At 45.7% G+C, this 144,179-nt stretch overlaps 2 protein-coding genes across 2 annotated transcripts; one reads left to right on the forward strand and one right to left on the reverse strand.

The window, feature by feature from the left end:
* Positions 1–6,629: 6,629 nt before the first annotated feature.
* On the forward strand, positions 6,630–38,026 carry ATP6V1C2 (ATPase H+ transporting V1 subunit C2). Its single transcript, XM_074991271.1, has 13 exons — positions 6,630–6,834; positions 8,351–8,510; positions 10,334–10,401; positions 15,506–15,591; positions 24,820–24,914; positions 25,736–25,827; positions 29,282–29,380; positions 31,055–31,123; positions 33,563–33,655; positions 34,114–34,207; positions 34,535–34,632; positions 35,097–35,226; positions 36,109–38,026. The coding sequence occupies exons 2-13, from the start codon at positions 8,382–8,384 to the stop codon at positions 36,196–36,198; spliced, it is 1,143 nt and encodes a 380-aa protein (XP_074847372.1). The 5' UTR covers positions 6,630–6,834; positions 8,351–8,381; the 3' UTR covers positions 36,199–38,026.
* Positions 38,027–38,173: 147 nt separating this feature from the next.
* On the reverse strand, positions 38,174–62,162 carry PDIA6 (protein disulfide isomerase family A member 6). Its single transcript, XM_074991269.1, has 13 exons — positions 62,066–62,162; positions 56,479–56,620; positions 55,876–55,933; positions 54,906–55,032; positions 54,083–54,189; positions 49,653–49,789; positions 49,057–49,171; positions 47,641–47,781; positions 45,996–46,080; positions 45,835–45,907; positions 43,757–43,915; positions 40,403–40,499; positions 38,174–38,634 (listed from the first exon to the last, which is right to left on the reverse strand). The coding sequence occupies exons 1-13, from the start codon at positions 62,097–62,099 to the stop codon at positions 38,566–38,568; spliced, it is 1,344 nt and encodes a 447-aa protein (XP_074847370.1). The 5' UTR covers positions 62,100–62,162; the 3' UTR covers positions 38,174–38,565.
* Positions 62,163–144,179: the final 82,017 nt, after the last annotated feature.

A 144,179-nucleotide genomic window follows, 5' to 3' on the forward strand; every position in this document is an offset into this window, starting at 1 on the left:
GCGTTATTTGCCATCCCAGGAAATCTTTAGGACCTGATCATTCTCATATTTGGGTCATTCAGTATCATAAAAATGTGTATAATAAGCTACCATTGAAAAAAGGCTTAAATATGTCAAAACACGGTTGCTATCATGTTTCCTCCAGGCAAAATGCAGTGTACCCAGTGTGGTTATCATATCATTTGTCAGCCTAGGTTTTCTCCCCTCTACATCTGGGTGGGCAAAATCAGTCCTGGGGGCCAGATCTGGTGACGGAGGCACTGGGGTATGGGAAAATGCATCTCAGCAGAGCTGAACACATGGACTGCCCCTCCTCCCACTCCACGCATGTCCCCCACCACGTGGTGCATGGTGGAGGTGGCCCCTGCAGCAGTTTCCCCAGCTGCGAGGCTGCTTGGGCCCCTGCACAGCCACTCCTGCCTGGAGCTGTGTGGCTCCTGGGTCCCAACACAGTCCCGGAGGCTGTGGCCCAACATGGCTCCTGCTGCCCTGGCATGCCCATGGACTCCCCAGCCTGGAGCGGTGCCACCCCTGGGACCCCAGTGACCCCAGATCCAGTGGCAGCAGCTCCAGTGACTTGCCAGAATATACAGCTGACGTGGCTGGGGATGCCTGTCTTGGGGGGGGGGGGCATTCATGGGGAGGGGCTGTGGCAAATATGAAAGGATCATAACCACAAATATGGTGATCTTTGAAATACTGCTGGGCTCCACTACACTAAGCATTTCTTTCCAGCCCACCCAGCTGGTTGGTAGAGCTATACTTACAGCCAGCAGCATGTTTGCAGCTGCCCCATCCCCGCCTTGTTCCGTCTGCTGCTGACCTGCTTATGTGATTCACCTGCTAGTTGTACAGAGGCGGAGGTGGTGGAAGGGAAAGGGTAGTGCTGAAGTCAGAGAGTGTCCCTGCCCCTTTACCCTATGTTTGTAGAGCAGGGAATGGGGAGAGGGAGACAAACAGTAGAGCTGCTCCAGCCTGAGGCCTGGTCTACACGAGATTGAGTCACACTGAGCTGACTTAGGCTGTCTGTCTAAACAATCAGTCCACACTAGAGGGTCTGTTCCACCAACTTTAAGGGCTCCTAAGGTCAATTTTGTTGCTTCTTTTCATGAGTCTTAAAGCCAAATTTGACTGCCCTGACAACTTTAGGGTAGTGAAGATGGAGCGTTGTGAAACTCAATGTTCTTGGCTTCCTGGAGGTGTCCCACAGGGCCCCATTGTGACCACCACTTTAAGTTCCACTGCTCTCCAGGTGTGCAGGAAACAGCCTGGGAAAATTTGCATTTCATTTTCTGTTTGGCCAGCATGGTGAGCAGAGCAGGCAGCACAACTCAGCAGCACATCTGGCCATAAATTCCCAGGCTCACAGATGACCTCCAGCACGGAGCGTGTGGGAGATCCAAGACCTCATTACTGTGGGGGGAGGAGGGAGGAAGATGGGCTGGCAGAACTACAAAGCAGCAAAAGAAATTCAGACATCTATGCCAAGATCTCAGAGGGCATGGTGGAAAAGGATGCACCAGGGATATCTCAGCAGTGCTGCATGACAATAAAGGCGCTCAGACAAGTGTACCAGAAGATAAAGGAAGTAAATAGATGTTCTGTGTCATCGCTGCAAACCTGCCACTTCTATGAGGAGCTGCATGGAATTCTAGGGGGTGACCCAACCACTGTCCCCAAAAAGCCTGTGGATACTTCCCAAGAGATTCCTCAGGAAGCCTCTGGCAACAATGGGGAAGACATGGTGGATGAACAAGAGGAGGAGGAAAACAATGGTCAGCAGGCAAATGGAGCAGCTGACCAAACCAACAGGCAGGAACTATTTTAAATGTTGGATCTCATCCCCTCTTGCCAGGATGTTTTGCAGCTAGACTGTGATGGCACGAAGGGCACTTCTGATGAGTTCTTATTTTTAATCATTCTGCCAGTGGGTCAGGACAATTGGGTGTGATCTGTGGCGGGCACTGTACCTACACAACCAGCATTAAGCTATGATACCACAAGCTGCTCTTCCATACTTCCCCTCCTTTCCCTGAGCTCCTGGTGGAAGAGAAACTTTCACTGTCCCACCATGAGAGCCACACTCACACCCTCGAGGAATAGTGACGGAGAGGTAGCCATGTTAGTCTGTATTCTATCAAAACAAAACAGCAGTCAAGTAGCACTTTAAAGACTAACAAAATAATTTATTAAGTGATGGGCTTTTGTGGGACAGACCCACTTCTTCAGATCATAGCCTTACCAGAACAGACTCAGTATATAAAGCACAGAGGTCCAAACATTTTTATCAAGGTTGGCAAAGCAGAGGGGCAGCAGAAACGGGGGTGTGGGGTGGGGAAGTTAAGAGTTAGATAAAACAGTGTAAAAGAGTCTTTGTAATGGGCCAGGCAGTTGCTGTCCCGGTCCAAACCACGTGTTAATGTGTCGAATTTGAATATAAAAGACAATTCTGAGCATTCTCTCTGTAAATGGTTGTTGAATTTCCTTTTCAGTAAAAAACAGACTTTCAGGTCACTAACAGAATAGCCCACTCCATTAAAGTGCTGGCTGACGGGTTTGTCTGTTAGGAGTTTTTTGATGTCTGTTTCGTGTCCATTCATTCTTTGTTGAAGAGTGTTTGCAGTCAGTCCTATAGACATGGTGTGTGGGCATTGTTGGCACATGATGGCATATATGATGTTAGCTGAGGAACAGGACAATGTGCCCATGATTCTGTGAATAACATGGTTAGGTCCAGTGATGGTATCTCCAGAATAGATATGTGGACAAAGTTGGCAATGAGGCTTGTCGCAAGGAAAAGTTCCAAGATTAGTATTATGGTGGTATAGCCTGTGGTTGTTAGTGAGAATCCGAATAAGGTTGAGAGATTGTCTATAGCCTTGAGGAAGAATGCACAAACTGAACAGCCACGACTGCCCCTCATCCCTTCTCTTCCCTAGGTTCCTAGGGAAAGGAAATTCTCAGTGCCACAGCCTGGGAGGGGGAATGCAGTAACCATAAGGGTCACACAGCCCTGATAGCAGAAGCTGCACTGCCATGTCTGTCCCTCTTCCCTGGGCTCCTCGGGAAAGGGAAACTGTCACTGTCCCAGCAAAGCGGAGAGGGGATGTATGCGGTCACTGTGACTATCAAAGCCCTGAAAACCACTATGTCACTACCCCTTGCAATGTGAACAGCTGCTGAAACTGCTTTTGGAATCACAGGTTTGAAAGCATGGCCCAATCTGTTTCTTACCATAACTGGAAGTAAACCAAGTCAAGCAGGGCCCTTAAGATCTCTGTCTAGTACAAGCAGCAGAGAAGATGCTTAAAAGCAAAAATTTGTCCTTGTATATAACACTTCCCTGTTGCTTGCCACAGAGGCTTTTTCATTAAATTACTTTGTGTTGTGTTGTAAAACTTATCTCATCAGCATTAAATGTCTCTCTCTAATGTCTGGCCTTCACTTATGTTTTGTTGCAGTGTGCTCAAAAATGAGCTGTGTGACCACCCTCCAGCTGTTAGACTGGCACAGAGCCAAAGTAGAAACGAACACAGGGAGATATGTTCCTAGAGCACATGGAAGTCACCCACATGGACAGGACACAGGCAAATGTGTGGAGCAGACCCACGCTGGAGGAGAGGAGTGTGGATCAAGAGGTGAGGTGGGCAGTTCAGGAGGAGAGGAGAGCACCTGGAGGCCGTTTCTACATATGCCACTTTCTCCAAAATTTTCAGGAAGAAAGGGCCTCTGGAAGGAGGATTTCCTTCCGGAAGATCCCCCAGGGGCTGCACTTCTACACGCTGTTATGGAGTCCGGAAGAGCTTCTTCCAGACTCCAAATCATGTGACCTTATCCTAGTGAGGTGCTGGGAATTTACATCCACGCCTCATTAGCATATTTCAGGCCATTTATTAGCATGCCACTTTCGTGTAGAAATGGCCAGAGAGTGCAAAGTCCAGACCTAGGAAAAGATGTTGACGCTGATGGTGCAGCAGACATTTTTCCTGATGTGTCTGGTTACAGGCACACAGAGCCCCACTGCAGCCCATGATGAACCACGTGTCCTCACTGTGTTCCAAACCCTTCCCACACCGCAGGAACCCAGAATGCAAGTTCAAAGGCAGCTTTCCATTCCACTCCCAGAGATGCTTCTCAGAGCAGAAAGCTGATTTTCCCCACCTCTAATGGCAAAACACCACTTGCCCTTGCTTACTCTCCTGCAATGCCCCTGCCATGAGCTTCTTTACTGGGCACTACATTTTGTCCCCTAAATAAAACCAATTAAGATTTCAAAACCAGTGTCGTTATTGCTTATGTTGCCTGGGGTTGGCAGGGCTTTACAGGGTTTACAGACCAGCACGTAGCATACAGGGGGCACTTCCTTAAGGACAACAGACATGACTGTCATGTCACTGTCTGGTCATTCATAAAGCTGTTTTAAGAGTCTCCCTGATTAGCAGTGCCTCTCTCTGTGATCCCCTTATTGCCCAAGTGTCTGGCTGCTTATGCCAAGTGGCCAAGTGATCTGCCTCGGCTCCCTCAGCCTGGCATGAAATTTCCTCCCTTACTTTCCCATAATTTATGGAGCACACAGCAGGCTGCCACCACCATGACAGGAATGTTGGTTTTTGCTTTTCTTCTGAACCTGGCTTTTAAATGGGCAAATGCACATTCTACTATGATCCTGCACTTGTTCAGCCTGTAGTTGAACTGCTCCTTACTATGGTTCAGGTTGCCTGTGTGTGGCACCATGAGCCAAGGGTGCCAGGGTTAAGCTGGATCTCCCAGGATCACTGTCTCCACATCTCCTATGGTAATTTTCTGGTCTAGGAAGAAAGTTTCATTCTGCAGCTTCCTAACAGACCAGAATTGCATCATGCACCTTTCCTGACCATCTGATGTTGATGGTGGTGAAATGGCCCTTATGATCCACCAACACCTGCGACACCATGGAGTTATCCCTTGCAGTTTATGTACCCTGTAGCAAGGTGCCAAGATAGGAATGCGTGTTATATCTATCACCATGCCACGTTTATGGAACCCCATCACTGCAGAACCATCCACTGTCTCCTGCACGGTTCCCAGAGTCCCTGTACTTCGAGCAGAAAGGTATTGATTGCCTTTGCTATCTGGATCACAGCAGCCTCCACTGGAGATTTGCCCACTCCAAACTGATTGCCCACTGACCAGTAGCTGTTTGGCACTGCAAGCTTCCACAGAGCTGTGGTCACTCACGTCTGAACTGTCAGAGCAGGTCTCATTTGGGTATTGCTGAGCTTCAGGGTGGGAGAAAACAATTGGGAAAGTTTCATGCAAGTGGCCTTATGCACTCAGAAGTTTTGTAGTCACTGCTAATCATCCCAGACCTGCCAAACAATGCAATCCCACCCATCTCAGCTTGTTTCAAGGCACCAGAATCAGTGCTGCAGTGTGCAAAACATTGAGCGCAGCTAGCAGCTCCCCATTCCGACTCTCCAGTGATCCACATTTGTTCATGCCTGTGTCCTCCTCAGAGATTTCTGAGGCTGCTAAGGCTCTTCATATACTACAGCACAATGCACGAGGTGCTCACGATACTTGCCACAACAGTTTGAAGCTGGATGGGTTCCATGCTAGCCTTGCAATGGCTTCTTCCAGGTACCAGTGAAAAAAGGGTGCCCAAACACGGTTTGTCATTGCCCTTCCAAAGGGAGGGGGTGGAAATAAGTGCGCTATGGGAGACTGATGACACACCTAGAACACTGTGGCATCTTTTTGTCCCATCAGACGCTGAGAACTTAACCCACAATGCAACAGGGCAGCGGGAACTGTGGGACAGGTACCCATGGTGCATTGCTGACAAAATCAAAGCTGCCCACCCTAATGCGGACGCACTCTATTGCCTTCATTTGCCACTGTGGACATGCAGCCTTGACTTTACAAAAGAGGGTGCTAAAAATTGACCTTAACAAATTCAGGTTAATCTCCTAGTGTAGATGTCCCCCCAGGCATGAATGGGAAGTGACTCACTCAGGAGCACAGAGCAGGGGAGGGGAAGACAACAGAGAAAGGCAGTTTTCCCTTAAAGAGACAGAGGGTGGCTTCTCTCAGAATCTTACTCAGCAGCAGCCATCCCACACACCTTGTGTCACTTGCACACATACCCAGTCTGTGCCACACACACACAGTCATTGTCACATTTAGACTGAAGCACACAATCTTTTTGTCTCTCTCTGTACTCTGCAGCTACAACCCTTCTGCCCAAGGCCCCATCTCCTTTGTTAGCTCAGTACATCAGTTAATTGTATCAGGTGTCCTACCTCACACTGAGCTATTGTCTTTCACACCTTATCCTGGGGCTGGGAGCTGAGATATACACCTTCCAGCCAGGAACAGCACCCTTCTGCCACCTGCACAATATTGTAGCAATCACTGAAGGTAGCTCACCATAGTTGTAGTAACTTTTACCCCCGATCCTCACTTTAGTGTGATTTCCCCTTCTGCCACTTTTCCAGGGGCTCAACTTGTTCACCAGGTCCCCAGTTCTGCCTGTCTGCTCTTCTCTTTCCCCTCCTTCCACACGGTTTATCCTGCTTGCACAAGTTCTGCCCATCCTTCCCCTCCCATTCAGATAGCAGAGAGAAGTATTACAGTCAGGGCAGGTCCTTCAGAAGATGTCACTGAGCACGGTCAGATTACTGGAGCGTACTCAGCAGCAGGAAGCAGAGTTCTGACACCACATCTGAAACTCTTATGTTCCCTTGCAAGCTGCACGGAGCAGCTAGTCCAGAACAAGCCATCGTTTTCACCAGTGGACGCTCAGGGCGCCAAAGCCTCCTCTCTCAGGGAATGACAACTCCCTTCCAGCACAAGGTAAAAGAAACAAAGCAACTGAGCGATAGCATCTGGGAGTATGAGTTTGGGAAACAATTTATGCCCTGGGTCTTTTATATCATTTTAAGTGATACAGTGTTTTTGTTAAATGAGTCTCTCTAGTGCCTTGTCTCAGAATCTTAAGAGTCATTGAATAAGTGCATTTATTGTGATGTTAGCTAGTGAGGCAAATTACAACAGGATGTGTTAATAGTAACCACTTCTGTGTTCTAGGCTCTGTACAGAACCTGTAACTAAAGCTGTCTGTGCCTCAGGGAGTTTATATTCTAAGGGCTGAGTGAGCAATTCTTGTGATCTCCGAATTTGCAAGGACCTGTGCGTGCATATGAATAATTCTTGATTAAGCCCTAAAGAGACGATCAAACTAGTTATATCCCTCTTAGGACAACCTGTGAACAAGGGCAAACAAATCTAAATAGTTCAGTTCACTGCAGGAAGTGTTATTGGAGGGTTCTTTTAAGATATTTTTATGAAGGAAAAAGTCTCAGTGATCTCTGTGTAACAGACAGGGAAATTCTCTTCCCACCTGCTCCATTTGTTCTTTTACTCTGAACTGTTCTGTAAGGAATGACGCACTTTCTCATTCTCCTCTACATTTTTTCCTGCAGTTTGCATTTTGAGTTGCTAAATATGTTGTATTGACTGACATTGTGGACTAGGGATTTGAGACAATTTTCCCCAACTCCCTTCTCTAAATATAAGTTACGCAGTTGTGGAAATTGATCACCATAGCTGTGGCATTTTCTGACTACCTGAAAATTCAGAAAAGCATTGTTTGTATTTTTTTGTTAATTTACAGTTTACTTTTCCTTTTCTACATGACCACCATAGTATTGAAGTTTCTTAAGAGGCTGTGTTTAACAATCAGAAACACATAGTATATTTGGATTTTTACAGCCTACAAAAGGCTCACTCTTTCTTCCCTGCCTCATGGATGCTAAACAAAAAAGCAGTCATGTAGCATTTTAAAGACTAACAAAATAATTTATTAGGTGCTGAGCTTTTGTGGGACAGACCCACTTCTTCAGATCTGAAGAAGTGGGTCTGCCCCATGAAAGCTCATCACCTAATAAATTATTTTGTTAGTCTTTAAAGTGGTACATGACTGCTTTTTTGTTCTGTGAAGATACAGACTACTATGGCTGCCTCTCTGAGCCAATACATGGATGCTGAGTTTTCCATTGACTGCAGCAGAAGCAGGATCTGAACCTTAAATCTGATAGGGGAGGGTACACTATCATGGAGATTTAATTTTACAAAACACTTCCTCTCCAGAAACCAGATAAAACAACTCTGGGGGAGGAGGAACTTTTGCTGCCTGTTCGTGACATTCAGAAGGTCACATTCAATTTAGGTTTTCAAGTGAGGGCACTGCAATGGTCTTTAACTTATTTATAAAGTTAGTTGGGATGGATAATCTCTCTGTCTATATAATGTTTCATTGTACCTGGACTCAGTGACAGGGGAATACTTGTCTTCTTATTTGTGGCTTTAGTGATCAGGAGTGAAGAGAAAGACTAAAAAGCATGTCGGAGTTCTGGTTAATTTCTGCACCAGGGGACAAAGTAAATCTGCAGGCCTGGGAGAGGATGAACACCGTGACATCCAAAGCCAACCTGTCCAGTAACAATAAATTCCTCATCCCAGACCTCAAGGTAAAAGCAGAAAGAAAGGACTCCGTTTGGGTGGTATAACAAACAAAGAGAAACCTTTCCTTTTCTTTAGGGGGTACAAATAGTACAAATGTTGAGAAATAGAGGAAAATTATGTAGGAAATACAATGAAAATTCATTTGAGACAGAAACGATCAGAAGGGAAAAAAGGGCTTTTGAGGCTGCCTGCCCACTCTTTATTGTACTGTAAGGATGTCTGCAAGGAGTCGGGTATACCAAGGGTGGCTAGCCAATTAAATGTGCTTTTTGATCTCTGGTGCACTCTGCTTGCTATTTACCCAGGCCCTTTGCAGCAGTATACCATTACACACAATAGGCTCACTACCCCATCAGGAGTAGTAGGGTATATGCATACTTGGCAGCATGCTAATGAGAAGCTCAGTGAAGAAGGGAATAGACAGTCTCTATCATACATGTCACTCTGAGGAAACTAAGAGTTGTGTGCACATTTGAGTACGATAATGAGCTTAATTTCTCATAGGCAGATAGATAGTTACACTTTAAATTTCAATCCATTATTAATCCTTATTTTTAAAACTCAATCTGTTACAGCAGTTCCACTCACTCCATTGAAATCAATGGAGTTACCCTAGATTTAGGAACAGATGCTTTGAGGGAGCAATTCAGGTTGATGATGTGCAGCATTTCTAAGGAGAAGTTTAGAACACCTGGGAATCTGATCCTAAATCCAGAGGAGCCACTAATCATCTACAAACCGAATTACTCCAGATTTCTACTGATGTAGTGTAAATCAGTTGGGTCTTCAGGGTGTTAAAGCACTGAAATGAAAAAACCGACTATGCAAAGCAGGACTTTAAGAATGGGGCCAGCTTTCCAAATACAGTTGCCTACTATAAGCCATATCTTCAGCTGGTGTAAATTAGTATATCTCCATTGGCTTCAAAAGAGATTACGTTAATAGATTTCAGAGGAGTGGTGTTCCTTGCAAGCTGAGTGATTGAGCAACCACCCGGGAGACATTCACATGCCACCCAGCAGATTGTCAGAGCACCCACAGTGGGCATCACTTATTTTTACTGGTGGTGCACATTTACACATGCCTTGGTACACATAACAAAATTTATTCTGCCCATGGATGGGAAAAAGTTAGAGGGAACACTGGAGGGGAACCATGCCGATTTACATCAGCTGAAGATGTAGCTCTGTTATGTTTATAACCATATTTTGGCTGATTTGCTTCCACTCAACTCTTCTTCTCTCTTGGTATGTCCCTGCAGTACAGTCCATGATGATGAGCTGGCAACATGACAATAATAGATTCAGCAACAGACTGATGTCATAAACATAAGAATATGACTGTAGTGTAGGATCATACAAAAAGGAGAAGCTGGGCTTGGAGAAAGACATGGTCTTTAGTCATAGCAGATGGAGAACACTGACAAACATTGCTCAAAAGCTTTCCTGTTTTCCTGTAAATACTGTTCCTCCTCCCACACCAAGTTTGTTCCTGTGTGTATGTACTAATCTCTTAAGTGCTTATGAAAATATAGTGTTTCATTAGTGAAATGTCCAGTCTTTTCTATGGTATAATTCAGAAATCAAAAAGAGAAAGGAAGAAATCAGTACATGCTAATGCATGCAATTTTCCCCTTTATAAAAATGGCTTTTTAGTCTCAATTTGAAAAAAAAAAGGGCTCTTGCTGCTATTTTCCATTAAGTGAATAAAGTTCTACCATCTCTGCTGATTTTATAATTGCTATGGAGAAGTCACTACTGAAAGCTATGACAGCATATGCCTTGCATAGGTTTGTGTACATTTAATTTATTTATGGTCCTTTGCACAGGTGGGGACATTGGATGCTCTTGTTGGTCTCTCAGATGAGTTGGGAAAACTTGATAGCTTTGCTGAAAGGTAAAATAGATGTTATTTACTGCATACAAGCGAGAAACTGACATTGTTTTCACAGGACACAGTGTCCTTGTATTCATCTACCCCTAACTTGTCTAAACCTGGTTCTAGAACTCAATTAAAGTTGACAGGTTTGGCTTAACCCTTGGTTCACCTATAGTGGGTTACTACATACATCAGGGATAATATTCTACATTCCTTAATCAACAGGTCCACTGAAAAACAGGCAGTTCTGTAGCACCTTAAAGACTAACATATTTATATATTAGGTAATGAGCGTTCATGGGTAACTTTCAGTTTTGCTCAGGTAACGCAGCAGGAATGGGGCCCTTTTGCAGAGTTTGTTTGAAAGGTAACCCTGACTAAGGAGATAGAAGTAGGAAGGAAACTCTATTGAGAAATGTAGGAAGTTTTTAAATGCAGACACTCGGATGAACATGGCAGAATTTTCAGAGTGAAAAGCCCCCACTGTCTCTGTCCCCCTCCATGGAATATTTCTCAAGAGATTTCATTCCCTGCCCAGTAAGCAGCAGGAATTTTTAGGGTAAGGTTTGTCTAACCAAGAAATCTGAGTCCTCCACAAGCCCACTTCACGTTTCCGGGTCCGATTGTTGAGCCCTTATTCCCACTGAGGAGCAGCACATGCACAAAGATCCGCAGGGATTGTCTCTATGGGTCTCACTTGTGTGAGTGAATGAGTGACAACTCTACGGCCTGACCGTTGGGCCAAATCGCACCTGAGCACCAACAGGCTGCGTCATGAAGGAAGCAGAGAGGTGACAAGGAATTCTATGGCACAGGACAAGATTTCACATGTTGAGCCAACCAAACTTGCTGTTGCGTGCCTTTTTTTTTTTCGCTGTGCACAACGCTCACAGTCATTGTTCTGGCAGTGCCAGCAGCATTTGCACTTGCTCATGTAAGGGCTAGTCATGCCCCTTTTCTCCACAAGCAAACTCTTTTCAGGCTGTTTTTCCAGCTCAACTGTGCATTTGCCACCTGACAGGATTTTTCCAGCAGCTGAAGCTGTATGCAGGGCTACTTGTGAGAGGGTATGAAGGTTTCTTACAACAATGCCAGATGACTAGTTAAGCCCATCAGAGCAAATTGATTCCTGATGTCAGTGGAGTGACAACAGGGCTGAATGTGGATCATTGTTTTTAATCATTATACAGGGTAGATCATGGATGGTGATTATAATAGGCCAGGGAGGCTCAACCTGCCCTGGCACAGCCACTGCCATGGGCTGCTGTTTGTGGGGTTTTACTTGTTATTATGTGCCAAGGGGGTTCTGGGGCAGCTAAGAAGGCTGTGTCTGCGATTCAACTTCTCAGGTTCATCAATAATCTTCCTGGATTCAGTGTTCTTCCAGTGGGCAGCTGTGGAAAGCATGCCACCATTCCCTTTCACTGTCCAGTACTGCTCAGGCTGGCTCACATGGCACTGCTCAGGCGGCTGGGGCTTGGGCTGCTCAGACTGGCACAGCTGTGGCCACCTTTGGCTGGCCAGAGGCTGGAGCTGCTCTGGCTGGGGCTGGTCAGGTGGGGGGATGGGATTTCTATGATCTGAGAACCTGTCTGGCTATGGGAAGAGGGTCTTCAAGACTCTACCACAGGGGCAGCAACTCATGCAGAAGTTAGTTTCCCTGAAGGTGGTGCCCACCCCACCATCTGTGTTGCATGTACCCTTTCCTGCTTCCCCAGCCTCTTGGCAAAACAGAGCTATTCAATGCCCAGTTCGCTGAGCTGTCCTCACCCTTTCATTTTGGAGGTGGCAAAAGAAATCAGATTCTCTCCCCAGAATTGTTGAACAGTGAATGGCCACAGTTGTGGGGGTGTAGAGTGGTCAAGAAAGTGTGTGGGGGGGTGGGGGGGAAATGTGGTTTTCACTGTGCTGTCACCAGCTGTAAGAATAAAGACAAGGGTACCACTTAAACAAGTGAGCCAGTGTCCAAGCTACAGCAGTTCAGTCCTGTTTGGATCTGATTGTTGGTCAGAACCACTTTGGTCCTGATTTTCAGAGGCACTGAGTGAGTATGGTGGTTCTGAGTGCTCAGTCCTTGATAAAAGCCCTGGAGCTTCTGCTATGCACAGAATTATTTCAGTGTATGTAGAAATACAAGGTGTCTTCATCCCTCCTCTGTGTTTGTCATTTGCTTTCGTTTTCCTTATCTTAGCATCAGATTCTGATCCCTTACTGAGTAACACCTCACTCCACAAATGGTCCCATTGATGTCAGCAGTCCCACTTGTGAAGTAACATGATACCCATCATGAGCTAAGGAATTAGGATCAGGCCCTTACATTATAAGACCTTTGGGGCATGGCCTCAGTATATTTGTTTTGTAAAGCTCCTGCCTATCAGTGTGGCTAACTAATACCCAGGAATTAAACTGGTTTAAATATCCGGCAGCTATGTATAATATCAGAGCAAAGGGTGAGCAGAGGAAAAGATTAGTTGATATAATTGCATGAAGACCTTAGCATTAGAAATACAAAAAAAGTATATGTTTTGTACATTGTAGAAATAGTCCAGGTGGTTTTTGAGAGTAGATTGTGTAATCCAAGGGTTAATTTACTAAGCACACATGCAACAGTGAACAATCTACAGTTGGTTATTAGTGACAGTCTATGCAAATGAATTGGACATTTACATTCCTGCTCATTGAAAGGAACTCCCTGCTCAACTGTTGTTAGATAAACAAATGCAAGAACTGCTGGTTATAGAGAGGCAGCACAAACCTGTCTGCACTACTTCCCACTAGGACTGCAGAGAAGGGGCAAGAGTTATCAGGGTCTCCTGTTTCCACGTACTTTTATTATTTATTTGCACAGCAAGAGAGAGTGTTTTTCCATGTCGTTGCAAGATAGCGTGAGGCTCTGATGCTTTTCTGATTGCTCACACCTGACACGTGCCTTTACTCAGGGGTTCACCAGCATTTTCATTTTGCAAGGCGCAGAACACATCCACATCCACGGATTTCAAGGGCTGTTGTGGAAGGAACCTTTGCAGAGTTGGTTCTAGAGAAATCCTGACATGACAAGATCCCTGTGCAGTCCTTTCCCCCTCACCCATCTACCTCCAGTCCACCTGGGCACTCTTCAGTTCTCAAGATAATCATTCCGCATGTCATTTGAAAGGGAGCTGGCAGATTACATACATTGCCACTGCTCAAACCATTCCACTATCATCCTTTGGGCCTGGCTACTAACTGCTATTTAATGCATCAGTGCTTACACATCCAGAGCTGGGTAGTTTTCTGTCAGGTGATGACACTGCAAACTGCTTTCATGTGCAACGTATTTGATTTTTCTAACCTGTTATAATAAACTACACCAGGGTGGCCAACCCGCAGCTCTTTCAAGTATTAAATGTGGCTCCTCCTTGGAGCTGTACACTGGGAGTCCTGTTTGCCACTCTGCACAGGCACCCCAGTGCTTGGTGTGAGAAGCGGCAGTGGTGGCTCTGGTGAGTTGCCAGCATTGAGTTAGAGTTGGGGGGAGGAGGAGCTGGGGGTGCCTAGCTCTGGAGGAAGGCAGGGAGATTGGATTAGATGAGGGAGAAGCTGAGGGTGCCTGGTTCTGGGGGAGGGGAGAGAGATGGGGTTAGAGTGGTGGGGAGCTGGGGGTACCTGGCTCTGGAGGATGGCAGGGAGATGGGGTTAGAGTGGTGGGAAGCTGGGGGTACCTGGCTCTGGGGGAGGGCAGGGAGATTGGGTTAGAGCTGGGGGGAGCTGGGGGTTCCTGGTTCTGGAGGAGGGGAGGGGTATTGGGTTAGAACAAGGGGCTGGGAGTGTCTGGCTCTTGGGGAGGGCTGCAGGATTGAGCTACAGTGGGGAGCTGGGGGGTGTCTTGTTGTGGAGGAGGGGAGGGGTATTGGGTTAGAATAGGGGGCTGGGGTGCCTGGCTCTGGAGGAGGGCAGCCACACATAATATATTTATTTCTATCTATCTATCTATCGCTCACTTGCTTGCTCAATAGATAGATAATACCCGGCTCTTTGCACTCTATCCGTGGCTCTTAGTCCCTAAATAATTGGCCACCCCTGGGTTACACTATGGTTATTTTAAAATAATACAGTTCATAGGTTCTGATTCTTATTACTCAAATAAGAGGCTTCACTGAGACAGGTTTTGCTTCAGGTTACCTCCATGACAGAGGAGTCCAGGAGAGTATGGCACCATTGCTTCCTAGCACAGCCCTGTGAAGGGGCATCAGAGGATGAGGAGCCAGGTGCTGCCATGTCTCTCAAACAACCAGAGGGAAAAAAACCCTAGATTGGAGGAAATAGCTGTGTTGTAAATGAGCCAGAAGGGTTGGTAGGGGGTTCAGGGAACTGGGCCACAGACACAAGGCCTCTTTGTAGTGAGCAAATCTCCAGGTTCCTGCATATGTTGTGGAAACTGTCAGTTTAGGAGTCTGGAATTGAGAATCCTCAACAGAAGTAGAATCTGGAGGAAACTCTGTGAGAGTAATTCTGCACTCCCCCCCAGCTACCTGCCATGGGTATTTCTGCAGGAGAGGAGCAGTTAGGCCCATTCTTCAGTGGAAAAATACATACGGGTGCAACTTTGCTGTACAATAGGAATTTGTTTTCATTCCCAGAAAGCTTTTTAAATTTTCAGGCGCTATGGAAAATGATTTAGCATTCTATGAAGCATTTCTTTTCGTTCTAGTTGCATATGTTTTTAATTCAACTACTGTTATTCTGGAATACTCAGTATGTAGAAGACAGCCCCTTGACCATACTTGAATTTTATGCACGCACACACACAATTTTTTAGGATTAAATCTTTATGCATGAAGTGTAGTATATACACATGATGCCAGATCCTAATCCCAAAGAAATCAATTGCAAGATTCTCTTAGATTTGAATGGGACCAGGTTTTATCATAGACTAGAGAGCGTTCACAGAATACGGTATATTTAGAAATGAGCAGAGTAGTTATGTAATATATAATAGGTCTTTTGTTTATCCTTATTTGAAAAAGCCTCACCTTGGACTTAAGTTGTATGAGTAGCTCCTTGTTAATCAGACAATTGTTGTAACTGTCTTACCTTCAATTAGATTATGTCACTGACAAAAGTTTCTTTTGTTACACCTAAGTGTAATAAAGAAAATAGCACAGTACATACGAGAAGTTATGGAGGACTCGAAGGATAAAGTCCAGGAGAATCTTTTGGCCAATGGAGGTAGGTGTTGTGAATAAGAATGTTGTTATTCATTGATGCTTTCTGTATCTATGTTAAAATTTGAAGTAGGATTAAAATACATATTTTTTTAGTTGGGGGAGCGGGAAATTCCGGAATACTTTTCTAAAACAGATCTTCCACAGACATTATTATAAGCTTTTTCCAGTTTATTTCAGTTTCATTTCTCATTTTCATTGTCCAGAGTAAATTTTCCATTTCAGAAAGAACTTTTATTAGGCAGTGGAGGGGAATAGAATAGAAGATAGGTGTCATCACCCCTCACTACATGAACAGCTCACGAGCCTCCGTGGACTGTGTGGTTTTTGGCCAATGAACATAAATCTGCTCTGACTGACTTAAATGCTAGTTCATGACATTAGTTAGGAAAGGCATAAATGCCTTTCATTCTTAGGCCTGGTCTACACTAGGGATCAAAGTCCATCCCAGATACACAATTTTAGCCATGCCATTAATGTAGCTATAATCGACATATCAGGATCAACTTTGTTTCCTGGTGTAGATCAGGGCTCTTCGGGCTCGCGCTGATGTCCCTTACTCCATGTGGCAGCATGGAGTGCCAAGGTGGACAGCCAAGCCCAAAGATTTCAATTTGGCTGCGTCTTCACTGTGGATTGATCACGGCACGTTGGACCCGCAGTAAGGCATGGTCTACATAGGGATCAAAGTCAATCTCATATAAGCAGTTCTATCCATGCCATTAGAGTAGCTAGAATCAAAGTATCAGGATCTATTTTGCTCTCTGGTGTAGATCAGGGCTGTTCAGGCTCACATTGACATTTCTTACTCCATGCAGCAGAATGGAGTACCAAGGTCGACAGCCGAGCCCAGAGAGATCGATTTTGCTGCATCTTCACCAGTATGGTAAAATTGAACTTTGGTGGATCAATTGTGGCATGTCAAACCTGCACTAAGTATAGATATACCTCAAGTATAGACATCAGAGAGAAGGAACTCTCTGGTAACAACAGCTTTACCTACCTGTCAGCGACATAAGAGGACAAGCTGGTCAGCCTAAGAGCCAGAACTTTCAGAGTCATTCATCTTAGAATCATAAAATCATAGAACACTAGAACTGGAAGGGACCTCAAGAGGTCATAGAGTCCAGTTCCCTGCCCTCTTGGCAGGACCAAACACCATCTAGATCAACCCTGATAGGTGTCTATCTAACCTGTTCTTAAATATCTCCAGCGATGGAGATTCCACAACCTCCCTAGGTAACTTGTACCAGTGTTTAACCACTCTGAAGCCGTGTCTACACGTGCACACTACTTCGAAGTAGCGGCGCCAACTTCAAAATAGCGTCCGTCATGGCTACACGTGTTGGGCGCTATTTTGAAGTTAACTTCGATGTTAGGCGGCGAGACATCGAAGTCGCTAACCCCATCAGGGGATGGGAATAACGCCCTACTTCGACGTTCAACATCAAAGTAGGGAACGTGTAGATGATCCGCGTCCCGCAACATCGAAATAGCGGGGTCCGCCATGGTGGCCATCAGCTGAGGGGTTGAGAGACTCTCTCTCTCCAGCCCCTGTGGGGCTCTATGGTCACCGGGTGCAGCACCCCTTAGCCCAGGGCTTCTGGCTGCTGCTGCTGCAGCTGGGGATCCATGCGGCATGCACAAGGTCTGCAACTAGTTGTCGGCTCTATGTATCTTGTGCTGTTTAGTGCAAGTGTGTCTGGGAGAGGCCCTTTAAGGGAGCGGCTTGCTGTTGAGTCTGCCCTGTGACCCTGTCTGCAGCTGTTCCTGGCACCCTTATTTCGATGTGTGGTACTTTGGCGTGTAGACGTTCCCTCGCAGTGCCTATTTCGATGTGGTGCTGCCCAACGTCAACGTTGAACGTCGATGTTGCCAGCCCTGGAGGACGTGTAGACGCTATTCATCGAAATAGCTTATTTCGATGTCGCTACATCGAAATAAGCTATTTCGATGTAGCGTGCACGTGTAGACGTAGCCTGACAGTTAGGAAGTTTTTCCTAATGTTTAATCTAAACCTCCCTTGCTGCAGTTTAAGCCCATTTCTCCTTGTCCTATCCTCAGAGGCCAAGGAGAACATTTTTTCCCTCTTCTCCTTGTAAACCTTTTTGAGGTACTTGAAAACCACTATCATGTCCCCTCTAAGTCTTCTCTTTTCGAAACTAAACAAGCCCAGTTCTTTCAGTCTTCCCTCATAGCTCATGTTCTCTAGACCTTTAATCATTCTTGTTGCTCTTCTCTGGACCTTTTCCAATTTATCCACATCTTTCTTGAAATATGGTGCCCAGAACTGGACACAATACTTCTACTGAGGCCTAATGAGTGCTGAGTAGAGCGGAAGAATGACTTCTCATTTCTTGCTCACAACGCTCCTGATAATACATCCCAGAATCATTTTTGCTTTTTTGGCAACAGCATCAAACTGTTGACTCATATTTAGCTTGTTGTCCACTATGGTCCCTAAATCCCTTTCTGCAGTACTTCTTCCTAGACAGTCGTTTCCCATTCTATATGTCTGAAGCTGATTGTTTCTTCCTAAGTGGAGTACTTTGCATTTGCCCTTATTAAACTTCTTCCTGTTTACCTGAGACCATTTCTCCAGTTTGTCCAGATCATTCTGAATTATGAGCCTATCCTTCAAAGCAGTTGCAAACCCTCCCAGCTTGATATCATCTGCAAACTTAATAAGCATACTCTCTATGCCAATATCTAAATCATTGATGAAGATATTGAATAGAAATGGTCCCAGAACAGATCCCTGTGGAACTCCACTTGCTATACCCTTCCAGTGTGACTGCGAATCATTAATAACTACTCTCTGAGAACGGTTATCCAGTCAGTTGTGTACACACCTTATAGTGGTCCCATCTAAGTTGTATTTGCTTAGTTTATTGATAAGAAGATCATGTGAGACCATGTCAAATTCCTTACAGAAGGAGAAACTAAGGTTCATTGCCATGCCCAAAGCCACCAAGAGGGTCAATTTCAAAGCTGGAATTAACATTCAGCAGCTTCTGACTCCCAGTCTTGTGTTCATATCATTAGCCTATGAGTCTCTCAGTTGTGTGCTCTCCTTGTGTTTTCTTAGGGTTCAGTGTGCTACCACAGACATATAACAAAAAATCCTTACATACCAGAGGAATACAATGGCAGTTATACTCTGCGGCTACATCTACATGAGAGGGTCTTTCTGGCAAAACTGGGCTTTTGTTGGGAAAAACTGCAGAGCATCGAGATGCAAAATGCACTTGGTTAACAGTTTGTTGACAAAATCTGATACATCCACCAGCAGCATTATACCTCTCCCCACTCAGTTATAATGCCTCTCTTGACAGTGTTCCGTCAGCAAAACAGCCGTGTAGATGCTCCAGGGCCCTTTTGTCGACAGGCAGGGCTTCTGCTTCACTGGGCAGCCCTGTCTGCAGAACTTCCAGTCAGCTGTTCTGTTGAGGGCTGGGCAGTCTGGTTGCTCTGTGTCGACAGAGCGGATTGCTCTTTCAATCTGCTTTTATGTGGAGACGCAATCTGTCGACAGAAGTTTTGCCAGGAAATTCCTTCTGACAGTGACTTCTGTCAACAGCGGTTTCTTGTGTAGGTATAGCCTGTGTGTTCCAATTTTAAACAAGTAGTTTAGCTTTTAACTCTTTGCACTGCTTTTTTTCCCCAAAACCCTGTAGGAATAGTGTCGGGGTTTCTATTTTAAAAAAGCTCCTCTTGCATGTAATAAAATCTGTGTCTGATGAGTCAAATTCTGAAAGTTTAATAATCCCACTGATTATGTTTCAGGACTGAAGAATAAAATGAAGTGTCTAAAGAGTATGTTGAGTATTGACTGTTGCTGTGTTTTACCAAGCATGCACTTGAGTGTGTTGATACTGTGATGGATCTCTCAGTCTGGTTGTAGGGATACAGTGATCAGGTTATGAGGGATTTCTCAAGTAACAACCTCGTAGCTCGATCACGGTATCCCTATGACTTAGATAACAACAGGTTTAACACATTTTCTTCTTGTATTTCTTCATTTTACCTGTTTTTTCTCCTCTAACAGTTCTGCATGCATCATATACGTGGAAATGAGTTGGCTGTGCAAAATTTTTACAAACATGTATGTTGATGATCAAGATCATTCATTTCTTTCTTAAACTAAGGCAAGGAGTACTTCCACCTTTCAAAGACTATTGCAGCTAAAGAGTTATCCTTATACATTAGGCTGTCACACTTTTAGACATCATCTTCACATTATCTGAGATAAATATCATCCCCACTTCAGAGTGGGAGAAAGAGAAAACCCAAAATTAAGGACTTGCCCAAGACCATAAAGCAAGACAGCATCAATGCTTTAACACAAGAGTCCTGCTTCCCAGTCCCATTTCCAGACTACTTGATGATAATGGGCCAAATTTTCTTTTCAGTTACAGCCTTGCAGTCCCACTGATTTTAGTTGGGTCGTGCATGTGGTTGATGGTAATGTGCCCCAGGGTTTCTGAATTCATTGAGCTTAAGGCCAGGAGGGACTATCGGATCATTTAGTCTGATTTCCTGTCAATCACAAGCAACAAAACTTTATCCAGCCACCCCCATACCAATCCAACAGGCAGAATTAGACCAAACTGTATTTTAGCCCTGAAAATGGACTACATCACAGTAGTGGCTTGTCTACATTCATGTGGCGAGTACTGGGAACACCACAATCCATCATCTTTTAGTTTAGTCAACAGAGATACATGGAGTTCATTGGAGCAGAAACCAGTTAGTATTGGATAGGCAGGATACACCTTTTAGGAAAAAACAAAATAAATTGGCTCAAGGGAACAGTAGAGCCTCATAACAGCAGGAAATGCCTTCTTGCAGAATAATTACATTAACTCCAAACACCATGGGGTAAAAATAAAGCTTTTCTAAACGCATTTGGACAAAATCTGCTGTCATTTATAGCAGCATTGAGTCGAGGTGACTCCAGTTTTACAACTGTGATCTATAGTAGAATGATCTCCAAACTCATAGGAACAGCAAGAAGGGATAAAAAAGGGGTGGAAATACAGGTACATTTTTTCAGAATTAAGCAGAATGGAATAAAATTATTATTGAAGTTGTGTGAATATTTTACAGCCAATAATTTCCTTGAAGGATTTAGCCTATAGTCTGTCTTTTGGCTCATGGAGTGCCTACAGCAGCTGGATTGTAAGCACTTCAGGGCAGAATATGTCTCTTTTTGTGTTTGTACAACAATCCAGCACAATGGGGCTCCTGAGTCCAAGTCATGTCTCAGGCGCTACCGTAATATAAATATTACTACTATGAGCAGCGATTTTTCTCAAAGATGTTCAGTATTTGAATTAGTTTTTTGATGCCCTTTCTCTGACCATTGGATTGATTGTGAACAGTTTTCTGCAAATATTTGGTATGCAACAGTGTTCCCTGTAATTTACACACTTGGGTGACCATCCAGGAGAGATTCAAATGCCACCTGGCTGATTAGTAGCATGCCCACAGCTGCTTACAGCTGGTAGTGTGTGTTTCTATTGGTATAGCACATCCACACATGCCGCATAAAATTTATTCTGCATATGGATGGAAAACAATTAGCAGGACCACTGGAATAGAATCATACAATCATAGAACACTAGGACTGGAAGGGACCTCGAGAGGCCATGGAGTCCAGCCCCCTACCCCAATGGCAGGACCAAGTACTGTCTAAACCATCCCTGATAGACATCTATCTAACCTGTTCTTAAATACCTCCAGCAATGGAGATTCCATAACCTCCCTTGACAATTTATTCCACTGTTTGACCACCCTGACAGTTAGGAGCTTTTTCCTAATGTCCAACCTAAGCCTCCCTTGCTGCAGTTTAAGCCCATTGCCTCTTGTTCTCTCCTCAGAGGCCAAGAAGAACAAGTTTTCTCCCTCCTCCTTATGACTCCCTTTTAGATACCTGAAAACCGCTATCATGTCTCCCTCAATCTTCTCTTTTCCAAACTAAACAAGCCCAATTCTTTCAACCTGTTTTCATAAGTCACATTCTCTAGACCCTTAATCATTCTTGTCGCTCTTTTCTGGACCCTTTCTAGTTTCTCCACATCTTTTTTGAACTGCGGTGCCCAGAATGCAGTATTGACACTTTGTGTCGGTATGGGAATTGTGTTAACTTCCTAGGGGGATAAATGCAATTCATGATCAGGAGGAGGGACTTGTAAAACTCAGGCAGGGCTTTGAATCTCAGGGGGTGCCTCTACACTAGGAATGAACTTCGAAGTTAGGCACTACTTTGAAGTAGCCACCAGAGAGTCTACACACATTTTCCCAAGCCCAACTTCGAAGTCCTTACTTCTTTCCCGAGAATGGAGTATTGCCCTGCTTTGAAGTTTAACTTTGAAGTAGGGCGTATGTAGACTCTCAACTTACAAGCTGCTTACTTCGAAGTTCTTTTTGTGCTGTAGACACATCCAGGGATGAATAGCAGGTTAAACAGCATCAGAAGAGGTAATGTGTGGCCCAAACAGGAAATGAAGACTGCCCTGGAGTGTCATTCCAACCACAACTGGACACTGCAATTGATTGGCTGGAACACAGAAAATCAGCATGTGCCATCCCAGCTGCAAAGGTGTGGTCAGGTTGTTTGGCTCATTTGGTCGCCCCAGAGTGAGGGGTCTGGTGGGAGGTTTGGGAAATAGCATCTCTCTGCTGTATCAAGCACCATCCCATTGCAAAGGAGCCCAGTTCCAAATAACTAGTGCACATCAGCTTAACGTTCACCTTTGGAAGTACTAGTGTGAGTGAAATGCAGACACAGAGGGCATAAACAGGGTCAGAGTGACTGTCTGACCTTGTGGAAGTTTGTGTTGACCTTGCTACATTGACTATCTAAACTGATTGACACTATCAGATCGTTCACAGACTGTGTGGGTAACAACCAGAGCTCATCTCTTACTTCTGACAAACAGAACCAAGCGGAAGGCCTATGACTTTAACATTCCAGGTTTTCTCTCCTGCTGCTCAAGCTAAATCCCAGTTTTCCCCCTCAAGCACTCGGTGAGCCAGTGAAGATCACACTGAGTCTTGCAGATTTACAGTAACCAGCATAGTACCTGCTCTAAGACGACTTTGAAGTCAGTTAACCCGGTGAGGAAAAGTCACACAGACGTGCATCTCGGTTTCCACAGAGACACCTGTGAGGCTGTTTTATCATATCCCACCGCGTATGGCTGGAACCCATAAGATACAGTAGTTAGAACATGCATTTCCTTAGGAAGGCAAGTCTGATTGTGTGCATGTTTGTTTCCTGACCTCCGTCTCTAGGAGAACCATCAGAAATGTGTTTTAAGAGGCATCTGAATGTGGGGCAGAAGGTGATTTGGTGAATAAGAATAGGGGGGTATTCCAGACATAACAGAGGAGCGTAGAAGGGGAATGTCAACCCTGGCATCACTGGTTGATCGTAGATGATAGGGCAACAGAGAACATAGAAGGAGGCCAGGTTAGATGTCTGGACAGGGTAAAGAGAAAAACTCTGAATTTAATCTATGGAGTGTTTTGGCTTGTTTGCCCCAGTGATGAGATTGGTAAAGTCTTCCTGGAACTTCTGTCTTCTGTGTGTTTTCGTAAGCAATTTCCACATCATTATTTGCAAGTAGGTCTCTGCTGTATTCAGGCTGTGTTCATCTTGCCAAGAAAAGAAGATATAAGTTGGGCTTGTCATCTGTAAAGCTTTGCTTTTTACTGTACAAAGGGAAGAAACAAACACTGAAGTGACTGTAATAGACATCGTACCTCTCCAGCACAGAGATGCATCCACTACCTCACTTTCCTTCCAGCTGCTAAGCTGATTTGGCATGTTGGCAATTTGGCCCTTCACCTTCTCAACTAAATCTCTATTACATTCAGCAAAAGGGGGTCTTATATAGTCCCGCCCTTTTTCCCAAGATGCCTTGTTATAGGCTGCAGTCACATGATACTTCTGGGGAAATACAAAACCCAGAATGACTGTCCTCAAAGGCCAGAATTTGGAGCAAGGATGCCTACCCACATCATAACACCCGCATAAATGCAGCCTACCTCCACAGCAGAATAAATATTAATGTGTGCTTATAAGCTAAATCCACAGCTCTTCAAATGAACTTTTGATGGGACACAATAGAATTTTAATGCCCCATCCTGATGTCATCACATTATGACATGGCATGAAGACATGTGAGCATCTCATTAGACAGATGTGCATAAAGACAATTCTACACTGAGGTAACACCAGTGTACTACTTTTCTGGGCTGTCTTGTGCAAAAAATTGCATGTTTCATAACATTTGGCATATTGATGAGAGAAAAGAGTCATTTTGTTTTGCATTGTCTGCTCAACCTTTGAAGGCATCAGACACTAAAGATCCCTATTTTCTAAGTAGTGCATCATGGCAAGAATCCTTTTTGTTAGCTGGGAATCACTAGTAAATTGCACCCACACCACAGGAAGGAGTAGAGGCGCCCATTACTCAGTTTCAGAGGAACTCATTCCTGGGGGCTGTATGCATAACAGACCTTGTGGTGAACTTCTGACTTTGGGTGCTGTGATTGATTTATTCTTCTGTGCAAACACCATGGCACAGCTTTGCTTCCATTAGCTCGGGAATTCTGAGTTCATAGCTGGCACACAGTCTAAGCCAAATCAGGAGTTTCTTGCTCAGTTTTGACTCAGTCTTTATTCATGTTTGACTTTACATGGAGTCTGACAGAGTCAAAACAGTAAGTTGAAAATGGTTGCACATTCTGATGCTGTTGAATGTCCTCTTGTCCAAAATATAGGCACGTATAATTTTATTGGGACTGTAGTTAGGTGATAGATACTAATGCCCCACTCCCCAAAAATATTTTCCATTGGAGGTTAGAATTTTGAATGTTGTTGACGATCTGGGTCTAATTGATTAGGGGGATGTGTGACTTGATTATTAATGAAAGTTGGACCTGGGCTACAAAGTTGAATTCTGGATCTGAACTTTTTCCAAGTTTGGTGAAGGGTGATGTTTAGGGTTGTGGTTCTGGTTTGTGACATTCAGATCTGGAGCGCAACTTAGGGGCCATTCAGAATTGGGATTCTGGGTTCAGCCGATCTCTGATGTGAAAGAAAGGTATGTCAAGTGGAACAAGTGGAGAGTAGCTCCCAAAGTTGTGTATTACGTGCAGCTTTACAACATCATGCATTTCTCAAATTGCTCATTTCATGCATTTATTTGTATCTTTTCAGTTGACTTAATTAGTTATCTGACCCGGTTTGAGTGGGACATGGCCAAATATCCCATAAAACAGCCACTGAAGAATATTTCAGAAGCATTAGCAAAGGTAAATCAGACTTCTAAAAAGGCATTCGAATCTGGGTATCATGCAGTTGCAGTTCTTGGGGCCCATATCCACACGTGATCCCTCTCTTAACAGAGTCAATGGAGTTTTGCGATTGCTTTGAGTAGGCGCAGAAGCAGACCATGTGTACTGAAACAGTCAGTATGGGGTTTTCATTATGAAATGATGCTGAAACCCACTTATAATACTATATGGCGAAACCCGCTGATGTCACAGGAAAATAACAATGTGCCTTAACAGCTCATCCCAAAATATTTTATGTAGGCTTCCTGCCACTTTAGTCTCCTTTATTATAATACATTTGCCATTAGTATATATTACCATGCTGCTCTCCAGATGGAAAATATTGTATTTTTTCTACAATTCTCATGGGTTTACCTTAAATCAAAATATAGCACAGGTTGGATGAATTATTTAGACTGTAATCTTCCTGAGTCAGGAGCCATCTGCTATTTTGTATCACTATAATGCCTAACACAACAACGCCCTAATCCTAACTGAGGCCTAATGCTTTGGCTGTTATGGGTGCAGAGGTGAAAGTTCTGTTTACAGCTCCCCTTTCTATAGCTACTTTCTTAACCCCAGTTTAAGCTACCATGTTGTAGGTATAGCATCCTTCATTAATAAGCATACCATCTGGTAACTCTCTTCCTTATGCTGGAGATGCACTGAAAATGTACATGTAATGAAATTAGCATTGGGTTCAGCTCCTTGCATTGTGCTATTTACTCTATGGCACTGTTGACTTTGTAAACATACATGCAGTCAGTTTATTTCAGAGGTATTTTTGCCTTTAAATTTAGCAAATCACACAAATAGAAACAGATCTGAAGTCCCGAACAGCGGCATACAACAACATTAAAGGAAATTTGCAAAGCCTGGAAAGAAAAACCATGTACGTATAGTGTGTGCCTGTGTGCGTATTGTGTGTTCTGGTGTGTTGTTTGTATGTAATGTACTTTCCTGCCGACAAATATAAATGCCTGTATGTTCCAATAAGAATGAGTTTTGGGAGTGATTTTCAGAAGTGCTGAGCACATCGTGCAAAAGTTAATTGACAATGAGGGTGTCCAGTGCTTCTTAACATCAGAACAATAGTTTCCTTCTTTTTGCTTAATTATAGAGGCAATGTGACTGACTTGTTTTGCAATGCATTAAAACCTAACATCATTGTATTTGTTCTGAGCACATTACATAGAATTGGAAATAAGAGATGGGAAAATTCTACTAAGTCAACCAGTGCAATCTCATACAATGCAGGCTGTGTATCCTATACTTAGTTATAGAAGTCACAGGTGATCATACATCCCTTATTTCCCCTGGGAGACCATTACACAGCTGTCTGCATCTCACCAATGATCAGCCTTCCCTTTCAGAATGTATGTTTTCTCTCCTCTCTTCGCAAGTTCAATAAGTTCACACTTTCAACATGTTGACACTATTATTAATATAGAAAAATAGCAGATTTACATAACTAAATTAAGGTTTTTTAAAGTAAAAGGAAAATGGACAGCCTTTATTTTAGTGATTGTCTTTTTATGAAGTTAATTTTTATTTCCAATTTCTTAAAATGAGGGATTGTTAAAATGTGTCCCTTTAATTTTTTAGTAATTTTTGAAATTGGAATTTCATAGAGTATTTTTAATTCATCCCTATGAACTCTTACTGTTCACTATGTTGACCAAGCTAGTTTGCTTTCCAATAACGTTTTCTTTTAGTTTTCAAACCTGAAGCAATGATTTAGCTGTGCCAAAACAGAGCACTGTTCCAAATGTCTGTATTTTGTCTCTTTTCTGCAACGTTTATTGAAAAGCAATCTTGTTCCAGGTTCATCCTTTTATTCTAGCTCATCTTGGTTCAGTCACTTTCAGCATTCACTTGCTAAGTCAATACTGAGGACTGTACTTGGTTTGGTGATGCTTTTGCTTTTGTGTTGGGTTTTAGGAGAAGCAAGCCCACTCCAGGCACAACCAAACCCTTATGCTGTTTTAAGTTATATTAGGATGAAGCTGTGTACCGAATTTGGTGGCCCTTGCTCTGTTTAGGAAGGGTTTTTGGTCAACAGAAAAACTCTTTAAAATATATTGTAGGTGCTGGGTTCTTTTGATTCACTACATTTGTAATTTTCCCTACAAGCAAAGAGATTTGGCTGGCAAACTCCAGTCTTTCTGAACTTAAGTCTGGTTTTATCTTTTCCCCACTCCCAATGGGAGTTAGAAACTCCGAGGTAAGATGAGGTTTAAGCAACCCACTGGAGCAGAAAACATCTGTAGCCAAAACTTTTAAAGCATCCTGCAAATCCACTATCAGTGCCAACAGAAATCGCAGTGCTAATGTGAGCTAGCCTTTCTGGTGTGGGTTCTCTAGAGCCATAAAGAGCACTGTTTGTATTAGCCTCAGAACTGCCACTCCGCATTCCTGGGAGCGTCACGAGAGCTGTGCTGCACCAAAGGAAGCTATCCAGGCCCTGTGGGGTGGGAAGGGAAGTAGGGGTTCAGCCAGGCACAACACCACCAGATGTAGTGTAATTTAGTGCTTTAGACTCTAGTCTAGACAGTGGTTAGGATGAAAACTGGCCAGGCATTTTTCAGCTTACTCCACGCCCCCCCCGGCCTTCTATTTGGTTGGAAGCCAAAATTTTAGCAGGATTAGGTCAGTTTCAAAGATTTTTTGTTACTCCAAACATTTTTGAAATTATTGAACTGTTTCAGTTTGGCATTTTTGAAAAATTCTGGTTTTCAGTTTCAAATGCCTTTTTGTTTTGAAATGTGAGCTAAATACAGCGTGCGAAAACCTGGTCAAAATCTTGTAGTGCTTCACCTCACAAAAATTTGACATTTTTGACTTTTGATCCAGATTTAGGGTGTGAATAATTTGCCAAATCTTAAAAATTTGTGCAGCAAGAGAGAAACGGTTCCCTGCCTAGCTCTTCCTGGGACGTAGTCCCCCTTCTCCTTTGCACCAAACTAATGAAGAAGGCTCTTCCTCCCCTCAACACCCATTTAATTCCTTGTGCCACATTGTGGCAAAGATACTCTCTCTCTCCATTACTCCTTTTCATGATCTACCCCCCACTGCTCCCTCCCAAGCTTTTGCTTTCTGTTTTTCATTCGTTTGTTCCCTTGGTTTTTGCTGTGCTCCCAGGTTTTTTCCCCCCAGCCCTGACTCACCAGAGGAATACTTGCTATATAGGGCAGAAGATACCCAGTGGTGGTTCACTGAAGCTGGGGAAGATGCTCCAAAACTAGCCGTCCCCTCTCCAACAAAACAAAACAGCGGACATGTAGCATTTTAAAGACTAACAAAATGATTTATTCGGTGATGAGCTTTCATGGGACAGACCCACGAAAAAATTATTTTGTTAGTCTTTAAAGTGCTACATTTCTGCTGTTTTATTTTGTTGGAGTACAGACTAACACTGCTGCCTCTCCATTACTGACCCTTATCTAATTCATCAGAGGGATTGACTACCGGTATGGGAAAGACAAGGCTAGAAGGAACATGATGAGGTAGTCCTTTTTCCAGTTATAAACAGAGATGCTGTAAGACATGAGGCAAAAATTTGAAGACCCTTAGATCTGGCCTACACTAGGGAACTAAGTCAATCCCAGATACGTAATTCTAGCTGCACCATTAAAATAGCTCAAACTGATGTATCAGAATCAACTTTCTGCCCGATTATAGATCGGGGCTCTTCGGGCTTGCCCCAATGTCCCTTACTCCACATGATAGCATGAAGTACCAGGGTTGACGGCTGAGCTCAGAGAGATTGCTTTTGCCACGTCTTCACATGCACAGCAAAGATGAACTTTGGAAGATCGATCCTGGCATGTCGAATGCCCCGTAAGTGTAAACTTACCCTTAATGAAGTAAGGGTATGGTGAAAGCTTCAGTTCCATTCACCACCACACAGACTTGGGGTAGTGTGTGTGTGTGTGTTTTACACAGTATGTCTTAGAAACAGGGACCTACACAAAACTTACACTGCTTTAAGTAAGTGCGTACAGCACTGCTAGTGTGGGCATAGTGGTACTGGTATAGTAAATATTCCCATATGACTAGGGGAATTAACCAATATAAGGCAGCTTTATACTAGTACAAATGTGTCCACACTAGGGATTGCACTGGTGTAACATATACAAAAATCTCACCCCCTCACCAAAATACTTATACAAGTATAAAACCCATGTGTAAGGACAGATTTAGACATGGCATATGTGGAATGCACAGTCCTTGGCATGTAACTCTACTTAGCAGTTAGCTGCATAGCTCTTAACATTTCCAAAGTGCTGTAGTTATGTATCGAAGTTCCAGGAATGATTCTTTTTCTCTGATTTGTTTTCTTGTAGGGGAAATCTGTTGACTCGTACATTAGCTGATATAGTGAATAAAGAAGACTTTGTGCTGAATTCAGAATATCTCATCACTCTTCTAGTTGTAGTTCCAAAGTAAGATTCTCGTTGTCTTTCCTTTGGGGAGAGAGGGAGAGAGGGAAAGTGTGCGTGCACGTCAAGGGAGGGAGTGTAATTATAAAAGGTAAAACCAGAGTCACAGGCTACATCTCAACTGCAAGTTTCTGCCGACAAAACTGCCTGCAGAAGTTTTGTCGACACAGTGCATCTAAACTGCAGCTTTCTCGGCAGGAGTGTTCTGTCAGCATCCCTGCACGCCTTGTTCCATGAGGAAGAAGGGATGTCTTGACAGAGGGTTTTTTTCTGACATTTGGCCCCATGTGGACAGGCCAAATTTCAAAAACCTCTCCTGACAAATCTATTGGCAAAAGATACACAAATGTGTGGCGCAATTTGCATATATTTTGCCAACAGTTCTCGGCAATCCAGACGCACCCACAAAGTATGGATCTAGAGTTTTGGTTTAGGCCCGTACTTTTGTTCGGGGCAGCTTGGGCTCATCTGCACGGATCTGGCTACACGAGAGTGGCACAGCTATGCTGCTGTTGTTGCACGATAGTAACATAATAAAGACACCCTGCATTGACAGAAGAGGTTCCCTCCCATCCATGTAATTAATCCAGCTCTCTGAGCGACAGTACCTACATCAACACAAGTAATTTTCCATTACCCTAACTCCTTCTATGCTGGGGGTTAGGCCAATGTCACTACAGTGTTCAGGATAGGAAATCTAGGCAAATTAGGTCAATCTAATTTTTGAATGGAGAACAGGCTTAAGACACATTATTCATTTTTTTAACATCTGCATACCACACAAGTCATGCATTTCCATGGTCTCTCCTTGCTCAATTTACATTGGCGCTATATTCAAGCAGGCTGGAGCTACACTCAATCTATGCAGGTGAAGAACATAGTTGCAGTACACGTTTATACTTCGTTACCTGATAAACATACATGCACCAAGCCAGAATACTAACAATCAGTAAGTTCATTTTCCAGTCAGAGCGGACACCTTTTGAATTAATATGAGCACATCAGACGAATGGGGGTCCATCCACTGTGCGTACAGGCTGAGATTTGGTGCTTTGCTTAAGAGCCCCTCGCCCTCTGGTTTTAGGGTGATTTTAGGGTCATAGCAGTGCATCTTTTTACGATGATTCCAACTGGCCAGGGTTCAAAGGAAGAAAACAGCTCTAAAAAGTACCTAAAATACCTTGTCTGTGTATCATCTGTTATCTCAGGCCCTTGTAGGGTGGCAATGTTGGGTCCCTTTGGGAAACTGGGAATCTCCCCTCCTGCCGGGATAAAGCTGCTAGTTCTAGACCTTCAAGAATGTGCAATGTCAGATTTTGAGTTGTGCTATTTTGACATCTAGAAAAGCCATCACCAGAAACCTTGGTCCTGTTGGGCCTCCTGTTAGAATAACTGAGCAGAGGAATTCCACTTGTGAGAGAGAGGAAAAATAGTGGGAGGGCTGATTTCTTTTTCTCTCTTTTTTTAATGGCTGCAGTTTGACACTGCTCTAGTTTTTGAACTGTTAGAATAAACCCCAGTGAAAGAGCTTCATGGGTAATTGATGTGGTAATTTAAGTCAGTTTATAATATGCCCCGTGCACGTCAGCATAGGGTTGTCACATACAGATGTGTATACTGAGTACAAATGTTTGTGCCTTTTAGTTACATAATGCACTTTTTTTGTGTTGCCTGAAGGTCAAGCTACACACAATGGCAAAAAACATATGAATCCCTCTCTGATATGGTAGTGCCTCGATCCACAAAGTGAGTGAAATTCCTGAACCACCTCCCTGTTTGCTTCTGAGAGCTGAGTATTGTTTTCATCATAATCCTCCATAGTCCTGGTTTGTAGAGGGAACGGTACCTGTAACAATGGAAAGCCATGAGACTGTATAGAGCTAAACTGTCCTCCCAATCTCATTGTTGTTACTTCAATCCCTGATTAAAATGAAGGCTGGCTGGCTATGGGAAAGCACGGCTGCTTACGTGAGCTATTTTACAATAAACTCACTTTTCCTTTTAAATATCCAGTGATTCAGGTCTCTCTGCTTTTACCTTTTATGCGCAAAGACCCACTTCATCAGATGCATCTTCTCCAGTTGCATCTGACGAAGCGGGTCTTTGCCCACGAAAGCTTATGTTCCAAAATATCTGTTAGTCTATAAGGTGCCAAAGGACTTCTTGCTGTTCTCAAAGATACAGACTAACACGGCCACCTCTCTGATGCTTTTACCTCGACACCCACCTTCTCAAACCTTGTTTTACCTGCTATTAGCTGTGTCTACACGTGCATGCTACTTCGAAGTAGGGGCACTAACTTCGAAATAGCGCCCGTCGCGGCTACACGCGTCGGGCGCTATTTCGAAGTTAACTTCGACGTTAGGCGGCGAGACGTCGAAGTCGCTAACCCCATGAAGGGATCGGAATAGCGCCCTACTTCGACGTTCAACGTCGAAGTAGGGACCGTGTAGACGATCCGTGTCCCACAACGTCGAAATTGCCGGGTCCTCCATGGCGGCCATCAGCTGGGGGGTTGAGAGATGCTCTCTCTCCAGCCCCTGCGGGGCTCTATGGTCACCGTGGGCAGCAGCCCTTAGCCCAGGGCTTCTGGCTGCTGCTGCGGCAGCTGGGGATCCATGCTGCAGGCACAGGGTCTGCAACCAGTTGTCGGCTCTGTGGATCTTGTGTTGTTTAGTGCAACTGTGTCTGGGAGGGGCCCTTTAAGGGAGCGGCTTGCTGTTGAGTCCGCCCTGTGACCCTGTCTGCAGCTGTGCCTGGCACCCTTATTTCGATGTGTGCTACTTTGGCGTGTAGACGTACCCTCGCAGTGCCTATTTCGATGTGGTGCCGCGCAACGTCGAAGTTGAACATCGACGTTGCCAGCCCTGGAGGACGTGTAGACGTTATTCATCGAAATAGCCTATTTCGATGTTGGCTTCACGTGTAGACGTAGCCATTGTTATGAAAATAGAGGAACATGTTGTCACAATCATATGGGTCAGGTTCTGGTCTGCTGTAAATAGGTGCATCGTTAAAGCCAGGCAAGTTACACTTATGCAAGTGCTGCCATTTAATTATTTCCAGTTGGGAATGGGCTGTTTTAATTTCCAAGATGACTCTTGTAGCAGGAAAAAACTTAGTTAACGCTTATCCTGTTAGACTTATCAGGAAGTAGCCAGCAGCAGTGGGCCAGGAGTCCAAAGTGAATCACCACCTGGGGTGCTGGGTACTGTAGGCAAGAAAAGGCATTGCCTTCCCAAAACTACCTATGCTCCATGACTGGCAGGGAAGGCTGGGACTATGGCAGGGCAGCCCCATCCCTCCAGGTAGCCAGGAGTAGGCTGGGGTCAGGCAGGGTCGTTGCTGAAAGGGCAGTGCTGGGGCTTGCCTTCCTTAGCTGGGCCTTCACCTGCCACCTATTGTCATGACCCCCATTTTAAGAGGGTCACCAGCTCTGGCATGAGACTTGCTGGAGCCAGACTGAAGCCAAAGCCTGAGCCCCAGCTTCCCCAGGACTGAAGCTAGAGGACTTCAGTCCTGAGCTGAGGTGCTCAAGTTATAGGTTCCCTCCCTGAGACTCTGGCTGTCCCCACTTGTCACCCCACCTCCTCGCCTGTGGCAGCGGAGCTCAGGTAGGCTCAGATTTTAGTCCTTGCCTCTGGGGGTTGTCAGTACCTTTTTTTTTTTTTTTTGTCAGAGAGGGGATGAAGTGACATGAATTTTGACAGCCTCTGGTGTAGATCATGGCAGGAGAGAAAATCCAGTTCAGACATGTCTAGCTTGGAAATGGAAGATCAGGAGAGAAGGAACCAATGGGAGCAGAAAAAAGTGGAGAAAGGCATGTTAGGAAGTGGGTGGGAAGGGGCCTTTTCTGCTACTTTCCTCTCCAAAATATAGGGGCACAGAAGGGAAGAGGGTGGGCAATCAGGAGCCAAAAAGGAGAAACAGCAGCAGAGACGCAAGCAGACACCCAACTAGCTAGCAGGGTTCAGGAGCTGGATCCTAGAGGGTCTAGAACTGAAGGCCCAGGCCTGCTCCATCTGAAATCAATAAACATTTTGCCCTTGCTTCCAGTAGCAGCAGCAGACCTAGAAAGTTCATCCTAGTAGTTGTGTATATGGAAAGAGTTGCAACAGAAACCAGGTAATTAAAGCACAGAGCATTCTCCATGCTAGGTCACTGCAGTGCATTTCCTTCCTGCAGACTGATAGCTGAGGATGCAGAAGGGGGACTCTTCACTGTGACACTGTTCAGAAAAGTGATGGAGGATTTCAAAGCCAAAGCCAGAGAAAACAGGTACTGTAGTTCCTGAACAGGTCACGCAGTGGGCCAGGTTCACGTGGGTGAGGAGAGGACACAGGGAGCCCCGCCCCCGCATGGAGAAGGAGCCAAGCACAGCACTAGCCTGCGTACTCATCTAACAGCAAGGAGTGTTCACTTCTAGTGTGGCTGCTGGCCCAGGCCTGAGAACAGGGAAAAAGAGGCCTGGCCTCTGGGGAGCAGGGGTGGACATACACTGCATTCCACAAGTGTGGCACTGCAGCTGTCCCCATCCACTGCTCCTGGGGCAGTCTTACTGCTCGCCTGAGGCACAATGTGCTTGCTATGCTGCAGTGACTCTTCATAGTCCTGGGTTTGCTGTCTGGCAATAGCTGGCAATTTAGAATGTCTATTACCACAGAAGCATTGGACAAACCGCAAGGCAAGTTACAGAAGCGGCAGCTATCACAAGCCAATGTATTATTTGTTTTAAGGTTCATGGTCCGAGAATTTTATTTTGATGAGAAGGAACTGAAATGTGAAAAGGAAGAAATGATGAAATTAGCTTCTGATAAGAAGCAACAGTATGTAAGTAACACTTTGATTTGACCTTCTAGTAACTGATACGGCCCATATCACTGTGGTAGCAGCAGCTCTCTCTCAAAGATTTTTAGCTCCCAGCATCCCTGTATTGTAGAAGAATCTTCTGCATGGAGGAAAACAGGCACAAGCTACCAGTACTGACTTCAAGGTCATTCAAGCTTGTGGATGTGCCTGGAACCCCGTCTACTGCCCCATCCACTAAATCATGCTACCCTACCTGGCAGGCCCCTGGTCACAAATGGCAACAGCACCAGTATCAATACTTCCAAGGCAAGGTGAGAAATAGCACGGTCCCTCTGTTTATTGCCACAGGGGCCACTTTTGCGCTGGCTGAAAGTGAACTTCAGTGAAGTATTTGTGGCTTGGATTCATGTTAAAGCCCTGAGAGTTTTTGTTGAATCTGTCCTGAGGTAAGTGGGTGAACATGCATGAATGAAAACTAGTGGTTTATTCTGCTGGGGTTTTCAGACATACCTTTAGAGGGAAAGACTCGCCCCTTGACAGAACTGGCTTTAGCAATACTGACCAGCGCCAGGAAAATTTAGAAAACTAAAAAGAACAGCACTGATGCTTGGAGGCTGCAAAAGGCTGAATAACTATTCAAGTTTATTTGTAGGGAAGGGGCAACGTGAAGGCTGGAATCAGGAGAGAACACAGTTTAATCTTCTTTCAGCTTCACAAGAAAAAGGGTGCTCCCTTGCAATAGTAGAGGGTGATGAGAAAGCACAAAGAAAGATGCTTTGTGCTGGTGCTGAAGAGTGAGCTGATGAAGAGACTGGTAAGAGATTAGAGAGACAGGAGGAGGAGTCCTCAGAGAGGTTTGCAATGAATGCACTGCACCAGGAGCACAAAGTGTCCTTCTGTGTATTTAAAGGTACGGACTACCCGTGAATTTCCAGGCCATGCTGTTGCAGCCCACCAAGAAGTCTGCAAAACGCTTGAGAGATGTTCTTAATGCAGTCTTCAAACATCTGGATGAAGTAGCAGCAGCAAGTATAATGGATGTATGTGTTCAGTCTACAGCATGAGAGACTGCAGCCCTTAGTTCTGAACAAGGCTTTCTATTTGCAACAATTCAATTAAAATCAATGCTCTGTGTGCAGGGAACAAAACACCTCATGCTCCAGGGTTTAGGCCTCTCCATAAAGGGACTAGGAAATCTATTGAGGGGGACATTTCAGACCCCACCTTCTGATGCATCTGGCAACCATAAGAGACATTAGATCCAGGGCAGCAATTCCTGTGATCCCTAATTTCTCCCCAGAATCCATGTTAGCAATTCCTAAGTCCTTGTCTACACTAACCCCCACCATCACTCTACATGACGTCAGCTATGCAAATAGCTTACCATGCTTACCACACTGTATGCAAGACACTAAGGCCAGCATGGTCAGCTCTCCTGTTGATAGCAGCTACTCTTCTCATCCTGGTGAAGTGCTGGCATCCGTGGGAGAGCATGCTGAGATCAATTTATTATGTCTAAGCAGATATGATAAATCAACAGCTGGTAGATTGATTGCTGCAATGTACATCCCCAGTGTAGTGGGGACAAGACCAAAAAAAAGTAACAATTTACAAAAGCCTGACTTTATTTGTAAATGAGCACAATCCCATGGTAAGGAGCTACTTACAGACAAGTGGCTCGTAGCTATCCACCCTCTAGGGTGGAGGGGGAGAAGGTGAAGAGTTTGTTTTGAACAATTAAAAATTAGTTAAGTTATAAATATTTCAGAAGGAACTCACAAGGTCAGAACTAGGCATGATTTCTTCAAATGCTTCAGTTAAAGCAAACATAAGAATACACGCTTTACTGATGGGAATGTAAAAAACACTTCTCCGAACAAAGTTCATTTCTCACACCTAAGTTACTTTGTCTCCTTTTGCAGAACAGCATGGACATTCCTGGCTTACAACTGAGCAATCAAGAATATTATCCTTATGTCTGTTTCAAGATTGACCTCAGTCTTCTTGATTAATTAAGGAAAAAAAAGAAAAAAAAATCAAGCCTGATTTACTCTCGTGCACACCCATGTTCCTGTAGTTATGCTCTTCAGCTATGAACAATTAAAAGGCAGGCAACCCGTTTAGCTGGATAATCTGATAAGAATTATTCTACCTCTGTAGCATAGTAACTTAAAATCGTCAATCTACCCTACTTTGAAAGTTTTATTTTATACTGTCTCTTCAGTTCACATGGTTAGAAAAAATGTTTCATAAGCAGATATTTTTTATTTATTTTGTATGTTAGAGGGATCATCTTTATTGGAATGTCAAATAAAAAAAGTTAAAATAAATAGTCTGGTGGCTAATGGGTTAACTAGCAATACAATTTTTTTTTGTAATATTTGTTTTTGCCGCTATAGCTTGATGTCTTTAATTCAATGGAAAGTGAGGAAATCTCGTTCTTCGAACAATCTTAAAACCACAGGGGAAAATTCTCTGAGGCCCCACGTCTCAATCACTTCTGAATACAACTTCGGAGCCCAAAGGCACGTGAAGTGCAGTAGCACAGCTATTCTAATACAGCTGTGCCACGGTAACACTTAGTGGACATGCTGTCTATACTGATAGGACAGCTTCTCCTGTGAAAGTACAAGATCCTACTCAGACTATAATACAGTGGTGGCCAACTAGAGCCGCATGAGAGTTTGGCTCCTCCTTGAAGCCATGTGCTGGGAGTGTTCTCCACTACTCTGCACGCACGCCCCACCACTTGGTAGGAAAACTGTGCGTTGGAAGCTCCAGTGAGTTGCTGGCATCAAGTTAGAGTGGAGTGGGGAGAGGGTGCAGGCTGGGGGTACCAGGCTATAGCAGGGAGGCTTGGGGGTGCCTGGCTCTGGGGAATGACATTGAGCCACATATTATCTATAACAATAAATGTACAGTAGGTGGCTCTTAGTCCCTAACTGGTAGGCCACCCATGCCATAGTAGGACTCACTTTGACACTTTTGAAAATTTTATCCCAGATCCTTTACGGAAAGCCTATTTGAAATCTTACAAGCCTAAGCAAAAAAGCCAACTGCCAAGTTCTTGCAGGTACCTACATCATCCATAGCTGCTACATTTCATCAACTTGTCAGTGTGAAAGACACTTTAAAGACAACATTGGGTTGGGGGGTAGAGTTGTAGATACTGTTGTGAAAAGGAGCTCAGTTATTCTCTCTCATAAATAGGTTAGTTCCATGTACAGCCACTTTGCTAGACAATGATACAACAGGTGGCCAGGAGTAGAACAATCATTTATTTAGTACCTTTGGCCTTAAATGTTTATAACAGTGATCTCACAAACATAGTAAAACTATACCCAGCACCAAAGGGTAGCCACCCTTGGGGTGAAACCGTATTTTAAACGGTGTACGATGGAAAGCAAAGAATACCAGACCCACTGGAAAATGCAGAGGAAATCTAAGAAGGTAGAACATAATCACCCAAGTTGGAATTTGGCCAGGAGGCTGGAGATAACACTTGGGCTCCACTGAAAAGACAAGTATCAGTTTCAGGCCTTCGGGAGGGTGGGGCTGAGGAGAGAGAGAGCTACAGCAGCACATCGATCCTACATACTTTGGTGCGGGGCACTGGTTAATCATGAATGCAGAGGAAAACTTCCACTTTCTACACTCTCCAGCACTTTTCACCATCCTGCCTTTCCCTAGAAATCAAGCACTGACCCAGCTAACAGATGACATGGTCTCCCATTTGAGGTGGTACGATGTTTCCAAAAAAAACTGAAGTCCCTAAAAATCAGAAGAAAGGGAAGACAAGGAAGAGCAATTTAAAGCAGGGCTGCCTTGTCTTATCTTCAAGAAAAGCTTGTCAAAAAGTTTTGTAGTGTTGCAGTAATTTAAAAGCTTTCCAGCACCATTCTTTATGATATACCGCTCACTTTGCAACAATTGCATGAACCTGGACTTTTTCCAGTTGGTACAAGACTAATAACTCTGTCAAAAATACCTTGTTTTATTCTTTAATTGAAGCAGAAGCTGGTCAAGCTCCATCTGAATGGAAAAAAAACCCCATCACATTTAAAACGGTTTACAGTAACGTTCCCCGCAAACATTCAGAGAGCACATTCTCCATGGACAAAATAAAAACCAAGTTGTTGTAATCAAAGTTGTCCTCAAAATATTTGTTACACAGAATACAATCAAATTTACTGGTTACAACAATTCATAGAATTTTTGCAATGTTTTCTTGAGAGGCATACAGTTCACTACCCACAATGTTCCAGATAGGTGGCCAGGTGTTACTTCTCTGTGAAAAGGCTGCTGGAATATCCATCTGGTTGAACAATGTTCCAACCTGCCACACAAACTCTCCCAAGAAAGGAAACTTCCTGAAGATCTCACAATTCGTCTTTATCCCAGTCTTCAAGATCCACATCACTGAGATCAATGTCATCTTCAACTGGAAGCTACAGAACCATAAATGAAGTTTTTAACACCAGTGATTGTAATGCTGGTCTAATACGTGACTTGGAAAAGCAATACTATGCTGCAGAGCAGTCTTCCAAAATACAACTAAGGCTGGATGTGCAGAGTGACCGAGTTGGCATTCTACTTGAAAAAACTTTAAGCTCACACAAATGAAAGACACCAAGAGCATTTCAGCATGGACCGGGGTTGGCAACCAAAACGGGAAAAAATGGCTCTTCTTGCTAATTTAGTAAAATACAATCTTTCAAGAGCCGCAATCAGTGCGTGTGACTATGAGATGGTCCATAATAAATAATGTCAAACCATACTTTTTGTAACCCCTATTATAAGGGCAGCCCACACACAATGATGTCATACATGTTTACTGCAGGATGTTCACAAAACTTTTTACAGGTTCTGTTTCCTCACACTTTACATGTGTGTTTGTACCACTGTCTTCCTGATTTACACTCCTGCCCCTTCTCTCTCTCTGGAATACAGGAGAGGGTGTTCTCTAACATTTCAAGATCACAACAAAAAAGCAGTAAAGTAGCACTTTAAAGACTAACAAAATAGTTAGGTGATGAGCTTTCGTGGGACAGACCCACTTCTTCAGACCATAGCCGTACCAGAACAGACTCAATATTTAAGACACAGAGAACCAAGAATGGCAATCAAGGTTGACAAAAAAAAAATCAGAAAAAAATTATCAAGGTGAGAAAAATCAGACAGGGGGGCGGGCGCGTGTGCATGAAAGAGAGAAGAATTAGATTAAGCCAATTACATTTCAAGATCACATTTGATATTTAGATAGGAGTTGTTCATCTTGGGGCTTTTAGACATTCACTGTTTATTGAAAATAATCAGGAGGATTTTTTTTTCCCCCCCACTTTGTAATTATAGCATTGAGAGCCACAAAAAGTCCTTAAAGAGCCACCTGTGGCTCTGGAGCCACAGGTTGCAGACCCCTGGCATAGACCAAGTGGCCACTTAACTGAGTCTGGGACCAGTACAGTAACTGTTTCTTGGGATACCTTCTGTGAACATTGCCTAATTTTATTAAAACAAACTCAGATCGGTGATTCTGTGGCTGTCCCTCACCCCCTTTTCTTGGTATAAAAAAATAAATTCAGACTTTTGGCCCCCAAACCATATATAACCAAAGATTTATGGCATGATTCAATTCTCACAACTTCTTTATCAATGAAAACTGTGCAGTTAAGCGCCATCCAGATGAAATTTTTGAATTTCAGGTCATTGTACTGCAGACTCAAATCCCATATAAAATTTCAGTTATTTTGTAGCTATTCCTTTAAGTTCACACACTCAAGTTCCCTTATTATCTGACACCCTCAGTAAACTGAATTTCAACCTCAGCAGTTTGCCTCGTTAAGGTCTTACATCCTAATCAATAAGGAATAAAAGGCAGAGTAACTGTCCATGACTTCAGATAAGTAGCTATCTGGTGGACCTGGGTGAGGATTCCAATGGTTTAAGTTCTGTTGTCTCTAACATGAGGAAGTCAACGCAGTTTTAGTTTTGAGAATGTGCATTACTGTCTTACTTAGCTATTCTTTATTACCAAATGGCTATGGAAGGAAGTTTAAAAGGCAATCACCACTGTACTTTGTGAGGGAAGCTACAAAGTGTTTCAGTTACTCTGCAAATGGTCATTTGGAGAAAACACAGTACACCCTGTTTCAGTTCCTCTGCCCAGTATTTCTTTTAAACAAGGAGTTCATGCATTCAGCAAAAAAAACCTCTTACCTCACCATCTTTGCCATCCCATGGTTCAACTGTGTTAATTTTAGGGAAAGCCCCACCACCTACTGGTGCAGTAGATCCACGACCAAAGGAGAGCTCCCTGGGGGAAGAAGGTAGAAGGGGGGAAAAAATTTTTAAAAAAAGGAAGATTTAAAGAAGTTTTCCATCTCACCCACCTCAAAACACACTGCATTGTTTTGCATACACTGAATAGGATAATTAGGTCTCAGGGGCTATGGCTACACTACCTAGTTACTGTAGGATGTCACTGTTCACGAGTGCCATATTTGCAAATTCAGTTACTCACAAGTGGCCTCACTTCCCCGGTGCTCCGAGCTGCCCCCCCACTCATGAAAATCAACATTTGTGAGGGTTCTGAACCAAGAACCCTCACAAACGTTGAGACCCTACTGTATTCCAAAATAACAGCAGTTATTTTGAAAAAACTGAGCTGTCATCTAGACACCCCACCAGCCCCACAATTTCAAAATAATTTTGAAGTAGCAGGTGTGTTATTCCAAAATTGGTAACCCTTGAAGGCTACATCTACACATGCCCCTTCCCTTCAGTTGGGGCATGTAAATGAAATGGGTCAAAAATGCTAATAAGATGCATGTATGAATATTCAGTGCCTCATTTGCATAATGACTGCCACCCAGACCATGGAGAGGAAACCTCAATTTCAAAAGCACCTTTTCCCAGCTTTTTTTTTTTTTGGGGGGCGGGGGGAAGGGTGCTTTCAAAATCGGGGTTTCCTTTCAAATAAACCCCATCTATATGGCTACTCTGCAACTTGAAAGCAGCACTTTCAACACTCTGGGTGCCTCATTAGTATTTTGTCCTGCTTCATTTACATGACCCTTCTGAAGTATAGGCATAGCCTAGGCATGACGACTGGATGTTTAGTTTAAGCTGATCTCACAGTTTCAAAATTCCTAATAGTCCTAATTTTCAACATTCATAGATCATTAGAGAACGATAAACATTTTGAAGGTGAAAAGACATTCCTTCTTCTGCCAAGGGGGCTCTAAAGAGAAATAAACAAATCTGAAACCATTCCACTCAAATAGGGGAGGCTATTTTTAAAAACAATCTATTTCCAGATCCACAAGCATCACAAGCTGTCAAGCTGCTGCATTTGTCCGATTGGCTTCTAAGCACTGTTTCTAGAAAAAGGGGTTATTTAGTTGTGTCACACACAGTAAAAGGTGGGACATGCCCAAAGTCAATAGTTGGTTTACATATTTTATCTTATGGCAATGATGTTTTTTCCTTCCAGATGGGCAACAATGTTATTTGCTCATCTAGAAGTAGGCACTTCGGTGATAACTGCAGAAGTTCATCTTCGAGTCAGAAGCCTAAATCTTTACCACCTTAAGAGTGACTCAGAGGGCAAACAGCCTCTGCTTTCATCTCATCCCCTCCGCTAGCTCAGTGTGCAGAACGCAAGACCTTTATGAACAGAAGTCTTATTCCTTTCAGTGGTAAATTCACACTTTTGTCAAAGTTGGCATTCAGCATCTCATTAAAACCTAGTGTCTTCTTAGTGCTCTCCTCAGAGGCTTACGTTTTCCTGATTTTAGCTGAACACTTCCTATCACATTCCAACAACATCGGAAGAGTTACAGCACCACTCTTAGCTTGCACTAAGAAAGCTAACTAGGGCTAGTATGACTGTGCTACCTTCTGTATACACAGCACACCTGAGCTGAAGTGTTAATGTCGTCTTCTACTTTGCAAGTCCTGCTCTTTGGTAAGGTAACACCTACTTTAATTATACAGCCTATCAATATGGTGGTTCCTGCGGGATATCTGCCTTAGGAAGAGCACTCTCAGGCATCACTATCACAGCAACTCTAGAGGTCCCACTAAAGTCACTTTAAAATGTACAGGAACTTACAAAGTTTGAGAAGTGACAGACACTTCTCAGAGCACTGCCGACTATTAGCAGCATGTGGATAGTTTCTGATCTGCTTTTTGAGATTATTTCTTCTATATTTAGCAGGCCTTAAGTTTCATGGGATAAACTTTCTGTTAGAGGAAAAAAATTCTGGTGGTTTTCAATCTCAATCCAAAATTAAATGGGAAACTCACTTAATCAGTCTAACAAACATTGGGGCTGTGGCCACACAGGCCCCCTCCTTTTGGGGAGGACATGGTATTGAGGTACTTTGGCAGATGCTAATGGTTTTGGGAAGAAGGGACTTTTGAAATTGGGGTCGTTTTGAAAAGCCCCCAACTACACAGGTGGCGTGCATTTCGAAAGCAGCACCTTTGAAGTGCATGTTGCTGCCATTATGCTAATGAGGCGCTGCATATTCATGTAAGCACCTCATTAGCATCTGCTGAAGTGGCTCATTACCATGCCCCCTCCAAAAGGAGGAGCTACTGTGGTCACAGCCTGGTTTAGGTTGATGCTTCCACAATGGACTTCTTCCATCCTTGTAAGTATGTATGTTACGCTGCACATTCTGTTCTGTGCCACTACACAGAAGAGCACCAGAGCTAAAGGTGCTTCAATTGGTTCTGAAAATACACCCTCTATGTTGGTAGTTGTGGGACTTGCCAACAAGTTATGTCAACAAATCCCTTTACTCAGCTGCTCTCAATCCATGGAGTCACACTGGTAAAGTTCACGATGCTTCCCGATTCACTGAAGCAACCCAAAATGCATAATCATGATGTGAAGCACCCCGGAGGACTGTCTAGTATTCATGAAGCTCCTGTCTGGGGAGTCAGTGGACCAGCATGGCACTGGTGAAAAACCAATGTTTTCTGAAGTGGTAGTTAGTGCTTTCCATGTGTCACGCACTCACATTCTGGTGCAGGTGAGAGAGGAAGAGTGGTAGCTGGGAAAGACATGGAGCACAGAAATCTGCACTAGCGTTTTCACTTTACAAGGAAACTTTAAATCTCAGGACGAACGGCGATGGTTCACAACTAAACTTCAATCACTGGGTAAAGGGCAACTTTGCACTGGGCTTAACTGTGTGCACCATCTCAGCCTACTGAAATCAAACTGCTGGGATAGACCGCCTATCCCTACCCACCTCTGCACCTCCTGATACTACGGCCATGTTTATTACTTTGAGTATTTGGCAACTTACAGAGTAAGGGCTCAGTCTGATCTGGCAACTCCTCTACAGGATCTGGGGCCTACATTTCCTGGCACTGCCCACCAAACACAAAAAGCTGCAAATAAAATTCCTGCTGCAACAGGTATTCTGACTTCAGTATTCGCAAATGAACTATGCTGCGTGCCAATGAACACTGTACAACATACTCCGTCTCCATAGATCAGAGAAAACTGAAAGGTTTAAATCTCAATTGGGAAAAAAAAAAATAGACATTTCATACCTGAGAAATTCATTAATCCCCTGTTCACTGAAAGATCCTTTCAAGAGGGCAAATTTCATTTTCCGGGCATTAACTGCTGCCATTGCTGGGTACCCAAAGCCTCCAATTCCCAACGAGTTTTCAAGCTCAGACTGAGCGCCAGCCTCTGTCCACAGCCACCTTTTTTAAAAAAAGAGTCTTGATAAGGCACTGCTGTATTACTGCTTTTGCACCAGTTATGGACACATCTGCTTCTTCATTAGCAAATCCACCCTCATCCTTTGTAGTGCTACTCACAATGCTGCACAGTTTCCCCGCCAGTAAAACAGACATTCGAGGAAGATGCCAAGGCTTTAGACCAGTCCAGCACCATAGCATCCAAGTCTGCACTATCACAGAGACCCTCATCTCAAGACAGCAAGATGAGTAGTGATGTGGAATCACGCTCTATGTCAAGGGTGAACAGTAACTTCTAATGCACGGCAGGGGGGAAGCACACGCCTGGAATTTGGTAAGTGGTCATGGAATGCTCTCTTCTGTGATATTAACAAGGAGGTGCAAGAGCCTGGGACAGAAGCTGGATACAGGAGGAAGCCCCAGGTAGGGAAATAGGGTGCAGGAGTGGCAGAACAATCTGGCGGGGGGTTAGGTGTAGGAGAGGATTCTGACCTGGGGATGGCATGCAGGAGTGAGTGCAGAGTCTGGGAGGGAGTTGTGACCAAGGCACTAATGGGTGGGAGGGGGTGAGGTGTCAGGTGACACTCTGGATAGGAGACACTTACTCCAGGCAGCCCCCCACCCCGCAGCACCTTGTGCGGCTCCCAGCTCACCATGCCTCCACGTGCTGCTCGCCGTGGCTGGCTGCTGGGGCCCATATGTGCAACTCTGCGTATCCCTTCAGCTTCTGGTCAATGGGAGCTGTGAACAATGTGCCGTCGGACTGGGGAAGCATACACAGACTCACCCTCCCTGGGAAGCACAGACACATACTGACCCGAGCAGCCCGCTGCAGTGAGCAGTGTGTGGGGAAGCAGCAGGAAAGACATGGATATAGCTAGTGGGCCATATATTGCTCATCTCTGCTCTTTGTGAAGAAAACCTTTCAATTTGCAACAATGACTTCTAACGAAAGGCTGACATCTGCCCCACAGAAATGGCTATACACAAATGCTCCTACAATACAGGAGCCACGTAAGTCAATCAGTGTTTAAACTGTGACCCTGAATCACACTGGGGACAGGTTGCTGAACAGAATGCGTCATGTTTCCCATTCCCACTCGGCTAATTCAATTCCTGCTGCTAACAAGCCCTCCAGGGAAACTCACACATTACACCAGTCAGGAGTTGATGGTCTCAGCAGCCCCAACCATCCAGTATGTCATGCCACCTTCTCTCCCTCCTGGCCTCCTTCCCAGCAGCTGCAATGCTAGGATACTCCCACAAACTTCTGAGGCCCAGCAACCTGGAGTCCACATGCTGACCCCAACACAACATTGCCCCCCTTAGCAGACCACTCCCTGGCTTGTCGGAAAAGGAGACACACTGGTTCAACCCAGCATGGAGAAGGGACAGAAGGAGAAAGAAAATGCCAGCTGGCCCACAGAGGAAATAAGCAGCATGACATCAATAGAATCTTGACTTCTCAAATATTATGAGACACAAGAGAGAAACTACCTTACCAAAGAAAGTCTCCAAAGAATCCAAGCATTTTTACAGCTCAGATAATCACTTTCACTGTTCAGACCTGACAGCTACGCTTGATTTAATCTCATTAATGTTTAGATGGCATTAGCCTTAAGAAGTCAAAACGCACATTAAAAAGCGAGAGGAAACAAACGGTGAAATCTGTTTTTGGGGGGAGTTCTTTAACCAGAGCCACCAAAACCAATCATGCTGACAAGCGTTATCCAGTGACTTACTGCTTTACCATATTCTTAGCACCCTCAGATGCAAGGCTGTGCCCATCTCTGCAAAGCATCTTTCTACAGAAAGCCAGGTGCAGGAGCTTACATAATAATTTCCTAATTTAACACACATCTGGTGTCCTCCACAACACCCCCTTTTCCAGCTGAAGTGTCGAAGCCAACAAAGGTACTTACCCCCACATTTTCTTTTTGTATTTGTCTGCCATTTTTAACACGACTTCCAGGTAGGAATTTCTACCTGCAGCTCCTGTTTGCCAGACAGAATTTAACAAGTTAAGGCAAGTCCCCTTTTTGTCTAAATTGACCTCAAAGAAAAATGCTTCCTTTTATTCTACCTGTATCAAGAATATGGGGCAAGACAGAAATGACACAGAGCTGATGCTCATCACAGGTACTCTTCAGAACACTTTCGTCAATGATCTGGGGAGAAAAGAACAGGAAGCCATAGATTTTAAAACCACCCAGGTAAGTTTGGTTTCATAGTCCCAAACTTTGCATTACCTGCAGACATAACTACTCTGTTTGAAAAAGAACATTACTTTTCCCCCGGGGGTGTGCCATTAGCAAGATACTCATCTGAAATACCAAACCAAAACCTATGCCTATCCTTGCGATATTGGTGATGCAGCATATTCAGATACAAGGGAAGATCATATGGAGACTCAGCCGATAGGGAATGAAATTTTAAATAGCCTGAGAAAAGGCTAACAACAAAAGCTGGCGAAACTGGTTTAAGAGCAATACATAAGGAGACAGGGAGGGACAGAGGGGAACAAACAAAATCTCCATGGCAAAAATTCACCTGAACATGGAACAGTTTGGGTGATTTCAGTGTCTCTGATGGAGCCAACCTGCTCAAGATGTTGCTAAATCTTCCCTGCCAAGAAAGAGCTCTAGTATTGAGGCTCATTGAACAGATATGTGGTTTGCCAACAGCAAGAAAGGCCACAAAAAACCTTGCCAAAGCCCAGAGGCTACAGGAATACCTGCATGCACATGCACATGCACTTGATAGTGTTGTCAGCCACAAGGATACCATGGTGGGGATAAAAGTTGGTACGATGGCAGGCTAGATAAACTGTTCTTCAGAAGTGAAAGTTATTACCTGTGAAATGGATCAAATTGCACCCAAGAGGTCCAGGCACCAGGCCCTTGGCAACGGGGTCATGTGTGTCAGATTACACAGACTGTTAATGGTGCCATAATGTTCATATTCTCCGTGTGTAACAGATACCTTGCTACAAAGTGCAGGTTAGCACATATTTACCCATATACTCATCAGCCTCCGTGATGTCAGTCAGGAGAGCAATTCTGATTAAATGGGAAAGTTAATTAACTGGCCAGTCCCTTATCTTAGCACATAGATTTTTATCACAGGCCAATGGCTAAGAGTTGTAAGAGCTCCTCCTTAAAATATTACCAGCACAACACACCACATTACAGGAGTGAGTTTTTGCTTTTAAGTCAGTGGTTCAAATCCTGCCTATGTCAATCAAATCTAGAAATTACCAATTGTAGGCTGCCAGTGGGACTAAGAGAAGTGAGTGTGGTTTCCACCGAGCTTCTAGGGGACAAGCGGGCCACATGACAAAGCCACAACCAGAGTGTCCTCAAAATGGCCAAGGTTTTAGTGGGAATGAAAGCTGAATGTTCATCTTACCCCTCCCTGTAAAGGAGGATTTAGAACACAATGGCAAGACTGTTCATACTGGGAGGAGACCTTCCTTCAAGCCCATATCAAGGTCTTCTATATTCAGGACTGAGACTCCTGCTTCTTTGACAAGCAATACTAATGACAATGAAAACAAAGCTACGACAGCACCAGAATACGATCTTTGGGTACTTCTGACCCAGAAGAAATTCTGCTCATACACCACTTGGGCCATTTACTTTACTACCACTGCTTTTCTTAAAACTAACTGCAGGGCCAGAGAGAGGGTGGAAGAGCACTCAGAAGTGAGGCATGGAGAGCAGGGTTACCTCTAGCAGCTCTGGTGGTGGGGCACTTTCAGAAAATAGATCCAGTGCTCGAGCAACTATATCAGATTTTGTTCTTCCACCATCATAATCAACAGGATCCTCCCCTTTCTGAAAGATCTTGATTGTGGGAAAGCCATGGATCTGCAATAAAACACTGAAGTTTAGTTTAAATTAACATAAGGGCCAGTGATTACAATGGACTGCCAGTACAACGTAAAGCAGAGTTGTGTGTCAAGATAGAGTATTTTCATACTACATCACAGGGCTACACGTTAGGCCTAAACCTTAAAAAGACAAATTAGTTATTCCTTGTCTATGTTACAATTTATAACTGTTTTGATCAATACACATGAAAAACACTATCAGCTGTTATAGCAGAGACACAGCTTCTGCAGTGCACCAGTGGTGCAAGTTTTGACACCAGATCTCCTCAGAACCTTGGATTTAAACACCAGCAGACCCAGCTTCCCCATTCATGCCTCTGAAGGCAAAGATTAATCTCCATGGAGTTTATTAGAGAAGAGGAGAAAGACTGTTTGGAACTGTGGCCCCCTCTCCTGCACACAGCCTTTTAAAAAACCCAGTACACAAAACCAACAATTCATTTTTAATAGTTTGTTCCATTTGTATCTCCATTGGGTGTAATCTGACAACCAGTTACTGCTGAATTTCAGTGAGCGTCTATTCAGCTTTCACCACCATCGAATAGTGTGCAGGTTTCTCTTTCCACCATTGTAAATTATTTTACAATTAAACAACATATGGAAGGACACTCAATACCGTTAAAAATCAGGCCCTTATGAGCTTGAGCAGGGGGGTGTTCCAAAACAACAAGACACCCCACACCCATTGAAATGAAAAAGAGTTTTAGGTGCCTAGGTGCTTCTGAAAAGTTCATTAGGTGCCTCACTATCTGTAAACAGTCAACCCAAACTTTTCTGAGAGAAAGAGTCCAAAGCAGCACCATGTTCTGAGCCTGCATTATCATCACATCCATATAGCTAACCTGACAATTTGGGAATTCTTTCAATTGAAGATACAAGCTACACACAAAAAATGCCAGTCTCAGAGGTGTGGTAGGTAATTTAGGATGGCACTCAGTAAATTGCTGCTGGGTGTAATTATGGCAGACCTTATAGCTGTAAATTGCAGGAATCATTAGGACACTTTTTCTATAGCAACATCCACATTTATTCCTACTTCTCCACTTCAAAGTCTCAGCATTCGAGAAAAGCTCTAATTTCTCCATAAACCGTGGGAGTCACCTTTATAATACTCATATTTCTTAGTACTAAGCATTAAAAATAAGTACGTACCAAGGTAAAAAGTTTTAGGTACTACTGGAGAACTTAACCCATTGAAGATACTCCCAACAAGAGGAAAGGGAATTCTCAAGCCTGTAGAGAGCATACTCACCCCATATCGGCTGGTTAACATTTGATTCACTGTAGCATCTACAGCTGCCAGCTTTACTTTTCCTTTGGTTTGTTCTTTCACTTCTGTAGCAGCAGCTGCCCATTCTGGCTCCAGACTGGAAAACAACGTAAGGCCAATGAGTAGCAGTAAAACCATGGCATTTTTGAGGCAAACTAATGAAACCTGTACCTAGTGGAGTACACTCTCCAGAGCAGGAGCAGGTCTGGAAAATGACACAAGGACTATCAGAAATACCCAGCTTGTCTTGACTTCCGGAATCAGAAGAACGTCTGGATGCTTTTGATACAGGGAGCTTTCAAAGGACCTCAATCTGTTCCCATTGCTGGCAGAGGGAGTTTTGCCAGTGATTTCAAGTGAAGCAACAAATGCTACATTAAAAACTATGGAGGAGGAGAAAAAAAACCACGCCTTCCCTTGTAAATTCTGGAACAGCCAAGTGTAACTCATGGCACTTTAAAGACCCACTTCCAATAGAAGGAGAGACAGAGGATCCCAATTCAAAAAAAAGCTGCTTACATACATTACAGATGGCAAATGAGTACCAATTTTAAATGACTGCCAGCAGCTTCACTTACTTTTTGCAGTGTCCACACCATGGGGCATAAAACTCTACCAGCCAAACATCATCACTATTCACAACGTTCTTCTCAAAGGTGTCATCAGTCAGTTCAATTACATCCTTCTTATCTGCACCTCCACTTTCTCCACCACTCTGTAGGTCAACAATAAAACTTCAGTTGAGCTAGAGCAGTGGTTCTCAAACTTTTCACATCATGCCCCCCTTTAGATTTTTGAGAAACCTGCACGCCCCCCAACCTCTTCTTTACCATCATCCAACCCACCTTTAACAAAACATTCCATTAGTAATTTGAAACACAAACACTTGATACAAACATGTTATTTCAAATTAAAAATAAGAAAAACTATTTGTCTTTGGCCCCTTGGGGGTGCCTGGTGTAGCACCAGCCAGCCAGCTGCCAAAGCTGCCCACACCAGCTACCTGCCCACCCAAGCCCTATGCTGCCAGAATCGCCCATCCAAGCTGACGGAGCCCCATGCTTTTGGGGCCAGACATCCGCCCACCACCCCAAGCCACCCAAGCCCTGCAATGCTGGGGACAGCCACCCAAACCCCACAAATCAGCCGCCCAAGCCCCTTCCCTCCCTCAAGCCAAGCACCCCCAGCCCCCATCTAACCCCATCCTTCTCCTCCCCTTCCCAGCTGGCAGCTAGCTCCATGTAGGTCTTTGCCAACTGCCTGCTTTTTATAGCGGTTGTGCGGGGTCACCCACGTAACATGGCAGGGGCTGAGAGCCAGAAGCAAAGGCTGGCTCTTTCTTGTGGTTAGAGGAATGACCTGGGAGCATAGGGGCTTGTGGCCCCACCCCCCAGAATTTTTTCACACCCCCCCCGTTTGGGAAACCATGAGCTAGGTAAATTTATGCATTCCTCCCTCAGACAATCCAGCCATAGTAGCTCCAGAAGTGATTGCTGTCATGGGTGTTCCTACACACTGCTTTGCTAAATTAAACACATCTTTATCAAAAATATCCAAATTCAGACAATTAGTTTCCCATGCCAGGGCTATCCAGATCACCGAACATACAGAATGCACCTAACTCAAAGATCTACTGGGAGCAACACTATTGTCTCTGGAAAGACCAGAACTAGTACCTCAATGGCTCAATACATTTTGGTTCATTTAGACCAGGCATGTCCAGCCTGCGGCCTGCATGCGGCCCTGGACAGCTAGTAATGCAGCCCCACAAGATCGTAAACTTTTAACGTTATTATGTGATTTATACACATTAACTATTTTATATGCAGCCCAAGACAATTTCTCTTCACTCAATGTGGCCCAGGCAAGCCAAAAGGTTGGACACCCATGATTTAGACAGAAGTTTTGCACAGGCAGACTACAGAGGGACACTGTCAAATTAAAAACCAGTTCCATTAAAGAAATCTTATCCACTTTGGTCATAATGTCTAAATGCATTAAAGGCACATGTATAATTTACAGGAGGTCCCTAAATCCAGTAGGTGTGAAGTGACTCAGGCATCACAGAAGCCCAAACTCTGACGAAAGCTGATGGTATTTAATAACTTTTGAAAATGGGAGCTGGCTACCAATCACTTTTGACAATGTTACTTCTGTGACTTTCAGAAGATTTTTATTTTTCACTTTTCTGTTTTTATTTTCTACTTTTGGGCTTGGACTATGAAATAATCTCACTCATTCTGCAGCACTTAATGCTTACCCGCTGTTCTCACTCCTGGTTATTTATGTTTTGCTTTCTGACTCTTATGTTGAATTAATTATTTTGGAAGGTACCAGAGAAGCACAAACACTAACACACTCAGCTATAATACAGCCGTGAGGAAGGGATGAAGGAACCCCATTTAACACATGCAGAAACAGACAAAGACGGAAGGTTAAGTTGTCCTTTCCAAGGATATCTTTTGCACTAGCGCTCGGAAACAGCCTCCACATGCAGTCTCTTGTCTCTTTGGGAGAGCAGACCCTCTACTTCAGGGGAATGCTGGTCCTGGTTTCATGAGGCCATTTTGCACATCAGTATACTGATCACTACTGCAGGCAACAACAGATGCACTGCTCCAGCACAGCATGGAGCTGCCCTCTGTATGCTGGCACAGCCAGCCGCAAAGGAAGGCATGGGTGCTTTTAGAAGATGGCTGAGTTTAGGGACACTCTGGAGGCTCCATGAAAGGAAATACCAGCAGGATCAGCATCACATTACATGGGACATTTCCAGTCAGCAGCTGCTCCAGAATGGTTCAGACCCAGCTTCTCCCCTCACCTGCTCAAGTAAGTCCTCTCAGAACCCAAAGAGTATGAATCCCACAAAAGGATTTACAGCAACACCGGTTGCTTAATGCCCTCTTCCCCCATAGCCCCCACCATTCCAACCTTTTTGTTAGCCAGTTTGGGCTGATATTTGCACAAGTTTCCTCCCTTCTGACCATGCATCCTGACAGAATGGTTTGGTTCTAGGTGAGGTAGCCAAGCTCAGAACCTAGAGCTCCCACACCCTGTGCCACAAGAGCCTCAACTCCCTCACCAGGGCACTAGTGAAGCTGAGTTGCACAAAGAGGTATTGATGTAAGTGAAGACAGTTTTATGAAACAGGTATGTTCTGATTAGGTTCTGCAACTCTTCAGGCAGATACATGTAAAAATTTAAGTTTCCTCACCATGTCCCTTTAATTCATGCACGTTCCATTAAAAATTCAGAACCTCCACATGTCTGAGGTTATTTTTTTTTTTTAAAGAAAGATTTTAGTCCACCACTGAGGTCTATATTCAGATCATCTGCAGTGCTTTAGCCAAATTATTCCCATTGACAGCAGTAGATATGTCAAGCTATAGAACCAGGCAGCTTTTAAAATATTGATTATATTTTTGATGACTCACATCAACATTTCACTGGCTCTCGTTATTAGTAATGCTTGTAACACTTATCCTCAAAATGTCATGGAGATGTACAAAGTCAGTTCTTAGCCGGAAATTCCACTTTATGTAACTCAACAGCTGAAATGATTTTTTTTACAGTCAGGAAAAGTTCCTTCAACATGAATTACTGAACCTCTAAAAAGCATATAGTAACCACTCCGGATGATTGAGACAAACATACACATATAAACCACTCTGGCTAGCAAGAAGTTGTACAGTAGACCCTTGATTTACATGAGGGTTCTGCTCCCATGAGCCCTTGCGTAAACTGAATTTCGCAGGGGCGGGGCGGGGGGACAGCTTTTTCCCCAGTGGAACACACATTCTGCAGCTGGGGAAGCAGCAGGAGCACCTGGAGCTCTTTCTCAAAGGTAAGTTCTGGGTCTGGGGCGCAGTTGGGCAGGGTTAAGGCTGCAGGGGGGCTGGGGGAAGGCTGAACAGGAGTCGCATGCAGAGGGTTTGAACCAGGGTCAGAAGCGTCCATGGCTGCTGCTTTCCCAGGGCTCGGGTGCAGCTGGGAGGAGCTACCCCTCCCCCGCCCCGTGGGATTGAGCCATGGCCATGCGCAGGTGGTGGGGGTTGAGCAAGGGGTGGGGGGGCAGGAAGCAGGATTTTGAGTTGCGCTTAACTTATATTAATGCGAGTTAGGCGCAACTCAAAATCGTGCACTCCAAAGGTTTACTGTACTGCTGTTAGTATGCCACGAGGATCATACAAACTGGCTGTTTTTTAAACCAGGGAATTCACTTTATCTTATGGGCACATATACACAGCAGGTAGAAACTTGCAAAAGCAAGTCTTAGAACCTGGGTCGAAAGCAGGAGTATCAATATCGACCACTACAGTTAACCAGCTGAACTATTAAAGTTAAATGATGCAACCGGTTAACTGTTGGTGTGCCAGTGCAGGGCAGTCAGGGCTGTGTTTTCACTGGGGCTATGAGCAGGCATGGCACTGGTGGGTGCTGCTCCAGCCTAGCTGCCCGCTGGGGGCACAGCGGTATGCCCAGTTCCCTAGCTGCCGCCCTGGCATGGCTGGATTCCTGCAGGCTGCCCGAACACAGCCATGGCTGCTATGACTTGGCCTGGCTAGTGGTCAGGTTAAGAGGCTATTCGGTAAGCATTTGGGTAAACCTAGTTGTTCACTGGGTAACCTTTTACACCCCCACTTCACAGACTTGGACTCCTATTACAGCACTAAAAATACTTGTGCAAACATTCAGGCCTGGTCTGCAGCTTCGGCTCTGAAGCTCATTTCCCTTCCTAGGTTTTCTGGTTGCCATGCAGACATATCCTAAAAGTGAGACTCGTAACGTTCCTGAGATGTGCTGACAAAAGCCCAAAGAGATCATCTTCTGTCAGTCAGCATAATGAGTACTCCTAATTCTTCCCCACACTTTGCTAGTGGCATACCAGCCTGAACACAAAGTGATTACTTGCACACAGCTCTTGGAGCACAAGTCTTTGATTTGCTGCAGAAGATGTGAAGCCTCATCAATAAAAAAAATAATGCATTATCCATTGCTTGATAATTACCTGCTTTCCAGAACTACGCCCTCCACTTCTGCCACTAAGACGATCCTTTACCAGCGATCGAACAGCACTTAAAGCAGCATCAACAATAGCTTCACTTGTTCTGCCACCTGTGACAGAGCAGAAGAACAAAGTAAAGGGCTGAACTGTAAAATCAAATTAGCACCCTATTTAACAACCTAGATTCAGTGCCCAATTCTGCTCCAGCCAAGCACAGGGTTGGCTCTTACTGACACTGTGTGTGGGGTCAGATTCAATCAGCTTGGCCATTAAGTTTGCTCAAGTGTTTCTCCTCAAATAGTTACTTAGGGTTGATCCTGGTTTTTTGGCAGGGGGCTGGACTAGATGACCTTTAAAGGTCCCTTCCAGCTCAAGGATTCTATGAAACACAAAAACAAGAAAGTTACTTGGAGGGCAATATTGACATCGAACACGGTCCATAAGGATTAGGTCATTACGACCATGACAGCACATGGATCTCCTGTTTAATAAACCTTCATTTTCAATCCATGAACATAAAAAGATCAGCAATATCTTACTGTAATTCTTTGGACCTTCCAAACCTGAACTCTGCAATGTGGTTTACTGGGGAAGCTAATATTATGACATCACAAAAGATAAATAATTTAAGTGCAACTAAGTGCAGCTGAGTCCTTTTCTGTTTGTTTCCTAAAATAACAGAAATCTGCATGAAGGTACCTGATTTCAGAGAGCAGAATATATGGAATAGGCAAATTTTACAATTTTTAAGATCTATCCTGTCAATCGATCACACGAGACATGACAGAGACACACAACACAAGAAGGAGTACCATACAACATTTACCCTGGTAATCTTCTGGTTTGTTCTTGTTGGCGCCAAATATTTTGATGGTTGGAAATCCTCGAACACCATACTGACCACCTAAGGACTGATGCTTGTCTGCATCAACTGCACCGACTTTCACAACCCCCTATTTGAATGTTAAGTTTTTATTGTAAGTTAATGCATTTGACAAGACAGGAGTTGTAATAGTCAGATGGAAAGAACTAGTAAGTAATTTACTGGGACAGTATGGGGTTATGGCAACCTAGTTGTTGGGAAGAGAGAGACAATGCCATCAATCAATGCATCTGTTTAAAAAAAGGGCATAGAAAGCATAAACAGCAAATTCAAAATTAGTTTAATCACTGTATTGTCACATTTTCCACACTAAAACAAATATGCAGCTGCATACAGAGGTATTGCCATATACCTAACTTGTGCTAGTTCTGGGATCCAAAGGTATCCAGAGGATTCTTTTTTTTTTTTTTGGGGGGGGGGGGGGGAGGGGGGGAACTGCTCAGTCATAAACATGAATTATAAATACATAACACTGTAGATTCTTGATTCTATAGCAACCTTACAAAGCAGTCATGGAAGTCTACTCCAAAAAAGAAAAAACCTTGGTAGAATATCTTGTGGGGGGGACGGGGGACATTTTGCCTGTTGAAGAATTGTACTGTTTCAGAACTAGTAGAATTTCACAAGGCTGACCTAAAGTTTAGGTGTAATTTCTAAGAGCACTGTCTACATTACAGACTGATTCCAGAATAGCTTATTCTGCAGTTACATAAATTATTCTGGAATAACACATCTACACTACAGAGAAGCCCCAGAATAAACTGTGTTTCTGAGGTGATTGAAAAAACTATTCTGAAATAGGGACTTACTCCTCTCAAAATCAGGACTATGTTATTTTGAAATAACCCCACTAGTGCAGACCAGGCAAAACAGCCAAAAAAGTACCACACAGGTAGGGGAGGTTTAAACTTACCTTTAATGCAGTTGCTGCTTTCTTCCATTCAGGAGCTAGTCTTTGACAGTGACCACACCTTTTGGAAAAATAATGTTTTATCACCAAGCTGGTACAACATATTTTAAAATACAGAAAAATATTCAAAATATTTATAATAAATTTCAGCCAGTATTCTATTACTGTAGTGCCATTAAAACTGACTACTTTTTAAACAAGTTAATTTGTTCTGATTTAATCACTTCCCTGCAATTAATGGACAGCCCTAATTATTCTTCTCTCTTTACTGAAGTTAAAGTTACAGATATAAAGAGATTTGAGATTCTAGGCTTGCATGTAGTGCACTTCTTACCAAACCAGACTAATTATTCTTCCCCACATTGTTCTATAAACTCAGGTTTATTTTGCTGGCCATGAGGCTATTAAATACATTTAAACCTAAGTAAGATTTGTACTAGATAGGGAATGGTTGGTCCTGGATTTCTAGTTAATCACCCTTCATATTGCTCCAAGATACAAGGGTGAGGAGGAAGTCCTTTCTTTACAGAAGTTAGTCAACTCTCTTACAAGTACACTTGCCAGGATAGCATGTGCCAGGGTTCTCCAACCAGCTATGATACTTACCATGGGGCATAGAATTCTACCAGCCATAAACTGTCACTTTCAATTACTTCCTTGTTGAAGTTTGATGGTGTTAGCTCTATCACATCATCACTGGATGAATACAGGCTCTTAGCTACCAGGAAGAGTGTGCAGCTCACAAATCCTAGAACAAAAAAAGGCAAACCAAAACTATATTTCCCCTGAAAAATATCAATGTCAATAGATTCATGGCTGAATAACCCCCCCTTCACCCATCACCTTTTTTCTTTTAGCAGCTGGGGGGAGGGAGGAATTAAATCTGTAAGAGGGAGAGGGGAAATTACAGCAACATCTGTCTCTCATCACTATCTGACAGAAACCTTCCCATGCAAAGATAAGGACTCCCTAGGTTTATGTGGCAGATACTTGCCTTCTGGAATTTATGCTGCCTCTTCAAACCCCTCAAATATTTTGGTTTACGTTTGGAGGTGTACTAACTACCTAAAAGCCTTGAATACTACAGACAATCTCTAGACCTCAATGTGCATAACCTAGGCCACATCCATACTAGCAAGTTCTTTGGAAATATTTTTAGAAAGAAGGGGCTCTTTCACAATATCCAGTAGAGTGTCCACACACAAAAAGCGTTCTTTTGAAATTAACTAGAAGGCAGCACTCCTTTCAAAAGCACTCTTTCACTCTCGTTTCAGGAAGAGCGCTCTCTTTTGAAAGCATTTCTCAGAAGAAAACGTGTAGATGCTCTGTGGTGCCCCGCCCTTTAAAAACAGTCCTCATGGAGCCTGAATTCTCTCTCTCTGGCCCGTTCTTTCGAAAGAGCAGGGGCTGCGTGGATGCTCTCTTTTCAAAGAACAGGTCACTCTTTTGATTCGCTTTTTCTGTTTGTTTGTGCACTCTTCCTAAAGAAGTTCGTTCAGAAGATATCTTCTGGAAGGACTCCTAACAAAAGATCACTGTAATGTAGATGTAGCCCTCGAGATCTGCAGAATAGCCTCATACATCTCAGTAAAAATGGAGGGCTGGCTGGCCACACTCCTTTGCAAGCACAATTCAAGGACAGCACAGACGAAAGTTCTCAGATCTTTCCCCCACAGGTTAACAGGAGATGTGTTAGTTCAATTACATGAAGTCCTTGATTCTACAGAACCCAATTTAGCAGATTTCGGGAACAATGGACACCCCCCACATTGTTCCCACAGTCCGCTGGAGTCCAAAAAAATCATCTCCCCACACCCCTCCCCTCAAAAGATTTACTGCTGTTGCAGCCTGGAAGAGCCGCCACCTCCTCCCACAACGCTGCCATGTGCTCCTCCCACCAGCGGTGGGGTGTGTAAACAGGCAGACTGGCACTCATGAATGCGCCCCACCCCTGGCTGGGAGGAGCACATGGTGGCTCCAGGGGTAGCCCCTCCAGATCAAGAGGTGATGTGACTACAACATATGAAGTACCATCATGGAGAAGTAGTAAAAAGTTCTTTAAACAAGGGGAGAAAAACGTAAGACCCAGTGGCAGAAAGTTAAAGCCAGATACAAATTTGTGACTTGTGTCTAGTTGTAAAGTGACTTGCCCAACATCTCAGACTCAGACCTTGAGACCAAAGGGACCACTGCAATCTTCTTCTAGTCTGATCTCCTACATCACAGCCACAGAACCTCATCCACATTGAACATTAGGAAAAACTTTTTCACTAGGAGGGTGGTGAAGCATTGAAATGGTCCACCCAGGGAAGTAGTGGAGTCTCCATCCCTGGAGGTGTTTAAGTCTCACCTCGACAAAGCCATGGCTGGGCTAATCTGATGGGTCTGGTCCTGCTTAGAGCAGGGAGCTGGACTCGATGGCATTTGTAGGTCTCTTCCAGCTCTATTGTTCTATGACTCATCCACTCCAACAGGCCAATAACCTCTGGCTAAGTTACTTAAATCCTCATATCTTGATTTACAGACTTCAAGTTACAGAGAATCCACCTTTTTTACTGTGCTTCAAACCAGTAAGCGACCATCACATGCTGCGCCTTCCAGAGGAAGGCGCCACCACCACCTCCTCCTGCCAAAGATATGAAACAATCTGGCCTGGAAAAAAAATGCCCTCCCAAGCTCAGCAAAACAGTGGCAATGCTGGGAATTTAGCACATCTCTCGAGTCACATTCCAATGAATGGTGACAAGTATCAGAGAGGTAGCTGTGTTAGCCTGTAGCTTTGAGAGCAACAAGAAGTCTTGTGGCACCTTATAGACTAACATATTTTGGAGCATAAGCGTTCATGGGCAAACACCTGCTTCATCAGAATCATGCATCTGATGAAGTGGGTCTTTGCCCACAAAAGCTTATGCTCCAAAATACCTGTTAGTCTAGAAGGTGCCACAAGACTTTTTTATTCCAATGAATTCCATCACACCACATTGACTTATAAGTGCTCTTTCTAGCCTTCAATTCTAAAGTTTCTTTGGCATTATTCTAGACCAATGTAAGCATGTTTATTCATGTGCTAGCACCTTCCCTCCTCAATCTGGGCACCATTCCCTTCCTCCAAAGGCAGTTCTTCCCTCAGCATACCTGATCAACTCATGCCACAGTACTTCAGGAGCAACATGCAGCCCACAAACAACTGCTCTTACTGTAGGTCAGCCTGACACACTGCAACAGTTGACATTGGACTTGAGGTAAGGCACTAAGAAGGTAGAAGAGCTTGAGCTGCATGGTACAGCTGCTCTTGAAAGAAAGGGAAAACTTTTCTCCCCCATGCAAGACAAGCAAGTTGAATACACTGCATTTCCAATCGCAGCAAGACTTTTTCAGGAAATAACTCTCCATCACCTAAAAGATTTGTGGCAAGAGTTAATAACCAGAGATCAATTAATTTTGTTCAATAATGTATGCCATTTTCCCCTTTTCATAAACAGATCTTTCCTTTTACCTGACACTTTTATTAATCAACAATTTGTTAACAGTTCATTACGAATTCTGTCCAGTCACTTTCTGTTCCCCGACTGGAAGACATCGAACTAACCAAAAGCAGGATGTGAAATTTCTACAACCACATGTACAATTCCAAATTTGCTGTCAGCAAAGATTCAAAGATTAAAACTCACGTTCACACAACAGTAATCAAGCCTGCAAAGCTCAAAGGGTATATTACAAAGTAAAGGACCCCCTGAAGCTGTCAAATCAGAATTTGCTTTAAAATCTGAATTAATTATGTAACAAATAAAAACAATTACAAGAAGCATAAAGGCTAGAAACTTTCACTGTCATGACAAAAGCCAACCACTGACCAGGCTAAAGAAGAAATTTCCCCCAAGGGCAGATTATAAAAATTGTTAGTAAAGGACATGTGGAGTAGCCTGATTACTCTGCAGCTTGGGGCAGACTACACCAAGACAGGCAAGGCACTCCACCCTGGCCATGCATGAGGCAGTTTTTTCATCTTTCACAGGTAGTGAGAAATGCTAAAGGATCCATACTCCCCCAAGATTTCAGAGGGACATGTTGAGAAATGGAGGTGAAAAAATGGCCACAAAGGTTCTGTTTTCAGTGATTTTTACAGAGGAATATTCCCTTGCAGCGGAGAGAGTATTAAGTCTCTACCCTTCATTCTTCCTTCCCCAACCCCCATCAACACTTTACACTTTCTGATAAAAATCAATTTTGATGCTGAGGCGCTGGACTGTAGTTATGCACAGCCATGTAAATAAAGCACCATGACACTCACTAGAAATGTAAAGCAGAATTCATTTAAATTAGACCTGGATTAGAGGTAAAATACATAATGTGGGGCTGTATTACAAAAAAACAAACAGGTAATGTTCATTGAGCTACCACCGTTTCCTACAGTAAACAATTAATTATTTTGCAACTGCTGAAAGCTTTGCTTTCTATCTTGAGAGCCATCATCTTAGCACTTATTTTGTCTTCCGATAAATTTATGTTGCATTAGGTTGTCTCTCTTTGATCATTCCCGTATTCACTTTGCATTTCATCTACTACTGTTTCTGCACATTTCCATTGGTTTCAATATGTATTTCCATTTTCCAGTATCATACCTGAAATCATATATTGAACCTTCCCAATTAACCATTCATACTGGTTGTCTTCCTGTACTTGGAGGCGGGGTGGGGAGGGTAAGGCTGAGGTTAGTGCCTGGGGTATTATACATGCCTTGTGCCTTATGATATATTTAATAGCCTCTAAACCAATTTAAATAGTTAAGTTCTCTTTTTTGACTGTCTTCCTTAAAAAATACTTTCTAAAATTGTGTGTCACAATGATTCTACCTCCTTCCCTGAGGATCCTAAAATTCATAGTGACCATTTGTACTCAGTAGTCCCACCATCATTAATTCTTCTCCTGTGTGTTACTTAGGCTATAATCTCTGTTCACATGCTCTGGAGCTACCACCTACAAGCAATCATTTCAGACGTTCAGAGATACAATTTATCAACATTATTCCAGCATGATGTTTTTAAGCACAGATAATTCTCCATAACCACACTTGAATTAGATTTAGTTGCCTTTTTGATCTCCCCCCAAATTAAGGCAGTCAACAACTTTTTTTAAATTCAGGACTCCAGTTGCATAAGCCGGAAGCATATTAATACTTATGATTTGGCCTTTGCATGCCAATCAAGTCACATCACATAATTGATAGCCTACCTCCAAAAAATTTCCACAGAGAACAATAATTATTCTCCTACACCTCCACAGGAAAGTGCAACTCAACTAGAAATACAAGTATCAGAGGAGTAGCTGAGTTAGCCTGTATCTTCAAAAAACAAGAAGTCTTGTGGCACTTTATTGACTAACATATTTTGGAGCATAGCGTTTAACAGGCACAGTTACCAGGTTGGTCAAATGCAGGAGAAATGCAGTTTGGTACGGATGGATTACCTCGATCGGGTTAAACACACACACAGAGAAGTAAAGTCCTCAGAATCAGAACCCCATGAATTCCAGGGGTGCCCAATGGGACCTTAGCCCAAACTACACCAGAACTGGGATCCTACAAGCGAACAACAGCGGTGGCTCACCACTGGCTCTTCTAGCCCATTTCCCCAGGAGCAAGCGCAGGCATCGCTCTAGCCATCCGTCCGGGCTAATTTTCAAATAGCTTCAGGAACAGGGCTCCCGCGTCCCGTGAAAGACCATCCCGCAGCCGAACAAAGCCCCTTCGAGATGGTGTCTTCCTGGAGACTCTGCTCTTTTTCAAACAGTTTCGTATCCTAGTTACGCACCTTCACACCGGCTCACACGCACACACAGAGCGCACCGCAACCCCAATGGGACTAGGCGGCTAGGTGGGCCCCTACGGACCCTCCCGTGCGCGGCCAGCAGCGGGAAGGCCAGACGCCTCCCAGTCGCGGAGACGCAGAGCGCCGCAAGACGCGCCCATCACCCCGCGCCCAGCAGCACTAAGCACGCCTGGCTCGTGCCGAGCTAAGTATAACCCGACCCCACTGCGGGTGGGGAGCCTCGGCCGCGGAAGCGCTCACACACCGCAAGGCCCACGCCCAGCCTCCAGGCCGAGCCCCCGACCCGCACCCCCCACAGCCTCCCGACCGCGGCCCACGCAGGCCCCCTACCACCGGCGCCCGTGCACAGCCCGCAGGGCGCCTACCGAGCAAGAGGCGGCGGGCTCGGAACATCCCCATGGCTCCTGCTAATCTAGTTGCCGGCGGTCAGGCCAGCTACTCCGCTTCCCTCCGCCACCCCGCCCACACGGCCCCGCGTTCCAAGCCGTGGCCGCTGCTCATTGGTGCTGCCGCCGTTCTCTCATTTGCATAGCCAATAGATGGCGGCCGGGTCATTCCCTGCTGAGGCGCGAGCGCGGTGGGAAGGAGGAGCGCGGCGGCCCTGCCGGAGCCTATGGCTGGCGTGATCGTGGCTGCGCCTGCGGTTTTTCCACCCGGGAGGAGCGCGTGGGGGGCCCCTGCCCTCCGCTCCGCGTTCATCGCCGCCTTACCGGGAGCGCGACCGGCGAAGTGTTCTCTGCGGCCGGGGCCGGTTCCTCTCCTCCGGAACCGGCCCCGCCCTGCTCTCCCCGAACAGACCGTGTGCTGCCTGCAGGGGCCCTGCCCCCTCCCCCGAACTGCCCCCGTGCCATCTGCAGGGCCCCGCACCGCTCCCCCCTCGAACTGCCCTGATACCGCCTGCAAGCGCCCTATCCCGCTCACCCCACCGAACTGCCCCCATGCGCCTGCAGGGGCCTTGCCCCGCTTTCCCCGAACAGCCCGTGTGCCGTCTGCAGGGCCCCGCCCCGCTCCCCCCTTCGAATTGCCCCCGTGCCGCATGCTCCACTCCCCCCCCCCTCTAACTGCTGCCCCCCTCGCTGCCTGCGTGGGCCCTGCGCCGCTTTTTTCCCTCCGAGGTGCCTCCGCTGCTGCCTGCCGGGGCCCGGTCTCTCTCTCTCTCCTGAACCGGCCCTGCTGCTCTCTCCACCCTGGAGCTGCCCCCGTGCTGCTGGCTGCCGGGGGCCTGCTCGTTGTCTCCTCCGGAACTTCTACCCTCCACCCCTACCCCGTGCAATGGAGGTGTGTTGAATGTAGAGGGGTAGAGCCCGAGGGTGAAGGTGGGTTGTATGACACCACAATAAAAAGCTGAGAAATGCTTCGTGGCCCTTTCTTCAGAAGTAATTAATTAATGGTAGTCCATCGATAGAAGTAGTGTGTGTTTTAAAACGATCAGGTAAAGTTAGCAAAGCACATCTGCATCCTCCTTGGTTTCTTGTTACGATTTTGTAAAACTCTGCTAAGCAGAGGTGGTGCGGGGGAGGTTTGCACCTGGGGCCATGTGCACCCCCTGCAGGATCACCCTCCCCTACTTTCACCCAAAGCAGTGTGGTGGTGACAACAGCAAGTGTGGGGGTAGTCCTGCTCATTGTGGCTACATCTACACGTGAAGCCTACATCGAAGTAGCTTATTTCGATGAATAACGTCTACACGTCCTCCAGGGCTGGCAACGTCGATGTTCAACTTCGACGTTGCACAGCACCACATCGAAATAGGCGCTGCGAGGGAACGTCTACACGCCAAAGTAGCACACATCGAAATAAGGGTGTCAGGCACAGCTGCAGACAGGGTCACAGGGCGGACTCAACAGCAAGCTGCTCCCTTAAAGGGCCCATCCCAGACACAGTTGCACTAAACAACACAAGATCCACAGAGCTGACAACTGGTTGCAGACCCTGTGCCTGCAGCATGGATCCCCAGCTGCAGCAGCAGCAGCCAGAAGCCCTGGGCTAAGGGCTGCTGCCCACGGTGACCATAGAGCCCTGCAGGGGCTGGAGAGAGAGCGTCTCTCCACCCCTCAGCTGATGGCCGCCATGGCGGACCCCGCTATTTCGAAGTTGTGGGATGCGCAATGACTACACGGTCCCTACTTCGACGTTGAACGTCGAAGTAGGGCGCTATTCCTATCCCCTCATGGGGTTAGCGACTTCGACGTCTCACCACCTAACGTCGAAGTTAACTTCGAAATAGCGCCCGACGCGTGTAGCTGTGACGGGCGCTATTTCGAAGTTAGTGCCACTACTTCGAAGTAGCGTGCACGTGTAGACACGGCTTGTGTGGCCTGAGAGCAGCATGAGCTCTGGCTCTTCGGCTGTGCCATTCCGAGGAAGGGGAAGCTTGCTCCTGCACTCAAAAGAAGAAGTGCAGCACTTCCACAGGAAGAGGCAGGTTGGGGTGCAGGAGGGGATGGGGATTTGTGGGTAGAGGTGGAGCCATGGGAAGGGTAGGGGTGTGTGACAAGTATCCCCCCTGGAATCTGTACATTAGTCACCTCTGCTATTAATGAACTCAAATACAGCACCTTCATCTTTAGTGGCATCTCATGTGTCCGGGACTTCCGTTTCTTCAGTTGGTGGCCTCATGAGTTTATTCATGTGGCCAGACAGAAAGCAACTTCTTTCATAACAAAAATTTCTATTCAATGATTTAAGAAAAAAAATCTGTAGGTGTTGTGACTGGGAGTAGCAAGAGATTAATTTCATTCCGGGAAGCACAGTAGAAAGATCAGGTTGAGTCACTTGTGATGATAAAAAAGATCTTGAAGTCAAATGTTCATTCATTCAATGATATTCCATTCTGTGTTCAAATTCTTATTCTGTCCTGATCACGTCTGTCCCTTTGCTAGCAGCACCTCACTCCACTGTTTTATAGGACAAGCATCAGTAAAAGCTGTGTATAGGTGGAGTAGAATACCCAAAGTCACTGAAGATTTGGACTTTTACAGTGTTCTTAACAAACACTTCCTGTCCTCTTCATGTAAGGATTCAATATAAGTGTCTTAATTAGTCAACTTGTGAAGCCTTTGCTTATTTCAGTATATTGTCAATGGATAGCTCTCTGATACAAATGTAGCTTGTATTGCTGGACAAAGATCTTGATAGCAGACCTTGTGATATTGTCATAGCAGATGCCTCGATGACATTAATGAGCTAAGTGGTTTCAACAATAAACTTACAAAAAAGAGAATAATACTCTTCTATCAATGTGTTAGCAAAAGTAGTCCATCAATGTCACTACTTAGGCCTGTTCCACCTTGGTAGATACTTTCCAAAGCCAGTAATAGCAGCTGTAATAATTTTAACACCACAACCAAGAATCACTCATGAGAAAGCCATCAGTTTTTCCCTGCCTGGACTAATTGGAACTTCAGTCCAAGTGTGTTTATCTTTTCTAAGAGGTTCAGTCTTTTTTTGGACTGTTGCTGAATAAAGAGCATATTGAAGACAAATTAGTGGCTTTTTAAACTTCTTTTTGAAGAATATGAAATTCATATTAGTTGAAACAGATAACCTCTGCAGCCTGTATAAGAGAGATTAGATTTACTTTTATTTGAGCCAAGCTTGTACTCCACTGTGTCTTCCAGAGAAGTTTGCAGCTCCATCAAATGCACAAGCAGCCCTCTGTTTGGAGTTCAGTTTTCAAATGTTTAACTTTTGTTAAGATGTGAGTTGTCACAGATACAGCCATTGTACCAGCTCTGGCTTCTTCCAAGTTCTGGGCTTTCAGTTTATGTTTCTCAGCAGACGAAAAGTGACGTGAAAAGAAAGACACAAGCTGGATAGGATTGGTTTTGTTCTGAGCTCATGAATTCTAAAATCCTATATGGGAATATTTGAGAAATTTGTTCAATGGGTTAAAAAACCAAAAATATGGCAAATATAAGCAATATAAGGAGAAGATGCAGGGCCTAATTGCAAGAATGAAACATCGTAATGAAAACTGCTTACTGGGAGAAAATGATAGGGACATGGCTGAGCGGACCAAATGTTTAGTAACTTAAATAATTCACTCTGCTATACATCATTCTTCAAAATTCTCTATATGTCCTTTGGTATCAGGTAACGAAGCGGGTCTTTGCCCACAAAAGTTTATGCTCCAAAATTTCCGTTAGTCTATAAGGTGCCCACAGGACTTCTTGTTAGTTTTAGAATCTATCAAGTATACAATACAAAAAGCTGCAGTAAGAGAAATCTAGAATTGCTGTTTTCTCATTTTATAACATAATACACATCCCTTATCTTCGAACATCCTAGGCACAGACCATGATGGTGATACCACAAGTCTATTCTCTGTTTTACTTCCGCATAACTCAACATTTCCAAGGAGACACCATTCTGTACTTTTTTCCCCCCCTCAAAAAACAACTGCCTGTAAGTGCAATGATGCTCACTCCAAAATTATGTTCACTCTAAGCACAGTCAGTCTTAGCTTTTTCGGTAGCTCCATGTAAATAAGTGATTTTTTTGGGGGCGATTTAAATAATGATTAAAATTACCTTGATTTAAATCATTCTACCCTGCATAAAAAAAAGTAAGCCTCTTCCAGTCCTACATCTTGGAGCATAGCTCATTGATGTACATTTGCCAGCATCCTCTGATCCTGGGCAATCTCTTCCAGTTCTGACCAGGTGTATCCCATCTTTTTAGCTCTAGATTTCTAAAACAAAAAATATCAAATTTACAAAGTATTTACTTTAAATTGACTTTTGATAAGTAAGCGGTCATGGGACAAGAGGGAAGGTCATCTCATGAATCAGTAACTGGTTAAATGATATGAAACCAAGGATAGGAATGAACAGTCAAGTTTTACAAATAGATAAATAGCGGTGTCCCGTAGGGCTCTAAAGTGGCATTGATGCTGTTCAGTATATTGACAAATGATCTGGACAAAGAGGTAAACAATGAGGTGGCAAAATTAGGAGATGATTCAAAATTAAAATAGTTAAGTCAAAGGCAGATTGGAAAGTTTACAAAGAGGTTGCACAAAGCGGGTAACTAAGCGACAAAATGGCAGATGAAGTTCAATGGTCATCCCAGAGATGGCTGTAAATTACTGCATAATCCTGGTAAGTGACTGTGTATTCAAGGTGTGGTCAAAGGAATGGGTCCATTAATGTCTGGAATGTTTGTGTGGGCACCATGCAGGCCAAAGGGCATCTGGGTGAACTGATAAAGCCAATGGGCGGTAGTGAAGACAGGATAGTGAGCAGCAGGGGTGGTGGCATGAATTGTCCCAGTGATGGAATTCCTTAGGAGGGAACCCAGAGCATGGCCTTTAGTATCCAACTAACTTCTCCACTGATATGTCTGTCTGGGTGGTAGATGGAAGTCTGGAGCTTGCGAATTCCAAGGATGGCACAGACTTCCTGGAAGAGTCAAGAGATGAAATTTGTCCCTGGGTCTGAGAGTAACTCAGGAGGCCAACTTGAGAAAATATTTTCACGGTTCGGCTACTAGCATATGAGCGGTGTCGTTCCTCAAAGGGATTGCCTGGGGAATCAGGTGGCATAATGCAGCATGATTAAAATGTACTGAAACTCCACTGTGTTCCTTGCAGAGGTCCCATAAGGTCTACAGCTGTCCTTTTAAATGGGGTTCCCACCAATTAGAGTGAGCCAGAGGATCCTTGGGTATACCCCCAGGGGTGGTTAATTGGCACCTGGACACAATGCACAAAAACCGTTGGTGTCCCAGTGCACTCTGGGCCAACAGAACTGGAACAGGACCTGAGGTAGCATTATCTCCAGCTCAGGGTGGCTGGCTGCCAGGACATGGTGGGCTAGGTGCAGCATGGTATCAGAGTTTGGGAGCTTGGGGGTCTAGGTCAGTGCAATACAGTTAGTCCTGGAAGAGCTTGAGTCAAGGTCATGGCAGGCCCTCTGCACATTGATAATGACCCCATTTGCACAGGCTAGCTGCTTGTAGGCATGTTTTAGTGTGGTGGCCTCATATTGGTCTCAGCAAAAGTCTAGTGGTGGACTCCTCCTGTGGCTCCCCCCACCCAGTCTGCACAGGGTTCAGTCCAAGCTGGTCCCTTTGTTTCTCTGATGGGTGTTGTGCCTCTCAGGGTTCTTATGCCTCTTCAGCTTTGGCGCTTTCATCAGCGGGTTCCTTGTCCTCCAGGACCGCCACTTGGGTTTAGCCCATGAGGTCCAGGTTCTGAAGTAGCTGGGAGAACTCTGGCCAGTCCTTCTCCAGGATAACTGCATAGGGTAAGTTCCTGGCAACTGAAACAGACATCTCTCAGGTTACCCTGTCGTGGTCAGGGTCACTGGGCAATGGGGCAGGTCTGGATATCTCCGTGGATACAGCACAGTTATACCTGGCTTTGAATTCTGTTGAGGGTTGGCGCCACTTGTTGGCCTACTAGAGTCGGACTGCACCCTGAATCAAGGAGGGCTGTCACCAACCAGTCCACAACATGCTGGAATCTTAACCTTCATTGCCAAATGCCCTCTGGCCTGGTCTTCCCTGGCACACACCTGTCCTTATGAACGGTCCACCATCGGCCACCGGTATTGGGCCATCAGTTGGTGGATTTGCCAGTGTGGGCTGTAGGGCAGCTAGCTGTTGGGCATATTGGTACTGCTATTTTGGGTGCTGGGCCTCCCACTGTTGTAGTAGTTGTTGCTACTTTTGTGGTACGTAAGAGCAAAAGTCAGGGTAACCATTCTATGGCAATAGGGAGAGTGCAGGAACAGACGCCGTCGCTATTGATTTATAGATGTGCTTTGGCTAACTCTTTCCTGTAAGCCTAGATAGATAAGCCACAGCTGCACCAAGAATGTCACTTCTAATGTATACCCCTGTGTTAAGAATTGTGATTTTTGCTTCTCCCTTTGCCTTCCCATCCACTTAAAAGTATTTATTCAGGGTCATAGCTATTAACTCCTGCCCTTGTCAACTACTGACCCAAGGATTTCATGCTGTAAAAACTGTATGCTTCAGCTAAAAACACTGTAAACAGGGCAGGTATAATACTATATCCATCACTTGGCTATTAAAATTTATTGTATGGTTGGTTGTTTTACTAAATAAGGGTTTGGAGGGAGTTGTAATAGTTAAGTATATTTACATACTAACATGGATGAAAGAATGTATGTATGGTTACTTCAGGGCTCACTCAGGTTTGGGGTCAGAGGTGGAAAGAGTGTAGGTAATAAAGAAGCTCATTTACCCCATCCACTTCTGGGTCCCCCAGCTTTTTTCCCTCCAGCAGCTGCTGCTGGAGCTGTGCTGCGTACTGCTCTTGCTGCATTTGGCCAGTTTATGTGATTCCATCATGGGTTTTTGGGTGACAAGAAGTAGAGTCCCCCTCTGCGGCAGGGGTGGTTGCCCACATCCTGCTTTAGAGGCCAGGGAACCCTGATTTGTATTGAACTGTCTCTCCCTGACTGTGGGAGCAGAGCTTCTGGTTATTAATTGTCCCGTTCTGCTTTGAGGCCAGGGAGCCAAAGTGTCTTTTATCTCCAGTTTCTCTCCACCGACTGAGCAGCAAAGTGGGCCTTTTATGTTTGGGGCACATTCCCTGGCATCTGCAGTTGAGAGGGCCATGCCTCCTCACTATACTCAGACTGTCCAGTTTTTACTATAAGAAATATGTTCATCCTATCTATAAAGGTGTAGAGTGTGATGATGTCTTTCCCAAATCTTGTTGGTTAGAGAATCTTTTGACCATCTGCACTGCTTGTGCTGTAAATTTATATCCAAAATGATTCTTCTTTTGCATTGTGTGTGAAGGAGCAAAAGTTTGAAATTGTGTTGATTTAAGTGCAAGGCCTTTATTACGCACAGCTGCCGGAGTGTCACTTTGCTTGTTAGGCTCAGTGAAACTGACAAACAGCTGATCACAATGAATTATATGAGGTGCCAAAGGTTGGAGGGAAGCAAAGGGGCTGGGTGTTCCCCAAGACCCCTGGACAGATGCTAGCAGCAAGACATAATCAGCACAAATAAGCCAATCATCTAAAAGATTACATAAGTGTTCTGCCTATGGCTCTGGTTTACATGTGAATACAAACATATTATCCCTTAAGTTTACTCTTGTAGAAGATAAGTTAAATTCCAATTCCTAGTCTTTAGGTATGTCAGGAGGCACCTTCTTGTAGGTGTTCCTGTAGATACATTCCTATATGGTCTTGAGGCAAAGGAACAAATAACCAATACATATATTGGTACAATTATAAATGCTACCCCCCTTCTGGGCTCAGATTGGCACCTGGGAAGGGTAGACACCATCACTCATGCTGGCATGTTAAACCTTTTCTTGAACTGGGCTGAGAAAGATTCATTATCTTTCTGTCTCCACTAGAAAGCAGATGTTTGGGCACCTATCCAATGAATTAGAATGCTATAATTCAAGATAAGACCCAATTACTGTTTTCACACTCAAGGTTTATGCTGAATTAGCACTTGTTTGATGCTGAGTAGCCACAAGTAGCCTTTGTCTATCAATCTGCTGTGTCTTGTTCACTTAGAACGAAAGTTTTTATTGGGGCCTGCTTTATGTAACTACATAATACAATATCAGGATCCTGGCCCTTCAATGCGTGGCTTATTTTTTATCCAGTTTAGGCTATTCTGTAGCCTGAAAACAGCAATGGGAAGAGTTGAGACAATGCTGACATCTTCAGTCTACATGCTTTTCTACTGTTAGACTATAGAACCAAAACACTGCACAAACGTTACAGCTATGTCTACACTAGCACACTACGTCGAAGTAGCCTATTTCGAAGTAAGAACATAGAAATAGGCTACTTCGACACGTATCGTCTACACGTCCTCAAGGGCTGGTACTGTTGACGTTCAGCGTCGAAGTAGTGATGGGGAATGTCAAAAGGAGCTGCCCTGGAAGGAAGTGCGGAGTGTCCACACACACAAGCACTCTCCGTTGAAATAAGGGGCCAGCAAAGCCTGCGGACAGGGTCACAGGCTGGACTAGCCCTTCTGGGGCAAGAGCAAGCTGCTCCCTTAAAGGGCCTCTCCCAGACACACTCAGCCTGCACAGCACAAGGTCCACAGAGCCGACAACCAGTTGCAGACCCCGTGCACACAGCATGGACCCCCAGCTGCAGCAGCAGCAGCAGCCAGAAGCCCTGGGCTAAGGGCTGCTGCAGGTGGCGACCATAGAGCCCTGCAGGGGCTGGACAGAGTGTCTCTCAACCCCTCAGCTGATGGCCGCCATGGAGGACCCCGCTATTTCGATGTAGTGGGACACAGATTGTCTACACACGCCCTACTTCAATGTTGAACATCAAAGTAGGGCACTATTCCCATCTTCGGATAGGAATAGCAATTTCAACATCTCACCACCTAACATCGATTTCAACGTCGAAGTAGCGCACAACACGTGTAGACATGACACGTACTATTTCGATGTTGCTCCAGCTACTTTGAATAGCTGGCTAGTGTAGACACACCCTACAGCTTTGAGTGGGGGAAATCACATACTACTTTAGGAGGAAAAGAAGTTGGTGAGATAAATGAAGTCATGTCAGTTTTGATCAAAGACTAATGGCTGTTAGTGTAAGATTGATGTTTCAAAAGTGTTTACAATTGGGCTTTCTTAAAGGGATTGTCTAGTTGAGATTTGCTACAAGGGAAAAGTTTGGATGGGGGAATAACAGCAGCAGGTGAAACCTACAATGACCCTTTCAGAATTAGTTCAGAAGAAAAGTTGAAAAGGCTTATATGGTAAACACTTCACTCAAATAAATAGGATAGGTAGGCACTGAGTTCCAGTACCAACTTTGGATTCACACACAGTTAAACAAGTACCATGAACTTGTCATTAACCCTAGAAAACACCTATTGGCAACATATCCACAAGAAAAGCTAGAGACTGTTTAGAGGAAAGTTATAAAGAAATTGAGAGAGCAGATGCATTATTAGATATTAATTACACTCATTACCAATTAGCACAGTCAAAATGTATTTGAATTTGCCACACCCAGACACTCCTTGGCCAAAAATAGGAAAATTGGACTTGGACTCATGCCCAGAAGGTCCTTCTGCTCTGTCTGATGGACATTCTGACATTGGAGATGGAGGCTGATATTGTCTCCTTGGAGCTGAAGTGGCTGCTTAATCTTGAGGAAGCTCCAGCTGCACTGGTGATTACAGCTGTTATTGCTGTTTATCTCAGACTATCTGCACTGGAGGTTTAGAGTAATGAGGCCTCCAGGAGCATCTGGCTGCTTCCTCAGGAGCTGCTGCCTCCTCTAACTGGTGGCTTTTTCGAGTAGTTGCTATGGAAGCCATTGCTATGCTGACCTTCATCTGCTGCTCCTTGAGACTTTCTGATTTTCACAAACCTCCAAAACTGGACTCTTAGCACTACTGGCTCTCAGTCTTTTATACTGGATGTTCTCTGAAGGTCAGCTTCTCTCAGCCAATCAGAAGCTAGTTTTCCAGCTCCTGCCTATGTTTAGGTAGAAAAGCTTCTACTCTGATGCCACAGTGGATTCTAGCTTTTCTAAGCTTCTTCCCCTGAAGTCTTCTCGTTTGCTAGAAATTTCCATTACCTACATTTAGGCTATGTCTACACAAGCCCAAGTCTTCGAAATGGCCATGCAAATTACTAATTATTAATTACATATAAATACATATTCAGCGCCTCATTAGCATGCTGGAGGCCACAGCTCTTTGAAGTTGCTGCTGCATGGTTCCTCCAGATGGGGCTCCTTTTCTAAAGGACCACAGGAATTTTGAACACCTTATTCGTAATCTTTGAAATGGCCATTTGCATGGCCATTTCGAAGATATGGGCTAGTGTAGATACGGCCTTAGACTGCATAATCTCTGTCTCTTCCATTTTGGTCAGCCATATTGGATTTTCTAAATTTAAATTGTCATTAATTCCTACTTAATTAGAACATTAATCTTAAAACTAATTACTGTTTTATGCAAATCAAAATGTCCCAGTACTGTCACCATCTTAATTGTGTTAATTGGGATAAGTGACTTTTTAGTATTTTTAAATCATTTCCAAAATTTTTCTGCACATCTCTGTTAAAGTACTGCAAAGTTTTTCAAAACAGCTAAAGCAAAATCTCATGCTACAATTTCCCTCCTTGCTGGTTTTATGAAGTTGTTTACAAATCCAGCAATCCATAGTTTGGTGAATTCAACATATGTGTGGTTTTGTTCAGTGTCGGCTCAAGGCTCTTTTCTTTGGAAGACTGGTCACACATATTGAAGTTACTGGAACCGCGAATGGACGTAATGCTGCACTGGATATATCTGGAAATGACCAGGTTTCGTTTCTCCAGTATTCAAGGGCTGCTATCCTGACATCACAAAGCACTTCATGTGCCATGTACAAGTCGAAATCGTGCCCAGACTGTTCTATGTTGCAGGGGACAATACAGAGAATATTTTCATGGACTTTTAAATCGTGTGATATCTAAGTCTTGACAAATGCATCAGACGCTTTACAGGGGTCCAAGAGTCTGCCAGGTGCCTTGCAGGATATGGTTGCCTTCAGTTTGCTTGGACATCCTGAACTGAAAGCATTCATTGACAGTGCCTTTTTTTTGTTGGGGGGAAAAAAAAAGGGAGGTTCCAATACTCACCTAGCTCCCTGCCCCTTCTCCTGAGTCAATACAAGTTCTGGCACCAAAAAAAGCATTATGCCTTGCAGTTGGAAAGAAATTACTTTTGGAGCCCATTGACTTGAGTTCCACTTCTTTTATAGCATTATGTACATCACCATCTTGTAAGTCAAATTTAAACAGTGTATCAATGCACTGTATCGGGGGTGCATTTGTTTCCATTTGCTAATGAACTCCCTGGATTTTCCCCCAAAATACATGAAGACAAGAAAGTTGCAATACAGTTCTCACTGATTTCCATTACTGTGTACCATCTGGCACAGTGGCACTGCCTCTTTGAGGTGTCTCTCTGGATCACTGTCCCAGTGCATATGAATGAATAATGTTAAGTCATGCCAAGCAAACCAGTGTAATGGCGCAGCATGAAGGGGCACATGCAAACACAAAGGGCTCCTGTTTTTGCTCATACAGAGTTTTTTAAAAGCTTGCCATTGCTTGTTAGCATGTTTAAATATTGCTGTGAAAGTCATCACTGATTTGTTGATGTTGCAGAGTGCATCAGTTTTTATTCTGTGGTCGGTGGCTGTTATCTATGTGTAGTACCCAGAGGTACTGAGACCTCATCTAGGGTGAGTGAAGTCTCTGCCCTACAGCCTCAGCTAAGAGCCAGCTGGCCTTTAGCTTAGACCCTACGCTTGCAAGTTCTATCTCTGGTGCTGGCAACCCAGGTCTGTCAGCGTTACAATTGATGCATTGGCTGGGAAGAACTGCTGGAAGGTCTCAGAAGCTCAGGATGTGCTTCCTCAGCTCAGGGAAGCATGTAGTACCCAGAGGTACTGAGAGCTCAGGTAGGGTGGGTGAAGTCTCTGCTTGATAGTCAGCTGACCTTTAACTCCTGTAGTAGGGTGCAGGGCTTTAGACCCTATGCTTGCAGGTTCTATCCCTGGTGCCAGCAACCTGGGGATAGAAACCAGGGATAGAACCTGCAAGCATAGGATCTAAAGCCCTGTACTCTACCACAGGAGCTAAAAGCCAGCTGGCTAGCAGCCAAGGCTGTAGAGCAGAGACTTCACCCACCCTAGACAAGGTCTCAGTACCTCTGGGTGCTACATATGAAAAAGATGAGCAGCACATGGGATGTGCTGTATCTGGGGATACAATTGTTTCCAAGTTCTTCACAGGACTAAGTGTTGCTTGTGCACTGTGAAATCACTGCTCATTGACACACAGTTTTCCCATGTTTGACCATATGCTGTGACACACCTTGAATCCAAATTTACACAACCCACCTCCCACTGCACTGAATAAGGGGATTTTGACGTTTGTGGCGTCCTTTCAAAAAGGGCCCTGTGTAGGTGAACCGCATGCGATCGAAACACAGCACGTGTGAAGTGCCGCGCCTGGCAGCATGCTAATGAGGTGCTGAATATTCATTTCAGTGCCTCATTAGTATTCTCCGATTTGGCCATTAGCATGGCCCTTTCAAAATTGTGGCCAAGTGTAGGCATGGCCTTTTTGTTTGAATGGGGCCAGCTTACCAAGCAATCCAGATGGGTCTATGTGACTGTCCAATCCTCATCTATTATCTTTCTGCCAATCTTTGTGTCATCTGAAAATTTTATCAGCAATGATATTATATTCCAGATCATTGATGAAAATGTGGAATAGCATTGAGCCTAGTACTGAATCCTGTGAAACCCCATCAGAAGCGTCCCTATTTGGTGATGATTCCACATTGCCAACTGCTTTTTGAGATCTGTCAGCTAGCCAGTTCTCCACCCATTTAATATTTCTTAAATGATGTTGTGTAATGCTATTTTTTAAAATCAGAATGTTGCTCAGTATTCAGATACCTTGTAAATGTCTGCTACATCTACACATTTATTTTGATTAATCAAACTTATAAAAAATAGAATCTGGTTGGTTTGCCAAGACTGTTTTCCATGCATCCATTCTTTAATTCTTTATTGTTTGGTTTTCATAGTAGTTTTCTGGTTTCGTTTGGGTTTGATGTCAGGTTAACCAGCCTATAATTATATCTGTTTGCCCTCTTTGAATGCTGGCACAACACTACAGGCACCCTGACCCTCAACTCCTCTTCGGAACAATTGAAAGGATGTATTAAATTCTTGACAGCAAGTCCTGTTTATTTATATATTAATTACGCTTTCCTTTTGTTTGTGTCTTCAAACGAGGGCACTGTTCTCACACGAGGTGTGTTGGCACTATACTTGCTGTTGTGGACTGCACATAACTCACATACAATGAACAGACAGCAACCACCTTTTGTCTTTTATGCAGAAAAGCTGCTAGCAGAGGTGACAGGTCTAAATCTGCAGTGTTTTATGTTAGAAATGCGGACCATCACAGGCTGCGCCCTCTCAGCTCTCCAGGTGGCATCTCTTTATAGCTATTCAGATAAAGATGCTGTGATCTTTCTGCAGTCCATGGCCATGCTGGTCATGACTGCTTAATACCTTGTGCCACTTTCCCATGTTCTTCCCCATTTCTGAGATAACTTGGGGCAATACTGTCTGGGTGTCATTTTCACTATGGTGCTACAATGTAGCACTGCTGACAGCCAGATATTAGTAGCACCAACAGCATTATTTGTGGGCACTAAGTTACCAATGGCAGGAAAAAACTAAAAGCTGGATCTCTGTGAATTCTGCATGTCTTTGGGCCCATTGTTCCATCAAAATTGAAAACAAGACCAGACACTCTTACTGCACCAAAAATCCTCACCTCAGCATATCCTCAAGCATGAGCACTGCAAAAACCAGAAGCTGACATGTGGATCTTGCAGTTTTCAGCCAAGTTCTGAATCAAAGTCCCCATATTCTATGGGCTAAAGGGGTAATCCAGCAAATCCTAGTGCCTCAAAAACTTCTAGACCCTAAACTCCATGAGCCCAGTAAAAACTCGGATTATGCAACTGGTAGCACGTAAGTATGTTTTCAATGCTATTAGAATGGGATACAGATTTACACAGTAAGGGAGGATCGGCTACTCTGCTTTTCCATTTACAGTAACTCTGCTTTACCTGGTATTCAAATAACCAGACTTCTCAATTAACTGGCATGTGCGAGCGACTGGCAGCTCCTCTGCTTTTCTGCCCAGTGTCTGCCACCCAGAGCAACTCACCACATGGCACGGCACCCCACCCAGAGCCGCTTGCAATGCAGCCTGGCACGAGGCAGCCAGAACAGCTCCCCAGACGACACCCTCTCAAGAGAGGTGTGCGACGTAGCCATGGATGATCTGGCCAGAGCAGCTCACTGCACGGCACGGTGCCTGTCCAGAGCATCTTACTGCACAGCTGTGTGCAAGCTGCCTAGAACGGCGGCCCACACACTGCCCTGCCCAGAGGGGCACATGGTGCGGTCATGTGCAAACTGCCCTGAGCAGTTCCCTGCATGGCATGGTGCCCCATCCAGAGCAGCTCGCAGTGCCATGCCCCACCTAGAGGGGCTTGCGGTGCAGCCATGAGTGAGTTTCCAAAGTGGTTCCCTGCACAGCACCTCACCCGTGAGCATATTGGAATATCCGGCAGCCTCCTGGTCCTAGGGCTGCCGGATAGGAAAGAGTTTACTGTACATTTAACAGTTTAGGGCCTAAGTTTGCCAAGAGGCACCTAGATGCAGGTGGGGGATCCAAATTTTCACAGTTTTCATGTGACAGGGTGTATCAGAGCCCAGAATATTTTTTGATGCAATTGAAGAGCCCGAAGTTGTCCTTGATTTATGCATTTGAACTTGGGGGCTGGATCCAGGGGCCAGAGCTAAGATTTTGCAGCAATTCTGACAGCCCTGTCAGAATCTGGCAGGGGTGGGGGGAGAGAAGAGGGTTTGGTGCAGGAAAAGGGGACCTGAGACCAAATAGCAGCATGATCCAGCATATTACTGACTTAATTTACTGACTTGTTGCCAAAAATAGATCTTGTTGAATATAAGAGGAGGCGTGGGGCCTTCCAAAACATCCCTGTGGGAAGGTCTACACTGTGCTGTGGTCTAGCACTGCAATCGACCTGCTGTGTTTTCCATATTGGCTCTCAAATGACCTCATATGCATCCAGGAGCTTTAACATTCCCTCCCTGCGGCCATCACAAAATAGACGTACAAATCCATTAGCAGTTGGTAAGGATAAACCTTTTCTGGTAGTACTATTTTAAGGTCTATGGCCTGTGTCTGCAGCCATAATAGGAAAGCAACAACCATGAGCTAAGAAGCAGAAAGTCATATCCTTGCATTCCATCTGAATTACATTAAAACAGCGTAACAGCAGGTTGTTAGGAAGTTGATCCTATCATAACAGTACCCAGCATCACCCAATGAAAACCAGATCTTACAGAGCATGAAGAAACCTTTGGTAGCATTCTGTTCGGCAAAAATAATCACTTAACAACAGTTGTGGCAGTGAAATCCCCATTTCTTTCTTTCTTTTGCTATGTCTACACTAGCACCCCCCCCTTTCAAAAGGGGGATGCTAATGAGACACTTTGGGGTATGCTAATGAGGCACTACAATGAATATGCAGCACCTCATTAGCATAATTGCGGCTGTGGCACTTCAAAAGTGCTGCTTTCGATCGTTCGCGGCTCGTCTACACGGGGTCCTTTTCGAAAGGACCCAGCACACTTCGAAATCCCCTTATTCCTATTTGGTTACAGGAATAAGGGGTTTTCAAAGTGTACAGGGTTCTTTCGAACAGGACTCCATGTAGACGAGCTGCAAACGATCGAAAGCAGCACTTTCGAAGTGCCACAGCTGTCATTATGCTAATAAGTTGCTACATATTCATTGCAGAGCCTCATTAGCATATCCCAAAGTGCTTTGTTTTGTTTTTAAGGTCCTCCCCCTATCTATTGTTTATCTGTATAGTCTCACTCTCTGGTTCTTTGATGGTTTCTGTCTGTTACATAACTAATTTTGCTAGGTGTAAATCAACAATGGTGGTTGAGAATGACGAGTTAGAGAATAGTTTTACAATAAAAAATAACAAGCAAACAGAAAAACAAGCAAAAATAACAAGCCACAGTGGAGTTGATTTTGAAAAGTGAAATACTCCTAAATGGCCGTGTCTACACTAGCCAAAAACTTCGAAATGGCCATGCAAATGGCCATTTCGAAGTTTACTAATGAAGCGCTGAAATACATATTCAGCGCCTCATTAGCATGCGGGCGGCCATGGCACTTCAAAATTGACGTGGCTTGCCACCGCGTGGCTCATCCAGCGGGACTCCTTTTCAAAAGGATCCCGGCTGCTCTGAAGTCCCCTTATTCCCATCTGCTCATAGGAATAAGGGGACTTTGAAGTAGGCGGGGTCCTTTCGAAAAGGAGCCCCATCTGGATGAGCCATGCAGCAGCGAGCCGCGTCAATTTCGAAGTGCTGTGGGCACCCGCATGCTAATGAAGCGCTGAATATGTATTTCAGTGCTTCATTAGTGAACTTCGAAATGGCCATACAAATGGCCATTTCGAAGTTTTTGGCTAGTGTAGACGTAGCCAATAGGTCTTAGCTTGATCATACTCACAGACTGTGGCCACACTAGCCCCTCCTTTTGGAGGGGCTAGGGTAATGTGGCACTTCAGGATATGCTAATGAGGTGTTATCATGAATATGCAGCACCTCATTAGCATAAGGGCAGACGCGTGTACTTTGAAACTTCTGGTTTCTAGACACCAGTAAAGTAGAAGGATATGAGGGGTAAGATCCTGGCTTCAATGACATGAATGGCAAAACTCCCATACAGTTCAGCAGAGCAAGGATGTCACCCTAAGTGGTACAGTGGACAGCAAATAAGACATGAGTTTGCAAAGCTAAGGGTCAGCAAAGAGATGAATACAATTTGGGCTACCTACTTTGACCTACCGTTCAAGGTTGTGATGCACTTACCATATGCATTCAGTTCTAGATTTTGTCTTGCCAGCAAATGCCTGTACATTTAAGGGATTTTGGAGAAGAGCACCAAAAATGGATACATTTTGGGAAGAAAGATTTAGGAGACGTAAGTATATTCTTGTCATTGGGGCCAACAAAATTGCTAAGCCCTTGGGCAATGTGGGGGGTTCTGGCTGCATGATCCTCAAAGAGGTGGGACTTTGGTCAGAAGGGGTTGGGCCTCGGTTGGAAGGGGCAGGGCTGGAGGCTAGCATCCCCCTGACAGTCCTTCAGTGCCGCGCAGAATGCACTGCCCAGGGCGCCAGTGGTAATTTAAGGGTCCTGAAGCTTTGGCTGCTGCTGGTGCCATAGTAGTTGTGGCAGCCGTGAGGAGTCCCATGCCCTTTTGAATCACTGGCCCTGGGGCAACGGGCCCCCTTTCTCTTCCCCCTCCACTGTCAGGCCTGGTTCTTGTATAGCTTGCCTCAGTGACAAACAATAACAAATTAGAGAGGAGACAAATGAAAACAGCTTACAGATCTCCACAGGGCATGCAACACCAAGGTGGCTGAGGAATTATTTAGTGTCACACAAGTATGAAAGATGGGATGAAATTAAGAAAGGGCCCATTTAACCTGTAGAAAGTGGAAGACATCCAGATGAGACTCTTAGCTTGTGGAATAGTCTCCAAAGGAAATACAGTCATGCCCCAAGATACGCCCATTCGAGTTACGAGAATTCGACTTTACGAGGAGTTTCATTTAATACCCCTACTTCAGCTTATGAGGCATTTCTTCGCATTTATGAGGACCGATTTGGAGGCTGGCAGCTCTGGTAGGCAAGCACTGACGGGATGGAGTTGGCTGTGTTGGTCTTGACGAAGAGGCCATGCAGGGAGGTGGCAGCACCCTGCAAGAGGGTGGCAGTCTGGTGCGGGGAGGTAGACTCATCTGAGTCCCGGCAGTAGATCACGCCACTCTGCGAGATGTGGGTGCTGGGTGCGCAGCCCATCCCAGCCCCGCCACGCTGCTCACCCCCCTGGGTGGTTAGGGGGCCGCCGCTGCCCACCCTGTGCAGCTGTGCCTCGGGTGCCATTCACCGTCTGTAGCGCTCCCTCCCATTTAGGGCCCAGCTTGCTTGCCGCTGCCGCCAGCAGGGCCTCTCTGCTGCGCAGCCCCCCACGAGAGAGGCATTGCCCCTCGCCAGCCGGGGCCCCCTGTGCCTGCCTAATTCCGAACCCAGCCAGCCCTTGGCAACGTCCCCTCCCCACTTAACCTAAGCTGCGCTCCGGCTGGACTGCCTCCCTGTGCCCTGCTCTGCCCTGCCCGCCCCCTTGCACCTGATTTAATGGGATTTGGTGTTGTTTTAAGATAAATGGGTGTACATTTTGGGGCTCAGGAACACATAAAATTTTTCCCATTGAAATTAATGGTAATTACATTTTTGACTTACTAGAATTCGCCCTAAGAGGGGTTTTTCAGGAACGAATTACCCTCGTAAGGCAGGGGAAGACTGTAGTGGAAAGCATGTAACATTTAAAGCATTTAAACTACACCAACATGGAGCTGGAATGGATGACCTCATTGTTTTTTTCCCATCTTTTATTTCTGTCTCTCTCTCTATTTCTCTCCAAGGCCATGTCCTAATGATGGGCCCTGATTTAGTATTATAGCGTTGCCTCTGACAATATACTGTGACTCCACTGGATGGCACTCTTGACATGTTCTTAGCCAGCATCACGGTACAAGAACACACTGTAGATTGGCAGTACTATAAAAAAGAACATATTAAAAGTTTTAAAAATAATTGCAGTACCAGAGTCTATAAAAATGGAAAGACTGTGCATGAAAATGATGGCACCTTTAAAGAGAACTCTGAAATATAAATCTTATGGAATAAAAATAAATGTGCAATTGAATTAAATTATACAGAATCTGAAAAACCATGTAAAAGGAGTGCAGTATTTATTTTGCAAAGTCTAGTCCCCAACTAGGGAGATGTATATCATATTCTAATGAAGACCTCATCTATTTCTTACCAGTAGTGTTAGTGCTGCAAACATTACTAGCTTCTGTAATATAGAATTAAATATAGCGTCTTCAAGATCAGATAATGCAGCCCCTAGAAGTTCTGTATTTCAGCTTTTCCTGGGGCCTCGAGCAATGAGCGAGTCTAATTACAGCTCTAAATATTATTTACTCTTTCATAACACTTTACCAGTAACTTGAGGAACTGCAAAAGCAAGTATCCACTTCTTTGCACTAAAGATAGAAAATAAAAGAGCTGCACTTATTATGTTGATATGGAAGTAAATATTGTAATTGCTTTTACCACCTATAGAAATGCAAAATTTTGAGGAGTAAAGGCATTTTGAAGTGGCCGGGGCACTTCGAAGTGCCCGCAAGTTAGCAGCAGCTACACTCAAGCCAGCACTTCAAGGTTTGCCACTTTGAAGTTGCCGTGGGGCAGAATTAGCTTAATAAAGTGCTGCATATGCACCACAGCACTTCATTAGTAATCTCCCAACGCCCTACTTACCATGCTCCCTTCGAACTTGGGAGCTAGTGTATACACAGCCAAGGAGAAGTGCAGAGTCCTGCACTTGCAACGGAAGAATCCCAAGCAGTGTTATAGGCTGGGGACCGACTGGTTAAGCAGCAGTATGGTGGAAAGGGACCTAAGGGTTAAGGTGGATGAAAGGCTGGATGTGAGTAAACACTGTGCTCTTGTAGCCAAGAAGGCTAATGGCATATTAAGGTGCATTAGGAGGAGCACTGCGAGCCGATTTAGAGAAGTGGTTGTTCCCCTCTATTCAGCACTTGGTGAGGCCACATCTGGAATACTGTGTCCAGTTTTGAGTCTCCCAGTATAAAAAGGATGTGGCTGTGCTGGAGCAGGTTCAGCAGAGGGCAACAAAAATGATTAAGGGGCTGGAGCACATGACCTAAGAGGAGAGCCTGAGGGATTTGGGCTTATATAGTTTACAGAAGAGAAGACTGAGGAGTGATTTAACAGCAGCCTTCAACTTCCTGAAGGGGAGCGCGAAAGAGGATGGAGAAAAATAGTTCTCAGTGGTGATGGCAGAACAAGGAGCAATGGTCTGAAGTTTCAGAAGGAGAGGAACAGGTTGAATATTAGGAAAAACTACTTCACCAGGAGGATGGTGAAGCATTGGAATGTGTTGCCTAGAGAGGTGGTGGATTCTCCATCCCTAGAGGTTTTTAAGTCCCAGCTTGACAAGGTCCTGGCTGGGATGACTTAGTTGGGACTGATCCTGCTTGAAGCAGGGGGCTGGACAAGATGATCTCCTGAGGTCCTTACCAGTCCAATGATTCTATGATTCTATGACTGTCTGAGCCTATGTTTATAGTCCATTCATCTTGGCTGAGGCTGAGTTCACACCTTCTATTGTGAAGCTTAGCACCGAAACATTTTCTTATACAGCTACATAACTAAAATCTGTAACTTTACCTACATACACGATAGAGTCATATAAGTAGCATTCACAGATTCAGGAAGTCATCAGCTTTCAGTAGACACCTCACACACACCCCTGGTACAGTATTTAGGGCTTTAAAGTACCCACGGGTTAGCCGTGGCTACACACAAGCCTGGAGTTCAAAGTTTGCCACTTCAAAGTTGCTGAGGGGCAGAATTAGCTTAATGAAATGCTGTATATGCACCGCTGCACTTCATTAGTAATCTCCCGACACCCTACTTATAATGCTCCCTTCGAAGTTAGGAGCTAGTGTAGACACAGCCTTTGTTGAACTGCATCAGATTTCTTTTGGCCCAATCCTCCAATTTATGCAGGTCACTCTGGATCCTATCTCTACCTTCCAGCGTATCTGCTTGTCCCCCTAGCTTAGTGTTGTCTGCAAACTTGCTGAGGGTGCAATCCAGTCCTTCATCCAGGTCATTAATAAGGATGTTGAACAACACCAGCCCCAGCCTTGGGGCACTCCACTTGAAACTGACCACCATCCAGCTATCGAGCCATTGACCACTACCCGTTGGGCCCAAATCCACATCCCAGATGCTTGGGACTTCCAATGGTCAAGTGACCTGAACAGAAACAAAGAACAGGTCCATTTCAGAAGTCTGAGACTGTCTCCTGGGATTCATCCAATTTACCACAACAGCCCACCTGAGTCAGGTGGGGGTGGACCCTCAAGGGACTATGGGAAGAAGAAGGAGCTTTGTCCCAGAACTCAAGAGACAGCTACAGGAGAGAGCCATGTTGTGGAGTTAGCAGTGTTGGGTCCTTTGTCTTTTGGTCTCCATGGGTCCATGTGTCAACATGTGGGCTTCAGTGGGACAGGTCTACAGTGCTTTAATAACTGAATCTATGTAACCTGAAATGAACTTTCAGAGACTTTCAAGAATCAGCAAATAACATTGCTGGCCTGCATGAGTAGTTATGACTAATGCATGTAAAGTATTGCTTTAACAATTCTTCTCTCTCACCCTGGTCTTTCTTTGTTATTAATAAATCTTTAGTTATTTAGATCTAAAGAATTGATGAGTGTGTTGTTTGGGTAAGTTCCAAGTATATATTGACCAGGGTCTGGGGCTGAGCCCTTTGCGGTCTAGAAGAATCTGTGTGGTGTTGGGTGAAACAGGCTTAAGAGCCTCTCACCGTAAGTTGGGGTTTGTCGGTCTGAGCTGGTACAGCAGCTGGAAGTCTGTGGGTTTGCTTGTGTGGCTTCTGGATGGCCAGTGGGGCTGGCAGAGGTGTTGTTGTGGCTGGTTGGATTTGCCTTAGTGAGACGGAAGTCCCAGCCTGGGGCTGTAAGTTGCCGGGATTTTACACAAAGTTACCCTGGATTGATTTCTCTAGCTGTGCCCAGCAACCCTGTCCTATTACACCCCCTGTCAACAGAAAAGGCCCTCAGGGGACTCCCTGTCCACAGAAAGCAGTGCATATGGTTCCTGACTCTGACTATTCTTAAAGTGAAAGTGTGTGAGCAGCAGAGCAACATGCTGTTGTGCAAACACCCTCCCAACCACTCCTTACTAGCCAGCATTCCCCTATGGCAGACCAACAGGGAGCCTACAACCCCCCTGGGCACTCAAGTGACCAGACTGAGGGGTCCCAGGAGCCACCCCAGGCAGCAAGAGGTGGGCCCCCTCCTGGACTGGGGCCAAGGTCCAGGCCCTGTTGGACCTGTGTAGGCGAGGGGATTGGGAGGAGACCAAGCACTGCAATGCCCAAGACCAAGCACCACAATGCCTCGATATATATGAGAATGACCAATGTCCTGGCCAAATGGGGCAACCCCCTCCCCCTGAAGCATGGAAAAGGTTTGGGCAAAACTGAAGAAGCAGTGCCAGGGCTATGTCCAGGCCTTGGATGTTGCTCAATGCTCTGGGGCAGGACCTGCCACCTACCCCAAGTAGGTGGAGCTCAATGCCATCCTGGGGGCGGGGTACACATTCCTGCCACGCTGCAGCATAGATATGGTGCTCGAGGACCCCCACTGCAGCAGAAACACCCTCAAGAGGAGGAGGAGGTGGCCTCAGAGCCTCAATCCCTGCCAGAGGCAGAGCCAAGCTAGCGCAGGAGGCCAGCAGCGCCTGTACATCATCCTGGATCAGGTCCCCGCCAGCAAGGCCACGTCCAGGGTGTCATCGGAGCTGGCTGAGGGTCCCTCCAGGGAGTACCCCACACATCACGCACCCTAGGCTGTGGGAGGCAGGCACAAATGGGGTGTGCTGGGCACATCACCTAGCTGGTTCAGGTGGAACCTCGTGCTGTGGTCCTGGCATGTGGAACCATGTGCAAGGTAGGTTGCACCACCGGAACCCAGCAGACAGCCCCTGGGCACAGGTGGCTTCCTGCTGCCAGCCTCATGGGATGCTGGACAAGCCCCAGGCCTGGGGAATGGGCCGCACAGCATGTGCTGTGGATGGAATTGGGCAAGCTGCTGGCCTGACCTCAGACACATCTAGGAGTGCAGCTCCTGGCACGTGGGCATGACGAGAGGCAGCATCTGTTCCTGTACACAGCACTGCAAGCTGCAGGTGTGTGTGTGGGCCCCTGGGGAGGTCAAGGCTGCTCCCAGATAACCCACCTCCCATGAGTGAACCCCTCCATGGCCGGGCGCCCCCCTCGGCTGCTAGCCTGTTGAGTGGGGGTGGTGGTGCGGTGGTCAGCATGGTCCTGCAAGCACTGCAGAGCCCCCATGCAGAAGGGTCTGCTATGCAGGCCGCACACGGCTTTGATCATGGGACATCCCTGTCCTTTGGCCCAGAGTGTGTTGGTTAGTACTCATGGAGGGTGGCATGGCCTCAGGGCCTGTGTTGCATGAATGACTCACTGTCTTCCCTCCTGGTCTTTCCTACAGCTGGACCTACACCGACCGAGTGCCTAGCCCCCCTCATCTCACCACCAGGCTGAGGCTGCAGCTGGAGGGGTCATTGGTGTGTCCAGCAGGACTTCCAGCAGGGTGACAGTGCTGCCCTCTGGATCATGATATGCATCATGGAGTGGCAGCTGTGGGCTGCCATCGAGTGGTGGTAGCAGGCCTGGGACCAGCTCATGTCCCGCTTTGGCACTGTCACTGATGCCTGGCAGGACATGACAGCCCAGCCACCACCTCCCGCCCCAGCACCATGCCTCCACCGGTCACCCTGAAGGGTGTTCTGGACCTGCCCCCATGGACAATAGGCAGGGCCACCCTCCTGCTCCCCAGGCCCCTCACTCCTCCTGCCAACCCTGACCCCACTGCAGCTCCTTCCCCTACACACCTCCCCCTGGTCCTGGTTCCATCTCAGCTCTGATGGAGGCCCTGAACCCACAGCAGGAGGGGAACCCGAGGACAATGAAGTTTCAGTACCTGCTCCCCCTTGGGTTTATGGCCCCCCCCATCTCCTCCATGTTATGAGACATCCCCCTTCCCAAGCCCCTCCAATGTAAATAGTTTCTTGCACAAAACTGTTTGTAAATAGTTTTTTTATAACACCATTTCTTTTCAACCCCCTTTTTCCTTATTTCATTAAAATAGTTATTTGTTCACCACACCCACATCCTTCTTCATTCTGCAGTGGTGGAGGGGTGAGAGGGTGAAGGGGGGGTCGTTTTGGGGGAATGGAGTAGGGCTGTGGCCCCAAGGCCCCCATTGGGCGTGCCCTGGGGAAGGTTACTGGGGGCTGTGGGAGAAGCTGTCCCTCAGGGCCTTGCGGATCTGCACCCCATCCTGATGGGCCTGGTGAATGGCAGCTGTGCCTGGCTACTCATACACATGGCCCTCCCAGCATGGCATCCTTCTTCCCCTCCACAATGCTGTGCAGGGCACAACGCACTGCCACAACCTGGTGTACATTGTACTTCCCCCACATCCAGACAGATGAGCAGGCACCTAACACGTTCCTTGAGGTGGCTGAAGGTTCACTCAGCCTGCATCCTGGCCCAGTTGAGGCAGGCATTGAACAGTTCCCAGCTGGGGTCCAGCTGGCTGGTGTACGGTTTCATCAGCCAGGACACGAGCAAGTAGGCTGTGTTCTCCTCAATGCAGAGTGGCATTTGAACATCCCCAACTGCCAGCTCATGGCAGGGGATGAACATACCCACTTCCAGAGTTGTGGAACACGTGAGCATCGTGTGCCCAGCCTGAACACCCGATGTCAGTATCTGTGAACTGTCCACAGTGGTCAACCAGGGCCTGCAGCACCATCAAAAAGTGTCCCTTCTGGTGGATGTGCTTGGCTGTGCTATGCTCTGGGGCATGGACTGGGATGTGGGTCTCATTGAGAGCCCCAACACAGATCAGGAACCCCACGGTGGCAAATCCAGCCATGGTTTTGTCTACGTCTCTCATATGGGATGATTGTCCACAGTAAAATTGTGTTGATGGCTGTCATGACCTGCAGAGGGAAAGGACTGAACACAGGCCAGGGACTAAGGGAGGGAGTCCTTAGGCCCCTGGGTGGGTGTCCCCTGGCCCCCTTCCTTCCCCTGAGCTCTCCAGGGGCCTCCTGTGAGGCCACCCACCAGCAGCAAGGTTGGGTGAGAGTGGGATGGTATGGTTCCCCAGGGATGGAGCTTCCCCCCATCCCAACCCCACCCCTCACACCCTTGACCCCACTTCCTAAGGTTCCCCCTTGGGTGGGACATCCCCCCTACTCCCCATGCTGGGACGACAGCCCGAGAGTGCCTTACCTGCATGAGGAGGGCCCCAATTGTGGACTTTCCCAAGCCCACTGAGTCATAGCTGTCAGAGGTGGCGAGCTTCCAGAGGGTGACTGTGACCTGCTTCTCTATGGGGATTGTGAGGCCAGATCTGGGTGTTGTCTCTCTGGATGGTGGGGGTGGGTCAGGCACAGAGCTGCAGGAAGGTGACCTTCTGCATTCAGAAGGCCTGGTGCCACTGCTGGTCATTCCACTGCCCCATGACCAGCTGGTCCGAAGTCGGAACTGGTGCAGTGTGTCCAGAGCTGCCTGTGCACCTGAGATGGGGTAGGCACAGGAGTAACAATCCTGCAGCTACAGCGAGGTCCTTGCAGGTGGTCTCAGGCTTGCTCTCCTTGAGGAGGAGGAGGACGGCCCTTAGAAGGTGCAGCAGCTGTTTCAGCATCTCTGTGTGAGGCCAGCACAAACCCAGGGGCTGCTCTGGGGACATGGCTCCCTGGAACAAGCTGTGTCTCCCAGAAAGATGCAAAGCCCTGCTCAAGCTGTGCTGTCTTTCAAGGAGGTAGGCACACCTGCAGCACAGGCAGGGAATCAGTGCCCAGGCAGGGGGACCTTTAAGGGCATATCTCGCTGGGGCTCTCAGAAGGAAATGGTGACCTGCAACCCTTTCTGTTGTGGTTCTGGGTAGCCACTTTGGTGGCAGAGTGGCCAGGCAGTCTGGCCACCCTCTGTCACCAGAGCAGACCTCTCTTTCGATCCACTTTGCAGTCTGGACGCAATCTGTTGGCAGAAGTTTTTTCACAAGATATTTTCTGACACAAACTTCAGCCGACAAAACCCTGTAATTTAGACATAGCCTAAAAGGACATGCTTTCATTTTGGGTTGATTCAGACAATGGCTCCTGCCCAAGACGAAGCAACATACAGATGGGCCCTGGAAACCACCTAAAGCCCCTATTCAGGTCAATGGGTCGTCTACAGAGCTTCATGCCAATCCAGTTGACGATGATATCTGAAAAGATGGGATATTTCCTGCTGCTCTGTAGAAAAATAGCCCAGACTCTGAGTGATCTGCCCACATTTGCAGGAACTTCAGGTTTTCAGAGGATGCAAATGAGGTATATTGAAGCTGAAGCTGTTGGTGATTACTAGAGCTTCAGCCTTCAGTTCAGCCTTCAGGGCGGTATAGACAGAGCCTCAAATGCTGTTTCTGGCTTTTTTGCCACTCAGTTGTTGTATGGTCTTAGGCAAGTCACCTGAGTCAACATTTTCAAAAGTGGTTGCTTAAGTTAGGCACTCAGCTCATCTTTAGGCTCATATAAAAGTGGCCTGACTTTCAGAGCTCCTGAACAACTAAAGCTTTCATTGAAATCTGAAAGGCAGGTCATTTTATGCATGAGCCTGAATTATTTAAATGCCCAACTTTAAGCATCTGAGTTTTAAAAATTTGTCCTTAACTCTTTCTGTGCCTCACTTTTCTCATTTGCAAATAATAGATGTCTTTTTAAAGTGCCTGGGTTGCTACAGATGAGAGGTAGCAGATAGACAGGTTTATAAGAGTTAATGAACTTTTGATTCCATGCAATCTTGATATTTCATACTTGATACTCCGATTACTCAGCCATCCTCCAGGGAATGAAAGCCAGTGTTTCACCCTTCCGAAAGCTAACTGAGATTCCTACACTGCTTGATTTGTGAAGACATCAATTTCACCAGAGAACATAGGATCCTGAGCTCAGGTTTTGACAGGTAAACAAAAAATGCTTAAAATCTTTCTTTACTCTAGATTTTTTGTCTTAAAGTCAAAGCACATAAGAAAAATTCCTTCTCACATTTACACTGGTACAATTTCATCAGCTTCAATACAGTCACCCCAGAGTAACTAAGGAGAGAATTTGCCTTATGTGGTGTTTTTGATTTGGACTCAATAAATTATCTGCCTCAATAGAGTTTGTTCTGTAGCTTCTTTTTTTTGTCACATTTTCTACTGTGTTTCTGCATAATGATGGGAGTTGATTGGGTGTACAAAGCAAACAACTGCACATTCCTGTGTTTCTCTTGCCTTATGCAAGAATCCAACATTCTTTAGTTAAACATTTATTTCAGTTTCATTATTATTATTATTGAGTTATGGTTTAACTTTTTCTCTGGTTAGGACTGAGCTCAAGAATAAAGACAAACGCAGAATAATAGACACACCATGTTTGAGAAATATTGGTTTCTTCAAATTACAAGAAATACTTTCACTATATACTGTAAACTCTTTTGGAAAATTTTCTGTTGGGAAAGACTCAGCTGGAGCTTTCTTCACCACAGGGAAAGCAGTGAGCTGCTGAAACCATTTGCCTCTGCCTCACTCTGCCAAGCCTTTCACTGACACACACAAGGGCTGCAGTTTATTTTTCACTGTGACATGGAGCTAGATAAATACCGGCTGCTGAAAGCAGTGTCTAGTGTGGATGTAGCCCTCCCCGCACCCAAAAAAAAAAAAAAAAAAAAGAGAAAACAGGAGTGAAACCTGTCTGTCACCGAGCACTAACTCAGAGACAGGTGTACCGGAAGTAGTGACCTGCCATTTTAACTGTCTTCCAGAACACCAGGATCTACCACAACGCTGTTTGGCTTTCAATGTCCTGATCCTGAGAACTGTCCTAATCTGAATGGGCAAGAGACAAGGACTCAGATAACATCACTACCTCCACCTTCTGTACCTAAATCCCACTCACTCCTGGGATGTGAGATTTTGCAAGTTCAGGAACAAGTGCGCGTGCGCACACACACACACACACACACACACACAATCTTTTCCCTTGTCTATCTTGTTTCTTCTCTTTCCTCTCTTCTTCTCTCCTTTTTCCTTCTCTTCAGTTAGAGTCTGCCAAGACTGTATATTTTGCAACACTGCTGTGGCCATGAGACCGGAAAGGGCAGTTAAAAGCAATGCCTTGAACAGCCTGACACTGGTCCAAGTTTGCCAGGCCTTGTAGTGGCTTATTAGGCTACGTGCTATGTCTGTGTGTCTCTAGCAGTTAATGTCAACAACCCCAGACACAGATGCTGCAGCTTTTTGCCGTTTAATTTTCTCTCTTCTAGTGCGTGTGTTTGTGCGTGTTTTGTCTTTTAAGAAACAGGATTAGACTTAAATAACAGCAGCAGCTCCAGCCCATTTCAACGGGCTCTTCTCTGTACCCTAAAATGAATAGTTGTTTCCATTTTTAAAGCAATCTAAGCAATGGCTTTTTCTAAAAGATCTGTTCAGCTAGACCATGGTTTCCCAAACTGGGGGGCGTACCCCCCTGGGGGTGTGCGTGAAGAAATTCCGGGGGGGGGTGTGTGAAGTGACCCAGCCCCACCCCCATTCCCCCCACCTGAAGAAAGAGCCAGCCATTGCTTCCAGCTCTCAGCCCCTGGCATGTTATGTGGGCGACCTGGCGCAGCTGCTATAAAAAGCAGGCAGCTGGTGAAGAGCCACATGGAGCTAGCTGCCTTCTGCAAAGGGGAGCGAGTGGTGGGGAGGAGGAGAATGGGGTTGGATGGGGGGCTGGGGGTGCCTGACTCAGGTGAGGGAGATGGGGATGGGGTAAGAAAGTGGGGCTGGTGCTTGGCTTTGTGGGATGGGAGGGGCTCGGGTGGCCAGCCGGCTTGTGGGACTCGCAGTGCTTGAGCAGCTGGCCCCGGCATCGCAGGGCTTGGGTAGCTCAGGCTGTTGGGTGGGCAGCTGGCCTCAGCAGTGCAAGGCTTGTGTGGCTTGGGCTGGCAGGTAGGTGGCTGGCCCCAGCAACATGGGACTTGGGTGGCTGGCCCTGGCAGCGTGGAGCTTGAGCTGCTTGGGATGGCAGGTGGGTGGCTGGTCCCAGCGGAGAGGGGCTCAGGCAGGTGGCGGGTGGGCAGGCGGCTGGAAGGCAGGTGGATGGCTGGCTCCGGCAGTGCAGGGCTCGAGCAGCAGGCTTTGAAGCTCTGGTCTCAGGCAGGCTGGTGGCTGTAGCGGTCAATTCTGGTGGCTGGCATGGGGCTCAGGTAGCTGGCGAGCTGGGGCTGCACCAGGCACCTTCAAGGGATCAAGAAAAACTATGCTTATTTTTAATTTTAAATAACGTTTTTATATCAAGTTTTTGTGTTTATTTTAAATTAGGAATTGAATTTTTTGTTAAGGGGGGGTGGGATGATGGTCAAGAAGAGGCAGGGGGATGCGAGGGTTTCTCAAAAATCAAAAGGGGAGCATTATGACAAAAAGTTTGGGAACCAGTGAGCTAAAGGGAAAGGGAACAGGGGTATTGCTACAATGAAAGCCTCACTTAATTCTTTAAATTTCAAATGCTTTAAGCCATTTACCCACTTCTTTTCTGTATCTTTGAAGAAAGGCTAAGGAGTACACGTAGTAGTACACGTACTACATGATGGGGTCAAATTTAGCTACGACAGATCAGGAAAGGGATCTTGGAGTTATAGTGGATAGTTCTCTGAAGACATCCACGCAGTGTGCAGCGGCAGTTAGTAAGGCAAATAGGATGTTAGGAATTATTAAAAAAGGGATCGATAATAAGACAAAAGATATCATACTTCCCCTATATAAAACTATGGTACGCCCACATCTCGAGTACTGCGTGCAGATGTGGTCTCCTCACCTCAAAAAAGATATATTGGCATTAGAAAAGGTTCAGAAAAGGGCGACTAAGATGATTAGGGGCTTGGAAAGGGTCCCATATGGGGAGAGGCTAGAGAGACTGGGACTTTTCAGTTTGGAAAAGAGGCGATTGAGGGGCGATATGATAGAGGTATATAAAATCATGAATGGTGTGGAGAAAGTGAATATAGAAAAATTATTTACCTTTTCCCATAATACAAGAACTAGGGGACACCAAATGAAATTGATGGGTAGTAGGTTCAAAACTAATAAAAGGAAATTTTTCTTCACACAGCGCACAGTCAACCTGTGGAACTCCTTGCCCGAGGAGGCTGTGAAGGCCAGGACTCTATTAGGGTTTAAAAAAGAGCTTGATAAATTTTTGCAGGTCAGGTCCATAAATGGCTATTAGCCAGGGATAAAGTATGGTGCCCTAGCCTTCATAACAAGGGCAGGAGATGGATGGCAGGAGATAAATCACTTGTCTTCTTTTCTCCTTCTCTGGGGCACCTGGCATTGGCCACCGTCGGCAGATGGGATGCTGGGCTTGATGGACCTTTGGTCTGACCCAGTATGGCCATTCTTATGTTCTTATGTTCTTATGAGTTTTTTAATGTTGTTTTTGCCATGGGACTAAGCAAACTGATGTCTTTCTGTTCCAAGCAGTGAATCTTATTTAAAACTGTTTAATGGTAGACAATTACAGGGTCATTTTAATACTTTTGACTCTTTGTGTCCATATATACCATCTAAATCAATGCAACTTTCCCCCATGTATTATGAGGTTAAAGCATAAAACTTGTGAGGGTATGAGGATGCACCATAATGGCAATAATAAAAGTACTTTAATTTTGCATGCATCTAAAATTACAATTGATGGCCAGGATCATTCCTTTTGCTTTTACATTTCAGTGAGACCTTTTTTGGAAGCATAAGAACATAGTGGCTCAGACCAGTGATGCATCTAGTCCAGTATCCTACCTTCCACAAGTGGCCTATGCCGGGTATTTCAGAGAGAATGAGCAGAACAGAGCAATTACAAACTGATTCATCCCATCACCCACTCCCAACTTCTGAGACACCCAGAGGATGGGATTGCATCTCCAACCATGTTGGCTAATAGCCATTGCTGGACCTCTTCTCCGGGAGCTTACCTAATTCTTTTCTAAACACAGTTATAGTTCTGACCTTCACAACATCCATTGACAATGAATTCCACAGGCTGACTGTGTTATGTGAAGAAGTAGTTCCTTACACTTATTTTAAACTTTCTGCCTTTTGATTTCCTGGTACTTGTGTTATCTGAAGGAAGAAATAACACTTCCTTTTTCACTTCTCCAAATCGTGTGATTTTGTAGACTTCTGTCATATCCCCACTTCATTGTCTGTTTTCCAAACTGAACACTCCCCATCTTTTTACTCTCTCCTTTGATGGAACATGTTCCACACTCCTAATAATTTTAGTTACCTTTCTCTGTACCTTTTCATTTCTAATATTTCCATTTCTTTTCCTTTCTTGAGATGGGGTGACCAGAACTACACAGAGTATTCAAGGTGTGGGTGAACCATGGTTTTATATAATGGTATTCTGATACTTACTGGTGTGACAGTGGGTTTATATTCTTTATGGAAATATGTGTGTAGCTAAGAGTATGTATAACTGGAAAAACTTTATGCAGAATACGTCCTGTTAGGATTAGCATATTTGAACTGTCAAAAAAGAGGACACCCCTGAGAGGGAGTGTGTCTGTTTCAGTGGCTACCAACTCATGTTGTAGATGGTACATATAGTACATTATTACACCATGGGTGCATCTACGCTAGGAACTAACTTGGAAGTTAGGTACTACATTGAGTAGTCAGCAGAGTCCACGCACATTTTTCCTTCCTTTGAAGTTAACTCCAAAGTAGGGAGCCCAACTTCAAAGTCCTTACTCCTTTCCCGGGAATGACGTAGTGCCCTACTTAGAAGTTTAGCTTCGAAGTAGGGTGTGTGTAACTTCAAAGTTATTTTTGTAGTGTAGACATAGCCCATGAGTTGGTAGATACTGATACAGATATACACCCTCTTGGGGATGTCCTCTTTTTTTCAAGGTTTAAACATGGTAATCCTGTTTTTGAGAGGTATCATTGGGAAAGTTGCAGTCTACTAAATATGATTTTCCCATTTGTGTGCATATCAGTCCTGTATTTGAAGTTAGAAATGTGATGTATAAACCTATTTTACTAATATAAACATGCTAAGTGAGGGCCAATAAAGGTTTTCAGAAACTGGTTTAAAGACAGGGAACAAAGAGTAGGCATAAATGATCCTGAGGACAATGATCTGTAACTACTACTACTTAACCCTTGTACTCTGCATGGAGCATAGGTCATCTACAAGTCTCCTCCACTTTACTCTGTCTAGGTGGCTCCAGGAGTACCCCAGTTGTTGTCCTTCAATCTCAGTACAGTAGACTCTCAATTTACGCGAGGGCTCCGATTCCATGCACCTTTGCGTAACCTGAATTTTACATAAGTCAGGAGCAGTTTTTCCCCAGCAGACTGCATGTTCTGCATCCAGGGAAGCAGCAGGAGCACCTGGAGGTCCTTTTGAAAGGTAAGTCCTGGGGTTGGAGGGCAGCTGGGGAGGGTCAAGCCTGGCAGTGGGTTGGGGCCACGGGAAGTGGGCAGGGGGGTTAAGCCTGGAGTGGGTTAGGGCTGCAGGGGAGCGGGGGATGGAGCTGAGCAGGAGCTGCAAGGTGGGTGGTTAAACCAGGGCGGAGGTGTTGATCCAGTCGGGAGGGTTTGAACTGGGGCCAGGGGGCTTGAACCAGGGCTGTGCACAGCAGGGTTTGAACTGGGGCTGGGGGGGTTTGAAGCGGGGTGGGAGGATGGAACCAGAGTTGCACGTGGGGTGGTTGAACTGGAGCAGTAAGATGGAAATGGAAGCACATGCAGGGGGGTTGAACTGGAGTGCAGGGGGGTTTGAACTGGAGCCGCATGCAGGGAGTTTGAACTGGGGCAGGGGGTTGAACTGGAGCTGTGCGTGAGGGGTGGTGAGACGGAGCCAGAGCCGGGTGCAGGGGTGTGGAGTGAGACGGAGCCATGCGCAGGTAGTGAGTGGGGCTGGAGGAGGGGCTGAGCCAGGGCCATAAGGGGCTGGGGGGTGTTGAGCCAGGGCCAGTGGGAGCAGGATTTTGAGTTGTGCTTAACTGGTGTTAATGCAAGTTAAGAGCAACTCGAAATCGCACATTTCGAAGATTTACTGTAGACCTTCTCCACATTGTCTGAAGTCTTCCTCTTTTTCATTTTCCTTGCAGGTTCCATGTGAGAGCTGGATGGACTATGCTGGATGATGGTTTTCTGAGAGTATGCCTAGCCATCCCCACCTTCTTCTTTTGATTTCAATGTCAAGTGGTTCTTGTCCTGCTCTGTTCCAAAGCTCCTCATTTGTGATAAAGTTTTGCCATTTTATGTGAAGGATGTACCTCAGGCATCTGTTTATGGATCTTTGTAGCTTATGATTTGAAGACTTTTTGATATGGCAGGTCTTGCATCCATACAAGACCACACTCTTCACATTTGTGTTGAATATCCGCAGTTTTGTCTTTGCAGATATTATTTGTGAACTCCGTGTAAGATGGAGAGTCTTGACGGCAGCTGTTGTTTTCCCTATCCTGGCACTGATATCCTTATCTGTTCCTCCATCTATACCCATAATATTCCCCAAGTAGGTGAACTGTTCCACATCTTCCAGGTCATCCCTTCCCAGTGTGATGATGGTGTTGTTGGACTGGTTGATCCTCATTGTCTTGGCCTTTCCCTTGTTAATGCTTAGTCCAGTCACTGAGGCAGTTTTGTATAGTGTTGTGAGCTTTTCTTTCATGCTTTCATGTTGGTGTGAAAGGAGGGTGACATCATGAGCAAAATGCATGTCCTTTAGCTGTTTGAAAAGTGTTCATTGAGTGCCTTGGTGGTGGCCATCTGTTGTGCTGTTCACAATCCAGACCATTGTGATCAAGAACAGGAAAGGTGACATTAGGCACCCTTGTCACACTCCCAACAGTATGCCAAAGAATTCTGTCAAGAATTCTGTTATTCACCATTGTGAATAACTTGGCATGTCCAGGGTTCCTATGTTGAACAAATCAAGTTAATAATTTTGGATGGGATGCCAGGGTGTTGCAGCAGTTTCCACAAACGTCTCTATCAACTCCGTCAAAGGCTTTTCAAGGGGTTAGTTTTTCATATGGCCCAGTCTGTAGAAGGGGCTGAGTCCTCCACAAGAACATATGTTTAGATCATATGATATGGGGATCCATCATCAACATCTCTGTTATACTGCTGAGGGCTGTGACCTCATCTTTGTTCCAGTGCTGACTCAGCAGGAGAGAGAGACTAAGGGTACCCAAAAAGGCAGCAAAGTTGGTTCAGTGATAGTTCAGCACATCAACTGACAGTCACAAGGGGATTTCTGTAATGGAACCTGTCAGATCTGGTTATTATCTGTCTCTTTTCTAATGGTTCCCAGTATTCTGTTTGCTTTTTTGACTGTTGCACATTGAGGTTTTCAGAGAACTAGTTCCAGTGATTCAAAGAGCTCCTTCTTGAGTAATCACTAATATATACTTGGTATTATGCTTTCCAATGTGCATTACACTGCGCTTATCAGCATGGAATTTTACCTGCCATTTTGTTGACCAGTCACCCAGTTTTGTGAGATACCTTTGGAACTCCTCCCAGTCTGCTTTGGGCTTCACTATTCTGAGTAATTATGTATTGTCTGCAATTTTTGCTACCTCACCCTTCACACATTTTTCTAAATCAGTTATGAATATGTTGAATGGTACTGATCCCAGTACAGACCCATGGAGGATATCACCATTTTTCTCCATTCTGAAAAGTGATCATTAATTCCTATTCTTTGTTTCCTTTCTTTTAACTAGTTATTGATCTGTGAAAAGACCTCTCCGTTTGTCCCATGACTGCTTATTTTTCCAAAAAGTCTTTGCTGAGTGACCTTGTCCAAGGCTCTTCAAGAGTCCTAGTATGCTATATCTGCTGGATCACCCTCTCCAGCTGTTTGTTGACCTCTTAAAAATTGTAGTAGATTGGTGAGGCATGATTTTCCTTTACAAAAGCCATGTTGGTTCTTCTCCATTAAATCATGTTTATCTATTTTTCTGACAATTTAATCTTTTCCATAGTTTCAACCAATTTGCCTGGTACTGAAATGATGCTTACCTGCCTGTAATTTAAAGGATCGCCTCTGGAATCTTTTAAAAAGAGTCAGTGCCATATTAGCTGTCCTCCAGTCATCTTACACAGAAGCTGATGTAAGAGAGAGCTAACACACCACATATGTAGTTCTGCATTTTCGTAGCTGAGTTCCCTCAGAACTCTTACGTGAATACCATCTACTCATGATTACTTATTATTGTTTCATTTAACAATTGGTTCCAAAACATCCTTTATTAACACATTAATGTGGGGCAGATTTGTCACGTTGAAACAGGGGTGACCAACCAGTTAGATACTAATAGACAAAATAGCTGAGGATAGAGTGCAAAGAGCCAAGTATTATATATTTTTTTATCTATCTATCTGTCAAGGTGGCCAATGGCTCAATATCTGGATGGCAGTTGGTTTCAAGTGGAGTGCCCCAAGGCTCTGTTCTGGGGCTCGTGTTGTTCAACATCTTTATTAATGACTTGGATGAGGGACTGGATTGCACCCTCAGCAAGTTTGCAGATGACACTAAGCTAGTGGGAGAGGTAGATATGTTGGAAGGTAGAGATAGGATCCAGAGTGATCTGGATAAATTGGACGATTGGGCCAAAAGAAATCTGATGGAGTTCAACAAGGAGAAATGTAGAGTCCTGTACCTGGAACGGAAGAATCCCAAGCATTGTTATAGGCTGGGAACCAACTGGCTAAGCAGCTGTACAATGGAAAGGGACCGATGGGTTTTGGTGGATGAAAGGCTGGATCTGAGTAAACAGTGTGCCCTTGTAGCCAAGAAGGCTAAAGGCATATTGGGGTGCGTTAGGAGGAGCATTGCGAGCAGAGCTAGAGAAGTGAGGCCACATCTGTAATATTGTGTCCAGTTTTGGGCCCTGGTATAAAAAGGATGAGGATGTGCTGGAGCAGGCTCAGCAGAGGGCAACGAAAATGATTAAGGGTCTTGAACACATGGCCGATGATGAGAGGCTGAGGGATTTGGGCTTATTTAGTTTACAGAAGAGAAGACTGAAGGGTGGTTTAATAGCAGCCTTCAACTTCCTGAAAGAGTGCTTTAAAAAGGATGAAGATAAACTGTTCTCAGTGGTGACAGAAGACAGAACAAAGAGCAATGGTCCCAAGTTACGGAAGGAGAGGAGTAGGTTGAATATTAGGAAAAACTACTTCACCCACTTCACCAGGAGGGTGGTGAACCACTGGAATGCGTTGCAAAGAGAGGTGGTGGATTCTCCATCTCTAGAGGTTTTTAAGTCCCGAATTGACAAGGTCCTGGCTGGGATGATTTAGTTGGGGTTGATCCTGCTTAAAGCAGGGGTCGGGACTAGATGACCTTCTGAAGTCCCTTTCAGCTCTAGGATTCTATCTATCTGTCTATAGATAGATAAATATGTGGCTCAATGCCCTCCTCCTCCCCCAGAGCCAGGAACTCCCAGCTGCCTGCTCTAACCTAATCCCCCTCCCCTCCCCCACAGCTAGGCACTCCCAGTCCTCCAGCACTTACCCCATAATATTTGAAGTTGGTCGAGGGTGAGGTGAAGTGGATGTGACACAGAGCAGCACCCGCAACTGTAGAAGAATGAAAGTGTGGATCTACCAGGCTGAGGAAGTGATAGTTCAGAACAGACCAGCAGAAAGTTAAATGCAGTTTTTAACTGTAGCCCAGAAAGGCAAGAATTTGACAGCCTGTCTCTGAAGAGAACATTTTCAGGCTTTTTCATCCATTATTAGACCTGCCTGAACATGATCCCTGACTGGAAAATTACTTATCTTTTCATTAACTCCAAGAAGCGCTGAACTGAGATAGGTGCTGAGCCACAAAATAAAGATATACAGAGCAATTTTAAAGCTGCCAAATGGCAACTGAGATGCCAGTGTGCTGAAACATACACACAGGTGGCTCCAGCTCTGTCAGGTGTTGGACTGTTAAGGAGAAGTGAAAGACCATCCTTATTGATCAGTGAAGCTCTTGCTCACTCCCAGATCACCCTGAAGTGGTTAAAATGTCTCAGAATGGGCTGCACTTGGGTGAGCAGTAGGCTGAATACGTGGCCCTAACTGAACCTGAAGCCCATGGGAACAGGAAGAGGCTGGGCTTGTATAGAGTAAAAGAGATGGCAAGCAAAAAGTGTTATATGAGACAGAATTGGTAGTTACTTTCAGGTTTGAGACAAAGCAGGAGGAAAAAGTCTAGGGAACATAGCGTTATGCTATTTTTCAGTGGGATAAGGCACCATGCCACATTTATTAAACAATATAAGCAAAGCAGCATATGCTTTCAGACACCACCCCCATCCTGCTGATGTTATAGTTACCAGTCTGTTGCCCACCCTGATCTACTGGCCAGATAGACCAGGAACTGGGGGGTTCAGCCAAGCTCTTTCTGTCAGGACTGGTGCTCCATGTTGTAGCAGGATGGAACACAAAGACTAAGACATGACACCCCATTCTCATAGGGTTTGTCCCTGATACAAGTCCATGTGTTTCACTTTATAAGGCCTTAGTCAATTAGCATTTCCAACAGCCCAACAGTTCCCAGCATTTCCAGCAGTCCTTCTGGGTGCGACCTCATCTGGGTGTTGCCTTGCATGCTGATGGCCCGAAGGTGTTGGTCTCTTGAGAAAGTCCTTATCCATTCTTCATCAAAGAGGCGCGCCTGCCTCCAACTTTGAGGTTGTCAATCTGCCTTGTTCTGGTGTGCCCCAAGTCCTGGTCTCCACCTCTGATCCTCTGGGTATTGAAGGTCCTTTCACGTCTGTTCTTTCCCTCACTCACATGCACAGGCACACATTTACTTAACTGCAGCATAGCAAGAACAAAGAATATGTTTTACAATTTAACAGAGTGAACCGAGTAATAAAGAATGTATAACTTACCTAGCAGAAAGTCTTAACAGAGTCTATAATAGTATAACAAATCTACAAAACTGTAAGTCTGCATTATCTATGTCTACAATAGCAGCTGGAGTGGGACTATATTGCCTGTACTGTAGCTGCTGATTGTAAGGCCTATAGTTTGGAAACCACTGCAGAGGGCAAGCTTAGGCCCCCCTTTGTGTGACTGGGGAAATGGCACTGGCTGTGTACTTTGAAGACTGCTTGTGGCAGTTTAGCTAGGGAGGCTTTGGGCAGCTCTACAGTAGAGGAGAAAGTCAGCTGAAGATACGCAGCTCCAGCTACAAGAATATCATAACCGGAGTCAATGTACCCTAGGTCGACTTAACACTGATGGATAGTTGTATCTGTTATATAATGGCCAAGAGACTTATTGGTCCGGATTAATCTTAAGCCATGAAGTTCCCTATATTTATTCACTCTAGTGGTGGAGCAGAGGCTAATGAAGTCTTGAGAGAAAAGGACATGAGCAGCATACTTTCTTTTGTAGGTGGAGCCTCATATTTGACTGCATTTCACCTAGGTGTCCTCTTAAATAAGCCTAGCCAATGGTGTGAGCTAACAGAAATGACAAATACCCCCTTACAATTGCTTCTCTGCAGCTAGGAAGAAATTATAGAGAAATTTGCTTCACTTAATAAAATTTGGGCCAAATCCTAAAGTCAGCATGTGGAAATATTTTGAACAAGACCATCTTTCCTTTGGAAAATGGGGTGTCCTCAAATTTAATTCTTTTCTGAGAGAAAATTGGCTTCAGTGGAATTTTCTGCCAGGAAATTTTAAGAAAATGCGTTGATGCTGAAATGTCTAAATATGCTTTCTGATGGAAAATGCTAAAACAAAACATTCTGACACTTCTAAATAGACATTTTGGAAAGCTATTTGTTCTGTGAAATGCTTGGATATTTTGACTTTTCATTGTAATTTGAGACGAAAACAAATGCAAATATATCGCCATTTCCCAGGAGATGACTACTCTGTTTTTTTCCATGAGTGCAAATGTAACCCACACGGTTCACTGTCTAGTGTAGTGTAACTGCCCACAGGCAGACTTGAGTCTGGGCCTTCTGCAGTTTAGCGCAGGTGCCCCTGCAGGTTGAGCTAAAAGCCAGCTGCCTTTCAGTTTAGGTTGTAGAGGACATTCATTCTTTCTCCGTGAAGTGATCTAACTGCTGCTACCTGGGACAACGTGTGGGTTACACTAGTCTTTAGATTAGTATCAAAGATTCTAGAGCCAAATTCTACCGTTAGTTTTGTTCTTCTTCCTCTGACTATACTATGGCAGCATTTATCTCAATCTTTCCAGAGGTACAACTGGCCTAAATGCCATGGTGATAGAGGCATTTCTAAGCATTGTGGCATTTAAGCCAGTTGTACCTCTGAAAAGATTGAGGTAAATGCTGCCCTTGTGTGGTTGGAGGTAGGAATATAAAACTAAGGGTAGAATTTGGCTGGCCCCTATCGGAGACTGAATTTATCTTTGCACTTAATAGCCGTGTCTACACGTGCACGCTACTTCGAAGTAGCGGCACTAACTTTGAAATAGTGCCCGTCACGGCTACACGCGTCGGGCGCTATTTGGAAGTTAACTTCGACGTTAGGCGGCGAGACGTTGAAGTCGCTCACCCCATGAGGGGATAGGAGTAGCAACCTACTTCGACGTTCAACGTTGAAGTAGGGACCGTGTAGTCGCTGCGCGTCCCGCAACGTCGAAATTGCGGGGTCCTCCATGGCGGCCATCAGCTGAGGGGTTGAGAGACGCTCTCTCCAGCCCCTCAGCTCAATGGTGGCCGCGTGGAGCGGCCCCTTAAAGGTCCCCTCCCCCTCCCTTCCTGTGCAGGAAGCTGACAGCGCGTGCAGGCAGCAGCCCAGACACGCGGCCAGCCTGCACGTCCCTCAGCAGCCGCAGGACCCTCAATGGCCGCCCGGCAGCCCCCCCAGCACCCCCAGGGGACCCCCCCCAAGGGGAGCCAGGGCAGCCAGCCCAGCCAGGGGGGCAGCCAGGCTGGCAAGCGGCAGCGGGGCCCCTCCTGGACGGAGGCCGAGCTGCGGGACCTGCTGGGGCTCTGGAGCGAGGAGGAGGTGCTCCAGGTAATGGGGAGCAAGAGGCGGAATGCGGATGCGTTTGCTCGGCTGGCCGACGGCCTGGCTGCCCGGGGTCACCCTGCCCGCACTCCTGATCATGTCAGGAGTAAGGTGAAGGAGCTGCGGCAGGGTTACTCCTGGGCCCGGGATGTGGCCAGCCGATCTGGGGCCGCCCCCGTCACTTGCCCCTTTTACAGGGAGCTCAGGGACATCCTGGGCCCCCAGCACACCTCTTCCCCTCCGGCCACCCTTGATACCTCGGTCGACGAGCCCCAGCAGGCCCTGCAGCCGGAGTCCACCCTGGACGTAAGCCCCGCACCCCGGGGGCCCCCCCAGGAGCCCACCCCTGGGACATCGCGGCAGGAGGAGGAGGAGGAGGGGGGCTCCTCCTCTGCAGAATCCGGGCTGCAGATCCTCCTCCTGCCATCCCAGAGCAGCAGCCGGGCCTCTGCACCCCGGGGATCTCCGGACCGTGGGAGTGGACCGACAGGTAGTTACCCCCCTCTGGTGTACACCCCTGGGCTTGAGGGGTGGGGGGTAATAGATATGTGTCCAGGGCCCCCCACATGCTCACATGGCCATGGCCCCAAGGACAGCAGGGCCATGTCCCTCACAGCTGTGCATCAGCCCCTGCCCGCCCCCCCCCGCACGACAGTGCCATGCCCCATCCCCGGGGCAGGGGGGAGCGGAACCTTGAGGGGCCCCCGGGAGGAGGGGGTGGGACACCCCGCAGCAGCAGCAGCAGCAACAGCAGCAGCAGCAGCATGTGATGGAGTGGGGGGAGTGCAAAAGGGAGACTCAGGCTAGATATGAGCAACAAGAGCCGAATAGCTCCCAGGGGCAAAGGATGATCCTGGGGCTACAGCTGGCAGGTGACACCTCTGCCCTGAACAAATAGGGAGGAGCCGAGCTGGCTTTGAATTGGGGGGGGAGGGTGGGGGCCACAGGTAGAGGCTAGGGGAAGGGAGAGCTGGAAGGCAGCCAGCCTGAGGAGGGGGAAAGCTGCATCCCAGAGGGGCACCCCTTGGGGTCTTCTCCCCACGACGGTTGGAAGGACTGTCTCTTCTGACAGCTGGTGCTGTCACTCCTGGGAGAAACTGAGCATCTGTGGCCTAAGAAACCTCTCCTGTCAGACCCTGCGGAGTGAAGTGAGAGTCGCTCCCACCAGGGGACAGGGTGCAGTGCAGGGGGACCCCTGAACCCCATCCATCACAGCAGCATCTCCCGGGGATGGGGAACCTGCAGCACAGGGCTGGGGGGACAAAGGCCACGGCTCGGGGCCCACACTAACGCCTGTCTCCATTCTTCTTCCCCCCCACCCGTGTCCCGCACCTGCACCATCGGAAGGACCGGAAGAAAGCGCCGGCGAGGCATCAGTGGTCCTGGAGAGCCCTCCGGGGCCATCGCTCCAGGGCAGCCCCTTGGCCGAGGACCGACCGGCCCCACGGCGGGCTAGACGGCAGACCCTGCGCCACCACCAGCCGACGGCGACGGACCCCCAGCTTCTGGCTATCCACCGTTGGCAGCTGGAGGTAGCGGAGCAGCACCTGGAGCTGCAGGAGTGGGCGCTGGCCTGGCGCCAAGAGGCATGGGGGGCCTACATGGAGACTTTCAACCGCCTGGTGGACTACCTGGCCCCCCATGCCACGCCGGCCGCCGCAGCGTCCACCCTACCTGCTCCACCCGCCGCACCACCAGCTGCTCCACACATCGCCGTCCCGTCTGCCGTCTCCCCGCCACCCACCGCTGAGGGCCAGAGCGCCGAGGGACCCCTGGAGCCAGCTGAGACTCGCCGGGCATATCTTCCGGTCCGCCCCGCCCCCAGCCAGCCCCGGACAGGGCTGCGGCCGTGGCAGGGCTCCCGGCCGCCCACGCCCAGTGCCGGACTTTAGGGGCGAGGGGCCCGGGACGTGCCCCCCCCCTTGTATATAGTTGGGACTTATTAATTTGTGCCCCCCGTTTGCCCCGTCCCCCCCATGGAAATAGTTCTCCCCTTTATCATCCCTGGTTTTCTTTTTATTACTGAACAAACTTTTTTATTACTATTGTTTTATTTGTACATATTACTTTGGTTCCACACGTTGTATATAGTTTGTTCTTGTTTTATTTATAGTTAAAAAAAAAAAGTTCTAAAAGAAAAAGCAGTTTAAGTTCAGCCACAAGTGCATGCTGTCATTTGTCCAGGAAAAGTGGGAGGGAGGTGCGGTTGGGTGCTCCATGGTGTGGGCGTTGGGGCAGGGAGTGTGGTGGAGGAAGGGGCGGGCAGTGGGGGGCCTGGGAGAGTTCACCCCGCAGCCTCATCATCGAAGTGGGCCCGCAGGGCCTCCCAGACCCGGGTCCCTTCGGGGTACACCTGCTGACTGGGGGCAGCGGGTGGCTGCACGTTGGCCCTGCCGGCCTCCACAGCCCAGCCCTGGAAAAAGGCCTCCCCTTTGCTCTCCACCAAATTGTGCAGGGCGCAGCAGGCACCCACAATCAGGGGGATGTTGTTGGGACCCGCATCCAGGCAGGTCAGGAGACATCTCCAGCGTCCCTTCAGGTGGCCAAATGAGCGCTCCACCACCTGGCGCGCGTGGTTCAGGCGCTGGTTGAAGCGCTCCTGGCTAGCGGAGAGATGGCCCGTGTACGGGTGCATGAGCCAGGGCCGGAGGGGGTATGCCGCATCTGCGATGACGCAGAGGGGCATGGTGGTGTCCCCCACAGGGATCTCCCGCTGGGGGATGTAGGTCCCTGCCTCCAGCCGGCGGCACAGGCCCGAGTTCCGGAAAACCCGGGCGTCGTGGGTGTTGCCAGGCCAGCCCACATAAATGTCCTGGAAACGGCCCCGGCTGTCCACCAAGGCCTGGAGGACCACAGAATGGTAGCCCTTGCGATTCATGTAGCATCCTCCACTGTGATGCGGGGTGCGGATGGGGATGTGAGTCCCATCCAGAGCCCCGAAGCAATTGGGGAAGCCCAGGGTGGCAAAGGCCGCGATGGTGGCATCTGGGCCCCCAGCCTCACGAGCCTGTGCAGGAGCATGGCATTGATGGCATGCACAACCTGCAGGGAAAGCACATGGGACAACACCATTGAGGGGTGAGCAGGGTGTGCATGGCCCTGCCCTGCCCTCCCCTCCCCTCCCCTGCCCTGCCCTTCTCTGCCCTCCTCTGCCCTGCCCTGCCCTCCCCTCCCCTCCCCCGCCGTCCTCTGCCCTGCCCTGCCCTCCTCTGCCCGGGCCCCCCTCCCCCGCCCTCCCCTCCCCTCCCCTGCCCTCCTCTGCCCGGGCCTCCCTACCCTGCCCTGCCCTCCCCCCGTGGGTTCTCTTACCTCCATGAGGACAGCTCCGATGGTGGCCTTGCCGACACCAAACTGCTGCCCCACGGATCGGTAGCTGTCGGGAGTGGCCAGCTTCCAGACAGCGATGCCGACCCGTTTCTCCACTGTGAGGGCACGCCGCATGGCGGTGTCCTGGTGCCTCAGTGCGGGGGTGAGCCAGTGGCACAGCTCCATAAATGTCTGCCGGCTCATCCTGAAGTTCCTGAGCCAGCGGTCGTCGTCCCACTCCCCAAGCACCAGCTGCTCCCACCAGTCGGTGCTGGTGGGGTAGCTCCACAGCCGCCGGCATGTGAGGCGGGGGTGGGGGCGGGGTGCTGCAGGGTTGGGGGTTGAGCCCTGCTGCCCTGGGGGCAGCTCCTCCTCCGGTGTAGCAAGGAGGTGCTCAGCTGCCTCCCGCATGGCATGGATCAGGGCAAGCCCTGCTCCTGCCGGGAGGGCTGGGTGGACCTCTGGCTGCTGCTGCTGCTGCTGCTGCTGCTGGGGGTCCATGACTGCGGTGCCTGGAGTCTGTGTGCCTATGGCTCCTCAGACCGCGTGCTGTGCAGGCTGAGTGTGTCTGGGAGGGGCCCTTTAAGGGAGCGGCTAGCTGTTGCCCCGGAAGCGCTAGTCCGCCCTGTGACCCTGTCTGCAGCTGTGCCTGGCATCCCTATTTCGATGTGTGCTACTTTGGCGTGTAGACGTTCCCTCGCTGCGCCTATTTTGATGTGGTGCTGCTCAACGTCGAAGTTGAACATCGACGTTGCCGGCCCTGGAGGACGTGTAGACGTTATTCATCGAAATAGCCTATTTCGATATAGGCTTCACGTGTAGACGTAGCCAATGAGTGAGAGAGCGTTTTTAGTACTGCTAGCTCCAAGTCTGCCTTTTAACACACACAGCTACAAATCAGGCATCGTTTTCACATAATAACAAACATAATTATGAGAAAAGTCAAATCAGACCCTTGTCTTAAGATTACATTTTGTGGCAATAATTACCCTGTATTGTATAGTGACCCAGAGAGAGGTTCAAATAGTTATATTCACAGTGTAATGGTTATTCAAGTACTACTGTGTCTGCCTTACTTGTAATAGAGATGATTGTGAGATGGAAATAAATAACTTATTTTTAACAAACTGAAAATTTTATAAATAGCCAGAAATGACATCAGTTGGTATTTTGAGAAATTGACTGAATTTCTGATTATCTGTGTAATAAGAGTTCACATTGTGACTCTGTCTGTCACTCGGGGTATGTTGCTCTTTGGGAAGCTGGTTTAGCGCACCTAGCAGGGATGTGCTAAATTGAGCTTACAGGGCATACCTGTCGGCTGCAGTACTCCAGCTCCCCACGAGGAGTAAAGGATGTTGACAGGTACTCAGGCTGCTGTCAACCTCCTTTAGTAGAGATGGTATGGAAGCCTGAATTAAGGTACGTCAGCTGTAGCTACGTAATTAATGCAGCTAGACGTGCATACCTTAATTTGATCTTCCCCGGTAGTTTAGAGCTGCCCCCTGAAGTCTAGAACATCTGAATCAGGGTGAAGTGATAAAAAATGGCTGCAAGCAAGGCTGGGAGTTCTTTTTGCTTAGCATAGCACCAAGTTCTATGGTGGTTAGGATTCAGGCTTACCATTCTCCAGCTTTTAATGGCTCAGCTATTGGGTGGGAGGTTTTTTTTGACTATACGAAGTATAGCTGTGTGGCTGCACATGCTCTCACCTACCATTTGATATGACTGACAGATCACAATTCCATAAAGTGCTTACCTGCTTGGTATATTTGACCCTATTTGGCTCAGACCATTAAGCAGCTGTCAGTCATTCAAATGAACTGGATTAATGAGCGATTGTGGTAAATAGCAGTAGTACTTCTGTTAAATTGAAATCTTCACTTCTGATTCCTGCTATTTAATAAATCAGGCATTTAGGCAATTTCTTTATCCGTGCAGTCCTTATACATGTGCACAATCCTGCTTTCAGCATGTCTCTTTGACAGTGCTTGGTTTGATTTACATGTTAATGACTGCATCTGCTGTGCAAACAGATTTTGTCAGAGGCCAAGCTAAGGAAGCATGCAAAGCTACTAATTTCTGAGTTTAAATACCTCTAAGCTAGAAAGACATAGAAATTAACAAACTGCTTTGGAAGATGGAAATCAGCCATTTTATAGAATTCAGTGAGGGGTCCCTTGAGATTTAGTATCTCAGTGTCAGTTCCCATACCAAGAGTTTAAAAAAAATAAAAATAATTGGAATTGGAATTGCACACATCCACATGCACAATGCCTGTTCTTGCAGAATATGTGACTCACTTCAGAAGGTTGAGATTTACTCTCCTTGGCTAGGAACTTCTCTTGTTAGGTGCTCACCAAGCCAAATACTGGCCACAGAAAGTCTACCAGTGTAGTACTGCACTCTTCGTCAGACCCACAGAAAAAAGTCTAGAGGGAGGACTGCTACATGGCGATCACGGATGTAACTTCTAATGCAAACTTTTAGGGGCTGCAGTTGTTGCTGGTCTTTAAGAATTTGTCTTTGAAAATCACCTGGTGGACACGTCTGAGAAACCAGGCCACAATCACCTTTCTGTCAGGCACAAGTGGCTGTCCCAGCTCAGTCCCACACTTTGTTAAGACCTGTTGAGCACAGACATCCCTTGCTCTTCCTCTTTGGTGCAAAGCCCCAGTTTAGTGGAAAAAAATATTTTGGAAAAGCTGGCTGGTGGTTTGTGTAATGGAAGAGCACTGTGTGCTAGGAGAGGTGGAAATGTATAGGATCAACTCAATATAGACAGGACTGGGATGATCAGTCCTATGTGGTTGGCATTTGAAGTTATGCTAATGTTATAAATCACTTCCCTGCATCGGCCTTTGGGCTGGCAGCATGTCATAAATAGATTACCATCTCTGAAAGAAGGATAGAAGATTGATCAAACCTATCAAATGAATGTTAATTTCTCTGACCGCAATACTGGGCTAAATTAATCTAAGTCAGCAGAGGCCAGATTTTTAAGAAGCCTGAAGGTGCAGATAGGTGCTTAGCAGTATTGTCAAAAGCACTTACATGCATAACTATTACTGATTTTAAAGCTCTTAGGAGTTTTTGAAAAATCTCATTAGATACCCAGCTGTATCTTTAATTGCCTAAAATCCTCTCAAAATTTGCTTGTAGATCAAGGAGCTCTCAATATAGTGAAAATTGAAACACACTGTAACGGATTCAGTGTCCCTGTAGTATCACAGAGATGCAAAATGTGCATCTTATGAGCCAATCAGTCATCAAATATAGCCATCCTCTTTTAACAGCAGAGGGGTTAAAGCTAATGAGCTGCAGGCTTTTCCATTCATTTATCAAGAAGTTATGAATTCAAGTGTGACACAGAGCTCCATAAATTCCAGCTGGCAAAGGATCTAATCTGTGCCAGCAACTCCTATCAGACCTGACAGCTTGCAATGCCCAACACACTACTTTCATAGCACTTATCCAGGCTGTTGGACTCAGGGAAATGAGTTACAAGAGGCATCTGACCAGATTGCTTCATGCTAAGGTGCCACAATCCTGAGCTCCTGTAGGGTGCATCATAATAAGCAAGTATGTATTTTTTAATGTCAATTTATAGGCTCACTAGATTTACCTCCAAGGCTCCTGTCTCTCCATAAAGTTTGAGCACCTATAGATTATGGTATTGTATTGGAGGTAGTCAAACACGGTTAACTAAGACTAGACAAAGATTTTACTAAAAATATACATTTAGTTAAAATGCAGTTTCATTTAATCTGTTTCATGAAAACGGTTGATTTGGCTGAAATTTTATATTGATTTAAAATTTAAATCTAGAAAACAAAGCAAAATGATGCAGTGTTAAGCACATACCAAACTAAGCAAAATTCCAGTGTGAAACAAAACTAACATTCTCATTTAGTCTCATTTGGAATTTTTTCCATCACAAATGTAGTATGAAGTTGATGAGTTTGAATTTTCATACGGAAATGAAATTGGATGCAGAGATTATTTTGAGCCAAAATATTGTCACAAGAAGGTTACCAATGGGAATTTTGTGGCACTGGTGAAAATAGCAAGGAAAGCTCAAACTAAGAACTAGATTTCATCAGGTTGGGATTCTTTTCTGCATAAACATCAGTTTGTTGCATGTAAGACAAACAAGAACTCATCTTCTGGTGGATGTTGCCATCATGTTTGCCAAGGTGGTTCCACTGCTTCTCACCAATTCTGCATGGGCAAATATTTGTGCAGTTCTAAGTGGGGTTTTTATAGTTTATGGTCCAAGGAAGTCTCTAACTATAGATTCAGCATAATGGCTGGAGTGACACTGGACCGTGCTCTTGCCAGGTCTGACTGGCCACCAGGGACCTATGAGCAGTGGCCAGCAGCCAGAGACACAGCCCCTCCTAGCTGGAGATCAAGGAGCAGACAGAGCCCTCACCAAAGTACAAAGGAATGGGTAAGGATAGCCAGCACTAGGTGATACCCAACTAGGTGCCAGCAGTCTAACTAGAGCATTCCCCAGTTGATGGCAGGAAGCAACCATATCCCCATCAAAGCACAACATAGCAAGCAGTAATGAGCTTTAAACTCTGCCATGGAGCCACTGAGAGCTCCATGCCAGTCCCAAGCCTGGATGAAGGAGGAGGGTTGGTCAGATGTGTGTCCATGTGCTGACCATCAAACAACAATATGAATTAAATCTGATCTCCCCCGAGCATCGAGAGTGAGACCGATATTTCAAAGAAGGAAGTAGAAAAAGCAGTGAAATGACTAAAGAACAACAAGAGCCCTGGAAATGACAAGATCACAGGACAGATGATCAAATATGGCAGAGAAAGCATGATTCAGGAAATACACTGACTAATATAGCATGGAAAGAAGGGAAGGCGCCCAAGGAATGGACAAGTTCTGTGCTAGTAACAATACCCAAGAAGGGAAGTACATTGGAGTGCAAGAACTACAGAACAATTGCCCTAACGAGTCGTCTAGGTTAGTTACTGATGATGATTCTGACTGAGAGATTAAGATCGCAGATAGAAGAACATATAGCAGATGAGCAAGCAGGGTTCAGAAAAGATAGAAGTACCATACAGCAGATATTGTCACTAAGACTGATAGCTCGACGAAAGAACAAAAACATATAAACTTGCTTCATCAATTTTCAAAAGACATTTGACAGTATAGATCAGAAAGTGACTTGAACAGTGTTGGACTCATACGGAGTGGATAGCAGACTAATATAGTTGTTGAAAGATATCAATGATAATACGGAGGCAGCGGTGAGAACATGTGGGGAGTTGGGAAGCTGGTTTAAAACAAGTAGAGGTACGAGACAAGGAGATCCAATATCACCTAGTATCTTCATCGCACATCTGGAGAGAGCGATGGACAAGATCAAGGAAGAGGTAGGAGGGATATCTGTGCACAGGAAAAGAATTAACAACTTGAGGTTCGCGGATGATACAGTTATTGAAGAAGATGAGGAGAACCTAGCGAAAACGGTGCGGGTGTTAAACGAAGAAGGGAAGTGGTACGGACTTGTTATGAACATTGATAAAACAAAAACAATGGTATTTGGAAATAAGGAAAGGGGAAGGAAGATCAGTGTGGATGGTATTGAACTAGAAAATGTAAAGAAGTTCACGTATCTGGGGAGCAACATAACGTATGATCTAGACTGTAAGAAGGAAATAGCGACTAGAATAGTGAAAGCAAGAGCGAGTTTGAAGGCGATGGATAAGATCTGGAAAAGCGATTAGGTTAAGAATGAAGTCAGGCATCTCAAAAACGTGTGTATTCAGCAGCATGTTGTACAGATGTGAGACATGGTTGATAACGAAAGATTTGAAAAGAAAAATATTGGCGTTCAAAAGGAGTTGTTATAGAAAGATTCTGAGAATAGGATGGATGCAGAAGGTCTCCAATGAGGAATTATATAGGAAGATACAGCTGAAAGAGAACCTGCTGCAGAAGGTTATAAAACAGAAGCTACAACTGTTTGGACATATTTTCAGAATGAATGATGAACGAAAAATCAAGACCCTAGTATTCGGCATAATGGATGGTTCGAATAGGAGAGGCAGACCCCACAGAGAATGGATAGATGATGTAGTAGATTGGTGCGGAGCTAGTCTAGAGAAACTAAGCCACTCTGCACGGGATAGGGAAAGATGGAAGGAAATAGTGAGAGAGGCATCAGACACCAATGGGCGCTGAGCCCACGGTTACTGATATGGTGAATCAGTTTTAGAATTTAGCCACACAAGCAGAGCTTTCCACCCAGTTCAGGACAAGACACAACTGGAGCAGATCATCAGGGAGCTGCCTGTTACCTGGACACCAGCCTGAAGGGGTGTCAAAGCATGGCAATTCCTATGTTCCTAAAGCTTGCTCCATGCTGCAGCCTTGTCAGTCTTCAAATTCTGGTAAGCAGGACTGTGATGGAGTGTACCAACCCACCTGGGCTCAAAGGGGTTAAAGGACAATAGTGGGAATGGGTCCTCCCACCCTTCCAGAGGTGCAGCACATGCTCCAGCTGATGAGGAGGATTAAAAGGGAGCAACCCAACTTTCAAGGAGGGGGCTGGAGTAAAAAGATAGTGCTACCGGATTCTTCCCCTGCCCTTGACTTCAACGGTGCAGGAGAAGCCTCCCTGTGAGGAACAGGACAACTTGCTGGTGCTAAAGGTTCAATTGTCTTTTCCTTTTCTGTTTTATCTTGGACTTGGAGCTGTGAGGAAAGATGGATGGTAAGAGCTGACCATGGGAGGATAATGCTAAAGGCAAGGGATGGATGCTGGTTGGCTATCTGAGGGACCCAGATAAGAGGTGAGTGGAGTGGGTGGATCCAGGCTCCTCCACCAACTGTCCCAGACCCTGCTGCAGGAGGGGCAAAAACTCTTTCCTGATCTCATTCCCCCTCTGATAGCAAGAGAGGAAGGACATTGCGAACCTGAGGTGAGTCAATGTACAAGTGAGGAACTGAACTAAAAGGCCTGTCTGCCAGGAGGAGAGAATTGGTGTGCTACCGACTTGACCGCATGGCCCTCTGAGTATGAACATTTGCTGCTTTCGTAAATAAGACAATGTATAGTCAAATATGAAAATTAGGATTAAGTCATTTACATACTACCTTCAGATTTCTGAACTTTCAGCCTTTCAGTTGCTAGGTGACAGAAATGCACCTACTTATCACCTCATTTGCACAAGTCATGCACTGGAAAGCAAGACAATGAAGCTGTAAGAACATCACAAGTCTTACACTAACTACATTATAAACAAACATTATTTTGAACATGTAGCGAGAGGTGTATATTTTGTTATAACACCAGTCTGACTCAAAATAAATACTATCCTTTCATCAGTCTCAATTTCAGTGTTTACTTACACCACAAAATTCATCTGAAAAACATAATGTATGCAGTGTTCTTGTAACCACATTGGTCCCAGATATCAGAGAGACAGGGTGGGAGGTGAGGTGAAATCTCCTACTGGACTAACTTCCTTTGGTGAGAGAGACAAGCTTTCAAGCTTACACAGTGCTCTTCAGGTCCTTTCTCATCAACAGAAGTTGACCCAATACAAGATATCACTTCACCCACCATGTGTCTCTGCAATGCGTCTGAAATGCAAATCCATGCACATAATTTTACTCATGAATTAATATTTTACCCTTGTCATGTTAAACCACACACATTACCTTCAAGGAAACTGCAAGCCTTTCACCTGTGTTGAGTGTTGTATTGATATTTCTGATTTAAGAGTATCCCTTAGGAAAAAAATAGATATATTAAGAGAACCAAATTTTTAAAAAAAATCCTTGAAGTCCCAACAATCCAGAGTTCAGAACTAAGATTTTTGTGTTGTGGTAAGTAAGAATGTGTAGTATGTAGACAGCATGTCATTTGTCCTATTTATCATTCTCTTGTCTTTAACTGCTTGAGTACTAAAAATAATGTAACAGGTAAGTACATTGTCATCGCAAGCTGTAACTGGCTTCTTAATCAAAATCTTTTGTCTTTGGTATATGGATTAATTTATTTTCGCAAGTATTTTATAGTGAGTGTTAAGGCACCAATAAATATATACCTCACCTCTTTCCCATGTTCTCACTATTCTATGGAAACCTTAACAGTACCAGTGCCTATATCTGGCCTCAAAAAAAATATTGAAAATGTAATGCCATTATAACTGTCTGCATTTGTATGTCGAAAGGCTTTTTATATTGTTCACAGTAGCATTTTATTTTTGATTCTGGTAACACATGGATCAGTTACGCACAGTATTATATTTTCCAGTTTACTTGTTTCAACACTCTAATACAGAATGCAAAATGTGTCTTACTAGTCTTGATTCCAGAGACTCTTGAAACCACAGCTGCAACCATGTTAGCTTTTCTCGATGGAAGACAATAAAGCTATTCTAGCTCTTTGAGCAGGGATGGCCAACCCCAGGCTCTCGAGCTTCATGCGGCTCTCTGATCAATGAAATGTGGCTGTTTCTCGGACTGCTTATGGCCACTGCACATGCACTCCAGCACCAAGAGGGAGAAGTGGGTGGTGGCAGCAGCTCTGGTGGGTCATTGAGCATTGGGTTAGAGTGTGGAGTGGGGGAGGAGGCTGGATGTGCCTGGCTGTGCAGGAGGACAGGGTTAGGGGTAGAGTAGAGAGACTGGGGGTGTCTGGCTCTGGGAGAGGGGGACTGGGTTACAGCAGGGGGTTGGGGGTGCCTGGCTGTGGGGGAGAGGTGGGAGATTGGGTTAGAATGGGGGACCTGGGAATGCCTGGCTCTGGGGGATGGGGAGGGCTCTGAGCCACCTATTATATATTTATTTTTATCTATCTATCTGTATAGATATATAGATATTATCTATCTATATATATAAATATAATGATATATAAAAATAAATATATAATAGTGCTCTATGCACTCTATCCACAGCTCCTTTGGCTCCTAGTTTCTGTCTTAGAGCTTCTAGGGTGGTAGCCATAAACAGGACATCCTATCAATGAGCTGTCAGAAATTCATACTATGGAAATTAACACGTCAAGCCAGCAGTTACACTGAATTGTCATCATTAGTTTGATCAGACCCCCTCAGGAATGACAGGCTGGGACACTTTGGCTACGTCTACACGTGAACACTACATCGAAATAGGCTATTTGGATGAATAACGTCTACACGTCCTCCAGGGCTGGCAACGTTGACGTTCAACATCGACGTTGCGCAGCACCACATCGAAATAGGCGCTGCGAGGGAACGTCTACACGCCACAGTAGCACACATCGAAATAAGGGTGCCAGGAACAGCTGCAGACAGGGTCACAGGGCGGACTCGACAGCAAGCCACTCCCTTAAAGGGCCCCTCCCAGACACAGTAACACTAAACAACACAAGATCCACAGAGCTGACAACTGGTTGCAGACCCTGTGCATGCAGCATGGATCCCCAGCTGCAGCAGCAGCAGCCAGAAGCCCTGGGCTAAGGGCTGCTGCACACGGTGACCATAGAGCCCCGCAGGGGCTGGAGAGAGCGTCTCTCAACCCCTCAGCTGATGGCCGCCATGGAGGACCCCGCAATTTCGATGTTGCGGGACGCGCAACGACTACATGGTCCCTACTTTGACGTTGAACGTCGAAGTAGGGCGCTATTCCTATCCCCTCATGGGGTTAGCGGCTTCGACGTCTCGCCGCTTAATGTCGATGTTCACGTCGAAATAGCGCCCAACAAGTGTAGCCGTGACGGGCACTATTTCGAAATTAGTGCTGCTACTTCGAGGTAGCGTGCACGTGTAGACACGGCTTTTGGGTGTTTCTACACAGCCAGTTATGTTGCAATAATAGCCGCTAGTCTGAGATAACTTTGTGAGTGTCTACACAGCAAATTATTTCAGAATAATGGGTGGCTTATTTTGAATTCTGTAAACCTAATTCTATGAGGAATAGTGCCTATTTCTAAACAGAAATTTTGGAATAGGTGCTATTCCTCATAAAATGAGGTTTACAGAATTTGAAATAAGCCATCTGCTATTTTGAAATATAATATATTTATTTTTATCTATCTATCTATCGATCTAATCTGTCTATGTATAGATATATCCCAGTGCTCTAACCCTAATTTTCTTCTTCCCCAGAAATAGATATTTCAGAATGGGAGCTCTATGGACAAGGAATAGGGCTTTTTCAAAATAAGCTAAAGTGCTTCCAGGGCTTCTAACCTGAAATAGACTCTATTGTGTGTGGACACTGTATTTCAAAATAGCTGAGTGCTCTTTTGATACACATTTTGGCAGTGTCGACACTAGCAAGTTGTTTTGAAACATTTTTTGAAAGAAGGGGGCACTTTTGAAAGATCCCAGAGAGTATCTACACACAAAAAAGGTTCCTTCAAAAGTAAATCAAAAGAATATGTTGCTTTTTCCACAAGCGCTCTTTCCCTTCTGGATCAGGAAGAATGTTTTCTTTTGAAAGATTCTTGCAAAAGACAATGTGTATAGATACTCTGTGGGGCCCTTCTTTTGAAAGAGGAGTCCTCATGGCACCAAGTTTTCAATCCTTGGCCCATTCTTTTGAAAGTGCAAGGGCTACATGGATGCTCTCTACTGAAAGAAGAGATCTGTCTTTCAACCCGCTCTTTTGTGTGTGGATGCATTCTTCCAAAAAGAGTTTTTTCGGAAGATATCTTCTAGAAGAACTTCTTTCAAAGCATCTCTGTAGTGTAGACATAGCCTCAGTGTGCAGACGTGCCATTTCAAAATAAACTATTCCAGAAAATCTCTTCTGGGACAGTTTATTCCGAAATAATGCTGCTGTGTAGACATAGCCTTTGAGCTTAGAGGCCCCAGTCCAACCTTAGTCTCAGACCTCTGAGATGTCTAACTTCTCATCCACAGGGTCATACTAAAACCAAAAGAACATATGAAAGTGAACATTTGTGACATGTATTTATTAACAATCATGTCATTATACCAACAGCATGTATATTTAAAATGTAACTTTAATCGTGAGTTTCCACTGGCTTTATTGCATGCAAACTTGTTTATAATGCAAGAAAAATCTAATTTATGTGAAATATCAGCATCCTTCCTCCCTGAAACAGCCAATGACTTGGTAGAAAAATGTTAAAATTTGAGGCCCTTTTGTCTCCTGAGGCCCAGGCCAAATGGCCCTCTTGAACCGCCTCTGATGGGACCTGAGCTTGATCCTGAAATGTACAGAGCATCCTCAGCTCTGTGACTATGGGAATCAAAAATTCTGTTTCACCCAGAAATCTTTCGGCTCCAGGCAGAATCAAGACTCTACTCCAACACAAGATTTATGCATTATTTAAGTCCCTCTTAATCCCAGCTTTAAGTATTTGTATGGGATGGAGCAGCATGGCAGCTCAGGCAAGCCGCTCAAGTACAATATGTAGTGAGAGTCCTGCACGGGGTTGTTTGCTGCAGGCTTGTCTCTGCTGCTGCTCCCCCAGATACACTGTTATTGTTAGCTACATCAAAACTAGTTTGGGTGCATCTACAAATGCAGCAACTGTACCCAGTGATTGCAGTGTAGATAAATCTGAGTGGCACATAGCCCTTCTCTGGCACTGTGCACAGGGGGGTATTTTTACCCCTAGCGAGGGAGAAAAGGAAAATGGTGCCAATGAGCCATCAAATACATAGTAATTTGCACCAAGGGAAATTACTGTAAACTTGTTTGTGGTATTTTTCCATCTCTCCCACTGTCATCCTTTTTAGCTAAAAATAAAGTGACATATTTGAATAGTTTCTAAAGAAACTACATTTGCCAGTTTCAGACAACTTTCCTATTTACCAAATAAACTCCAAGCTGGGCAGGCCCACTTTATATTCTTGTCTTTTAGAGGTATAGGGAAAGTGCAAGTACTGGTAAGCTTTGTGTAACTTCAGGCAAATATTAGCTGAGTGGTTTTCTTTGTTGTTGATGTGGCCCACTCTCCAGATGGACAATACTAATATGTTTTAAAAATCCACATGGCAGAAAGAAGCAACAGAAATGGAGCATTAAGGTTTTGATAATAGCTGGGCGCATTTTACAAGACATAATTAGAGACAAGATATTACATGTAGACAATCCCAGAGGAATCTGTAAAGTACACTTGAGTAATTAGGTAACAGAACCTGTCCCGTACCCTGATAAAATGTCAATGGGTATTTTTTTTATACCTAAATTGGTTACTGGAAAAAAAGAATGCCTAGGACTTTTTTCTGTTTAGCATTACTGCCATGGGGGAAGAGTGAATTGTATGTGTGTGTGTGTGTGTGTGTACCTATACACACATAAGGGAAAAGAGCTAAGAGGAGGCAAGTGAGGAGACATGAATACTGTTCTCCTTGGAGATTTAAAGTCCTGATGCAGGGGTGGTTGGGCAGGAAACCTGGAAGTCTCTCAAACTTTCCAAAGCTCCACTGCAATTTTATTGAAAGCAAACTTTTTTCACCAAATTTATCAGTTCTAACAATTAACAGATGGATAGCTGTCTTAGTCTGTATTCTATCAAAACAAAAAAGCAGTCATGTAGCACTTTAAAGACTAACAAAATAATTTATTAGGTGACGCGCTTTTGTGGGACAGACCCACTTCTTCAGATCTATACCTTACAAGAACAGACTCAATATATAAAGCACAAAGGACAGCCAGCACTTTAATGGAGTGGGCCATTCTGTTAAAGATCTGAGAGTTTGTGTTCTGGAGGAAAAAGACTTTAACAACTGTCTGCAGAGCGAATATTCAGAACTAACATTCATATTCAAATTCAACACATTAACATATAGTTTGAACAGGCACAGACCTGACCCATTATAAGGACTCTTTCACATACTTTGATGTTTGCACTTAACTTCCCTGCCCTCACCCGCCTCTTTCTGCTCTTCTATCTGATTTGCCAACCTTGATAACAATTTTTGGACCTCTATGCTTTATATATTGAGTCTGTTCTGGTAAGGCTATAGATCTGAAAAGGTGGGTCTGTCCCATGAAAGCTCATCACCTAATAAATTATTTTGTTAGTCTTTAAAGTGCTGCATGACTGCTTCGTAGTTCTAACAAGGAGCAGAAGCTGACCAGAAGATGGCAATTCCATTTCATGGCAGCTTTAGAGGTGCTGAAATGTGTTTCTCCTTCTGTATTGGAACAAAGGCAAAGTCTTTCAAATGTTCTCACAAGATGGGCTTGAAATGAAACACCTGCTTTCTGTTCAGTCAGGTCAGGATTTCAGTTCTTTTCTTCTCTCTGGTTGGATGTGAAAGGAACACCATTTACTGAACAGCACTGAAACTAAAGGCTTCCTGATCAGAACTGCTCATGGAGCCCTTCACCTCAAAAATTATCAGGACAAAAACGTGGCTGAGATCAATATGCTAAGTGAAGTGTTTCAGCTTCACTGAAGCTCACTATTTCAAGGAACAGAGGGGTAGCCGTGTTAGTCTGGATCTGTAGAGCAACGAAGGGTCCTGTGGCACCTTATAGACTAACAGAAAAGTTTAGAGCATGAGCTTTCGTGAGTTAACTCACTTCTTCAGATGCTGGACCAGCATCTGAAGAAGTGAGTTAACTCACGAAAGCTCATGCTCTAAACTTTTCTGTTAGTCTATAAGGTGCCACAGGACCCTTCGTTGCTATTTCAAGGAAAATACACTTTGTAAAAACATGTGCTCACTGGATCTAATTCTCCCCCACACTTCGGGCTATCTATTCTCCAGAAGGGTTATAAGAGACTCCCAGCTGCCTGGGAGGACCAGCCCACCTCAGGAACCAAAGGGAACCCATTCCCATTCCCCTTTTTACTACTGTTCCAAACCTCCAAACATGCAAGAACTGCAGAATGAATAATCTACTGTGATTACTGCCAGTGGAGGCCACAGGGAACTTACTATCACCATTGCTATGGGAAGGACTAGACACGAGGTGGGGGTGAGGCACCTAAAGGAGTATCATTGTGTTTGTGGGGATCAAGAGGTATGGGTCCCGCAGAGCAAAGGACAGCCTGAGTTCAGAGGGAAAGGGTGTAGAATTAATGTTTGGTTTCAGCAGGAAGTGTGGAATGGGGCATAGGAGAGTGTTTTACCCAGAAAATATGGCCTATATAACTCTGGGCGAAAACAGAGGGAGCCCTTGTTACCACATTGGCAGTACATCCCTGTCACAATGCGAACTGTGACATTCCACCTGTATCTGGACAGGTAGAAACGTTCAGAAATAAGAATTCCACTTCATGTTTGCATGCCATTGCATGGTGCCAGAGATATGTGGGGCTGACAGCAACTGGGACAGCCCAGCTGAACAGGCAGGGAGAACTCAGGCTGTGGCGATGGAGTGGTTACCCACCTCTTCAGAGTTCCTGGCCCAAAACGATTGGTTCTTCCCCTTCCCCTTCATTAATTTAAACCCTAGTCCATGTCATGTGAATCCTCCTTTTGCTCCATTCCAGCAGCTCCACCCTCTTCATCCTGTATTGGTAGCTTCAGAGTTATGTTTTCTGGATGTGATGGGTTTGACCAACCCCTTGTTTTGGTGTCAGGAAAGAACTTTTTCTTCCCATAAGGGCCAAATAGGAAGAGATCTGGGGAATTTTTCGTGTCTTGTGGAGCTACAGCTAAGTTAAACAGGAATAGCATTTAATAATTAGTGATAATACAGTAATTGGAAAGAATTTTAGTGCATCACAGCTTATGGCTGGTTTCCACTGTGCCTAGAAGGAATGGTTCCCAGAAGTAAAAGACCTAGGGTTTTACTGAAGGGTGTTTGAGCTCCTGTGAAGGCGCAGAGCTTGTGGCCTTCATGAGCCGAGGTCCCCTTTTTTAGTGCTCCCTGTCCCCCTCACAGTGTGTGGAAGGCAGGCCTTAGTAAAGTGAGCTTAGATTCTACCCAACGTAATGGGATAGACTATGAAAGCCCTGTAAAGCCCATGCTGGAACCACTTAAAATGCCAAAGTGGTGAATATGAGTGACAAGACAGGGAGCGTCCCTCCCCACTGCTAAGTTTTAAAAAGTTAGGGACATTTATTTAAAATCCATCCTTGTGTTGGTCCTCATATACCACCATGAACAGCATTTGTTCTTAATGGCTGCCTGTGACACTCTGTCTCTCAAAACGTCGGGCATATCAACTTACCTGCCACACAGGAGAACATCAAACAGCGCTCAGAATCCAACTCCCAGGCTAGGTCTACACTAGCCCCTTCTTTTTGAAAGGGGCAGGGTATTGAGCAAGGTTGAGAGATGCTAATGAAGCACGGCCATGAATATGCAGTACCTCATTAATATAATGGCGGCTGAGGCGATCTGAAAGGGCCGCTTTCGAATTGTGCACTGCCTGTGTGGATGGGGACCTTTCAAAAGGACCCCCCAGTCTCGAAAAGCCTCTTATTGCTATTTGGTTTTGGGAAGAAGGGGCTTTCGAAGATGGAGGGTCCTTTCCAAAGGCCCCCGTCTACACCGGCAGTGCGCGATTCAAAAGCAGCACTTTTTTCAAAAGCAGCGAGTTACCGCAGCTGCCATTATGCTAATGAGGCGCTGCATATTCATTGCAGTGCCTCATTAGCATCTCTCAACCTCGCTCGTTACCATGCCCCTTTCGAAAAGAAGGGGCCAGTGTAGACATAGCCCCACAGCCTGGCTGAATTAGCACAGTGCTGGGTATCATTTTATTATCTCTGCTCTTGCAGGGACATTTCCTTTCCCACTAGAGTTCAAGCACCAGAGAGACCACAAGGAAGTCTAACTTAAGAGTTTGACCTTTTTCAGATAAGAGAGTTCATTCTCGGGAACATGACTGCAGATTTGTAACCAGGCCTGACCAGGGGCGTCAGGGCAGGGAGGACAAAGGTGGCAATTGCCCCCAGGTCCATCGTTTCAAAGGGGCCGAGAGCTTCTGTCGCCACTGCAGCTACTTTGGCAGCAGCAGTGGCCCAGGATCCTTTGAAATGCCACAGCAGTGCCGCTCTGGCTGCCTGAGGCAGTCATGGAGGGGGCCGGGGGGGCAGCGCTGCAGTATGGGGGGGTGTGCTGACTGCCCTTAGCATTGCCCCTTCCGCCCTTGGCCCCACCCCTTCAGGGCACAGAGCTGGGCCCCCCTCCCACCTTGTCCCAGGGCCCAGGGTGCCTGTTAGAGCTGCTATTGGCAACATTTACTGTCCTGGACAAGGAATGACAGTGGGAGCAGAAAGGAGCTCATCTTCTTCCAAGTTGTTCCAGGGCTTAGCTCAAGGCAATGGCATTGCAATCCAGTAACATGGCTTTCTTTAGCTCAATGACTATTAGTCAAAGGGCATCCTAAAATGCTTTACAGAATAGCTAAACAATGACAGCAAAGAGCATAAATATATGCAGGATGAGACAAAATGATGTTAGACTGGCAGCTGCCTGTAACGGTGAATGTGTGCAAATACAGCTGTCTCTGCTTTTCCCTTGCCCTCCTCACTTCTGTGTTTATCCACTCCTTGTGCACTGTCTAAATAGCTTGGTCATGTGCTGTCTGGGTCAGGGACTCCACTGTTTGTACAGAGCTTATTCTGGGGGCTCCTGATCCTGGTGTGTGGTCTTTTGATGTGATCACAATCAAAGCAGCAATGCTTTCAGATGAAATGGGAAACAACGGGACTGTGGAAGTGGTGGAGAGATAAGGCAGACTATTCCAGATGATGGCAGACACAGAGGAGAAGATGATAAACCTCTGCAGTGACTGTGGCCAGGTCTACATTAGGGAGGTAAGTCAATTGCAGAAACACAATTCTAGCTATGGCAATTGCTCATCCACAACCAGCTTACCTGGCCATACTCACAGAGGGAGGCCAATGGGAGAAATTCTCCTGTTGCTCTCTTGCAATATTGAGAAGTACAGGGGTTGACTGCTGGCCCCAGATAGTTGGATTTTACATGTCTCTACTAGGTGTGCAAAATCAAACCCAGGAAGATCGAGCCTGACTGGGTCGATCTTCTGCACAGTGAAGACATGCCCTGCGTGAAGAGGACAGGCAAGGTAGGTGCATGACCTTGTGAAGAAGCAGGAAGGGAATTAGAGAGTGGTTAAGAGCATACTACTATGTTTTAATTATAACATAGATATTGAATCCTCAACATGGAAATACTATGCATTTGTTTAGGACAGTTATCAGCTAGAAGAGTTGTTCCCAAACTTTTTGGCATCATGCCCTGCTTTGGATTTTTGAGAAACCCTCACCCCCCCACCTCTTCTTTACCATCATCCAACCCCCGCCAAACAAAAATTCTATTCGTAATTTAAAATAAACACAAAAACTTGATATGAAAATATTATTTGAAATTAAATATAATTACAAATAGTTTTTCTTGGCCCCTTGCAGAAGCCTGGTGTAGCCCCAGTTCGTCAAGTGCCTGAGCCCCACGCCAGCCACCAGAGCTGCCCGCACCAGCTGCCTGCCTGTCTGAGCCCTGTGCTGCCAGAGCCACCTGTCACAGCTGGCCAAGCCCCATGCTGCCAAGGCCAGCCTTGGCACCCACCAGCCTAAGCCACCCAAGCCTCTCAATTTTGGGGCCAGCCACCCAAGCCCCACAAGCTGGCCACCTGTGCCTCATAAGCCCCTTTGCCCAACCCCTCCCCTCCCATCCCCTCAAGACAGGCACCCCCAGCCCCCATATAACCCCATTTGTCTCCTCTTCCCCCCCCCTTTCCCCAACCCACACTCACTACCCTTTGCAAGAGGCAGCCAGCTCTACGTGGGTCTTCACCAGCTGCTGGCATTTTATAGCAGCTGTGCCAGGTCACCCACGTAAAATGGCAGAGGCCGAGAGCTGGAAGCAAAGGCCAGCTCTTTCTTCAGTTGGGGGGAATGATGGAGGAGGCTGGGTTGCCTCACATACCTCCTGGAATTTCTTCACCCCCGCTGGGGGGCATGCCCCCCATTTGGGAAACCATGAGCTAGAGGTCAATAGAATACAATGAATGTTTCTGCTCAGGATACTTATTCTGTGGTCATGGTTCAGGGATGAGCTGCTCCTACGATCTCTCTCCCAGTCTGTGTATGACCCACCTGCACCCTCCACTGCTCAGAGTGCTGCAGTTCACACCCACTACTGAGTGCAACACAATCTGCAACACTTCACATTCCCCCATCTGTCATGGTTACAGAACAGTGCCTGAGAACCCACTCGCACACACAGATGCTCTCTCTGAACAGTCCCTGGACACAGAAGACTCAGGGACTTCTCAGTGTCAACTGGGAGCAGATACAGGGTGTGATGCTGTGTTCCCATATTGTTATGGAAATGTGTTTTTGAATATGAATATACATAACAAATATGCTTTATGCAGATCAGGGCAAGTGACCTATTATTCAAGAGCTTGTAATCTCCAGAATGTGTATATTCTATTTGTATGCATGTATCTTTCCTTTATATGGAATCAGATTTATGAAGGGTAAGCCTGTTTATTAATTTAGGTCTTCTAGTGAAAGCCATTAATGGTACTTAAGGAACTTAATGGTGCTCAAGACAATGATCTGTAAATAGTGTTGTTTTTCCAGTAAGCCTAAGCTTTAGTTCGTCCTACAAAGACATGTGACTGTTCCACCTGGTGCTAGAATCCATCTTGAACTGTGCAGTTTTCCATGGGGTGGTGGGGAATGAGACAAAGACTTCAAGCCCTAGGGTAATTGTACTTAAGGAATGGGAAACAAACAATGATTTTCTTCAGCTAGCTTCACAGATTACTCTCCATCATACTAGGACTCATAAAAAGACCTGGAAATAGAGAACTTTAATAAATGGGGGGAAAAAATGTCAGCTCTGATCTGAAGAATTTTACTTAAAATAAGAATTAGGGTGAGAAATTATGATTGGTAATAATTTCTCTTAGTGCATTAGGCTTAGATGGTGTATTTTCTTTTATTTTAGCTTTATAACTTACTTTGATCTCTCCATCATCACTTACACCCACTTAAGTCCTGCTTTTTATAGTTAATAAAATCATTTTTGCTTGTTATCAAACTCAGTGTAAATAATTGTTAACTGGTTGGGAAAGGGAGAAGCAACAGCTGTGCATATGTCTCTTCTCATTGATAAAGAGACTGAATTTTATGAGCTTTGTTTGTGCAAACTTTTTAGGCAGAGTAAGTCTTATTTATAGGCGGGTTTGGTCCCTAGTCAGGGTTGTGCACCTTGGTGCTGTCAAATCCCTCTGACTGAGCCCTCCCAGAGCTGAGCTGTTCTCTATATCTGTATCAGAGAGGTAGCTGTGTTCGTCTGTATCTTTGAGAACAACAGCTTCTCCTGATGAAGTGGGTCTTTGCCCACAAAACCTGATGCTCCAAAATATCTGTTAGTCTATAAGGTGCCACAGGACTTCTTGTTGTTCTCTATATCTGTGCTACTCTGCTGGGGGGCTGTTAGTCTGTATCTTCTAGAACAACATTCTTCATCTGATGAAGTGGGTCTTTGCCCACAAAAGCTTATGCGCCAAAATATCTGTTAGACTATAAAGTGCCATAGGACTTCTTGTTCTCTGTATCTGCGTTACTCTGGTGGGGGACTGTTACTACAACTCTGTGTCTTTGCTGGAGGAGACCAGAGTTTCTGTCTTAACAAGACGGATAGGCAGGCTTGGTGGTATGACCAGCCCATCAGTAGACAGACTCGAGGGGATATCTGTCACCCAAGCCATCACACAGGTTCTTACCGAGATCCCTTTCCCTTTCAAAGAATGCTGCAGTCTCCCTTTCTGCAAAAGGTATTGGTCACACCTGCACTACAGAGGCTATGCTAGCAGTCTTGCATGTCTTTGCCCTATATCAAATGAAGGAATCTCATCAACTCAAAAGTCCCAATACTTTAGTCCTTCTAGTTGAAGTTGTAGGCCATCTTACTTGAATAGGCATAAATCAGTAAAGTTAACGCCAAGGCTACGTCTACACTTAGTAAAAACTTTGAAATGGCCATGCTAATGGCCAAATCAAAGAATACTAATGAGGTCCTGAAATGCATATTTGGCACCTCATTAGCATGCTGGTGGCCATGGCACTTCAAAAATGCCGTGGTTCACTCCAGCACAGCTTGTATACACCGGGGTCCCTGTCGGAAGGACCCCATCAACATCGAAATCCCCTTATTCCTATGGGCTCATAGGAATAAGGGGATTTCGATCTTGGTGGGGTCCATTTGAAAAGGACCATGGTGTAGATGAGCCAAGTGGGAGTGAACAGGGGCTCTTCAAAGTGCCATGGCCGCCAGCATGCTAATGAGGCACTGAATATGCATTTCAGTGCCTCATTAATATTCTTTTATTTGGCCATTAGCCTGGCCATTTTGAAGTTTTTACTAAGTGTAGACACAGCCCAAGTAAACTGAGCAAAAAAGAGAAAAAAGAAAAAGAAAGAAAATGCTATTTGCTTTGTTCAACTAAATGTAGGCCCTGATTGGTAACATTGAAGGATAAATTGCACAATCATGTCCGCCTTCTTTTTATCTGGGTAACGAACACCTGCCTCACAGATAGCAGGACCCACTTAAGCTTGTCTCAGAAAGATAAGCGTCTACTAACAGCAGGGTGGTAGGGGTCAACACTGCCTGCCTGGTACATTCTCCTCAAGACACTTACAGCTTTGAAAAGTTATCTGGGTGATTTTCTTGGGCTGCTCTACACAAAGAACTACCAGAGAAACTGAAATAAAATGGAAATATAAAATATTCTACAAATGGGTTAGTTGATTCTGGGGTATGCCTGACAGCACTTTGCAGAATTTTGTGGTATGGTTCTATGGATGGGATTTTCCCATATCACTGAGGAACATGTGCTCCCAAGTCACTCAGACACTTTGGAAAACAAGCTCACCTTAGCTGGGCTGAGAGCAATTTCTGCAGAGTACATTTCTGCAGTATGAACGTTCTCCACCATTGATCTTTCTATAGAGGCTCATTGACCAAAGTCAATGTTATTAATCAAGAAACATCAGGAGTCGGGGTGGTGACTGGAGTGGGGTGATGATGATGATGATGGCAGACAGAGTGGTCTTTCCTATTTCTTATAATACCCAGGTGCTCTTGTTGCATTGAAAGGCTTTTGTGGTCTCAGCAGACACAGGCAAACTGCAGCCAACTGGCGCTACAAACAGCCATATCTGCATATGCTCAGGAAAATAAAAGGATCTAGCAGCCTTCCAGAGGCTAATCCTGGTGAACCATGGCTGGTCTACAGGCTGTTTATGGTCTACCCAGCCCTACTGTAGTTAGAATGAGAAAAACTCTTTTTTTCACTTGTTTCCTGTTATACTTTGTTGTCTCCTTTTCTACTTTTCCATCCCTTTTTATGTGGGAAAAGTCCCCAATAGCCTGCTACTCCCTTTCGGAAGGTGCATGTAAATGAAGTGAGTCGAATATGCTAATGAGGCACTGATATGAATATTCAGAGCCTCATTTGCAGTAATAACAACCACCTGGAGCTTTGAAAGTGCTGCTTTCGAATTGCAAACTAGCCATGTAGTTGGGGTTACTTTGAAAGGAAACCCCGATTTTGAAAGTACCCATCTTCCCAAGGTAAACTACTTTCCTTACTAAACAAATTACGCCATGTAAAGGCGGATTTTCACTCTCCATTTGTGAAGAGAGAGATTTTAAAGTGTCACTTCATATGAAAAGGCCCGTAGACGTTTAAGGATTGAGATTTTTTTTTGGGTGGGGGCAAGGAGGTGATTAGGAATTTTCATATTAGGTTGAGTCCTGTTTGCGAGTATGGTGAGCTGAGTGCAATGCCTTTTATCATTTGAACTTTCATACAAGAAACAAATACACATTCCAAACTACCGGCTGCAGCTGTTCCCATGGCTGTCTGCTACACAACACAGAGCTGGCTTCTGTTCTCAATAACATCTGCATCTGTCTGAAGCAACTAACTTTCTGGTCCTGATATAGCAGATGAGAATTTGACTCCTGAAAAAAACCCAGTAAATCCAAAATATGAGCTCTAGTACACATGCATGAACAAAATCTTAAATTCTAGTTTGTCATCCGATCAAAATAACCATGGGGTTTTTTTTGGGTCAAGTTAGGGTAAAATGAAAGGGAGAAGAGCTATTTAAATAATAATTCATTGGTCTGGCAGGTGGTAGCAATAGAAAAGTTGATTCATCAATTTAGAGCCAGACAAAAGAGACAAAAAGACTTCTCTAGAAATCTGATTGCTCTTTTTTTTTCATATGCAGATAGGGAGCACTTGCCTGCTGTTTAGTTCCAATATCTATAATCATTCTCTGAGAGCTGATAATCATATGATGCAGATCCCCCACTCCCCAGAAAACTTGTACTCAGGAGGCATTAGGAATGCAAACAGGAAATAAATTGTTTGCAATGCTGCAATTTATATAAATGTATATAATAGTCTAAAGGAAGACATCGATATTTTCGGGAAGAGGTCTCCTAATGTTGATTAATTCATAAGTTAATAAATGATTAAAATGCATCCTGAAAGCCTTTATAATTGAACAGAGAATAAAGTTAATTCTAAAGGGGTTAGAACATAAGAACATAAGAACATAAGAATGGCCATACTGGGTCAGACCAAAGGTCCATCCAGCCCAGCATCCCATCTGCCGACGGTGGCCAATGCCAGGTGCCCCAGAGAAGGAGAACAGAAGACAATGATCAAGTGATTTATCTCCTGCCATCCATCTCTTGCCCTTGTTCTGAAGGCTAGGGGCACCATACTTTATCCCTGGCTAATAGCCATTTATGGACCTAACCTGCAAAAATTTATCAAGCTCTTTTTTAAACCCTAATAGAGTCCTGGCCTTCACAGCCTCCTCGGGCAAGGAGTTCCACAGGTTGACTGTGCGCTGTGTGAAGAAAAATTTCCTTTTATTAGTTTTGAACCTACTACCCATCAATGTCATTTGGTGTCCCCTAGTTCTTGTATTATGGGAAAAGGTAAATAATTTTTCTATATTCACTTTCTCCACACCATTCATGATTTTATATACCTCTATCATATCGCCCCTCAATCGCCTCTTTTCCAAACTGAAAAGTCCCAGTCTCTCTAGCCTCTCCCCATATGGGACCCGTTCCAAGCCCCTAATCATCTTAGTTGCCCTTTTCTGAACCTTTTCTAATGCCAATATATCTTTTTTGAGGTGAGGAGACCACATCTGCACGCAGTACTCAAGATGTGGGCGTACCATAGTTTTATATAGGGGAAGTATGATATCTTTTGTCTTATTATCGATCCCTTTTTTAATAATTCCTAACATCCTATTTGCCTTACTAACTGCCGCTGCACACTGCGTGGATGTCTTCAGAGAACTATCCACTATAACTCCAAGATCCCTTTCCTGATCTGTCGTAGCTAAATTTGACCCCATCATGTAGTACGTGTAATTTGGGTTATTTTTTCCAACAGAAATAAGTATACTTTGGTGTTCCCTAACATGGATTCATTTAAACAGCATAAGACGTTTCCATCAATCCACAGACAGGAGGATTCATTCTGTACTCATTTGCCTTACCTATCTAGGTTCTTACACCATGCCCATCACCATGGTATCTCAGTGCTTACAACATGCATACAGTAAACTCTTGAAATGTGAGATGTCAAGGTGTACTTAACTCACATTAATGCGAGTTAAGCGCAACTCAAAATCCCTCTCACCCCAGCCCTGGCTCAAAACCCCTGACCCCACACGGCTCCAGTTGAAACCCCACCCCGACAATGCCCTGGTTCATGCCACCTGTGGCCTGGCTCATCACCTGCACCCATCTCTGGCTCACCAGCCCCATGCCCAGCTCTGGGTCACCATCCCTCACGCGCGGCTCTGGCTCAAACCTCCTGTCCTGGTTTAAACCCCCTGCCACCTCACCACCCAAACACAGCTTCATCTCACTGCCCCCGCTCCTGCCTCAGCTCAACCCCCCCTGCCCTCATTCAAACCCCCCACACGCAGCTCAATCCCTCCCTGCCCCGGTTCCAACCTCCCCAGCCCCAGTTCAACCCCTCTGCAGCCTGGCTTACCAGCCCCGCATGGCTCTGGTCCACCATGCCACGCATGGCTCTCGCTCAACCCGCCCCCACCCTGGTTCAAGTGCCCACCCCAATGTGGCTCCAGGTCAGCTCCACCCCCTGCCCTCCCACAGCCCTAAACCACCGCCAGGCTTATCCCTCCCCAACTGCCTCCCCACCAATGACAGGACTTACCTTCCTGTTGTTTCCCCAGCTGCACTTAAATGGAGTGCGCCATTCTGTCAAAGACCTGAGAGATTGTGTTCTACTGAAAAGGGACTTTAACAACTGTCTACAGAGGGAATGCTCAGAACTAACATTCATATTCAATAATAACAGAGAGGGAGCCGTGCTAGTCTATATACTATCAAAACAAAAAAGCAGTCAAGTAGCACTTTAAAGACTAACGAAATCATTTATTAAGTGAGCTTCCGTGGGACAGACCCACTTCTTCGGACCATAGCCAGACCAGAACAGACTCAATATTTAAGGCACAGAGAACCAAAACTGGTAATCAAACAGGACAAATCAGAAAAAAATGATCAAGGTGAGCAAATCAGAGTGGAGGGGTTGAAGAGGGGAGGGGAAGGTCAAGAATTAGATTAACGCAAGTATAAAAATGAGCCCCTATAGGGACCTTCCCCGCTTGTACCCCTCTACTCTCTGATTTGCTCACCTTGATCATTGTTTTCTGATTTGTCCTCCTTGATGACTGTTTTTGGTTCTCTGTGCCTTAAATATTGCCTGTTCTGGTCTGGCTATGGTCTGAAGAAGTGGGTCTCTCCCACGAAAGCTCACCTAATAAATTATTTTGTTAGTCTTTAAAGTGCTACTTGACTGCTTTTTTATTCATATTCAAATTCGACACATTAACACGTGGTTTGAACAGTGACAGCAACTGCCTGACCCAGTATAAGGACTCTTTTACATACTTTGATGTTTTAGCTAACTCTTAAACTTCCTCCCCTGACAACCTCCCTGCTGTCCCTCTGCTCTTCTGACTTGCCAGCCTTGATAACAATTTTTCTGATGTGTCAACCTTGATAACAATTTTTGGACCTCTGTGCTTTATATATTGAGTCTGTGCTGGTATGGCTATGATCTGAAGAAGTGGGTCTATCCCATGAAAGCTCATCACCTAATAAATTATTGTGTTAGTCTTTAAAGTGCTACATGACTGCTGTTTTGTTTTGATAGAATACAGACTAACACAGCTACCTCTCTGTCAATGTTCACCCAGTATGTTTTTAAACATGACGGTGAGCCTGTACTCAGTGCTCAGTGGTGTTAATTCAAACATTAATTAATACATTAATAACTCATTTTCCCATTACAAAGCCAGAGTGAGATCTTCCTTGCCTGCCAGCTGGAACATTCAAATAAATGCTCTTTGTGGCAGACAGTGTTCTCTGAAGCTGTGTCTACACTAGCCCCTTCCTTTCAGAAGGGGCATGGTAATGAACAAGGTCAGAAGATGCCAATGAGGTGCTGCCATGCATATGCAGTGCCTCATTAGCATAATGGCAGCTGCAGTGACTTGAAAGTGCAGCTTTCAAATTTTGTGCCGCTCATGGAAATGGGGGCCTTTCAAAAGGACCCCCCAGTCTTCAAAAGCCCCTTCTTCCTAACACCAGATAGGAATAAGGGGCTTTCAAAGACTGGGGGGTCCTTTTGAAAGGCCCTGTCTCCGCAGGTGGCGCATGATTTGAAAGCAGCACTTTTGAATCGCCGTGGCCAGCATTGTGCTAATGAGACACTGCATATTCATGGCAGCACCTCGTTAACATCTTCCAACCTCACTCATTACCATGCTCCTTCCGAAAGGAAAGGGCTAGTGTAGACACAGCTTAAAAGTTTAAACCACATGGACGCTGAGGATTCCTTGTGGCATTGAATGGGGAATGCTGTGGACTGAAATCCCATAGCACCCCTGTTCATGGAATGATGTAGCATTGCCAACATGTGTCTAAGTTTTCCCCCAGTAGCAATGAGTATTTGAAATATCTCTATGGCTACGTCTACATGTGCCCCAAACTTCGAAATGGCCACACAAATGGCCATTTCGAAGTTTACTAATGAAGCGCTGACATGCATATTCAGCGCTTCATTAGCATGCGGGCGGCAGCCGCACTTCGAAATCGACGTGGCTCGCCGCCGCGCATCTCGTCCAGACGGGGCTCCTTTTCGAATGGACCCCACCTACTTCGAAGTCCCCTTATTCCCATGAGCTCATGGGAGTTAACACAGGTGATGGATGCTCAGGTGCAAGCAGTCGCACTGCAAAGCCCTACCTGAGTTATTGTGACTTATCTAGCTCTGCACTCACCAGTGTGTGTCACGGGGACCTTGTTTACACTAGAGGTGCTTTAGGGGCACAGATTCAGTAGTACCACAGTGCAGATGGTTCCCACAGTGATGGCGTTGATGTAGGTAATAGCATGTCCTGAGTGGCAGTAATTAGATCAGTAGAAGGAAGAGCTCTTCTGTTGGCCTAGCTCTCCCCCAAGGGCTAGGTTGGCACAGCTACCATGCTCAGAGATGTGAAAAACCAATCAAGCCACCCCTTCACCTACTCTGTGTTGAGCTAAATGGATGGAATTCCTTTGCCGTGCCTGCACGAGCCAAAAACTTCAAAATTGCCATGCAAATGGCCATTTCAAAGTTTACTAATGAAGCGCTGAAATACATATTCAGCACCTCATTAGCATGCGGGCGGCCGCGGCACTTCGAAATTAACATGGCTCGCCGCCGCGTGGCTCGTCCAGGCGGGGCTCCTTTTTGAAAGGACCCCGCCTACTTCGAAGTCCCCTTGTTCCTATGAGCAGATGGGAATAAGGGGACTTTGAAGTAGCCGGGGTCCTTTTGAAAAGGAGCCCCGTATGGACGAGCCGCGCAGCAGTGAGCCGCCTCAATTTCGAAGTGCTGCGGCTGCCCACATGCTAATGAGGTGCTGAATATGTATTTCAGTGCGTCATTAGTAAACTTCAAAATGGCCATTTGCATGGCAATTTCAAAGCTTTTGGCTAGTGTAGACATAGTCCTTGACTCTCAGTACAGTGCATGTTTTCTAATCATATAATCAGTCTCATGGCTGTTCTAATTGATCAACAACCTTCCTGAATTGTGGATCACTGAAGTGGTCACCTCAGTAAGCCAAATACAGAGGTAAAATAACTTGCTACTTTTACTAGAGATTCCTGTTCATGTATCCAATGATCACCTTTGCCCTTTTGGACACAGCTTCAGACTGGGAGCATATATTCAGCTGATTATCCACCTGGACCCCCCATTCTTTTACAGAAGCACTGCTTCCCAGGATACCTGTAAGCATGTCCTTCATTCTTTGTTCCTAGATATACAGTATGTGTTTACTTTTAGCTGTTTTAAAATGCCAGTTGTGTGTTTGCACCCAGCTTACCCAAGTGATCCAGGTCACTGTGAATGGGTGATTTGTTCTCTTCATTATTTACCACTCCCTCAATCTTTGGGTCATCTGCAGGCATTTCAAAATTTTATTTTTCCTTCTGGGTCATTGATTACAGAGAAAGGAACTGATCCCTACACATTACTGAAAACACACCCACCTAACATAGATTCCCCTGTTTTACAGTTAAATTTGGAGACCTTTTATTTAGCCAGTTTTTAATCTAGGTTCCATGTTCAGTTTACGTAGTTTTAGTTTTTTAACAAAATATTGTGCTGTAATATATGCCTTGCAGAATTCAACACTGTTATCTTTTTTGGTGTAACTTGTCATCTTTTTAAAAAATTAAGTATTTTTGAAGGGAACTATTTCACATAAACAATGTTGTTTATCAATAGTTATGTTACTCTCCCTTAATTCTTACCAATCTTGTTCTGTATTGTCTTGCCTGGGATCAATGTCAGACTGACAGGCTTATAATTACCCACACCATCCCGTTAATCTTTTTAAATGTTTGCAAAACATTAGGGGTTTTTTTTCTCTCTTTTCTGGAATGTCCTTAGTGTTCCAATACTCATTGAAAACCTGCATTAACAGGCTAATGAACCCTACAGCCAAGTGGTCCATAATTCTGGGGTGCAAGTTACCTGGAAATGATGACTTAAAAATCTCTATCTTTGATACTTGCTGTTTAATATTTTTCCAATATGCTGGGGAGTTGAAAGAATATCATCATCATATGACTTGATTATATCATCTGTTTCTTCACCAAATACAAAACAGAATTATTTATTGAACATTTCTGCCTTTTCTGGATTATTGATGATTCTTCCATTTTCATCTACTAATGGACCATTGTCAGGATTATTTTTGTTTTGAGTATACTTAAAAAACTACTCATTGCCCATAACTCTGGCTGCTGGACGTTGATTTCTCTTTGTGTGCCTTTGCTTCTGAATTCAATTTGCTACAGTTCCTAGTCTCTGATTTCTATTTGTCACTCAATTGCTTTTTCTTTCAGGTGCTGTAGATTACTAATTTTATTTTTATAGCTGCCTTCACTGGTCTGTTATCCATTTGTTTTTTTAACTCATACAGCCTTCTTCCTCGGTTGTGGATTTTTGGGACTCTAGTCAAGTGTTCCTAGACAACTCCCAAACATCAGTCACATTCTTATTATGTTCCTCCTGTCGGCTGATTTAGCTCCATTGTTTGTAGCTTGATGGAAAGAATGTTTCTGATCCATCTCTGTTGTCTCCCTCCCTTAACTCCGCATGTCAACAGTAGGTTAAAAAATTCATTTAATAGGGTTAATTTCCTATGTTAGGACAGAGAAATAAGGAGAAATAACCATAGTAACACAATGGCTACGTCTACACGTGTATGCTACATCGAAATAGGCTATTTCAATGAATAACGTCTACATGTCCTCCAAGGCTGGTGCCGTGGACGTTCAACGTCGATGTTGGGCAGCACCACATCGAAGCAGGCGCTGCAGGGGAGCGTCTACATGCCAAAGTAGCACACATCGAAATAAGGGTGCCAGGAACAGCTGCAGACAGGGTCACAGGGCGGACTAGCACTTCTGGGGCAACAGCTAGCCGCTCCCTTAAAGGGCCCCTCCCAGACACACTCAGCCTGCACAGCATGCGGTCTGCAGAGCCATAGGCACGCACACCTCGGTGACGCAGTTATGGACCCCCAGCAGCAGCAGCAGCAGCAGCAGCAGCAGCAGCAGCAGCAGCAGCAGCCAGAGGTCCACCCAGCCTCCCCTGTAGGAGCAGTGCTCGCCCTGCTCAATGCCATGCAGGAGGCAGCTGATCACATTCTAGCCACAGAAGTGGAGCTGCCCCCAGGGGAGGAGGAAGCAACCCCAGACCCTGAAGCCCCCTGCCCCCCCCACGCCGCACACGCCTCCGGCTGTGGAGCTACCCCACGAGCACCGACTGGTGGGAGCGGCTGGTGCTCGGTGAGTGGGACGACGACCGCTGGCTCCAGAACTTTCGTATGAGCCAGCAGACATTTCTGGAGCTCTGCCAGTGGCTCACCCCCGCACTGAGGCACCAGGACACCGCCATGCGGCGTGCCCTCAGCGTGGAGAAACGGGTCGGCATCGCTGTCTGGAAGCTGGTCACTCCAGACAGCTACCGATCCGTGGGGCAGCAGTTTGGCGTGGGCAAGACCACCGTCGAGGCTGTCCTCATGGAGGTAAGAGGACCCACAGGGAGGGGGAGGCAGCCCTGGGAGGAGGGGGAGCCCTGGCAGGGGAGCCCTGGCAGGGGAGGGACAGACACACCCTGCACACCCCTCACTGGTGCTCTCCCATGTCCTTCCCCTGCAGGTCGTCCGCACCATCAACGCCCTGTTCCTCCACAGGCTTGTGCGGCTTGGGGACCCGGATGCCGCCATCATGGGCTTTGCCACCCTGGGCTTCCCCAGTTGCTTCGGGGCTCTGGATGGGACCCATATCTCCATCCGTGCCCCGGAGCACAGTGGAGGACGCTTCTTAAACAGGAAGGGCTACCATTCTGTGGTCCTCCAGGCCTTGGTGGACAGCCGGGGCTGCTTCCTGGATATATATGTTGGCTGGCCTGGCAGCACCCACCACGCCCGGGTATTCCGGAATTCGGGCCTGTGCCACCGGCTGAAGGCGGGGACCTACATCCCCCAGCGGGAGATCCCTGTGGGGGACACCACCATGCCCCTCTGTGTCATTGCAGACGCAGCGTACCCCCTCCGGCCCTGGCTCATGCACCCTTACACCGGCCATCTGTCAGCCAGCCAGGAGTGCTTCCACATGCGCCTGAACCATGCGTGCCAGGTGGTTGAGCGCACATTTGGCTGCCTCAAAGGGCGCTGGAGGTATCTCCTCACCCGCCTTGATGCGGGCCCCACCAACATCCCCCAGATTGTGGACACGTGCAGCACCCTCCACAACCTTGTCGAGAGCAAGGGGGAGGCATTCTTTCAGGGTTGGGCTGTGGAGGCTGGCAGGGCCAACGTGCAGCCACCCGCTGCCCCCAGTCGCCAGGTGGACCCTGAAGGGATCCAGGTCCGGGAGGCCCTGCGGGCCCATTTCGATGAGGCTGCGGGGTGAACAATGGCAGGCCCCCCACTGCACCTCCCCATCCTCCACAACACTCCCTGCCCCTACACCCACACCACAGAGCACCTGAGAGCACCCCCCCACACACTTTTCTTGTAAATAAAAATAGACCTGTTGTTCGTGAAACCAGAGAACATTGAACTCTTATTATTATTATATTATTTACAACCAATATAAATATTATATGTATTATATGATGATAAGGAAAAAAAAGGGGAAGACAAGGAAGGGGAGAACTATTTACATGGGGGGGCAGGTATCATAAAATAACAGGGGTCTAATACAAACTATATACAAAACACAAGGGGATATGTCCAAAGGGCGGGGCACGTCCTGGGCCCCACACCCCCTAATGTCCAGCACTGGGGGTGGGCGGCCGCGACCTGCGCCTTGGCCTCAGCCCTGGCCGGGGCTGGCTGGGGGTCGGGCGGACCGGAAGATATGGCCAGCGGGTGTCAGCAGTCCCCAGGTCCCCCTCGGCAGAAGGCCCTTCGGTGGTGGACGGCGGTGCAACGGCGGGTGGAGCAGCGGGTGGAGCAGGCAGGGCGGGCAGAGCGGCGGCCGGTGCGGCATGGGGGGCCAGGTAGTCAGCTATGCGCTCGAAAGTGCGCATAAAGGCCCCCCATGCCTCCTGGCGCCAGGCCAGTGCCCGCTCCTGCAGATGGAGCCACCGCTCCTCCACCCACAGGCGCTGCTCCGAGACCTCCAGCTGCCGCCGGAGGATTGCCAGCAGCTGGGGGTCCATCGCCGTCCATGGGTGGTGCTGGGTCTGCCGTCGTCCCCGCCCTGGGGCTGATCGGTGCTCTGCTGAGGGGCTGGCCTGGAGTGATGGCCCCGGTGGGCTCTCTGGGACTACTGACACCTCGCCGGCGCTCTCCACTCCCTCCGATGGTGCAGTTGCAGAACACAGGGGGGAAGAAGAGTGGAGACAGCCGTTAGTGTGGGCTCCGAGCTGTGGCCCTTGTCCCCCCACCCCTCTGCTGCTGGTTCCCCATCCCCATCCCTGGGAGATGCTGCTGCTGCTGATGGGTGTCCTACCCCCTCCCACCGGGGGACCCTAGGTTCCGCTCCCCCCATCCCCAGGGATGGGGCATGGCACTGTCGTGCTGGGGGTGCAGGGGCTGATGCAGTCTTCTGAGGGACATGCCACTGCTGTCCTTGGGGCCATGGTCATCTGGGCATGTGGAGGGCCCTGGTCATGTCTGTTGCCCCCGCCCCTCAACCCCAGGGGTGTGCACCGGGGGGGTACATACCTGATGGTACACTCCCACGGTCGGGGGACACCCGGCGGGTGGACGCCCTGCTGGAGCTCTGGGATGAGATGGCGATCTGGAGCCCCCCATCGCTGGAGGAGGATCCCCCCTCCTCCTCCTCCTCCGGTGTCACAGGGGTGGACTCCTGGGTGCGGGCCCTGGGGTGTGGGGCTTGCCTCCAGGGCGGACTCCGCCTCCGGGGCCTGCTGAGGCTCCTCGGCCAAGGTGTCAAGAGTGGCCAAAGGGGAGGAGGTGTGCCGGTGGCCCAGGATTTCCCTGGGCTCCCTGTAAAAGGGACAAGTGGCGGGGGCGGCCCCAGATCGGTTGGCCGCATCCCGGGCCCGGGCGTAACCCTGCCGCAGCTCCTTAACCTTACTCCTGACGTGGTCAGGAGTGTGGACAGGGTGACCCCGGGCGGCCAGGCCCTCGGCCAGCCGAGCAAACGCATCCGCGTTCTGCCTCTTGCTCCCCATTATCTGGAGCACCTCCTCCTCACTCCAGAGCCCCAACAGCTCCCGAAGCTCGGCCTCCGTCCAGGAGGGGCCCTGCTGCTGCTTCCCGGGCTGGCTGCCAGCCTGGGAGCCCTGGCTCCCCTTGGGGGGCTAGTGGGCGGCCATCGCAGCGGGTGGGGGGGTGTCTCTGGGCTGCTGTGAGACGTGCAGGCCGGCCGTGTGGCTGTGCTGCTGCCTGCACACTCTCTCAGCTTCCTGCACAGGATGGCAGGGGGCGGGGAGCTTTAAGGGCCCGCTGCACGCGGTGACCATCGAGCTCAGGGGCTGGAGAGAGCGTCTCTCAACCCCTCAGCTGATGGCCACCATGGCGGACCCTGCTATTTCGATGTTTCGGGACACACATTGGCTACACGTTCCCTACTTCGACGTTCAATGTCGAAGTAGGGCGCTATTCCCATCTCCTCATGGGGATAGCGACTTCGATGTCTTGCCGCCTTACGTCAATGTCAACTTCGAAATAGTGCCCGCCACGTGTAGTCGTGGCGGGAACTATTTCGAAGTTGGCGCAGCTACTTCGAAGTAGCCGGCACGTGTAAACGCGGCTAATGATGATTAATTAGAAGCTCAGGTAACTGCTACGGAACACAATGGACAGGCAGCAATAACCTCGGAACCACAGTAAACCCTCAATTTTACAGACCCTGATTTAGGGATTTCAGGAACAATGAACGGCTGCCACACTCCTGTTGTTCCCAAAGCCTGCTTAATTGAGACCCACAACATACTAAATCCCCACTGCCCCTCCACCCCCAAAAGTAAAGGACTTACCAGCCACTGGAGCTGCCGCTGCCTGGACTGTCGCTGCTTCCAGAGCCACCATGTGTTTCTCCCAGCAGAAGTGGGGCACATAAGCAAGCAGAGGGCATTTGTGTACACCCCCATCCCTGATGGGAGAAATGTGTGGTGGCTCTGGTGGCAGCAGTGGCAGCTCCTGAGGCCTTGTGGTGGGCTCTGGAAACTCCAGCCACACAATGCAGGGGCAGCTCCAGCCGCACAGCACGGGGGCAGCTGCAGCCACGTGGTGGGGGGGCAGCTCCAGCCGTGCAGCTCAGGGCTCCGGCTCCTCCACCAGCAGGTGAGTAGCAGGAATTTTTTTTGGGGCGAGACTAGGCCTGGAGGAGCCTAGCAGGTGTAGGTCTCAGTAAACCCTCTGATTTAACGGACTTTCAGGTTTAATGGGCACCCCTTTCCTCCCTTAGTCTGTTCAATTGAGTTTTTACTGTGTCTCTTGATTTTTCCACATTCAGGGCAGGGGGATAATATAATATAATATAATAGACATTCCTATTACTATTCGTTATTAAAATGACCAATTTCTCATGTTATTATATAGCTTCTACATAGCCTAATCACTCTAATACAAAACTTAAAAGGCGTAAAACAATTTCATCCAAGCTGGCTGAGCATAGGCCAAACATTATTCCTCAGCATGACTTGGTGGATACTGACAGAAAGCAATTGCATGCACAAACACAGTCTCTTTCCCTTGGGTTGGCTTCCGTTTGTCTGGGGGCCTGGTGTCAATCCTTTGACAAGAACATGGTAACTCTTAGGCTATGTCTAAAACAGAATAACTGTAAATTTACACCTCTGTAACTAAAATCAGAATTTAGTGTTGAGGTATGGATGAAAGCTGTACTTTCCAACAGAGATGGAACAAAGAGAACCCAAGACCCATAATCTGGAGAAATGAGAGAATGTCTCTTGCAAAGAATAGAATTGGTCTATCAATCCAATATTTTAGCTCTTTAATGCAATCATCTAAATGCCCTATCGGCAAATTACTAAATGAAATTCCAGTAATAGTGATGCCAGGAGTTCAGCGTGAATTACTAATGTGTTTTACCATTTTTTTAACAATTAAATCTTGACTTCAAATGAAGAAAATTATCATTACTATTTAGTTTTAGACTGATAAATTGCAGGATATTAAGAGATTCTTTACTGACTTGAAACAAAGGAGAATCTTATTCCCTTAAGAATATTACTGAAGTGTTATGGAACAATTTGAAATTCAAGTTGCAAGGCTAGGTTTATTTTAAATCTGACATTTTCAGCCTTGATTTTTGCTCTCTTCTGTCTTCTACACCAATAGAACTCATTAATTTACTTTCTAACAGAATTCACCCATTTTAATCTAGCAACCATTTTTTTTTCTTTTATTGGTACGGTTTGCACCAAAATCCTCCTGTACTTCACAAATAAGTTTACTTGCAATAAGCTTTTTCCTCATTTGTTGGGGCCAGAATCCAGACCACAGTAGCTGCTGCAGTCCAGGGGCTCTTGCCTCCTTTTTGTCGGAGTTAGAGCTGACTGAAAAACTTTCATTGCAAACATTAACTGTTGAAAAATGAAGCTTAATCAAAACTGAAATGATTGCAGGAATATGTTAATTTTGAGAAAACTATTGACATGGCGGGTGGCGGGGAAGGGAGAGGGGAACATTTGATTTTAGCAACACCAGAATGTTTTGTTTTCATTTAAACATTCTGAGTGGTTTCTTTTAGCTATTATTACAGTAATTTATTATTATACATATGTATATAGCTTAATATTTTACTGTAATATAAAAGTGAAAAAAGCATTTAAATTATTGCCATGAAACATTTTAGATTGTTTTTAGTTTTTATTTGATGGGAAAATACAGCTTTTTCATTCTAATTTGGAACCAAAAATATTTTGAAATGTCAGAATTTCCTAAAGATCAAAATTTCAGTCTCCAGCCAACTCTAGCCAGAAGGAAATGTATCCATGTATTTGTGGAGATTGGCTAGCACAGCTACAGCTTTTATGCCACAAGTCCCATCTGCCATAACATCATAGGAGACTCACAGAGCTCTGCTCTCGGCTGTGCATCCATTGAATTGGTTCCAGTAATGTTCCCTTCCCCACTCACGTGCCATAGACTAGCAAGACAGGAGCCTTCCCTGGCTATACAGCACGGACCAAGATGTGCACCTCTGAAGTGTAACAGTGTTTTCCCGACAATGAATGAAAACATCCACAATGACAAACAGGCCAACCCTATATATGGAAACAGGGGACTGAACCAAGTTTCAGGGACTTATTGAAGATGTGGGTCCTGGTGAACCACAGTACTTAAGCATGTGCACACTTTTAAACATATAACTAGTCCCATTGACTTGTATTCTTAAAGCGACACACAATCTGAAGGATAATCAATTGCTGTGAAGCATTTCTTTGCCTTGGAAATTATTATCATCTACGTAACAAGAGTTGGGCTCCCACTAAGTCAGTGTCCTCCACTTCACAGAACCAAGCACCATGACTGGCACCATTTAGCAGTCGCAGCAAAGGCTGAAAACTGAAATGGCATTGAGGAAGTATTTCCTTCTTCCTGTGAGATGTTGTTCTGGGTTGGGATATAATGGGACAGTCTGAACTGCTTTTGCCTGGACTTTAACTTCTGAATGGATAAGAACACTTCATTTTTCAGAGCTGTCTGGGACTTTTATTAAACTTTAGAGAAAAACAGAAAGAGACAAAGTGATTCTGAATGCAGTAAAATTAACCGGAACGCCAGCGATGGATGGATATCTTTTACTCATTTGTTCTTATCATTTATTAATGATCTTTCAATTTTTTCATTTGTAATTTATCAAGCATCCGATGCTGTGGAGATGACAGAGTAACATAATGTTGATCAAAGCCCATAAAATCTTGTAGCCAGAAGTCTTGCAGAGTGACTTTGAGAGATTACAAAACCATTTTAATAAAGATAACAGCTGCTGAAGACTTTAAACCATCTCCCGTACACAGGAGCGGAATCCTTAGCATTAATAACCCCTATTAAAAATACTAGAGTTTTTTTATTTTAAGGGTCCCAAAACATGATCACAACCCTGTCATAGGCTGACCCTAAATTACTTAAGTAGGATCAAACGCAAATTTTTTATTCCTTTTATTTAAGCTCAAACCTTCTATCCATCTCAGTTAAGGAAATGTGGTCTTGGATTACAAACCAGAACACGTTATTTCAGTGGTGGTCTCACCAATGCCAAACACAAAGGTAAAATAACCTCTTCACTCATTTACCTACGTAGGATTGCTCTGTTGATGCATCCCAGGATTGCATTGTCCCCTTTAGCCACAGCCTCACCCTGGGTGCTCATGTTCAGTTGATTAGGCACCATGATTCCCAAAACTTTTTCAAAGTCACTGCTTCCCAGGAGAGACTCCCCTAATCCTGTCAGTATGGTCTACATTCTTTGTTCCTAGATGTAAACATTCACATTTAGCCATGTACTAAAAACACCCATATAGTTTGCTTGTGCCAGTTTAGCAAGCAATCCATGTGGCTCCATATCAGTGCCATGTCTTCTTCCTTATTTACCACTACCCCATTTTTGTGTCATGGCAAACTTCAACAGTACCAGCTTTATGTTTTCTTGCAGGTTAACAGAGTCCCACAGGGCTAAGTACTGACTCCATTAGAAACTCACCCACACAGTGATGACTCCCTGTTTAAAGTTACATTTTGAGACATATCAGTTAACTAACTTTTAATCCATTTAATGTGGACCATGTTAATTTTATACACCCAAGTTTTTTAAGCAAAATGTCATGAGAAAGCAAGTCAAATGTCTTACAGAGTTCTAAGTATATTACATCGGCACCATCAACTTTATTAACAAAACTTGTAATCTCATCAAAAACAGATATCAAGTTACTCAGAGGGATCTATTTTCTGTAATACCGTGTGGATTGCTATTTTACTATTAACTATATTACTCTGTGAGGAGATAGAACTATTTGGACACCCCAAGGTCCGACTGGCCACTTTTTACCCTCTTCTCCACGTTGTCTGTCTTTGCAGGAACTTTCTGAGGGCAACTGCCCTAGGGCAGAGAGTTGGCTCATCCAGTCCCTTCCCCACCCCCAAATCCGAACAAAGAGCTTCCTTATAAGAAGGAAAACAATATTATCCCTCTGGTGTAAGGAGTTTTCCCCTCATTTATGTCTATTCATGATATGTTAATGATGCTGTGCTTATGATGTGCTTCTGATGATACAGAGTTCAGGATTCATCTGTGAAAGGCTCCCTGTTTACAATGGACTCCTAGTTTCTTTCTAGAACTTTTCCCAGCCCCGTCCTGCTGAGTTTCACATCATAGATTTGAAGAAATGAAATGCATCTGACCATCTTAAATGAATGAACAAAACCTTCCTCAAGGCTACAGAAATAAAAGATCTGAGTGAATGGGTGAAACTGTAGCTCATCTGGGCTACGTCTACACGTGCACCCAACTTCGAAATAGCTTATTTCGATGTTGCGACATCGAAATAGGCTATTTCGATGAATAACGTCTACACGTCCTCCAGGGCTGGCAACGTTGATGTTCAACTTCGACGTTGCTCAGCCCAACATCGAAATAGGCACAGCGAGGGAACGTCTACACGCCAAAGTAGCACACATCGAAATAAGGGAGCCAGGCACAGCTGCAGACAGGGTCACGGGGCGGACTCAACAGCAAGTCGCTCCCTTAAAGGGCCCCTCCCAGACACACTTTCATTAAACAGTGCAAGATACACAGAGCCAACAACTAGTTGCAGACCCTGTATATGCAGCACGGACCCCCAGCTGCAGCAGCAGCAGCCAGAAGCCCTGGGCTAAGGGCTGCTGCCCACGGTGACCACAGAGCCCCGCAAGGGCTGGAGAGAGAGTATCTCTCAACCCCCCAGCTGATGGCCGCCATGGAGGACCCCGCTATTTCGATGTTGCGGGACGCGGATCGTCTACACGTCCCTACTTCGATGTTGAACGTCGAAGTAGGGCGCTATTCCCATCCCCTCATGGGGTTAGCGACTTCGACGTCTCGCCGCCTAACGTCGATTTCAACTTCGAAATAGCGCCCAACACGTGTAGACGTGACGGGCGCTATTTCGAAGTTACTGCCGCTACTTCGAAGTAGCGTGCACGTGTAGACGCAGCTCTGGAGATATAATTGGCCATAAGAGATTTTTGCTAAAGATTTTTAATATATAAAAAAGGCTTGATGTATGCCAACCCCACGGTACCTGACCTAGGCCATAGATATACTCTCACATCCCATTGCAGAACAGATGGACATGGGGGAATGACAGCAGTACAAACCGTTTTGTAACCTACCTACCTGAAAGATTTTCTGTCAGCGGCTATGGCAAACTGGAGAAGGTTAAAAGAGCTAACCAGTTGTTCTAACCAATGTCCAGATAGAGGCAGAGAAACAGCTTCTTGAGTATTCCACCTTAAAATGTCTATCTAGTCCATGATTTTGAAATCTATTTGTTTGCTGCCTTCTGAAACTCAATGCCTCTCCATTTAATCTGCAACCCAAACTAGCATATACTAATTTAAAGAAAATGGTATTTTATTCTCATTGTGTAACAAAGAGAAAACGGAACTGAGCCAAACAAAAATGTAAAATGCATTGGTACACTTACAATAAGTGTTAGACTTGGGAACCATCTGATTTCTCCATC

Source organism: Carettochelys insculpta, chromosome 3 (assembly GCF_033958435.1).
Source record: "Carettochelys insculpta isolate YL-2023 chromosome 3, ASM3395843v1, whole genome shotgun sequence".
NCBI classification, from domain to species: Eukaryota; Metazoa; Chordata; order Testudines; family Carettochelyidae; genus Carettochelys; species Carettochelys insculpta.

What these genes read in the sequence shown, in the direction of transcription:
- ATP6V1C2 (XM_074991271.1), top strand. Translation starts at nt 8,382, where the DNA reads ATGTCGGAGTTCTGGTTAATTTCTGCACCAGGGGACAAAGTAAATCTG. An exon ending in TCCTCATCCCAGACCTCAAG is followed by an intron (nt 8,511 to 10,333) that starts GTAAAAGCAGAA and finishes TCCTTTGCACAG; the next exon opens with GTGGGGACATTGGATGCTCT. An exon ending in CTGATAAGAAGCAACAGTAT is followed by an intron (nt 34,208 to 34,534) that starts GTAAGTAACACT and finishes TTATTGCCACAG; the next exon opens with GGGCCACTTTTGCGCTGGCT.
- PDIA6 (XM_074991269.1), bottom strand. Translation starts at nt 62,099, where the DNA reads ATGGGGATGTTCCGAGCCCGCCGCCTCTTGCTCG. An exon ending in CAAACCAGAAGATTACCAGG is followed by an intron (nt 54,190 to 54,905) that starts GTAAATGTTGTA and finishes GCTCTGTCACAG; the next exon opens with GTGGCAGAACAAGTGAAGCT. An exon ending in TGTTAACCAGCCGATATGGG is followed by an intron (nt 47,782 to 49,056) that starts GTGAGTATGCTC and finishes GTTTTATTGCAG; the next exon opens with ATCCATGGCTTTCCCACAAT.